The following is a 144179-nucleotide window of genomic DNA, read 5'->3' as shown; positions in this document are numbered from 1 at the left end:
GCAATTCCTATTTCTATATTGAAATTCAGCTTCATGGTTGTAAGATTCATTTTTTGATATTGAACCAAAATTTGAAATCTTGAATTGATGGAGGTTTTTTTTGCATTTTGTTACCAACTATTTTGTAATTTTTTGAGCTCCTATTTCATATTGTGATTGGTCTACCTAATTATTGCCCAGCAATTCCTATTTCTATATTGAAATTCAGCTTCATGGTTGTAAGATTCATTTTTTGATATTGAACCAAAATTTGAAATCTTGAATTGTGACTTCGTGTAATGGGAAAATCCTTGTGAGTTTCAATGCTTCTCCTTTTTTTCGAGTTTCTACAAGAAAATTATAGAAGTTGAGAATTTTTGTTCTAGAAAACTTGCTATGTTTTTTATTTTAAAATGAAATTTATTTTGAGAAGTAATTTAAATGCTTGGAGATATTTCGTACCAATGTTTATCTATCTTTCTACTTAGGATTCTAAATTATTTTAGAAAATTGCTTGTGGCTGAGTATTGAGTAAGTAGCACAGAAATTTAATGTTTATTTAATACCTTTTTTAGCTGAGATTTGAAATTGCTCTTGGTCGAGTATTGAGCAGGTAGCTGACCTTGTTCTTTTGCTTCCTGTTTATCTATCTTTCTACTTAGGATTCTAAATTATTTTAGAAAATTGCTTGTGGCTGAGTATTGAGTAAGTAGCACAGAAATTTAATGTTTATTTAATACCTTTTTTAGCTGAGATTTGAAATTGCTCTTGGTCGAGTATTGAGCAGGTAGCTGACCTTGTTCTTTTGCTTCCATGCATATAAAAAGCCATGTTTAAGTTAATAAACTTAGATCTACTTCTCGATTTGCACGTAAGATGTTGAGATGTTTGATGGAGGCTGATTGAGGGAGTCAAACAGCAGTAAACAATATTCTAAAAGTTTCACCAATCCTTGTGTTTGTGCTTAAAATGTTTAGATGTTTGATTAACAATAATCTAAAAGTTTCATTAATCCTTCTTTTCTCTACCTCTTTACTGCTCCCAGTATGTTTCTGTTGGAGTTTATATGATTGATTTTGCAATGTTCAACCCCTTACACTAGTTACAATTGTTCTATATTCTGATGCTAATAAATAGGATTCTAGGCTTACAGCTCAACAATTGGCGACCATAAACCTGATCGTCACCATTGCCAATGTGTATGGCATTGTCTTTAAATCATGTGGATGGGGCTTTATGCTGCAAAATGGTTTCATAATTCATCTATGGGGTTCCATTGTTTCATATTTAAGTTAATCTCTGTCCGATCAAGTCAATTGCTGCCGAGGACCCCAACATGAGTGTGCCTCAATTGTGTACCATAGTATGGGCTCCCTTCATTCATACATTAGTTTGCCTCAATCTCAACATTTTTAAGGTTGTGGTGATCCTAAGCGCTTCAATAGGTTCATGCCTCACGTCAATAAACAAACGTTCTTTAAGGCTCGTGGGAAGAGCTGAGGGGTTAAGAGCATTCACCTAGAATCCTTTTTGCATTTATGTTTTATTGCATCCTTGTTGACTACTTTTCCTGTTGTGAAATTCCACTTATGTATGTATGTCATCTGATTTACGTTTAAGATGTTGATTGGGTTATTTTCAGTTACATCTGATGAAGTTAGGTTTGATTTGTAGCTATAATTCTCAATCAAAACAATGAAAGATTCAAGAGCGAAGAAGAAAGCCAGAAATTAAGCTAACTTCACTTTTGCATCAACCAAGGCCCTCACACCTAGTATTTTGAAGCTTCACACCGCTAGGAATTTGCTGCCACTAGGTTTAAAAATATCATAAAAGTCAGAAATTAGGGTTTATATGATTCTCAACGTTTAAGATGTTGATTGGGTTATTTTCAGTTACATCTGAAGTTAGGTTTGATTTGTAGCTATAATTCTCAATCAAAACAATGAAAGATTCAAGAGCGAAGAAGAAAGCCAGAAATTAAGCTAACTTCACTTTTGCATCAACCAAGGCCCTCACACCTAGTATTTTGAAGCTTCACACCGCTAGGAATTTGCTGCCACTGCTGCCACTAGGTTTAAAAATATCATAAAAGTCAGAAATTAGGGTTTATATGATTCTCAACGTTTAAGATGTTGATTGGGTTATTTTCAGTTACATCTGAAGTTAGGTTTGATTTGTAGCTATGATTCTCAATCAAAACAATGAAAGATTCAAGAGCGAAGAAGAAAGCCAGAAATTAAGCTAACTTCACTTTTGCATCAACCAAGGCCCTCACACCTAGTATTTTGAAGCTTCACACCGCTAGGAATTTGCTGCCACTAGGTTTAAAAATATCATAAAAGTCAGAAATTAGGGTTTATATGATTCTCAAGATTGCCAACCCTAGAATAAAGAAAACTATGGCCCTATGTATGTTTTATTCTCTTTTAAATAAAACAGAAAACTATGATAAAACTGCCACTCCTAAATTAATAAAGAACACATAATTTTAGAAAGCCCCTAAAAACAATAAGTTTAATTAGAAAGGTCCCTGAAACAGAAAATTATCATGCTTCCTCCAATATTGTAGAGTTCAATCCCCATTTATCTTTCAGCTGGTTTTTACTTCTTACCAAAATTTATAAATTCTTCTAGGTTTAGTTTGTGGCTGTGTATCGAGCAAGTATCAAACCGTATTCTTAACCTCCTTGATTTGGTTATAATTTGTTACATATCTTGATGACCTGGTTTGTTTCTCTACCTCTTGACTGCTCCAAGTAAGTTTGTTTCAGTTGGAATCTATATGATTGCTTTTGTGCTACTCATTGTATCCCTTACAGTAATTGCAATTTGCAACTACTCTTTATTCTGAGCCTAGTGGATTGGGGATTCTTGCTCAACAATTGACACCCACAATTTGAAATCTTGTTCTATCATACCTTACAACAATATACATATTTTAAGTTTCCAACCTTCTCCTTTTTTCCCAGGCTCCCATGGGTAAGTTGTAGAAATGTATTAATTTTGTTTTATAAAACTCAAATTACTAGCAACCAAAATGCCACTGCTTTTTAAATGAGATTTTTGCATGAGAAATACTTTAAATGCCTCTAGACATCTCAAAGCATAGAAAACCTTTCTACTAAAAATTCCTTTTTTGACATTTCTTTTATTGCTTAGTATTGAGCACATAGCATATCTTGTTCTTTTGCTTCCTTGCATATCAAGAGCCATGTTTAGGTTATGTTATGTTTCATCTTGATGACATGTTGTAGGTACAAATTTAAATCTATTACTTGGTTTGTGCTTAAGACATTTAGATTATGAGATGGTTGATTCATTATTTTTTTTTCTTCTTCCTGTTTTAGTTTTATTTTGATGTGGATGGAGTTTGTTTTTCAATTTGCGATTCATTAAGTCCTGCAAGTTTGATCTAGTGGAATTTGTCCTATTTTCTTTCTTTGAAGGACCACGTAAGCTGCCTGTGATTGCTTAGCTCTGCTATGTTCCTTTGATGGTGTGGGGAAGGTGCAGGCTATAGGTATCTCATGTTTTTCTTCTTGCTTTATGACATGCTTGGGTATGTTGGATATAAGAAGGGTGGTTAAGGATCAAAGGCTAAAAAAAACATCATATTTGTTGATATCTTCTTTAAGGAACAAAGGCTGAAAAAAAAACATCATATTTGTTGATATCTTCTTTTTTTCTTCAAAATTTCTTTATTGTTGGTTTGCACTACTATCTAATAAGGCCAGCTCTATGTATTTATCTATTAGATGTTATCACTTGCGTTGGTTTCACAGAATGCAAATAAGTGTGCATGGGTGTTTAAATCTTTGTATTTTTTGTTTTTTGATTTGTATATGGGGTGTTTTCAATTTTGTAAGTTAATATTCTTATGATTGGTGTGGGCTAAGTGGAGGCTATATATATACCATCAGGAATTTATCTCTAATGCTCCTCCTATTTGTGATATGGCAATCGTTATCAAATGATTTGAACATCATATTTGTTAAGGAACAAAGGCTAAAAAAAAACATCATATTTGTTGATATCTTCTTTTTTTCTTCAAAATTTCTTTATTGTTGGTTTGCACTACTATCTAATAAGGCCAGCTCTATGTATTTATTTATTAGATGTTGTCACTTGCTTTGGTTTCACAGAATGCAAATAAGTGTGCGTGATTGTTTAATTCTTTGTTTTTTTTTTTTTTTGATTTGTATGTGGGGTGTTTTCAATTTTGTAAGTTAATATTCTTATGATTGGTGTGGGCAAAGTGGAGGCTATATATATACCATCAGGAATTTAGCTCTAATGTTCCTCCTATTTGTGATATGGCAGTCGTTATCAAATGATTTGAATACCGATTCGATTTGAATCCTATTCATTACGATACAGGGCCTCTTAGATCCAATTCAATTTTGATGGGACCGATCTAGGTGATTTACCACACATGGACAGGTCTTCAATTCCTATTTCATGGACTCATCTAGGTAGGTTATTTACCACATTGTTTAATGTAGTTTTTTCTGGTTTTAACAGGAAAATATCCTTCTGCAGGTGGTGGTGGTCTTTCTGCTAAAGGCTTAAGCGAGAAAAGAAAAAAAATGATAATCACACCAAAAGAATGGGTAGGTTGGTATGTGTTATTTGCCATATGATCTGTCAGTTGTTTTAGATGGAGTAGGCTCCACCAAGCATTCAAACTTGACATATTAGTATAGACTAGTAGTTTGATTTGCAGTTCAAGTTTCACCAATCCTTTGATTGCACCCAATAAGTTTGTTTCCATTGGAGTCTATGTTTAAATATTTTTATTTATTAATATTGGATTATAATCTATATGATTGGATTATAATCTATATAATCTTTTATGATGCTATTAGGTGGTATTCAAGCTTGAGCGACAACCATAATTTGTTAGATTTATCTATCTTTGTGTTCCTCATTTTCTAATATTGAATCATAATTTGGAATATTGTACATACAAGCTTTTTATCATGGAAAATCTTTGTGAGTTTTCCAAGTTTTTTTTTTTTCTGGATTTATGTGAAAATCACGTAAGTTATGAATTTTTGTTTTAAAAATGTAAAATTATTACGAACCAAAAATGCCACGATTTTTTATTGAATGAGACTTTGGTTTAAGAAATTATTCGAAGAGAAAATGACTGTAAGCCAATTTTTTCTTGGATGTTCTTGCTTTCTAATGATTAATGTAATTATTTTAAATCTAAATTATTCTTGGGAGACCCTAGCATCTCATAATGAAATCCTTTTGAAAATATTAACCAGGAACAATATGGACCTTTTAAAGGCCTTTATTTTAGAACATATCTTTACAAGGAACTTTTAGAGAATGATCATTAAATACGTAAATCATGTTTTGTAACATCATTAAAAGCTTTGAAAAAATGCTTTCTTTCTATCAAAGTATTTCAAGCTTTGATGACGATGTTGATCATCATTGTCTTCATAATCATCATCATCATCACTATCAACATCGTCACCATCATCATCATCATTGTCATTGTCATCATCATTGTCATCAAAGTGTTTGATGTGTGTGGTGGAAAGAAAACATTTTTTTAAGCTTTGTACGATTCTTTAAATGCTGTCTAAGCACTTAATGAAATAATGACCGATCTTTGTGGTCATCTTCCCCTAATTTAAATGCTACTAAGACAGTTTTGTAGCACAAAATTAATAGTTTCGCTATCTACTTGATGTTTAATGCTCAAAAAACTAATGTTTTTTTTTTTTTCCGTTTCTACTAGATCTTTTGTTGTTCAAAATAAAAAATATTTTGCATGCTTGTTTTACTGTATTCTTATTGATTGCATCTTGGTTGGTTAAGAGCATTCACCTTGATAGCTTGTAATTTGTTGCTGGCATTTATCGGGAATTTGTTTGAGTCTCTTTAAGCTTTGAATGCTGCAACGTACCTTTGTTTGTTTTTAATCCATTTTCGTTGTTGGGTTTCTTTTTGTTTCTTTCTTTTGCATACATATTTTACCGCATCCTCGCTGATTAACTCTTCTTACAAGAGTTCATGGAAAATTGAAATATGTATGTTTTGCAAATTATGAGGTCGGTAACACTTCCTTTTTACTCTCTTTCAGTAACACTCAATTTTTTTTTTCTCTTTCATGTTGGTGTATGTGTAGAAATCCAAATATATTATTTTCTTTAATGTGGTTTTAGCATGGAAAATTATAGGTGAACTTATAAAAATGTTCAGAACAGATATTGAAGTGAATAAATCACCTTTGCGGGATTCTAGGTGTTGAAATTCTTATCATCTGAGGAGTTTCCATATTTTTCTTGCAATGATCAAAGTCTAAATAGTATCGTTTTTTCAATAGTGAATTTATATATGCATCCGAATCCGAGGACCAAATGCTGAAACATAATGACTCCAATGTTGATGACCAATCAATGTAAAGGTATTATCATTACATTGATGGATATTACCTTTTATTTCTATTTTTCCAGAAAATGCTCTTGGATGTAAATGTCCTGCCTATTTGATGGATATCACCTTGGACACTGGTCGAGTATAAGTGTACTTTGTTGTATGCCACTCAAAATTCTTATTTTATGGACAAAACTCTGCTAGGTGATTTACCCAGAGGCAAATCAACCTCGTCAACTTGTTTAGAGTGTCCGGCTATAAATACAAATTATTCCAACTAGACCCTTGCTACATTCCTTTAAGTCCTATAAAGTTTCATCTTGTATAACCTGATCTATTTTCTTTACAAGCAAAGGGTTTAGGATTGTATGTGGGTCATAAACCTTTGAATAGTTTTCTTGGTTTCCTAATGCTTTCTTTTATCTAGTTCACTACCCAAAGAGGAGGCTGCTTGAGTTAATTAGATTATGTGTTCCAAAAAATTTTCGTGGCTTTTATCTTTGCTTTTGAATCCATAAACATAAGACATGCATGGAATTTTCCACATTCTCTTAGCATGGATGAAGTTCTACCTGATTTGGTTTGAATGAGATCTCCATATTTATTAAATGGTCAAATACAACCCTGTTTGGTTTATCATGATGATTACATCGATAGATCTTTTAATTCACATCTACTAAGTATTTGTCTTAATTCTCGATTTCATGAACAATGGAGGGTATGCATGCTGTGCAAATTATTATGCTGGTAACAATCCTATTTTCCACCTTTCCCATGTGGTTATGCCTAGAAATCCAAATTATAGATTATCCCAACTCTTATATTCTTTTTTAATGTGATTTTGTTTAGTTTTAATTGGAAAAATTGTGGTTGAAGTTGTAACTGTATAGAATAGTTATACAGTTTTAGTTAGGGATCATTTTTATTTTGTAACTAAGCATGGAAGTCTATAGAATAGTCCACATTGGGAAATTGCAAAAACTAGTGGAAGATAACTTATATAGGGAAAATCATTATTTTGTAACTGAATGTGGAGTTTATAAAGGTCCAATTGCAAAAATTGAACCAGATTTTGTAGTTTTATGAGGAATAATGCAATATTTGATGAAATATGATAAACATACTTATTAGGTAATGATTTTCTAACTCGAAAATTTTCTCCCGGTCTATACTCGGCTGACGTGGCATAGGCACAAAACGCTTGATCGTTTCCTTGTGTATCCTGAAAAAAAAAAAGATTTATGGTTCTGTGCCCTTGCCACATCAGCTGACTACAGATCGAGTGAAAATTTTCGAGTCAAAAAATCATACTCATAACTTATTTTCTTGGTTGGAAAATGTTATGTTTATTATTAACTCTATGTGTAACATGTTTTGTTTATTGTGGTCGCTTAATATGAAGCTTGTTGTATTAAAGGCGGTTATGTATTATTGGTACGAAGTTTGGGCAGATTGTTCCTGCTACCAAGAACTGCTCACGGAGGACATCTAGAATCTTAATAGCCAATGTGAGTATGCTTTTGTCCTTGAAATGGCCAAGGAAGGCTATTTGATTTTGGCATCCAATTCTATCCTTTATAAAGGAGATGAACTCTTGAAACTTTACCTGATTAGTGTTACAATTAAAAATATTGGTATTTTTTTTTATGATTCAGTGGAAATTGCGTAAAATATCAAGTTGTGTTTAGATTTTAGGAATTTCTCGAAACCAAGAAGAATCTTGAATTATCTTGGGAGTTCAAAACCTTCCATGGAGGTTTTTTACATTTTGTTAGCAACTGTTTTTTGATTTTTGAGCTCCTATTTCATGTTGTGATTGGCGTACCTAATTATTGCTCAGCAATTCCTATTTCTATATTGAAATTCACCTTCTTGGTTGTTAGATTCATTTTTTGATATTGAACCATAATTTGAAATCTTGAATTGTGACTTAGTGCAATGGAATTCCTTGCTAGTTTCTATGCTTCTCCCTTTTTTTGACTTTCTGCAAGAAAATTATAGAAATTGAGAATTTTTGTTCTAGAAAACTCAATATTAATCTTTCTACTTGGGATTCTAAATTATTTTAGAAAATTGCTTGTGACTGAGTATTGAGTAAGTAGAACTGAAATATAATGTTATTTTTTACATGAGATTTGAAATTGCTCGTGGCCAAGTATTAAGCAGGTAGCTGACCTTGTTCTTTTGCTTCCATGCATATAAAAAGCCATGTTTTTAATAAACTTAGATCTATTTCTCAGTTTGTGCGTAAGATGTTGAGATGTTTGATGTTGGCTGATTGAAGTATTCAAAACAGCAGTAAACGATATTCTAAAAGTTTCACCAATGCTTGTGTTTGCGCTTAAGATTTTGAGATGTTTGATTAACAATAATCTAAAAGTTTCATTAACCCTTCTTTTCTCTACCTCTGTGCTGCTCCTAATATGTTTCTGTAGGAGTCTATATGATTGGTTTTGCAATGTTCAACCCCTTACACTAGTTACAACTCAACAATTGACGACCATAAACCTGGTCATCACCATTTCCAATGTGCGTGGCATTGTCTTTAAATCATGTGAATGTGGCTTTATGCTGCAAAATGGTTTCATAATTCATCTATGGGGTTCCGTTGTTTCAAACTTCAGTTAATTCTGTCTGATCAAGTCATCTGCTGCCAGGGACCCAACATTGAGTGTTCCTTAATCACGTACCATAGTATGGGCTCCCTTTATTCATACATTAGTTTGCCTCAATCTCAACATTTAGAAGGCTGTGGTGATCCAAAGCGCTTTAGTAGGTTCAGGCCCTTTTGAGGGGTTCACCTTGAATTCTTTTTACATTTATGTTTTATTGCATCCTTGTTGACTACTTTTCCTATTGTGAAATTCCTCTTATGTATGTCAGCTGATTTGCATTTAAGATGTTGATTGGGTTATTTTCTGTTACATCTGAAGTTAGGTTTGATTATTGGCTCGAATTCTCAATCAAAACAATGAAAGATTCAAGAGAGAAGAAGAAAACCAGAAATTAATCTAACTTCACTTTAGCATCATCCAAGGCCCTCACACCTAGGATTTTGAAGCTTTCACACCTCCAGGAATTGCGGCAACCGCTGCCACAAGGTTTAAAAATATTGTACAAGTCAGAAATTAGGGTTTATATGATTCTCAAAACCACCAACCCTAGAATACAGAAAACTGTAACCCTATGTATTTTTTATTCTCTTTTAAATAAAACAGAAAACTATGATAAAACTGCCTCTCCTAAATAAATAAAGAATTCACAATTTTAGAAAGGCCCTAAAAATAAAAAGTTTAATTATAGTGGTCCCTAAAACAGAAAATTATCATGCTTCCTCCAATATTGTAGAGTTCAATCCCCATATATCATTCAACTGGTTCTTACTTCCTACCAAAGTTTCTTAATTATTCTAGATTTACTTTGTGGCTGTGTATTGAGCTAGTATCAAACCATGTTCTTTTTCTTCTATGCGGATTAAGAGCCTCCTTGATTTGGTTATAATTTGTTACATATCTTGATGACCTGTGGTAGCAATATATCACTTGGCTGGTTTGCGTTCTAGATGCTTGATGAAGGTTGATTGAAGGAGTCATACAGTCAATAATTGATCTTCTCAAAAAGTTTCACTAATCCTTTCTCTACCTCTTGACTACTGCAAGTAAGTTTGTTTTAGTTGGAATATATATGATTGTTTTTGTGCTACTCATTGTACCCCTTACATTAATTGCAACTGCTCTTTATTCTTATGCTAGTGGATGGGGTATTCTTGGTCAACAATTGAGACCTAGAACGCAAACTTACCCCTGGAAGCCTGGAAAAAAAGGAGAAGGTTGGAAACTAAAAAGAAAATATTGTTGTTGGTACAAACTTAAAACTATTACTTGGTTTGTGCTTAAGATATTTAGATTATGAATGGTTGATGTTGGTTGATTAAAGTAGTCTTATGTTTGAATAATCTTTTCTAGATGTTTCACTGATTCTCCCTTTTCCATCTCTCGACTATTGTTTTGGTTGGAGGCCACTTGATTGCGTTTGCACTACTCATTATATTCCGTAGTTGTAGCTGCTATCTTTTTTAACCTCTTTTTTTAATATTTGACCATAATTTTAATTACTAAATTATGAAACCTTGTAAGAGAAATCTTTGTGAATTTTCAAGCTTTTCCCTTTTTAGGGGATTTTATGGCAAAATAATGGAAGTTAAGAATTTTTTTCTAGAAAACTGGAATTATAAGCAAGAAAAAAGGTTAATTTTGTTTAGCATTTTTTCTTAATCAGATTGTGGCTTGAGACATAATTTAAAGGGAAAATGACCACACAGACTATATTTCAAAAAATATGGAGAAAAAGTTTTCTAATAAAAAAAAATGAACATTTTGTGGCCCACTTCTTTGAGTATCGTCTCTATAAGGACCTTTTGATGTATTACTTCATTAAATAATTAAAGTACCTGTAGAGCATCATTTAAGCTTTGAATGATTTTTTTCTTCCAATCAAAACGTCATTTAAAATTAGATGATGTTGATCATCGTCATCATCATCTTCATCATTGTCGTCTTTGTTGTCATTATCCTCAAAGAAGTCGGTCATATGTCATAGAAAGAAAACTTATTTTCAAAGCTTTGAATGAAGTTTTAAAAGTTATTTTAGGAATATAATGAAATAAAATTTTAAAAGTTCCTGGAAGGATAAGTGGACCTTAAAAGGCTTGTTTTAGAAGTGGATTTTAAAAGGCCTGATTTATGTATTTTCAAAAATACAATCTTTGTGGCCATTTTCCCTTAATTATTTTAAAATTCCGAGTCCTGGTAAGGTTGTTTTATGATACATTCTGATAATGTGTTGTAGTTTTAAACTTAGAACAGTAATCGATTTGTGATTAAATGTTTAGATATATGAAACAAGTTTATTAAATGAATCATATTTGTTTCATTTGGGGGGGAGTGGTGTCTATGTCATTGCATTTCCTATGTAGTGACGCTAATAGATGGGATTTTAGTTCAATACGGAACACTCACAATTTATTGGATGTAACATCATTTTTTTTTAAAGATTGGATCATAATTTGAAATCTTTTACATTGAAGACCTATGACAAGGGAAATCTTTGTTAGTTTCCAAGCTGTATTTTTTCCGAGCTTCTATAGGAATATCTCAAAAGTGAAGAAAAAAATGCCACATTTTTATAAATGAGATTTGGCCGTAATAAATAATTTAAAATTCTCTAGAGATTTTGTTGTATAGAAGATATCATTACCTATCTATGAAATTTTAAATTATTTTTAAAAATGTGCTTGTGGCTAACTATTTGTTCTTCTTCTTCCATGAGTATCAAGAGCCATGATTTTGTTACGTTCTATTACATTTTGAGGTGTCATAGCTACCAACCTAGATCCTTCAATCGGTTCGTACTTAATATGTTGAGAAGTTTAATGCAGATTGTTTAAAATAGTCATAGAATCAACAGATAATCTTCTCGAAATGTTTCACCAATCCTTCTGAGATCTCTTTCGCTCCCAGTAAGTTTGGTTTAGTTGATGTCTATGTGACTGTTTATGTGCTGCTCTTTGTACCCCTTCCAATAGTTGCAGTTGCTTTATGTTCTGATGCTAATATATGGGATTCTAGCTTAACAAGTGACAACTATTATTACTTAAAGAGTTTCCAATTTTATGTTGGACCTCAATTTGAATTCATGTACTATGAAGCTTTATAGCAAGGTAAATCTATTGGAGTTTCCATTTTTCTCCCTTTTTTATTGGTTTTTATGGGAAAGCCATAGAAATTAGGAATTTTTTTTCGGGAAAACCCATTATTTTCCAACAAAAATGCCACAATTTTTGTTTTTCAAATGAGATTTCATCTTAAGAAATAATTAAAATGCCACTAACCATTTTGTAGCACAGAAAATTAATGTGTTTTACTTTTCTACGAAATATTCTGAATCATATTAGACTGGCTTAGTGAACTAGTAGCATAGCCATGATTGGGTTAATATTGTTCATTTAATCAGATTGCCTCTATCAAGGAATGGTGTCCCAGGTTATAAAGTAGAAAACTGATCCAAATATGGGGTCATAATGGTGTTCATGGTGGATTATATCTTTTAAATCAGCCTATCACAGTCGATATAATCTAAATATTTAAACCCATATGAAAATATAACTGTATTATTGACGTGAAATGTTTGTATGTGTTCCCCAATGTGTGTTAATCCCAATCTTGTTTTATGGTGGAATGTAGCTTGACAAGAATCGTTTCAAAAGGTATTTTACGAAGTATCCTCATGGAAACCTGCCTACCATACTCATAATAGGTCAAAATCTAAGATTTATCCCAATATGCAAATATTATTACTTATTGTATGTCTATATGTGCTCCCCCAGTATGTGCTAATCCCAATATTTTTATCTTGGTGGAATGTAGTTTGGTTCTTTGTAGTACATGACGTGATGGAAATCCATTTAACGATTTTCCTATAGGTGATCCCTAGGCACTGTTTCTTACATCTTTTTTTTTTTTGTGAATTTTTTTTTTTTTGCTGGTGCTTCCCAAATCTCAAATAATTTACGTTATATAAAAACTTGAAGTAGTTTCATTATCCCTAAACTTATTTACTGTTTGATTCTAAAGGGATTTGATTATAAAAATATTAGGATCTATATTTTGGAAAACTTAAAGGGAATTGGAGTGATGGATTGTCAAAGTAGTTGGAAAGACAGTCCAAAAGTGTTTTCACGAGCACACACTTTCACATCATAAATTTATGAATAAATGATTTTTGAACGCCCCCCTCTGACACATGCCCCCTGATGTGGCATGTTTTAGAATCACATAATTTCCTCGGGATACACAATTACTCATATTTACTTCTTTTAGGAGGGAAAAATTATCTTTATATCTTAAGAAATATGATAAATAAACTTATTTGCTCATGTTGGCAAATGTTTTATTGCAAACTCTGTAATGTGAAGAAATTTGTTTATTGCTTATGTTTCATGCTTTCATTAGTAAAATAGTTGGTAGTTCAAGTTTCACCAATCCTTGTCTCTCCACCTTTGATCGCTCCCAATAAGTTTGTTTCCATTGGAGCCTATATTTAACTCTTATTTATTTTTTAATATTGGATTATAGTCTATATGATTGCGTTTGTGCTGTTAGTTGTACACCTTTTCTGATGCTATTAGGTGGAAGTCAAGCTCAAGCGACAACCTTAATTTGTTAGATTTATCTATCTTTATTTTCCTATTTTTTCAAATATTGGATCTGAATTTGGAATCTCTTACATACAGGCTTTATATCATGGAAAATCATTGTGAGTTTTCCAAGTAATTTTTTTTTCTGGTTTTATGTGAAATTCACATAAGTTATGAATCTTTGTTTTAGAAATGTGAAATTATTACTAACCAAAAATGTCAAAAAAATTTATTAAATGAGACTTTGTTGGTTTTAGAAATTTTTCGAAGGGAAAATGACTGTTAGCTTATTTTTTTCTCAGATGTTCTTGCTTTTTAATGATTAATGTAATTATTTTAGATAAACATTATTCTTGGGAAACACTAGCATCTCAACTGGACGTTTGATGCAGAAACCAATATGATTTCCTGTTAAATAAGTCTAGGGTTATTTTAGTCTTTTCCTTTTCTTTATTTCTCTTATGTAACTCTTATATAGCCTAATTAGGGCTAATTAATTAAATCTTAATCTTCTCTCTCTATTTCGAACTTGGTATCAGAGCTTGTTCTCTGAATCCATATCGAACTCCTCCCTCTTCATCTGTAACAGACCTTAATCGATTTCGTACACCCCCTACACCACTTGTCTTCAACTTATATCACCCCTACGGGGGTTCTCTGTTGCTGCAAACCCTAATCGCATCATGCGATAGGGAGTTAAACCATATTCGAAGCCTGCGATCAAGCTTTACGTACAGCAACGATGCTGTTTAGAGCCTGCGACTCCTAAGGCAGCTGTATTTCAGTCCGGCGACACCCAAGGTGGCTGTATTGAGGTCTGGCGACACCCAAGGTGACTGTATTGAGGTCCGGCGACACCCAAGGTAGAGTCTAGACGTCTGCGACACCCAAGGTGACTGTATTGAGGTCTTGCGACACCCAAGGTGACTGTATTGAGGTCCGGCGACACCCAAGGTAGAGTCTAGACGTCTGCGATCACAGCAGGTGCTTGTGTTTCAGTTTTTTCAACCTAGCAGTTGGCTGTTCTAGTTCGTGCGACACAATTGGTGCGTGTTTGGACCCTAAAACTACAACAGGTAATTGATTCTTGCACAGACGAACCCAATCAGTGGCTGTTCTAGTTCGTGCGACTCAGCTGGTGGCTGTGTTTTTAGTTTTCCGATCCCCGTAGTGGTTATATGAGGGTTCCGGCAGTGTTCTTAAACATCTATGAAGTTTTTTTCGATCACAACCGGGGGCTGTTTAGGGCTGTTTACACAACTTATGTTGGTTGCAAGGAGGATTACTTGCGGTAATGATTACTTGGGTCACCCATAACAGTGTTTAATCAACCGTTATAGCTCTTTCGATCTTGTATTGTAACCTTTAGGGTGTTGCGATCACTTTATTCTAAAGAGTCGTGCCCTCATCTTCGTGAACTCTCTTCAAACCAAAGTACTCGGTTTATTTGATGGCTTCTGAGTCATCCTCTTCCTCTATCACTGGTATTAGTAATGGATCGAGTGGTCTTCTTTCTCATTCAACTGACTTTCCAGGCATTCAAATTACTACTGTGAAATTAGATGGTCTTAATTATCTCCTTTGGGCACGATCGGTTGAAATGTTCATTGGTGGAAAAGGGAAGATTGGTTACCTCACAGGGGCGGACAAACAACTTGCACAGACCGACAGTTCTTACTCACAATGGTTTACTAATGATTCTATGGTCCGTTCTTGGCTGGTTACATCTATTCAATCACACATTCCAGCTGGTTTTATGTTCTCCTCAACGACCAAACAGATATGGGATTTCGCAAAGAGTATTTACTCGCAACGTCAAAACACTGTTCGCATTTTTAACCTAGAACGTGAGATTTCTCGACTCTCGCAGGGTGACTCTTCTGTTACTACCTATATATCACAACTACGTGCTCGGTGGGAAGAGTTGACATTTTATTCTTCGTACTACTCCTGGAAGGACCCTCTTGATGAGACATTGTATGCGTCAATTCTGGATAAGAAACGAGTTTTCCAGTTTTTGGCTGGTCTCCGGGATGAGTTTGAGTATGCGAGAGTTCATTTATTGGGAATGGATCATTTTCCTTCCCTACAGACTGCGTATTCCTATGTCTTGGCTGAAGAGAGTCGTCGCGCAGCTGTCATACCCCTTTCTTCGGGAGATCACTCCGCTATGCTTACTCGTCTACCTTCTTCACGGTCCCCCAATGGGTCTCTGCCTACCCGTCAGCGACATAAGTGTGATCATTGTGGAAAGTTAGCTCATGTGAAGGCTCGATGTTATGCACTTTATGGTCGTCCTAACCAGCATCGTCAACAGTCTCAACGGTCTTCGGTATCTCTATCCCAAGCCGAGCTTGACAAGTTCAGAAAATTCTTCAATCAGATAGAGACAAGTTCAAAAAATTCTTCAATCAGATAGAGACCTCATCTCAGCCAGTTTCTACCTTCGCTCACTCAGGTACCTTTGCATCTGCACACAGTGTTTCTACCACTTCCTCACCATGGATCATTGATTCTGGTGCCTCAGATAACATGACCGGTATGTCCTCCCTATTTAAAACCTATAGTGTTTGTTCTGGTCATCGCAAGTTCCGACTGGCTGATGGTTCTTTGTCTTCCATAACTGGTTAAGGTCATTTACCCGTTACATCTTCTTTATCCTTAACTAACACACTTCATGTTCCTCAACTTACTACTAACCTTGTATCTATTAGTAGTCTTACAAAAAATTTGAATTACACTGTAACCTTTTATCTCTCTCTTTGTGTCTTTCAGGATCTGGAGTCGAAGAGGACGATTGGCATTGGACATGAAGTAAATGGATTGTATCTCTTGGACGGACGTTCCCGGTTCCCCCTAGCATTCATTCTGCTCTTCAGCTTAGTAGTAGTCGTAGTCAGTCTAATAAGGCTCTTGTAATGCGTTGGCATTTACGTTTAGGCCATATTTCTTTTGGATATTTGAAACACATGTTCCCTACTTTATTTCATAATAACAATTTGTTTGATTTGTTTTGTGAAACTTGTCAATTAGCTAAACATGTGCGTTCTTCTTATCCTATTAGTATGAATACTACTACACCTGCTATGTTTTACTTAATTCATTCTGATGTGTGGGGTCCTTCCCCTGTCACATCCACTCTTGGTTTTCGCTATTTTGTTTTGTTTTGTTCATCGTACCACTTGGGTTTATCTTATGAAACACAAGAGTGAGGTTTATGGGATTTTCAAGCAATTTCTTACTATGATTCATACCCAATTTGGTTGTACCATCAAGACCCTCCGTTCTGATCATGGTACTGAGTACACCTATAGTGAGGTCTTGAAACTTTGTTTAGAATCTGGCATTGAGCATCAAATGTCCAATGTTAAGACCCCTCAGCAGAATGGTCGCTCAGAACGCAAAAATTGCCATATTCTAGAGTTAGCTCGTGCCATTTCTATCGGCCTGAATGTGCCTCAATCCTATTGGGCCGATGCAGTTCTTACTGCTGTTTACCTTATTAATCGGACTCCCTCTAGTGTTCTTCAGTTTGCCACACCTCTTTCTAAGCTCTCTCCAAATCGTCCTGTGTTTCCACTTCCTCCGCGCGTGTTTGGGTGTGTCTGCTTTGTTCAAATTCTTACCCAAACTCTTACTAAACTTGACCCTAAGGCCATCAAATGTATCTTTCTGGGTTATTCCTCTACCCAGAAAGGATACCGTTGTTACCATCCTCCTTCTCGACGGCGGTTCATTTCTCGAGATGTTTCTTTTTTTGAGCATACTCCTTACTATAGTAACGTATTCAATCTGAGTGATTTCCTCTAGATTCACCTTATGATTCTTTTCTTTCTTTATTTCCCCTTCCTATGCCTGTTCCTCCCTCCCCACCCCCCGTCAGTTCGTCCTTTCCTCCATTGCAGGTTTACTCTCGACGTCCTCGTGATACTACCATCATTTCTATGTCCGACCAGCTCGCCTCCTCGCCTCCAACTCCGCCTCCGTCTGTTCCCTATGATGATCGTCCTATTGCCACTCGTAAGGGTAAGCGCACTTGTACTTATCCCATTTCAAATTATATATCTGATTCTGCACTATCACCCTCCTCTCGTAGTTTTCTTGCTTCTGTTTCCGCTGTTTCTCTTCCTACTACTGTTGCAGATGCTATTGTTCATCCTGAGTGGCGTGCAACTATGATTGATGAGTTGACTGCTCTTGAAAAGACTCAAACTTGGGAAATTGTTCTTCTTCCGCTTGGACGTAAAGCTGTGGGTCGTCGTTGGGTCTTCACGCTTAAGCATAATCCGGACGGCTCCATTGCTCGTTATAAGGCCCGTCTAGTGGCCAAAGGTTATGTTCAAACTTATGGGAATGATTATCAGGAAACTTTTGCTCCGGTTGCCAAGATGACCACCATTCGTGTTCTCCTTTCTGTTGCTGCTATCCGTGGATGGCCTCTCTTTCAGTTAGATGTCAAGAATGTTTTTCTCAATGGTGATCTTCAGGAAGAAGTCTAAATGGTCCAACCTCCTGGGTTTCTTCCTTCTGCTTCTCCTGCACATGTTTGTCGTCTTCGCCGGTCCCTTTATGGTCTGAAGCAGTCTCCTCGTGCTTGGTCTGAGCGATTCACTAAGGCCATGCATCAGTTTGGTTTTCATCAGAGTTCTGCTGATCACACCTTGTTCTTGCTTCACTCTCAAGGCAAAACTGTTGCTCTGATTGTGTATGTGGATGATATTGTTCTTACTGGAGATGATACCGATGGCCTTACCGAGGTCAAAACTTACTTAGAACGTCAATTTGAGATTAAGGACCTTGGCCATCTTCGCTATTTTCTGGGTATTAAGTTTGCTCGGTCCCAGTCTGGTATATTTATTTCTCAGCGTAAGTATGTTCTTGATTTACTCAGTGCCTCTGGTCAGCTTGGATCTCGTCCAGCTGATACTCCTATTGAGCAAAATCACAGGTTGGCTGATTCTGAGGGGGAGTGTATCAGATATTGGCCAATATTAGCGTCTTGTGGGAAAGTTGATTTACTTGTCTATGACTCGCCCTGACATTACCTATGTTGTTAGTGTTGTAAGTCAGTTTGTGCACCCGCCTCGAACATCTCATCTTGCTGCTGTTTATCGTATTCTTAGATATCTTAGGGGATGTCCTGGTCGAGGCATTTTATTCAACAATCATGGTCATTGAGGCATGGACAGATGCAGATTATGTTGGTTCAGTGACTGATAGAAGGTCTACTTCTGGGTATTGTACTAAAGTTGGTGGTAACTTGGTAACTTGGCGTAGTAAGAAGCAGGATGTGGTTTCTCGGTCGAGTGCTGAATCAGAATACAGAGCTATGGCACTTAGAGTATGCGAGTTGTTGTGGCTCAAAATCTTACTAGCTGATTTATGCCTTCCTGTGCCGGTCCCCTTCTTACTATATTGCGATAATAAATCAGCTATTAACATAACTGCAAATCCGATTCAGCATGACAGAACAAAGCACATAGAAGTTGATCGTCATTTCATTAGAGAAAAGATAGTTTCTGGACAGATATGTACTCCCTTTGTTCTACCTCTCAACAACTTGCTAATGTTCTTACTAAAGGTGTTAGTAAAACTTCATTTGAAGATGTCTTGTCCAAGTTGGGCATTGTTGATATCCACGCACCAACTTGAGGGGGAGTGTTAAATAAGTTTGTAGGGTTATTTTAGTCTTTTCCCTTCTTTATTTCTCTGATGTAATTCTTATAGCCTAATTAGGGCTAATAATCAAATCAATCTCTCTCTCAATTTGAACTATGACCAATCAATGTAAAGGTATTACCATTCTACTTTTATGTTGTGGCATATGGGCCAATCCATTTATTTCTATTTTTCAAGAAAATGCTCTTGGAAGTAAATGTCCTGCCTATTTGATGGATCTCACCTTGGACACTGGTCGAGTATTAATGTGCTTTGTTGTATGCCACTCGAAATTCCTATTTTATGGACAAAACTCTGCTAGGTGATTTACTTGGAGGCGAATCAACCTCGTCAAATTGTTTAGAGTTGTCCGGCTATAAATACAAAATTATTCCAAAAAATGTCTTGATCACATTGTTTTGGTTAAGAGATACAGCTTTGTTCCCCGAAGGCATCTTTAAAACCAAACCCTTGCTACATTCCTTTAAGTCCTATAAAGTTTCATCTTGTATAACCTGACCTATTTTCTTGTCAAGCAAAGGGTTTAGGATTGTATGTGGGTCCTAAACCTTTGAATAGTTTTCTTGCTTTCCTTAATGCTTTCTTTTATCTTGTTTACTACCCAAAGAGGAGGTAGTTTGAGTTAATTACATTCTCTTAGCATGGATGGAGATTTCCATATTTATTAAATACCTGATTTTGTTTGAATGAGATTTCCATATTTATTAAATATAGGAACCTTGTTTGGTTTATCATGATGATTACATCAATATATTTTTTAATTCACGTCGACTAATTATTTGTCTTAATTCTAGATTTCATGAGCATGGAGGTATGCATGCTGTGCAAATTATTATGCTGGTAACACTCCCTTTTTCCACCCTTCCCATGTTGCTATGCCTAGAAATCCAAATTATGGATTGACCCAACTCTTATATTCTTTTTTAATGTGATTTTCTTCAGTTTTTGTAGAAAAAATTATGGTTGAAGTTGTAACTCTGTAGAACAAACTGGATTAATCACACCGAAAGATGGTGAGTGGTTATTTGCCTTGTGATCTGTTAGCTTTTTGAGATGCCTTACATGATTTGATGCCACACTAACTGCACCATCAATTCAAACTTGACATATTAATAATACAGACCGCCAAATCCAACAGTGGCGATGGAGTCGGTGTGAATTCTTTCAAAACTTGAGATGGTTTGGGAATGTTGAACAAAGGTTGATTGCAACCTCCTCGTTATAGGAAATATGCAAGTTGAAAGTTCTAAAACCCAAAAGAATGTCAACTGAGATAGTGAAAGTGCATAAAGACTCATTCTAAACAACAACAAACTTGGCTCTAAACATAATTGAATGGATGAACAAGATTCCTAAAGTGATCCCAAATCTTTGGGACAAGTCTTTCATGATCATATACCTAATCATTCATCATCCCAAAAGTTGGGATCAGCTGAATGAATCTTTCTCCTTCATTCGACTTTGTTTTAAGCCATGCCTGAAAGTTCTAGTGGAATTAAATGAAATGAATTAGAACTTAATGTCAAATGGTATCATTTTTGCACCAGTTGGCTATCTGCTGTCCCCATTTTATTTAGTTGGGATTGAGACTAGTAAATTGCTTTTGTCTCTCAGAAAACGATATACAAGCTGAGTTACTTATGATTCTCCAATCAACTCTAAAAAATTATAAACTACATATTCTTTAATCAAGTGAAATGACTTTCCTAACATAGTTACTTCTGAATGTGAATTTCCTAATCGAATGTTGATTGAGATAGTGAAAGTGTATGGAAACACATTTTAAATAATAAAATTGTGGCACTAAACATAATTGAATGGATGAACAAGATTCAATTAGTGAACTCAGATCATTTGGGATAAGTCTTTGATCATAATTATGAACCTCATAGCTCATCATTCATCATCATGACATCATTGTCATCATCCTCTTTGTCATAAAAACCTTGACCCAAATTTTTTTGTACCTACTGAATGAATCTTTTTACATTGGTTGTCAATCTGATATTAATATCTCATTTATTCGGGATTGGATTGGGTTGGGTTCAACTTTGTGTAGTGTAAAAACTATGGTGTTGTTTGGTTTGGTGGATATAACCGCTTCATGTTTTATGTGAACTCTCTTAAACAAAAGCTTATAGTTTGACAAAATAAATTACCTTGAGCAGCAATTTAGATTGAAACCTGGCATGCCACCAGTTTAAAATCTAATTGCTGATGTCAAATTAAAATTTAAAGTTACTTAAAAAAATGGTTCTTATGCATGTATTTGTGTGATTATCAAAAAAAGCATAGACTACTTGAACAAAAGCTTATAGTTGTAACAAAATAATAATCCTTTGAAGCAAATTAGAATGAGGACTAGTACATATCACCTACTTCAAAGCTTTATTGTTGATGTCAAATTTAAATTTAATCCTTACTTGTTTCTTTTTAGTATAGGCATTGTGTGAAGTCCCAACAATATTAAAATCACATGTACCCTAAATATCCATGGCAATGATTTACATTAATTTTGAAGTTTTTTATTTGTTAATGCCTAAGGATAGGATGGAGTCAGCATGCAAAAGGAAACACTCAGAACAGATTTTATGATCATTCAGATGGAATAAGGGGCTTAGGGATTTGAGAACTTTCTTGAAATTCATCTCTTTTGTGTATGAGTAGAAAAAGGGACTCGCTGTTCTTGATACATGCCTTCCATTTAAGCCATCAATGCTACTAGAGGCAATATGTTCGAAAAAACGTGACAAAAAAGCTAAATTTTCTAATCCTTTGATGTTCCTATCAATTTAGTTTTCATTCTCATTGTTAGTGGCAACCTACCAACCATTTCCATGTAGAAGAACAAACTCATCTGACTTCCATGTAGAAGAAAAGACCTATCCTAGTTGGGGTTGGGGAGGGGGGAAATTGCCTTTTTTTTTCCTTTTGAAGGGTAAGTGGGGGTAGGCAGACCCCCTGCCAGAAAAATGGCTACAAACTTTTCATAGGTAAGCCCAGAGTCATCCTTTTGTTCAAAAGGATGCCTCTGGGAGATTGCCTTTTTTCTTTTGAAGGGTAAGCGGGGGTAGGCAGACCCCCTGCCAGGAAAATGGCTACAAACTTTTCATAGGTATGCCCAGAGTCATCCTTTTGTTCAAAAGGATGCCTCTGGGAGATTGCCTTTTTTCTTTTGAAGGGTAAGCGGGGGTAGGCAGACCCCCTGCCAGGAAAATGGCTACAACCTTTCATAGGTATGCCTCTGGGAGATTGTCTTATTTTTTTTCTTTTAAAGGGTAAGCGGGGGTAGGCAGACCCCCTGTCAGGAAAATGGCTGCAACCTTTCATAGGTATGCCAAGAGGCATCCTTTTGTTCAAAAGGATGCCTCTGGGAGATTGTCTTTTTATTTTCTTTTGAAGGGGTGAGGGTAGGTAGACCCCTGCTAGGAAAATGGCTACAACCTTTCATAGGTATGCCCAGAGGCATTTTTTTGAACAATCTGGAAAATCTTCAAGATCATGTCTACTTCTCCCAATAGCAGGAACATAAGAAGCTAAAGAAATCTGCCACTTTTTGTTTGAGTCATTAACTTTCTATCTTATTACGTGATATATATATATATTTTTAAATGAGATCAAATACCAACCATTTGTATGTTTGATTGCATGGAAAGTCACTTTCCATGGAATTTTAAATCCATGGAAAATTAGTTGTGGAAAATAGGTAGAGTTGAAAAATCAAATTCCATTGTTTGATTTCACTTGGATAAAATCATGGAAAAAATATGAGAAAAAAGAAGAAGAGGAGAATGAGGAAGGAGATGAGAGGAGGGGGAGAGGAAGAAGAAGATGACGAGGAAGAGGGAGGGGGAAGGATGTGGCGACGGTGACGGTGGAGGCGGCGACGATGGAGGTAAGTGAGGAAGATGGGGGGAGAATGTGGTGGTGGTGGTGGTGGAGGAGGTGAGGGATGGAGAAGAAGAAAAAGAAGAAGAGAGAGAGGAGGTGGTTGGAGACGGAGCCGACGGGGACGGCGATGACGACGACTGCGAGGTTAGTGTAATGGTGGTGATGGTGGTGGTGGTGATAGGGAAGAATTGATGATGGAAAATATGGGTGGATTTCATTTTCCCACCTGTATGGGTGGGAAAGTGAAATCCATGATTTAGTGGACTTTTTGAATGGGGTGGAAAATGAATTTCCATTTCCATGTGCAATCAAACACTTGAAAAATGTCATTTTCCATGGAAATTGATTTTTCACCCTATTTTCCATGTGCAATCAAACATACCCTAGTAGAAAAAGACATCTGATTTTAGATATTGTTGCTATTGTTAGAATGGTCAACTTTCTATTTTTTTCGTGATGTTTTCTGTAAGAGTCGTGATTTTTCAACGCCCCCTGGCGTGGCATGAGCTAGAACTATAGATTTTTTCCCTCAAGATACATGACTGTACAACCCCATAAATATGTGCAGTTGTATATCCTGAGGAGAAGAATCTATGGCTCTAGCACATGCCACATCAAGTGGCGAAGGGACACTTGTTGCTAAGTAATTCTGTTGAAATGTATACACATATTTGTAGTTCACATATTGATCTTAATGTATTGTAAAACTCAAGAATTCTGTATCTATTCTTTGTTGGCATGCGTGGGAGGTCACCATAAATTCTGTCGTATCCATGTAAAGGCACTCCACATTATTGATCAGAATGTATTGTTTGAAATTCAAGAATTGTGTTTTATGCCTGCATGCATAGGAGGTCCACAAATAATAGTTGGAGCAAGTACTCAGGGCACCATGTTTTGTATGTGAACACCTTGTTTGATAATGGCAATGAAGAATAACTCAACTAACAGTAGTAAATGTAAAAAAGATATACAACCACACAAAGAAAGAGTAAGAACACAATACCCACAACATGAGATTTTATGTGGTTTATCCAAAGGTTACGTTCACGGATGTATGAGAGTTGAAGCTCGATTTCATTATGAAGAAAACAAGGCAAATCGATACAAGGAAACACCCCTATCACCTAACTTCACCTTCTTCTAGATTTTAATCTTCCAAAACCTCTCAACTTCTTCTCTCTTGAGTTCTCTCTTTCTCTACTCCCTTCTCTAGAAAAGATTTGGACTTCAAGTTAGACTTTCTAACAAAGAAAACAAGATTCCATCCTTTTAGATGAACCAAAAAGTGAGCCATGAACCTAAATTACAAGTCCAACCCAAAAACACACATGCTTGGATCGGGTCTAATTGATTTTGAGCCATGACTCCACACATCCTTCTTGATGCTTGTGTTTGGAATTGAAGGTTTTTATATTTGTTGTATAGGGAGGTTTATTTTGTTGTTTTGGTGGTTGTGTTGCTTTCTTTTGATCTTCAATTGGTTTGATGCTCTGCTACATAGGGCTATCAAGCTCTTATGTCTTTTATTCCAATAATTTTTTTATATCCAAAAAAAGATAATATATTTTTGTTTCATCTCCCTTTTAAAATATATTTTATATTTTATTTTGCTGTTTTGGTGGTTGTGTTGCTTTCTTTTGATCTTCAGTTGTTTTGATGCTATACTGCATAGGTCTATCAAGCTCTTATGTCTTTTATTCCAATAATTTTTTTTCTCCAAAAAACGATAATATACTTTTGTTTCCATCTACCTTTTAAAATATATGTGACATGTTCAATGTGCATGAAAATTTGATATTATTTCTTAGTTTTTGGTATAAACCGTTACTAAACCCACACAATTAATACAAGAACTGAAATTAAGAATGTCCCTTGGAAATTAGTTTCTGTTCTTAAAATTAAAAATATGTTTTTCATCGGATCGTGTTTTTGGATGCCACAATGTCGTACGAAGAAGCATTGTTCTTCTTCTTCCGGACCTGCCTTGCCACCATTAATGAACAAGACCAAGAACGAAAAGTCCTTGGGCTTACCTTTTGGTATCGAAAAATACAATGCTATGTTTCAGGGTTGTAGAGAACAAAATTTGATGAATTTCAAAATAAAAATTCAAAAAAGTAAATTTTCACTATTGAATTTTATTTTAAGTTTTGGGAGTTCACCAACCGTCCATTTTTAAAAGTTTGGATTAAGCTCAAAACAAATAGTTTTTGTAATCTGACTTTTTCGATGAAATTTGAAGGGTTGTGGGGTTGGATTATTGATGATGTAATCCATTTGACCAAAATGGCCCTTAGCAAGGCTTGAAATCTTACAAAGAAGAGAAATGGGTATGTGGGGGCATGAAAAAAAAACAAAACAAAACGCAGCCCACTTTAATTTTTATTGATTTTGTGAAAAACTTATTCCCAAAAATGGTAATTTATCTTTTTAGGATTTAATCTCAATAGTGTACTACTGTTTTGAGTATTCTCTCTAGTATTTTAGTTAAATAATATATGTATCAAATCTAATTGTTATCAGATTAGATTTGGATCTTAATATTGAGATCCAAATAAAAGTAAATCTGAAAAAGATCCATTGATAACCTAAGGTGGTGCACCCCCGGTGAAATTAACTTTCATTTAAAAGCAAGTTCTGAGTTTTGACTCCTCATCAGGGGTGGCAATGGAGTGCAACAGTGACCAAGTATGACCTCCCAATCCTATTGGAGGATTTTGTGCGATTTTTTTAAACACATCTTTTTCTATCTTTCACTAAAAGCCCCTAGTTATTAACTAATTATAAAGACCTCAATTAGAACCCACTATCGGGTGATTTTGAATTTAAATATGAAATGGGAAATACTTCCCTTACTAACATAATAAGCTTTAATACTTACTAAGGGTTGTTTGGCTAAAGTAATGTACCACATCAGCAGTCGAGCACCACTTGTTTTTTTAGACACATCTTTTTCTATTTTTCATTGTAAGCTTCTAATTATTAACTAATTACAAAGACCTCTAACAGAACCCACTACATGGTAATTTTGAATTTAAAATATCAATTCAATATGAAATGGGAAATACTTCTCTTACAAACATAGTAAGCTTTAATACTCATTAAGGGTCATTTGCCTAAAATATATTACCACGTCAACAGTCCAACACCACAACCCTCTAAACTTCATCCAAAAATTCATAATAATAATAATAATAATAAATTATTTTAAATTGTTTTGAACTTGGTCTAAGATTTTGAAAATCATCGTGTGTATCAAAATTCCTCATAACTCCCAAACTTAAAATTGAAATTCAAAGGTGAAAAATGATTTTTTTTTTTTTTTTTTTTTTTTTTTTTTTTTAAATTCATTGAAAATTTAAAAAAAAAAAAAATTCATTGAATTTTTTTCAATTTAAAATAATTTATTATTATTATTATGAATTTATTATTATCTTTTCCCATTTCATATTGAATTGATATTTTAGATTCAAAATTACCATGTAGTGGGTTCTGTTAGAGGTCTTTGTAATTAGTTAATAATTAGAAGCCTACAATGAAAAATAGAAAAAGATGTGTTTAAAAAAACAAGTGGTGTTCGACTGCTGATGTGGTACATTACTTTGGCCAAACAACCCTTAGTAAGTATTAAAGCTTATTATGTTTGTAAGGGAAGTATTTCCCATTTTATATTAAATTGATATTTTAAATTCAAAATCACCGGAGTAGTGGGTTCTATTGGAGGTTTTTGTAATTAGTTAATAAGTAAGGGCTTTAGTGAAAGATAAAAAAAGATGTGTTTAAAAAAACATCGCACAAAATTCTCCAATAGGATTGCGACGTCATACTTTGGTCACTGAATGGTGCGTTAACAAAATCGCACTCGGTGGCGATGGGTAGGTTGTGTTGTGTCGTGTCGAGGTAAGTGTATTAAAAAAATTTACCAAATTCAAACCCAACCCATTTAGTATTTAGTAAATCATGTTAAAAACTTAAATCCATACCCCACACATTTATTAAATCTTTACTCGACCCAAGCATATTGTTCATGCTTATTTCCATCACCAAAAATAAAATACCATTATTAAAAAGTTATACAAAATTCTAAATTTTAATTAAAAAATAGATAATTTAAAAAGAAAAAAGTCCTCAAATAAGTATTTGATATTTGAGATATCTCGCATGTTTCATAAGTTAAAGAACAATAATTTAAAATGGGTTAAGTGATTGACATCCTTAACTTAGACATGACCTATTTAATAATTGAGTTAATGAATTAATATATTTGGTCCAAATGCGATTAGATTTTACTTAAATTCACTAAATTTGTGTCATTTTCGAGTTATATTCCCGTGTCGTGTTAATATTGTCACCCTTACTCGTGACCATAAAATTGGTAAAGTAGAGGTTGGTTTACATCTTTGAATCATGTTTAATCACAATCAACACACGTCTGTGGGATTGAGACGGTCCAATCCATGAAACAGTTATCCAAACTCTCATCAGGTTAATGGACCTAAGGACTTTATAGAGTGCCACGTGGCATAGTCAAACAAATAAACGGCTGATTATTCAAATTGAGTAGGTAAACCTGAAACCTGTGACATCTCCAACAAGTCAGCTTACCTTTTCTTTCGTTTCACACTAAACGACTTGTATTTAATGTCAAGGTTAGAGGAGAGACTTTAATTTGAGTTTAACCCACTTCAAAAGCAACTAAACTTTTTGGGTATTTCAAAAACACCCCTATGTTAAATTAGTGATATTAGATTTACCCCATTTCAAAATGCAAGATTAGGTTTAGCCCCCTTGCCGTTCAACATTATTTTTTTTGGATGATTTAATATTAAAATTTTGATTTTGTAATTTAAGTATTTGAAGAGCATTTTGAAAAAAACAAAGTTTTGCCATTAAATCATTGAGAAAACACAAACTTGACTTATGGTCAAGGGTCAAGGGTGTAAACTTAATCTGGAATTTTGCAAGGAGGTATTTCTAAAATACCAATTTTTTCTCAAATATGTGGGAAAGATGGTTTTTGAAGCATACCCATGACCCATCTCGTTAACTTAAGTAAATTGGATTTCTTCTCAAAGCAAGAAAAATGTTGTCTTTTTAGCTTGTTTGCCTTAAAAAAAAATGAGCTAGCTTTGATCTCAAATCAAGAGAGAGAAATGTTTTTCTTAGCCTACCCATGAATGGGTTTGTGTTTGATTTCAGAAATTGATGTTCTTTATAGCATACCCATCTCCCAAAATGTCTTGGATTCAATCTCAAATCCATAAAAAAGATGGTCTTTCGGCTCTCTCTCCACTTTATTCTTCATCTCCTTCATCATCTGGAACTAGAATTAGCCCAGCTGTTATTGTCATAATAGCTATCGTAGCTTTGATTTTCTTCATCTCTTCTCTTCTCAACCTACTTGTAAGATATCTCATGAAGCAACAATCTTCTTCATCACCATCTCAATCTAATAGACCCCAAGAAATGTCTGACTCTGATACTTTCCATGGACAGCTCCAACAACTCTTCCATCTCCATGCCTCAGGTCTAGATCAAGCTTTCATTGATGCTCTCCCAATATTTCTCTACAAACAAATAATGGGTTTGAAAAATCATTTTGATTGTGCTATTTGTCTCTCTGAATTCTCACAAGAGGACAAACTTAGATTGCTTCCCATATGTAGTCATGCCTTCCATATATCTTGTATAGACACATGGCTCCTCTCAAGCTCCTCTTGTCCCATTTGTAGAGGTTCCCTTTTTACCCCTGGCCTTCCCTTAAAAACCCCAATTTTAAATTTTGATGATTTAAGGCAAGAAGATGGGTTACAAGGTGATGGAGAAAATGGGTTTCTTTCAGATCCAAAACCATTAGAAATTGAGGTGGTTTTAGGTGAAAAAAGGGTTTTTTCTGTGAGACTTGGTAAGTTCAAAAGTGTTACTGATGGAGAAGGAGAAGGACAAGCAGAGGGCAGTAGTAGTAATTTGGATGCAAGAAGGTGTTATTCAATGGGTTCATTGCAATATGTGGTTAGTGAGTCAAACCTTCAAGTAACCTTATGCAGCGATAGAGATGTTAATGTGAAAGGGAGTGGAGGACAGAATGGGAATTCTTTAGTTCATGGGGATATGGAAGGGAAGAAGCTTAGTAGGAATAAAGGTGAGAGCTTCTCTGTTTCCAAGATTTGGCTTTGGTCCAAGAAAGAAAAGTTACCAAGTTCTCATAATGTGGAGTTGCCATGGATGAATATATGAAGGTATTTTGTTCTGGTATTTTCTTGATTATTCACTCAATCCATTAATAAAAGCTGACTGAGGTTACTGTTTTTCACTTCTTTTTTATCTTTGATTCTGCAAATTGTCTTTGTTTTGATTCTCATTCATGATTCTTTTAGAGTTGTTTTCAGTTCCCTCTTTCATAAAGTTAGCATATTAGAATTGCCTCCGAAAATTTAAAAAACATCACAGATACCTACTTTGACTGTCATGATCAAGTTGATTATAATAATAATAGAAGAGGCCCAACTTCTTTGTTTGGGAGGAAGCTATGGAAACTTTTTATTGCGACTCGGTATTGAATCTATTTCAAAGGACTGTAAGAATCTGTCAAATTTGTAATAATAGAAACTTACTTAATTCTTTTAGATAGATTTAATAGAATCTTACAATTAGATATTTCGATATTAATCTACCAAATGGAATTTCACTTTATATATATATATATATATTGTTAAGATTTCCTAACCACATGTAAACAAGGAATTGAGGATTCCTCGTAATTTATGACTTTGTAAGTTCTAAGGCTATTGCTTCTTATATTAAGAAATCCTCGTTGAAACTGTCATAAATGGTGCATTAATTGTGTGTCACTGGCATTTGTCGTGTGACCCTTACCCTTTTTTTTTCCAGTTATATTAGTGATTTACATGAATGTAAGTAAAAAAATTGATTTCAGATTTTATTTTATTTGTTTTGTTTTGCTTTACCAGCATAGATAATTTGCTAGGGTGTGTCTTGGACAATTTTGTCATTTCAATAGCTGAACCTTGGATAAATGGGGAACGCTAGTCAAATGAAAGTTGGATTGCTCTATTTGCACTTACCATTTGTCGTAAGTGCATCACCTTCAATGAATTAATAAATTAATGAACAAAAGACAAGAAAATCACGTAATGAAGATAGAATTTTTGTCAACACGAAAATGGCCATGTCGCCATACGCCTATCGACAAAAAATAAAAAATCAAAATTTTTTTTTTGTGTTGATAGAATGATGTAAGCATGGATATAACTATGTTAATAGCCTTATGTCCACGTCGCTCAATCCATGTCGGCACTAAACTAAGGGTGTACATTCGGGTACCCATAAGTGAACTTGACTCAATTCTTTGGGTAGGGGTTGTACACGAAACCAAAACCGATCCATTAATATTCGGGTACAGGTAAAGATCAAAAAGATATACCCATACCCTATACAAACCTGATTTTTGTGTATTTTAGGGTTACAAGTTTGGGTCGAGTAGGGGTCAGGTCATATATTGAAATTTAAAATATTTAATTTAAAATTTGATTTATTCATATAGGTTAGTTTAACCTTAAACTTAAAATCTAAACTACTGTTCAAATTTAAAAATATATAAATCTCACATCAGAAGAAGAAAAAAAAGGGAGAGAATATGTACATAATATAAGACATTTCTAAATATTTTTAACCTAAAAATCTAAAGGCCCGGGTTCAGGTTTGGATTGGTTCTAGGTACTCAAAAACTGTACTTGAACCAAATCGAGTACAACACGATTCAATTTCAGACACTCATTGGGGTTTCAGTTTTGGGCGGGTATTTTGGGCAACCCTACACTGGACTATTGACATGGAAAATTCGGATTTTTTTTTTATCACTAGATGGTTTGAATTTTCGGGAATACTTCACTTGTAACAAATCTCATATCTCGAGATCTTGTTTTAGGCATTTATTTTTTATTTTTTTAATGTTGGATGCTTAGTAAGGCTAGTTGGAACATTGTGAACGTAAAGGAAAGTGTACAAGACAAGGGTAATTCGGTCATTTTATGTTCTATCATAATAGACTATGATTAAAGGAATGTACATCATGCATCCCAAATATGCACAAAAACCTTGGGGGGGTATGTCTAAATTACCCTTTGAGCCCAGCCAAATGTCTGCATCAAATAAATTGCAAAAGATCATCCATGTTCATTCAAGAAACTTCGACTTTCTAAAAATCAAAAGTCCTGGAAATAAGTTTTCAAATTCCTATCTCGTGTTTTGGTCCCAAACAGCCTTGAAATTTAAAACAAAGAAACCAAAATATTGAAAAACTAGAGAAGATATTACCATCTAAAATGAAACTGAAGCCTCCGCTACAATATCAAGTATGTCAGCAGATGATACGATGCCTTAACAAGCCATCTCCACAGCCGATATGACATCATATCCCATCACTGGCTTCTGCTGTTCTACCAAATGGGCCTCACCAAATATCATCGTTAACTCATCGAATTGTAGTTACAGCTTCATCATTTTCTCGATCCTTTTTTTTTTTTTTTCTTGGAGCTACAAGAATCAGACCTTACGTGCCCATCTTCCAATATAACATGAAGTTCAAATTTCAAACTAAACACGCTCACTCTCTCTCCTCTCTCTCTCTTTCTACAACTCTTCTATGAGAACAGTATGTTTACAATATACATAAATCACAAATAACAAAACACCCAAAACGCAATTGGATGGATCGACAAAATCAACCAACCCTGCAAGTTGGTGCCAATTGCAACTGATTATACTTCTCCTGATATGACTAGAAAAGGAATCGAGATTTCCCCGAGGTTCCAAACGACGAGACCTCTCCAGTGGCCACGTAAAAATTTTATGATCACCATGTTTATATTCCTTTGAAGATACGAACAAATCTCAAACTTATAAACCAGGAGGGAAATTGGTGATTTGTCCTTGTTCCAGAACATCTTTATTGTTCACTTTGTATGCTATCCGTATGCGCATAGCAAGTTGTTTCTGTAAACAACGAGATTTAAAAACAAGTCAATCCTAGAACTTAAAGCTCGTATTAAATGCATAAAAATGTGGTTCAACCACATATACTCATAATTAGGATGCGTAATTATTAGCTAATTCCAACAACTCATGCCACATACACCATGATAATTATAGAATGGGAACTTCATATCATCTAAATTCAAGTTGAAGATCCTAAAAGAGCGAGAGGAAGACATAAAAGAAAGTGGATGAAGAGAAAGATGGTGGTTATGAAATCACTTGAAAAAACTTTGGACAGTGGAATAGCGAAACATGATTCATTTAGCCGACCCAAATCTTTGGAATAAGGCTTTCTTTTTTTCCTTTTTTTTGATCGGTAAGCTTGTTTTTAGTGAGTTTAATAACTCTGTGCTGGTGGGATTTGAATCCAGGTCTCTGGTATCATCACCCAAAGAATTTACCAACTAAGCTAGCTGGAACCTGCAAGGCTTTGTTGTTTTGTTACGTCATATCAGGACACAAGGGTGTCAAGCACAAAAAAATAAGTAAATTTGTTTGCAATTCCAGTTATGTTCACCCAAGAAAAATTATGCTGTCAAACTTCCCTATTCGGCTCCTTAAAATGGTCCAAATAGCCATTTTGATCAATATACATCAGCTTTCTTTGATTTTTAGATATTATTTTGGTTCATTTTTTTCTATTAAATAACTAATTCACAGATGTTTATTTAATATATATTTTTCAAAATATAGATGACTAAATTCATTCAATTTATCACCCAAGATCCTTGTTTTGGAGTTGACTTCATCCAGTTCCCTCTTAAACTCTACGGTACACTGTATAAGAAGTTTGCAGAAAGGAACCACCTTCTAAGTTCTTAGGTAAGACTTGAAATCTCCATCTTTTGGCAAACAACTTCAGAACATTAAATTCTGCATATAAATCCTCAAAGCAAAAACAAAATTCAATAGATCTACCTAAATCTATTGAAATATTTTACGAAACCCAACCCCCAAACTATATAAATCTAGCTCAAAAGAAAAGAAAAAACAAAAGAGTAAGAAAACAAAGGCATGGGACACCTAACACCTAGTTTTTTTTTTTTCTTTTAAGCTATGAAACATTTAAAGCGAAATTAGTACAAGTCAGAAGGAACATATTAAAACATAGATATAAAATATTGAAGGTCACTTATTTCATGAAAGTTCAGGTCCCAAACTATTTAAAGAAAACTGGGGGAAAAAAAGCACATATGTTCAAGAAAGTGGAATGTTCTTACCTGCCCATGTTGGCTGTTGGTAACACGCAAACATTGTTCAATTGACCCATTACCACTTGTAGGTAGAGTATTCCTGGTAGCTGGTTCTAAATATAATTGGAGAAACTGTGGATTAAGAAGAGGACCAAAAGTGTCATAATGTATGTTACATGGAATGAATAGTAAACTAGTACATAATGTATTCAACATGCCCAAATGATGAATGGTACTGAATAGAATTGAAACTTTCACCTAATACAGTATTGCATCAATTATAAGGAATGTTACTAAAACATATAACTGCTCAAGCATCCACTTCAGTAAGTGCCAATTCCATTGGAAACATGCACATTCTTAAATCAACACATAGCACAAACAAAACAAAGGGGTGATGAATGGCAAGTACAACAAACTAGAATAGAAACTGTTGTTTCTTCACAGAGCATTTGTATTGGGCATATGGCACAATACACTTCCAAATTTCAATAGTAAAAAAACTGAAAGAAACATGATATTTTAACAATTCCACATAAAGGATGGATGGTTTAGTATTGAAATGGATGGATTATAGACCAGTGGTGGTGGTGGAATCAGAATCCTCAGCTACTATAAGGGGAAATGGACTGACTCTTCAACATATCATGGCTTCAACCATGAAATCCCCCCTCGAGATGATCAAAAAGCAGGAAAGAGAAAGGATGAGTCATGAGACAAGCTTCACTCAATCAACTCAATAACTTCAATGGAGGAGAAAAACCTCAACTCTCAAAGAGGGTTTCTTCTCCAAAATAGAAATATATATAAATAAAAATTAAAAAAATACAAGATCCCTTCACATTCTTTATAAGGTTTTTTATACAAAACCCTCAACATTAAAATTAATTCTAACCATTGGATTGCTCATAATTGATCCCAACCATCCAACTTCGCAGAATTACAACATAACCCATCTAGATAAAAAAAAAATGTTCTAATTCTTTCCTAATGTCCCACGTTCTCTTTTTGGACTGACGTTTGGTTGCAAAGATGAAGGAATCCCAGGTCAGCAAGACATGACAAACGAATGTCACAAGACAGAATCAACAAGGAAAAGTATACTCGTCCAACAGGTTTTTGTTGAAATGCCTCACAAAAAGATTGAGCATAGCTTAGCCAAAAAAAATAGAAGAAAGAAAGATCGACTGTAGCTAACAATCAAAAGATCAAAGCAAAGGTGAAAATGGGGCCAAGAGAAATTAGGACTTGCAATACATGGTAAAATAGTTCCATTGAGCTAACAATGAATAAATTGTAAATGTTCAGCAGAATAAACCCACCAAGGATCAAATAACCCAACAGACATGGTCCTATGGATGAGTGCATACAGTACAATAGTTGGAATGTCCCACGTTCATGCGATGCACAGGGTTCAACAAGCACACATTATTTCATGATCCAAGTTGTAGTACTACTTATGGTTTAAATACTCAGTTGAGAGACGTCTTGATCAGTTATAAAATCAAGAAATCTCAATCTGGATAATACAGGTCAAACTCTCATATAGTGTTCCAGTCATATCCATGACCAATATGTACTGCAAGACTCTGTGACAGAACAAAACTTTGAACCATGGTACAACTTCTAGTAGTAGCCCTGAATCCCTATGGTTTTGGCATGAAATAAGGTACTCAAATCATCAAAATTTTGATAGAGGCATTGAGTCACATTAAAAAGAAAAGGAAAAATTTGTCTACAATTATACAAGGACTCCTATGTCAACAACATGCCCGACATTGGCACCATGACAGGAATACCAACAGATCCTCCATTATCAAGTTTGAGTTTAAAGAGAAACAATAGTTATAGTTTAATTTTAGAGGCCCACTCATTATTGAAGGTGAATCACCAAATGCAGAATTGTAGGCTTCAAGTGTTGCCAGCCCTTGGAATCTTCCTAATAATGTAAGATACAGAATTTGCTGATATTTTAAACATTTCACACTTAAGAGTGCCAATAATTTTGTGAATCTTTTATCAATGGATGGTGCTCATGTATATTTCGTGTACGTTGAAAAATAATCATCCCTAATTCTCTCTTAAGTTTTTCTCTAATGAAATGTATTATTGATCAAACAAAAAAACAAATTCTCTTCAAATAAAATATCTTAATTTGAACAAAACCAGGGATTGATACAAGAGAAAGTTCTTCGAAAAGAAAATCTATGTAAAGAATGTATTGAAAGAATTGAAAGTTCTTCAAAAAGGAAAACAATATAAACATTGCCAGATAAGAAATTAAGTTGTAAATAATGGGAAGTCCTGACTGATGAGCTCTTTTTTATGTTACCTTGGGGACTGCTGCCTGGAAAATAAAATCTGTGTAAATATTAGATGTCATATTAGTAAAACTGGCATTGATTAATGTTGTCTGTGGGTTTCCAGGCTGCTTTGAGAAGCTGAACTCTATCTTCAAGGAGCTGCTCTGGAATGCAACTATAGATGGATAAGCAGGACCATTGTTTGTTCCTGGGTAAACAAAAAAAAAAGTATAATTATTTTTATTACAAACCTTAAGAGTCAAAAACTGATCAATTATCAACATATAAGCTACCAACCAATGAAATCTTGGTCTGTGAGACCTCCTTTATCAGACACATGGGGGGATAAGCCGTCCAATAAGTCCATCACTGGAGCAGCTCCAGCAGTGGAAGAGACTTGTGTGGAAAGTGGAGAAGAAAGCAACGAGAAGTTATCCAATGAAGCAGCTGACTGTGTGTTGTTTTGTCTGGTGGATAATATGTCAGATGTCGGTAAGCCATTCGGTGTGGGAGAAGGTGTTCCAATTGACAAGAGATCCAGTAGAACATCCGTTCCACTTGTTGGAGCCTGGCTTGTACCTTCACAAAAAGATGAGATAGAACACCTTCATCAATATACATGGCCTAGTATCAAAAGAACATGTAATGTTGAATAAGAAAAATTCAAAGAAGAAATAAAGTTGATTGATGACACTAAAGAGGGAGTAAATGCAAAATTACATTAGTAAAGAGAACTTTGAAACCATATTAATGCGAGACATAAATCAAGTCAATGGTCAAGGGTTCCAAAAAAAATTTGTAATTATTTAGGTTTTCACTTAATTGGTATAGATTTATTGTTTTATCGTTACTATTTTAGATTAATTATTTTTTTAGTTTTAAGTTAATTTTTTTTGTTATTTAGGAGTTTAATTCGAGTTTAGATACCATTCACGTCATTTGTATTTAGGTCATATTTTGAGGAGTCAAAACTTCTTGTATTGAATCGATTTTTGTGTCATTTGATAAGTTATTCAATTACCTGTCCAACGAGTCCAAGATTTCACAATTCCGATAAGTCTTAAGAAAGTTTTGGCCAAAATGCCGGTGTGGTATCAGTTCTACACAGGATTGGCTTATCAAGGTCAAAAGCGTTAATTTTATGTAATTTTAGAATTAAGGTTTTGAATCTAACCTATAGATATGACTATTGTAATTGCATTTAGAAAGTTATGAAATAAAAAGAAATTTTGCAGCTTTTTAGTAATTGGAGGTCATCCATCTTGATGTCATTCCAAGGTTTTATCTTTCTATCCCTTCTCTTTTTCTTTTAACCTTACATCTATTTTCTTGTTTTCTTTTAATCCTCGTTGTTCTTGATTTTCTTGATTCTTAAATTATTAAAGTTTTGAATCTTGAATTCTTGAAACCCATTTTATTCTACCCCTTAATCCTTTCTTATTTTCTTTAACCCTTATTACATTAATCTCTTCTTCAAATCTATCCTATACTATATCACTTAACCTCAGCCAAATACCTTAAACCTTCCCCTGTTGTAACTGGAAAACTTTGTGTTTTACATTTCAACATATAACCCATTGGGATTCTATATATATTTTCATCACCACCTATTTAGCTCTTTCCACCACCCTTCACAAAGGAGAACAACCTTAGACTTGAACAGATCTAGGTTTTCCTGCATCACATATCTTTCAAAATAAGTAAAACCTAGATAGGGTTCATGAAATGCAACTTTAGTCAAGTAACATAAAGGAGCAAGACGTTAGTGTTGATAGATGGGGGAAAAAATGTTCCAAGCAATCTGTTCCTTCCGCTACCTAGGTCTGCTTATTCAAGGGGAAAAAAATAGAAGAAAAAAAAACGGAAAATTGAAGAGGATGGTTTCTATAGAATTAGAGAATGTGACATGCAACTTAAGTAGTACAAATGGATGGGGCATTAACTACATGATTGAATGGTAGGAAATACCTCAAAGAGACCAGTTCCACTATCTAGGCTCAGTTATATATAAGAAGGAAAATATTGAAGAGGATGTTGCTCATAAAATTAGAACCGGCCAATATAATGATGCATTTTCAAAGCGTTACATGACTACCACACACCAATCAAAAGGAGAAGTTCGGCAAGACAGCAATAAGACCAAATTTGCATCATATTCCAAATGTTATGCAGTCAAGAAAAATTATGTTCATAGGATACGTATAGCAGTGATGTGGATATCAAGATGGGTGGGTGTTAAACTAAGATGCAAAGATACAGACACCAAGCTTTATGCTTTATGTTTAATATTTTTGTAAGATTAGTAGTTACAAAATGACAAACATAATGAAGCTTATAATATTGTGTAGTTTACTACAGTGACACTTATTACAATGTCCTATTTACTCATTTTTGTTCACAAGACAAACAAGAAAAAAATAGGAGTTAAGAAAACTACTTATACAATAAGAATCAGGAAACTCAAATATAGGAGTATCCATGCGGTATTTTGTATCAGGTACGTGTTAATAAGAGTGTAGGCATATTGAAGTATCACCGTATTATAGCTGGGAAGGCGTAAGTACAAAATCATAGACGATATTAAAGATAATCTAGGAGTATCTCCAATTGAGATGGTTTGGGTATGTACAATGGATGCCAACAATGGCATCATTAAGAATTACCACCTTGGTAGACCAAAAACGGTGTGGATTGAGTTAGTAAGAAAAGATTTGAAGACACTTTGAAAGAGGTAGCTCTACGTATAATTGAATGGAATAAATGATTGATATTGCAAACCAGAAATAGGAGGGATAACACACAGTAAATGATGATGGAATGTGAAAGAGAGGCAAAATAGTTCAAAGAAAATGTTTTCACTGAAGCTAATCAACAATTCACGAAAGACTTGAGATCCAAAATTTCAAAATGTGGGAAGCAAACTAGGATTCACAAAATTGATATCTAAGCATTGTTTTTTTTTCCTTGTTTTCTTTTTAAAAAAAAAATCTCTAACAAGATGAATGAGATAATCTTGGTGTTACCTTATAATACAATACGTCCCTACTATTCAAGCCATCCAAAACTCTTTAATCAATAAGCCCGATGTAAGAGATCTCATAACACAACAAATCAACCCAATAAATTGATGATAGTCCTCCAATAAGCAGTTTTGTTCTGGGTGACCAAGTAATAAGGGGAACAATCGGGAGATACACCAACCATTTGAGACATTCCAATGTCATAAATCACATTACAGAGTTGGGTCAAGGGTGAGAAACTATTTTTTAGGACTGAAAATGATACGATGAATTCCAACGCTAAAAACTGGAAAATAGGTATATTTTGGAAACACTCTTACAATGGTTTTTGTAATTAGACTTTTTAATATAGCACATTTTATAGGTATTCATCAAAAATAAAAGTACCAAAAAGAATTCCAGTTATTGAATAATCAAGATCATTGAATGATGCTCCTTATCTTAGGTAAGCAAGAGAAACTGGGGGTTTTGTCGTTTTGAGCCAATAAAGCTACTTTTGGTACAAGGTAATTGATTAGATGGGGCACATTGGTTTGAAGTCCAGTTTAATAAGAATAAGCAGCACTGTAGCACAATTTGAAAGTCGAAAAAAAAAATCATGTATGGCAAAGAAAATAATGTCAAACATATTACAGCAAATGCATTATATATATGCAAAACAAGGGCCAAGTAACTGGGAAAGAAAATGCTTAACAAGTGGAACACAGTATCCCAAGTCTTCCTGAGAAGAAAGGGCAAAGTCATGCAGAGAAAAACCTGATAGTGATGGAATTGGGGTCAAATCTACACCAAGAAGATCCTGAAGAAAATCACCGCCAGAAGAGCTAGGAACAGGAGCATCATCAGAACTAAAATCAAGTAAATCTACAAGGGGAGTAGCAGGGGGCTTTGCAACTCCATTTGGAAGATTAAGTGAAGCTCCAGTCGGGGTCGAAACGGTTGTCGGCAAAGAACCAGTTTTCCTTCCACTATAAGTTGTTTCATCCAGAACTGGCATCCGTTCAACCAAGGCGGACCTTCATACACTCATCAAGCAGCTTTGTAAGTAAAAATAAATCCACTACAGTTGTTCTGGAACTTATCCATAATTCTAATGGAAAAAAAATCATCAAAGGCCAAGAACTCACCTGATGTTCTGATGTTTCTTAACTATAGAGTTGAATTCAATGGATCTTTGTTGCAATTCTAGCACAAAGCTACCTTTATGCAAAACGATTATATCACTTACCCTCCTACAAATATAATTACAAGTGTCATCAAATTCTGTAAAATAAAGGTGAAAAAATATGCAATAGAGAGGATTTTTTTACATCTGTCAACCAAAAAAATTGAGAAACAATACTTCAAGAGATGATTTGAGAAAACAATCAGACTCAAATACAATACTGATAGGAGAAAAAAACTAAGTAATCAAATGCTAAAAGATCTTTTGAATATGTATAATTTTAAAAGTTGTGTCAAGTGAAAAACTAACAAATTAGATAGATTCCAAAAGATGTGAAGTGAAATCCAGGTAAAAGAGAAGTTTTGATCACTTGGAAGTTGGAAAGTGATGGATTACTTTTGTTTACTATGAGGTATTGTGTGTATTGTGCGTTAACCATGAGGTATTGTATTAAATGAAAAGTATAAAAGCCTGGACAAGTTTAGAAAGAACATTCGAGAAGGGAATGCAGAATGCCGATCACATTCCTTATATGGGAAAGAATTATAGTCCAAGACCGAGCTAGCTTTCTTCGATAGTTGATAGCAATTGCAAGTCCAAAGACTGATTATTTATTTCAGCCTACCAAATAAAACCTAAAATATTGTCCTCATAGAGCCTCTAGTCCCGGGATGAGAACTTTAATCACTGCATCACAAGACTCCATTACATTTATTGCACCGAAGTAAGAACTCTAGAAGTTTGTCCTCAATTATTTCTACGGACAACCTCAATTCTGACCCCCAACCTACATGACGACTACGTACTCACACACAATCATTTCCCTCAACAACCATGAAATACCAAGCTTATCACAAAAGCCCCATACATTGGCAACTACCAGATCAGAAACAAACCTTCTAACCTCTAATAAAAAATTTCTTCTTTAGATTCATTTATTTTGATCCTTCAACACTCCAATCCATGAACACGTCAACCATTTCCTTTTGGTACACCAACTTTATTTTGAAGAAATTTCACATATCTGCCACCTTGAGATGAATAAATAAATTATTGATATAACTCCAAATAAACCAAACATTTACTTTGCATGAAATGCTATATATGAATAGTTCATCAATGGCCAAAATTTTGTCTAATGCCACACTCCATACACTTCAACCCGGCGATAGAACAGTTCTCCCAAATATTCTCAACCCAGAGAGTGCACTCTATCGAAAGTAAAATTAGAATATTGTATAAAGACAAGATGGAGAATTCATTTTTTTAATCCTCCTTTCAATTCTCACTTGCAAAAAAAACTTACTAAAGAGAGATGGGGAAAAAAAACACTTGCAAATGCAACAATCCTCTCCCCGGGAAAAAGAAAGCACATCATACAAGACGAATAAGCTTGGGAATATTTCAAAAAAATCTTCTTGAAATCTCTATTGTATTCTTTTCCCACATTAATGAATTTATACTTATCAAAAAAATTATTTCAAAAAATCTTTTGAAATTAATTTAATCACCACATCCAACTTTAAATCTTATGCCCTTGTTGAAGTCTACAAGACCAATGTAACACGAAACGTGTGTCAGGGTCCCCTGCATGGGATATATGGAATCTGACAAGGCTTCTTTGAGAAGGCCGAAACACTGACACATCTGTATACACAAATTATCATACACATTAGCTATTATTAACCTAGAAGTTTTAAAAAATAATAATAATAAATATATAGAAAACAAAAGAAGAGATTCATGTACACTGTTACTTAAAAAGAAGCACTTACAATATCAAACCACGACTGAGCTTAACAACTTAAAAAATAGCTTTGGAGATTTTTTTATTTTTTTATTTTTTATTTTTTATTTTTTATTGATAGGCAAACAGAATTTATTAAAGAAAAAAATTGCAAGAAAAGGGGAGGATGAGGAGTAAAACCCAACGAAATAGGTTTGGAGAACTGATTACGTCAACCCTCTTTTGCCCCATCAAAATAAAGGGTGACACCACCTTATACGTTAGGACGTGTGTTAGGATTTGTTGGGGTGTGTCCACATGTCTATACATGTCCAACATGGGAAAAAAAACCGAATAGCTGTGTCTTTGTTACATAGTTCAAAACTATACATAATAACACTCCAAGCCCGTACTCCATAAGATAATTGACCTTATCTATAGTACTAGCCATGGTTTCCTACACCAAAGTTTACAGGAAATGAGAAAAACTATAGCATAAGTAGATTAAAAATTCGTTAAGGAAGAAGAAGATCATGCTTTCTTTACAGAACCAGGATGAAGCCCGACAGGAGTGTGGATCTGAGACATGACCCCATTGGAAGTAGGATAGAAAAGAGCCCCTTGTTAATGGATTGTGGCTATGGCAAAAAGGCCAATCCAATTTAAATGAACAGTAGATTTTGTAGATCCCAGTGCTATGGGAATAAAGATGAAACCTGAAGCCAAGGCCAACATTTTTAGAAATTTCGAGAAAGAAGTAGAACAGATGTCTCAAGTCAAACTAACCCTAAAAAGTTAGGGAATAGGACATGTTCCCCCTTCATCTATATTGAGATCTACTTTCCTAAAATATACAGAGAAGTTCAGGTCTGCACATGAGATATATGTGCTTAAACAAGTTAAAAATATTTTTTTAAGGTACTTATCAAAAAAAATTTAAGGGCGCTAAAGAAAGAACCAGATTATGTTTATTTTGATAAAACATTGTGAAGCTAAGCTTCAAATGTTTCATGAATGGATCCTTTCAGGTCTGAACATGAGATATATGTGCTCAAACAAGTTAAAAATATTTTTAAGGTACTTATCAAAATGAGAAAAAAAATAAGGGTGCTAAAGAAAGAACCAGATTATGTTTATTTTGATAAAACATAGAGAAGCTGAGCTTCAAATGTTTCATAAATGGATCCTTTTGGCCCTTATATGTATCAACTACCAAAAAATTGTAGTCAGTACAAACAATTACACATAAATTATATATATATATATATAGGGAGCGGTTCGGCAGCCAAACATTTTTTGTAAATCACTTTTGATGGGGTTAGAAGTTTTGGAATTGGCTGATTTTTTGTGAGGATGATCTCTACGGTGAAGAGATCATCCTCACCAAAAATCAGCTCATTTTGAAACTTCTAACCCTAGTTTACAAATTGAAGAATCGTGGACCGTCCAATTTTTGTAAATCACTTTTGATGGGGTTAGAAGTTTTCAAATAGGCTGATTTTTGGTGAGGGTGATCTCCTCATCATAGAGATCATCCTCACAAAAAATCAGCTCATTCCAAAGCTTCTAACCCATGTTTTGAAAAATGTTTGGCACAATGTTTGGCAAACTTTAGGGCTGCCGAACTGCCCCCATATATATATATATATGGGAGAGGTTCAGCAGCCCCATTATGGTGCCCCACATGGTGCCACACATTTTTCAAAACATGGGTTACAAGCTTTGGAATGAGCTGATTTTTTGTGAGGATGATCTCTATGATGAGGAGATCATCCTCACCAAAAATCAGCCTATTCCAAAACTTCTAACCCCATCAAAAGTGATTTACAAAAATTGGACGGTCCACGATTCTTCAACTTGTAAACTTGGGTTAGAAGTTTCAAAATGAGCTGATTTTTGGTGAGGATGATCTCTTCACCGTAGAGATCATCCTCACAAAAAATCAGCCTATTCCAAAACTTGTAACCCCATCAAACGTAATTTACAAAAAATGTGTGGCACCATGTGGGGCACCATAAGGGGCTGCTGAACCGCGCCCTATATATATATATATAGGGTCCCGTTCAGCACCAAACATTTTGGCCAACATTTTAGCCAACCATTTTTGTCCTACATGGGTTAGAAGTTTTGGAATGGGCTGATTTTTGGTGAGGATGATCTCTACGGTGAGGAGATCATCCTCACCAAAAATCAGCCCATTCCAAAACTTCTAGCTCCATGTTTACAAGTTGAAAAATCATGGACCGTCCATTTTTTGTAAACCATTTTTGATGGGGTTAGAAGTTTTGGAATGGGCTGATTTTTGGTGATGATGATCTCCTCACCGTAGAGATCATCCTCACCAAAAATCAGCCAATTCCAAAACTTCTAACCCATTTGAAAAATGTTTTGCCAAACTGTTTGGTGCCGAACATTTCCCATATATATATATATATATATATATATATATATATATAGAGAGAGAGAGAGAGAGAGAGAGAGTATGAAAGAAAACAAATATGAGCTTACTGTGAACAAGAAGGAAAACGGGAAGAGAGCTTCAACAGAGCAATCAAGGACATTGCCCGTGTGGTAATATCTGATGTATGGCGTTTCATGGCAATCTCTAGGACATCCACAGCATCAGATTCTGTTACCTGCTTTGGAAAAGATGAGTCCATATCTCTTCAGAGAAAGGAATAAAGAAATGCACAAGAAAGCAGCAAAAGTAATGCAAGAAAATACTATGCCCGCAACTGAAAACCTTATGTCCTGGCAACAATTACATTCTCATGCTGCAGATAATTGGTTCATCAATACATCACTTGACGGCAAATAAAATACAGTCAACCTAAACCACAATAGCTCAGTACACAATTAAAGAAAATAAAACAAACATTCCTTGAGAAACCACCCTTGCATTGGTATTTTATTTTGAAGGAACATGTGACTTCTCAACCTCACAATTCATAGTATTTCTGTCCAACTTTAATGAATATATGAATAATAATGACGACATACCCTTTATGTAGTCCAAACACTTTGTTCATTGTATATTATTGTTAGTTCGTTCAATCAAGAAAGTGCTCGTATCTCACTTTCTACATTTCAAGCCTAAATAATTGCATCAAGAAAAATAATGTAAAAGTTAGTGTATAGATGTGATCCACTTAGCAAGATAGGCCGGTCTAAGAACAACATCGCATTTTGTTGTAGATAAAAGTAACTACACATTCTTCAGAAAGAAAGAGGGGCGGGGGGGAGGGGGGTGGTCAAAAACTCCAAGATTAAAATCAACCAGCGCTGAGATTACAAACAAACAGAATATGAAGAAGGATATACTCACAGTTATTGGTTCCTCTTTATCAAGCATCCCAATGTTATTAACCAACATTTCACCATATTCACCAATACACCAAACTGCCACTCGAACAAGACTTTCCTGGGTATATTATTGATTCAGATCAGAATGAGCAGTGTAACTGAAAAGCACTTTCAAAGACTGAAATGGTAGAATCTTATTGTTAAGTACCTGTTCGGCCGATATTTGGAATGCTCTGTAAAGGGACCTTACAGTATACCCATGGAGATCAGAGGCATTGCTTATCACAACAATAAGAGCATGCCATACTTCATCCTTCACAAAATTTCCAGCCTAAAATATATCGTAAAAAATGAGTATTGTTGACGACCTAATATATCATTCATCCAATTAATAAAGCTTTAAATCCAAAACTTGGAGATTTCACAAGTATTAGTCTTCAGATAAAAAAATAAAAAAATTAACCACTTAATTATAGTGGTTGGTTTCTCTGACAAGAAGTAAAACATACAAGCCACAGTCACAGTAACCATATAATTATGCAAACATCATCCAGCTAGGAGTCTAAAGAAGCAACGACTAATCTTAATGTCTAATGAATAATTGATACTATACAGAATTAAAATTTTCTCACTTCCCACTATCCTTCTAGTGTTATCTGTCTAGTCAACTAAGCTTGTAAATAGTGTGTTGTAACAAGTTTTACCAAAAAAACATTGCAAATTCAGAAGGTTCATTACATTTGTCATGAGGTGAACATGAAGTGCTAAACAAACAAACAAAAATACTTGGCTTAAAAGAAAGCTGAAAGATGTAGAACGGCATCAAGGTATTGGAGGGATACTCTTTTATGTTTCCATGTTCTCATTTCTGGAAATGAGGATTTGTATCAATGTTTATCAGCATTGGGTCATTAGCACATGATAGATAGCCAGGATTACCAACACTAGCAAATCCTCTCATGAAATGGCGCCTCCAATGAATTCAATGCCATTCTTAATACACATTTTATACCTTTAACGATTAAAATGATAAAAAAAAATAAAACAAAAAAAGTTTGAAACACATTTTATGTTTAAAACACTTTTTTTCTACAAAAAAAAAAAAAAAAAAAAAGTAACACATTTTTTAGTAAGCCTATGGTTAAATTTTTGTGGCTTTATAGTTGTTTGGGATTTGGTTCATAAATGTTGTTTAATGAGGGATTGACGACAATACTTTGTTGTTATGGTTTTTAATTTTTTTTTTCATAATGTGTTATCTTGCTCAAAAGAAATATTGATGGTTAGATTTTTTTTAACATGACAAAATGTATAATTATGTGTGAAACATGTCATCGTGCATAATATTCAATAGTGTATTTATTTTTATTTTTATTTTTGCACAATAATATATTGATAACACAGAATAAATATCCTATGAGTTAGCAGTACCTCTCGTGCAAGATTCTTGGAAATTTTGGGTCTATTATACATTTGGTCAAAGTAGAATATAGAGTTCGCGGGGACTACCTTCAACGATTTTGTTTTTAGATGGGACTCTTTATGCAATCAGTGATGTTGTTTTTTGTTTTTTGTTTTTTTTTTTTTCTTTAATTTGCTGCTTTTTGTTTGTTGTTTGTTCTTGAGGCTCTCTCGGCCTCTCTCTTTGTTGTTCTCCTTCTTTTGCTCAATACATTATACTTTTCAAAAAAAAAAATATCCTATGAATTTTTATATAATAAATTTGTTCATAATTTTTAATTTTTGTATGTTATCATTTTCCCTTTTTTCTAAAGTTCTTCCCTTGCTATTTTAAACCCATATTCCAACTTGGTGACTATCATTGCAGATAAGTAGAATCATTTCATGATAAATAAGTGTGTTTTGCTTCACAACATAAAGGGTAGTAAATGTTAAGTGTTGTGTTATCCGCCTCCACCCCCGGGTGTCACGAGCTCACGTATCGTGCCCCAGTTCGACCCGTGACCCTCTGTATCTACATAGTTGTGCCTTCTCTTAACACTAATTGGTTTTAAGTAGAGTGGTTTGCAACATGGTATCAGAGAAGCACGGTCTGTATAGGTCACAGGTTTGAGTCTCCTCGAAGGAATTTTCCACCATTATGGGTGTGGGGTGGGAAGGGTGTTGTGTTATCTACCTCTGCTCCCGGGTGTCATGTGCTCACGTATCGTGCCCCAGTTCAACCCATGACCCTCTTATATTCATAGTTGTGCCTTCTCTTAACATCAATTGGTTTTACGTAGAGTGGTTTGCAACAGTAAATAGCATCATTTAACCTGTGTATTCCTAACATAAACTATAACAAAATGAAGGGTAAAGCAAGAAAAAAAAATCTAAACAATCTATTAGTCATAACACACAAAGTGCAACCTAAAATTATTGAATAGGACCTATATCCCATGGCTCACCACATACCTCAGACAGAACCTTGAGAATCTGATCAATATACCATATTTTCTCTGAGGAAAACCTGTGGAAAGTAAAGAACGGCTAAAATGAGATAACCACTCATAAAAATAGTATGAACATGCAAAAAAAAGGAAGAAACTATACAACTACCCCAATGTATTATTAGCTTACTGGGATGCTGGGTACAAACAAATATCTAGAAGTCTATTCATCACAAAACAAACTAAGTATAACATGCTTCAGTAGAAGAAAAAAAGTTGGTGCATAAAATCTCATTAAAAGGGGGTCAACGAAACCAGCCAAAAATGCACAATCCATGGAGACACAACACCCCCACATACTCCAACCACTAGCCCACAGAGAGAGTACAAACCCAATCCATCTTCCAAGAAAACACCTCTAATTGATATGACGTGTTAGACACTAGCCCCCACAAACCTAATACGACGACATGATGATACAGCTTTTCCATATGTTGCAATAGTTTTTAAACCACTAGAGTTCATGATACATATACAATGGAGTTGGAATGAATTTAAAAAAGATGATAAACAAACCAAAAAAATCATATGAACAGCACATGATAATAGATGAAAATAGATTAGGAGTGACTCGAAAGTGGGTTGGCATGAATCCAAACATTGGTACAATAAGGTGTCTTGACATGGAAAATTCTCTAAAAAAATGAAGCATTGTTATTACATACAATTTCACATATGATTTCAATACTTAGTATATATGGACTCCAATTAGGTATGATCTACTTAATAAACTAAAAATTACAAATTATGGGTCATAGATCCATACGGTAATGTCCTCGGGTTTACCTATCATTTATTGGTAGAAAAAGTTATGTATCAAATGGAGTAAGGTTACAAAAGATATGTACAAGCATTATGGCTGAGATTGGCTATGATATAAAACAAAAGATCCCTCACAATTGAGAGTGAAATTATCTAGCATAACATTGCTAAAATCTTCAAAAATCAATGATCAATCTACAAACTTCAGCCTAGTGTAATAAGAAACCTCTGACAAAAAGATCGTAACATTGCTAAAATCTTTCAAAATCAATGATCAATCTACAAATTTCAGCCTAGTGTACTAAGAAACATTGGACAAAAAGATCGTACAATCCTCAAAAAGCAGATTTATTGTGGTCTTTCCAAATCCCCTTACATACTATGGTCTTTCCAAAAAGAAATCTTCCAAAGAATTTCTCGAGTTCCAAATGACTTGCTTAACCAAGGCAGGAAAGAAAAGGCATGCACCGTGTCTTTTGGAATATCCATATAATCAAAGACAAATAAGAAACCCTAGAATTTGGAACAAATGAGACTCCTTGTTGGACTTTATGTATTATGCATTGACCTGGAATCATCATAATATTACAAACATTCAAATGTGTAAGTATGGCTCTCAAAAAATTTGAGAATTCGAGTCTCAAATATCTCTATGGAATGCTATTGATCTTGGTTTTCTTACTCCCAGTAGTTCCTTATTATAAAATGGTAAATAATGAGTGTACTTCATACTTATTTTATGGTTTCTTAGAAATTCAAATGCATATTCTCAAGTCTCTTTTACTAGGAGTGAGAAGACTATCTCGAAACCTTACTTTTTCAACTTTGCCTTGGTGGGGCTCCACAATACCATTTATTTTTTTATGACAAAAACAAGTCTCATTTGTTGCAGATAAACAAAAAATAATTATAGCGTTGTGTCAAACACAAGAATGTCTCAACATCATTAAGATTGGACACAAATGTTATTTTTCTTAGAAAATAGAAATACCATTAATTGATAAAATACAAGTTTTTGAAAAATGCTCACCACGTAAGAATCCTTCTAACATTTTCATTTGCCCAAAAACACCACTGTTATAGGTAGTGGTAGCCTTTCCGTAAATAATTTGGAGCCTGACTCGACACATTTATGGCCCACTGATTTCTTGAAAAAAAAAAAAATTGTTCGCTCTATAATGCAGAACCACACAAAATAAACCAGTATGATTGATGAACTATAGTCATTTGATCTGAGCATTTCTCATAACAGATTTGACTGATAAAAATTCGACTGATAAACCCCAAAATACTAATTATGATCTCTTACATCGAGTGGGCCTTCCCCTCAAACGCTCTCAAATTGCTTTCCTTCCCAACACCCCAACAAACCGCAAAAGGGCTAATAGACCATAGCATAATCTCCGTGTCATGACAATTTGATTTTTCCAACAATGGAAATATGGAATAGAGATAGGTTAATTAAGGATGGGCCCATCTAAGGTTGAAGTACCAGTTGTCATTCCATGAAGTGTAACAAGAAAAAATGACCATTCGATAATTGCAATTAAATGGCAATTGAATGACCTTTGATTCAATTGTTTTTCCATGCATTAGAGTGAGTATTTTTGCCAAAAATTGTGTTTTGGTCAATTAGGGCATTTTTATCTTTAAAAATAAAATGATATTGTGCACTATTCTCAGGGTACTCGCCACTATAATTATCCTGTTGTATTTTCTATACCCCATGTGAGGAATATTTCTATCATTTAAAAATAATGGTATTGTGGGGCCATACCAATGGAGAATCCATAAAGAAATTGAGAATGGTTTTGAGACAGTTTAATCAACTTTAGGGGAGAATATGTAAACAATAACTGGGTATGGCGTCTGCCCAGAAAAAGACTCTATTCTTATGTTTTTATTAAATATTTCAATAATTTTCAAATTTTCACAGTATTAGCACACTATTCAAATTCATTTCAAAGCTAACCAAAATCAAAATTAAAATCTTCATACCAATGAGACCCTATTCAGTCAAAGCTAGCATAACTCATAGATACTACACAAATATATACTTCAAAGCTAGCAAATTTTAAAGATAAGGGAAAAAAGTGCAAGTGTAAATCATATAACCCATGTGCTTACTTTTCAACAATGGAGCAAATTTTGTCCGTAAGATCTCCTTTGAATTCCTGATCACTTACTTCCAGATAATCAATAAGCTCTTTTGTCAAAGGCTTCACATTGCTGTCATTCACTAGAAGAAAAATGAGTTCAAGGGCCCTCTTCCTAATTGAAGCATCTGAATCCTGTAAAATGAATAAGCAAGGTCATCCCTAGTGCAGCAGATATAAGCAAGCAATGCATCATTGCTTATTCCCCATAAATAAAAATGCATGTTGACACATATCAGATACCCAGGAATTTACAATTCGTAGCACTGATAAGTGCAGCCAACTACCTTAATCATGGAATCAGTAAGACAAGAAATATGAGAAAGTAAAAATAAAGAAGTTAGAAAGAGATGCTCTTTCAGGAGGGGAAAAAACAACTGATGAAGACAGCACTAACAGTGCCTTATACCAACTATTTGAAGGTTGGCAATGCCAACGTGAAAACTATCATGCCATTCTAATCAATGGATGCATGGGATAGTAAACATGAGGACAGAAACATGAGATGGTAAAAAATAAAGAAATTAGAAGGAGATGGTCTTTCAAAAGAAAAGGAAAAAAAACAACTGATGAAAACATCACTAGTCATTGCCGTATACCAACTATTTGAAGATTGGCAATGCCAACACAAAAACTATCATGCAATTCTAAATCAATGGATGCATGGGCAAACAATATCATCATCAAAGATTCATCCCAAAAATTTCTAGCCCATTTACAAACAATATCATTTTCTATCATAGTGTGCTAATGTAATCCTACTAGACTTTGCCCATGCCGTGCCTATGGCACGACGGGCATCCTCTTTGGGGATTAGGGGGTAAAAGAGGAAAGACAATAAATTTAGAGTGGTATTATTGGAAAAGGGGAAAAGAAAGAAGGTAATATATAAAGTTGTAGGGGAGTTTTCAAAAAGGGTAGAAGAGAAAAGACAATAAAATTGGGGGTATTCTAAAAAGAGGAAGAAGAGAGAAGACAAAGGAGGGACAATTGTTCTCGAGATATGTTGTTTATGGGGTATAAAGATTGAAACAAAGGAGTGGGGTCCACCATTGTGTTTTATTATATGGAATAGATGGTACGTGAATAACTGTATAGAAGGAACTTCTATCTAAAATTCCTGGTAGCACCATGATTTATATCAGATGGTTCTAGATTTTCAAACTGAGATCTAGAAATCTTTATTACTTTTTTTTTTTTTTTTTGTTGGTGGGGGGGTAAGTAAGAATTTACTCGAGAAAGAGCAAAAGCATAAAGCATAAAAAGTACATTGTGAATAGCATATGATGCTGCATTGTTGAGTGATTATGTGGAGCGAAACAAAATCTGCACATAGAATACCTTTACACACTCCAAAATCGTTGCTCGGTGCCTCTGCACTGCTTGTGCATCTACTGAAATAGCCTTCATCAGCATGTTCAATGCAACATATCTAACAAAAGACATGAGGTAAAATATATCAATTTCTATGATAGAAGAGCAACCACTTAAAATTAGAAGAAAATAAAAATAATAGAGTATGTGGGATATATCCACAACTGACAATTTGGCTTGATATTTTTATTTATGGAAGCAATTTATGAACCATGAAACAACTACAATGACCAAAACACAAACAGAAAGAAGTCAAATATTTATGTTTGCCAAACAACTTAAAAAAACATAGTGAGTTTCACAAAAAGCAACTGGCTCATCATTATCAAAGCCTTATCACAAGGATTTGGGAAAATCAAAGAATTATGGATTTGGCTCATCATCATGATGCATCAAAATGTGACGCAACTGGCAACCTTCACAAACGTTGGTGAAAGTTATTTTTCGAAATAAAACAAATAACTAAAACATTATAGCAAAAAATTGCCATGTCAATCTACAGGAAACTATCAAAAGAAACACAAACTGGAGCTCATCAGTTCTATAGAGAATCTCAATTCCTATGAACACATATACAAGAATCCCAGACTAAGTGGTAATAATTTCAAGCTAGAATCAATGTCATCTGAAAATAATAACCAAAGAAAAGTTCCAGTTAAGTATTGTAAGTTTTCACATATGTCCTACAATGGATTTCAATTCATAACATCTCAAATCCACAAGAAAAGATATATACTACTAAGACAGTATGTTTTCAGTTCATAAGTGCCCACAGTGAAGTACAGTAAGTTTTCACAAATGTCCTGCAATGGATTTCAATTCATAACATCTCAAACCCACAAGAAAAAATATATACTATTAAGACGTCCACGAGATGAAATCATTTGGGAAAAGAAAAATCTGGTAAACTATGACCAAAAACTGCAGTAAAATGGAAACTATAACACAGAAAAACATGTGAAAGAAAGCAGACAAATCAACCCAATGGTATGAATGCCCTGACTTCTAAATAGAACATCTGAAATAAACATCTATAGCCCAGACAGCCAAAAGAAACCCAGATCACATAACTACTATGTTCTTTTTCTTTTTTTAAAGTTAGGCTTTAAATCTAAGAAAGAGACTATGACTTCAACCCAAAAGAATTTGAAAAAAAAATATGTTTTTTTATAGGGCTGAAAAATAATGAACAGGTAAAAGAAAGAGGGTTTTGTAGACTAACAAAGAAAAGGAGACAGAGAGAGAGAGTCATGGACAGGAGGGGCTAAAAGGCAATATTGTGAAGTATATTGCATGGTTAGATGAAACAAATCATGTATTTTTTTTTTTTTTTTCCTTTTTTTGAATTATAGAATGATGAGAGAGTTTAATGACAGGATCTATGAAAATCATTTTTTAAGTCCATAAAATTCACAGACATGCAAGGTTGTTAACAAGGTTTCAGATATGTATGTATGTATATGGTGAATCCATAAAATTCACGTATTCTACCCAAGGCATTGTTGCAGATATGGTTTCTTGGCTACAGAGGGTAATGAATCACAATTGCACAATCATGCCAGGATAAAATGCACCAAAGAAAAGGTGACCTGATATTGTTGTCACGGTTTGACAAGAATCTTCCCAAAATATTAATGGCAAGTACACGTAATCCACTACTATCTTCAATGCTCATGATAGTTTCAACACATTCATAGAGAATGGCATTCCCTGCATTTTTATTTGTCTCGGTTTTTGTTGCAACCTGAAAAAAAATACCCAGTAGGTCAAAGAAAACTGGAAAATGAGTATCTGTCGTACGAATGGTTGAGATTTCCTTAAAAGTATTGAATTTTGAAACCAAGTTAACACTTTCCATCTAGAAATTGTGTGCATCATAATTCAATATGAACAGAAGATGAATAATAAACAGCACAATGCCACTGCTTTTGATAAAGGATAATGAGAAAATATTTAAAAACTACTAATACCAACAGGGATATGGTATGAACTATGAAGAATAAATAAAGGCAGACAAATCCATGTTAGCAATTCTCATTTGTATAATAGTGCACAGAAAAAGTCCAAGTAATTGGCATTTGGAAATAATAATTTTTGCCTTGCATGGAGACTGCAAAAGCCACGATGACAACACAAAAAAAAAAATACTTGTTTACTATAGAATGTACAAAAATTTGGGATTGAAAATTTTGGCTATTCATACATAAGATGATATGAATCATAACATGATTGCATACTTTCAAGAAGTGGTCATAGAAAACCACCTTTTCTATAAGTTCAGAGTACTTTTTTGGATTCTACACTTTTATGGCCCATAGTTTCACGTATAATCACACACACAAAAAAAAGGCAGCCTGTTTTGTAACTCTGGTGATTAGAGCGGTAAAAAAAAAAACCTTTTTAAAAAATCACGTTTTTTTTTTTTAAGTTTAAAATGTGTGTTTATATGTTTTAAAGACTCTTTTCATTTTTTTCAAAAAATAAAAACACTTTTTTGTGGTCTTGTGGTTGGTTGTGATTTGGTTCATGGTTGTTGTTTAATGTGGGATTTGATACATAACATAAGATTTTTTTTATTCATAAATATAGAAATATGGGATTTGATGATAATACCTTGATGTTATGATTTTTAATTTTTTTAAATACTGTATCATTATGAACAAAACATATATTGATGATTAAACCTTTTTCCTAGCACCATAACATGTATAATTATGTGTGAAAACATGTTATCATGCATTAACTATGTGTCTTGCCCAAAAATATATTAAAGACTTAAGATAAATGTTTAATGTATTATATACACACTAGAATTTGCCCGTGCTTGGGGTTAAGGAGGTAGAAGGGGAAAGACAATAAAGTTGGAAAGGCATACTTGTAAAAGAGGAAAAGAAGAAAGATAATAAAGTTAAAATTTATCCTCGGGATTCCTAGCAAGATCAATTCACAACCCTCTTTATGTGGAAGGCTAAAGGGAGTGGAGTCCACCGTTGTATTTTATTATATAGAATTTTTTATAATTTTTAAAATATTTTGTATTTTTTATGTTTTACCATTTTTTCCAGTTTCTCATTTTTTCCCAAGTTTACCCTTGCCATTTAAACCCGTACTTTCGTGACTATGGGTTCACATCTTTCAAATTTTAAAATTCAGCCATCACATCTCCTACTCACTCTCTATATTGTCTCCACACTCCATAACAAAGAGTGTGGCTCCTAAACCCTTTTTTTTATTTAAGCTAAGATGATATCATACAAAACAAAAGGCGGAGGTTGAGGAGACCAACCGAGAAAACAGAACAAACAAGCAAGGCCGAAAAACAGCCAAGAAAAAACAGGATTATCCCATACTTAAATTGCATACCCTCTCCCACCTAACAAGAAAATCTTCGAAAAAAATACCCTTAAAAACCTTTACCTTTTACATCAAAAGAATAACAAAGTTAACACCTCCAACACGAGCTCCTCCTCTTTCCTAGCTTTGTTTCAAACACTCCATTGATCCTTTCCGTCCAAATCAGCCAGCACATAGCAAATGAACAAAATCCCATAACAACCGTTTTGCCATGGTAAAATATTTGCCCCATTCAATCCAACTTTCCATCAACACTTTCACAGAGATAGGCAAACAGCCCACCGCCCCAAACAAGTTGAGATAATGTCTACAAATTTTATAGGCATAACGGCAATGCAAAAAAAAGTGGTTTGTTGATTCCCCGTCTACTTGAAAAAGGCTACAAAAGCTTGTTAAGTAGAAACCTCTATTTCTCAAAAAATCTATGGTCGGCAATCTTCAAAGCGTCGCGAGCCACATAAACACCAAAACCTTAGAAGGGATATTTGTTCTCCAAACCATAAGGGGAAGGAAAAAACGAAAATCTCTCCTTTTCCACGTGGAACACTTTCTTGGTTCCACTGATGGATGGATATTTAGCTTCCTTCTGATGGACCTATACACCAAAAGTTAAGCATTATTCGTGATTTGTATCCATTTGATTAAAGCACTTTTCCATTATGGGCTTAGAGCTAACCCCACTGGCCTGTTTTCGAAGCCCATAATAAATATAATCTCTAATTGAACAGCAAAAAATACCAGCCAAGCTGCTTTTTGGTGTTGGTGTCTAGATTCTCTGCAACCTTAAATAGCAAATAATTTAACAATGATTGCATGGATTATATGCAGCTCAGTATTCCATTTTAACATGCTTTCAACATGGAGAAATTTATTCAAAAACACTCCACTATAAAGGAGGAGAAAAATACAAGAAAATGACATTATTTCAACAGCATGGTGCTAATTGATTGGTCAAGTAAATAAATTTCGAAGCACAAATAGCCAATACTTCCAGTATAATTTCTTAAAGTATTAGTCACCATGACCAATCAATAAAACAAAGTGTAGTGGAGGAGACAATAAACAAGACATGGCAACCGACCTGGGCAAGAATATCATTCATAGAGTCACTAGCGTCAGCATCTCCTTGGCCCAACATGCGCAAGAGCCTTAGCAATCGGATATGGAGGAAAGGGTCTGTAATCCCAGCAATGTCATACTCAGGTGCGTATGGACTATTCACAACATCCTTTAGAACTTTAACCAAACCATCCGTGCATTTCTGGGATCATGATGAAAATAACTTGTCAAGCAATAAGATGTGAATGCATAATAAAAGTTAGGATCATTTTTTTTTCCAATAAGTACATTATGTCAAGTGATTCAAATATTTAAGAATTAGCACAAATAGAACTTGTTTTTCTCTGATTCGTCTAGAAATTGGTTAATCGGTAAAGATATATGAACTTGGTACCCTGCCCAAGAAAGAGATCCAAGTCCTAGTAACCCTGCTAAGTAGTGATTCAACATGGATTCTACATCTTGGAACCACGCCAATCTTGGAGCAGCTTTGTGATAATGGAACCAACTGGCAAAAAGCATTAACACTGCAAAGACCAATGCACCAATTGTGGTAACTGGATATTTTTACATGTACAAGCTGCTCTATAACAAATACAAATCTAGCACCCCTGCACAAAAATAAGCCCTATGTCGAAAGACCTGGAGGAAGTGGATAATCAAAAGGAGGGTTTCTCAACTACCACACTGCCCAATTTTTCCATAGAATAGCTACTAGTTGTTGGGGGCGGGGGGGAGGTTTAAAATCTCCTTTCAAGATAATGTTTCAGTGTATAACAAACCAAAACCTTAGGGATTGAAACATTCAGAAACACCCCAAAACATTCTGAAAAATCAAGTGTTTTGAAATCATTGTTTCATTTGGGATTTGACTGATACAAAAATGTGTCGTGGATGTAGCACCATTATCCTGGTAAAGTCCATGTACATGAATTATTTTAGATGATCGATTTCGTGGAATAGTCACAAAACAAGCATATACATCTCACAAAGTTTTTGATCAGTATACATCTCACAAATAAATTAAAAATTAAAAAAAATGGAAAGGAGATAAAATTGTTTCTCCTAAACATGTTTTTGTCAAGTCATAGATGACTACTGGATCGGAATTACAGAAAGATGATGAAATAGCCTATGCAAGATCAGCTGGCAGGCTTCAGCCGCCCAACCTACTTCAAACTAAATATTTTTTATGGAGATATCAAAGATCATGGACGTATCATATTTGGGCCACAGTTTTGTTTTATTTTATGAACCTATGTTGTGTTTTTTGAGACCTATTTGTTTTAGAAGATTAACATTAAGTATTTTAAATTAGTAGGAGAGTTTATTTCGATTTAGAAATTTTTCTATTTTTGAAAATTTTCTATTTCAGGATTCAAGAAAGTTTCTATTTCGGAAATATACTATTTTGGGAAAGTTAACCTAGCATACAAGGTAAGGCAAATTAAGGTGGGTCACCTCGACCTCCTTTTTTGAATAAAATTTATAATCAGCAAAAACAAATTAGAAGTCCTTTAGGCTTTAGCAAACAGTCTTTTCTACTTAAACAATGTCACAGATTGTTTTAGAGTAAATGAATTTTACAGAATAAAGAATTAGTTTCTTTAAATGAGTTTTCTATGTAAATACTCTACAACGGAGGTTCTTGGTTTGAGTTCTCCGTCATTCTTGGTGTGATTCCAAGTTCTATCATTTTATCCCTTCTCTTTCTTTTTTATTATTCTTCTTCTCTTTGTATTCTGTTTTGATACATAGTGCAATAACGTATCAAAAAAAATATACATAGTGCAATCCAAATATCCTGGAAGAAAATCAGTATTGCTGCTCAAAAATTCTACAGCCATCATCATCACCATTGCCTTACTATTAAGAGCCAGCTACAAGAATAATATTCCATTACTTTAACTTTATATAAAGCCAGTATGCATTTCTGTATTGTTCCAACTAAGAATCGAAGATGAGGACCAACAAGTCCAATGTAAAATAGCTAAGGGAAAAAAGAAATCCGTGATATGAAGCATCTCACTCATGAGCAGTGAGAACTTCAAGGCACATCTTTTTCCCACCATAACTGCAGAAAGTTGCACATAATTCAATATGCTCCACAAGATAGTTGCTGCATTGCCATGATACCATAGTCACAAACAATTGAAGTCATGGTAAGCAAGTTACCTTTCTTAAATACTCAACAGCCTCTGCACTGACTTTGCATAGATCTGTACAAAGCTGAACTCCAGCTATTAAGGCCCCATGATGCTTTTCTTTTAGTAAGGCAGCAGCAGGACTAATAAAATTTTCTGCCAGGTCTGGCACTTTCCTTATGATCCTTATGGAGCATAATGCTGCCTATAAATACACAAAGAAAGTTTTATGGAGCACAATGAAAGGAAATGGGGAAAAAAAGGAGAAACACCAACATTCTTTTTATTTGAAAATCTATGATGCATATAAGTCCATTCATGATCTAACAACTCCAAACATAACAGTTACTTAATATTAAAATTAACGAACCACACAAAAATAACATAGCCCCAAAAATAGTCGCAAGAGATGCAACTTATAATATCACTTATAGTCATAGGAAGAACCTCAAAATTTTCGAAATGCCATCCTAGTAAGGCCTCTTAAGAGGAAAACCACCGAAGAATCTGTACAAAAGCACTTCGGAACCAGAAACATATGCCACAGAACCAAATGCATAATATGCTATAACATTCACATCGCCAAATATGATACAGATTTGCCATTACGTCCTATTGCAGTACTAACTATTTCAGGATGGTTTTGTGTTCTAAATAAGGGGATGCTGATGTCATAGCCTCAGGGCATGTACTTACCAGTATACCACATGAAAACTGGGATTAAAGCCATTTAACCACTTGATCATGACATCACAACTTTGATGTCCCCAAGCCAATAGCTCAGACTCCTGCCTATGCACTTCTAGGTAAGGCTTAAAATGGGTCGGATTTTATCCGAAATCCGATTGATCCGAATCCGATTTTTAGCAGATTTGGTTTCTTAAAGCATATCCGAATTAAAATATGGGTCGGATATGTGTTGATGTCCCTTGACCTAAGTCGGTTACGGGTTGGATATGGACCCATCTCTATATCTGAATGATATATCATTTTGTATGTTGTATGTTATATTTTTATATTTTTTAGTCTATCATTCAATATACAAATGATTATTAGGTGTAGTGGTCAAAGCTTCTTTTTAAAAGGGGAGAGGTCTTGAGTTCAAATCACATTTAAGCCACATTTTTAATAAATTATTTTTTAATTTTTTAATAAATTAATTCAATCGGATCGGATTCTGATATGGGTTTAATGAAAGTAAAAAAAAAAAAATCAGATATGGTTTAAGCTAGAAGGATCTGAGTCGGATCCGGATCCAGATTTGAACCCGAATTAAAAATCCGGATATGGATATGAGTAGACACATATCCAGCCCACGACCCATTTTAAGCCCTACTTCTAGGGCTGGGCTTATGGATTCATTGACAGTAAAGGAGAAAACTACTACACAATGAAATACCTTTTTATGGGCTTAGACCCCAAAGCTTAGTTGGTTTGACACATTGCAAAGTAACTAAGGTCACAGGTTCAAGTCCTGCTTATCCCCCAAAAAAACAAGTTACCTTTTTTCGAATGTTTGGGTCTCGACTTTGAAACAATCTTTCCACTTCGGGTGCAAGATCACGAGCCATTTCTGCCGAACAAATATTCCCCAGAGCACAAAGAGCAAGCCCCACAATATACTGGTTTGAATGATTGAGATCTCTGCACATATGTCAAGGGATACGAACTGTAATGCGCAAATTCTTTTTTTTCTTTTTAGCTAAAAATATAAATTCTTCTTTCAATTTTTTCATAAAGCTGTTTAATCCAAAGTATAGATAATGTCCTCAACCAAGTAAATCAATTGAGCATATCAAAGAATTCTGCATAAATATTGGATACTGTTTCACAGAGTTTGTAACCAGCATAAGAACTTCTTGTCTTTCATCTAGAAGCAACATGAGTCCAAGATATCCTATCCTCTTCTCAGGAAATCCAGCAGAAGCTATTGACTTCAGGCACTCCATTTGACCAAAATGTGTGGGATAGCCAAGCATGTGAATGAACATGAGCTTTGCCAAGTTTCGATGCCGATAATCTTGATCATTGTCACTGATTGCAGCACGAATAGCAGCACACTCTTTTCTCACAACACCACGTTCCTCCGCTGCAGTTTTGCAAGCACGTATAGCCCGAATCATATCTCTGCAATGAAACAGTAAGTGTAATCACATTAATTATATAAAATTGTCCAAAAATAGTTTATGATCTATTTTTGGATTTATAGCAATCAATTGTTTCATTTCTTAACATTTATGCCCACAAATCAAATAGAAAAGGGAACCTTCCAAAAAAGAATCTCGCAACTTATTTTTTATAAGTACAAGTTCATTGAGAAAAGATGGCAATATACAAAAATAAAAGGACTCATCTAAACAGGGGCAGAGCCAGGATTTTGCCCATGTGGGGGCAACTAAGAGTAGAAATATTTTTGTGGGGACAACTAAGAGTGAAAAAAATAGTTGTGGGGGCAACTAAGAGTGGAAAAAAAAAATTGTGGGGGCAATAGCGGCAGATTTTTTTATCCGCCACTAAAATCTGTCGCAATAGCTCACTAATCCATAGGCTTTGAAAATTCTTGTGGGGACAAGTGTCCCCACAGCCCCAAGTGTAAATCCAGCCCTGCATCTAAAGACAAAATCGTCCAAAACTAATAACGATGATAATGAGTCACCTCTTCACCTTCAAATATTCTTCTTTATATAAGTCGCATAAAATAATCCCGTATTTCTTTCCTTCCAAAAACCCAAATGATAGCAAAGGGAAGGAAACCCCCCGAAAGAAAAGGCAGAAGTATGACAAATACAAAAAAGTATAAGAATTGATCAAGGTAACATCTAGCAAATCTCAAATTGATGAAAGAAGTGCGCCCAAACTGCTATAGGAAGATCAAAATGAGAAGCAAATGACTACATGTTTCTCCATTGTTTTTGCACAGAGAACGGAAGTCCATGATAATTTTCTTACAATTAATCAAATGGTCAATAGCCAAATTTCATCTCAAGAGACCGTCCAAGCAAAACAAAAAAAACCACTTTGGGCTATGGTCGATAACCATAACCACATTGCGACTCTCAGGAAGAAGTAGGGTGACCATTGATACAATTTAATAATTTAGCAACACAGAGGACTTCCCACTCATTCATTTTCCTTTTAAAATAAAGAACCCAAGGAATGACTTCACCTTTTGGAACAATAAAATCCATCACCAATTGATTTTTTTTCCCTGAAAGGGAGAAGAGTACAGGGAAAACATCTTTCAGGGACAAAAGTCGCATCACCAGTCAAGCGATTCTTATCCAAGCTACAAGGGGTTTTGGGATCACTCACAGTCTTCCACTCCACCACATGGCACTTGGTTGTCCACAAATTACATACATAAAAAATCCTAATTAAACTTTCTTAATCCTTCAAATGTGCATTGGGATAAAAAAAAAAAAAATAAAAAAATAAAAAATAAAGCATAGGAATGCTGCTGGACAGAGTTCTTTTGATTAGAATTAATTTCCACCCTTTGAAAAGATATTGAGATTTCTATGAGGCCGGCCTTCTGCCAAATCTTTTATAAGCGGGTACCACAAAGCTTTAGATCAATAACTTGGACCTAATAGAAAGCCCAAGTGGAAGGAAACAAACCAAATCCTCGAAAAACTCTCTACATCAACCACATCTCCTGCCACATAGACCTGGGTTTTTTGCTAAGTGAATTGTCAACCCAACACAACCTCGAAACAGCATAAAAAACCCTCTCAAAAATCTCAGTTCATGCCACAATGCCCCCGTGAACCAGGTTATCATTGACATGTAAATGCCAAATTCTTATTCCTATTTCAAAACCTATTTTCACAGAAGGGTACTGGAACGATCTCTATAGTTTATAAATTTATTGGCAATGAGAAGGTCATCCAAAATTTAACTGCCTTTAACAAAAACCCCTTGCGCCAATGAGAAGATGGAGGGAAGAACTGAACTAGTTCTAGAGGCTAAGTCTTAGAGAGAATCTTATAAATGGCTCCCAACCAAAAGATTTTTTGAGTCGAACCCCGAAACAAAGATCTAACCAAAAAAGAAAAAAAAAATTGAAAGGTAAAAATATAAAAAATTCTACCAATACAAACTAAATGTCACTAATTTAATAAAATCTCCAAGCTTGTTTGTTAAATCAACAATGACCCTTATTTATAGGGCTTAGACCCATTACTCAGCTGGTTGACATATTGTAATATAACTTTGTGTCGTGGATTCAATTCTAGCTTAGCTAACAAGAAAAACAAAAAAATTGCCCTTATTTATTGAGAATTTTTGCTCTAAAAATTTCTAACAACCAACCTTTGATTTCAAACAGAGGATATCAAAATAGGAATTAAATTTCTACTATTGTCAAATTGCTTCTTCTTTCAATTACTATGCCTTCTTCCTTGGTGTGGTTCAGTAATTTCAGTTGAAACTCCACTAGAGATATTTAACAGATCTCTATGTCTTTCTGTGTAAATTCTATTTATATTCAAGCTTTGCAGTTACAAATTAAGAGAAAAAACAGCAATTTTACATTGTTGCACTAATTCTTTCAGACAGAAATGCATCTATTTTGAAAATTCAATCCTTCTCTACTTAGACGAATCAAAATCATCACTATAACTACAAATCCCCCTAACCTCCGTAACTCTAGATTAAAGAAAAATTACATAAACAGAAGCATAAACAACGTAATTTCAGGCATTTGATCTACCATATGACCTGATCAAGATTGTCTCTTACCTTAATCGCGTTCCAGAAGAGAAAGGATTCATGATTGTATCCATCGCGAAGCTCTTGGCGAGCTCGATCTGATCCGAGAGAGAACGGAGACAAAGAACGATCGATCACAGTTGGAATCGAAGATCAATAGATGAGGAGAGAGAGAGAGAGAGAGAGAACTAGAGATCGATTATGGAGATGCAAAGAGGGGAAATTGAGGGATCTAAGGAAAGAGAGAAGAGAGAGAGCGAGAAATGTAAGAGAGATTTGGATCTAGAGAGAGAGAGAAACAGCGTAGCATTCGTCAGACTTAAAATACATCAATTAATTAACTCGTTCGAGATCCGATATGACTCGTTTGATGTTTCGAAAATACTCATCACTCGTCCGAGCCAACCGGGTTTTATGTTTGCTGATACGTGAATTAATTTATCATTTAATACTTTAAACGTTTGTCGCAAAATAAAGATTTGTACATAATGTATCTGATAATTAATATATTAATACATTATAAGCGCCTAAAAATAATAGATAATATATAGTTTTAAACCAATTAAAATGATTTAATTCATTTGAAATGGTGTGAATCGTACGAGTTAACTCTACATAAATCGGATGGGAGTTAAACTATGCGATATTTAACTAATGAAGTAGTGTTTCCTGAGTCATCAATGGGGCCCACTTTTCAATGTTGATTGGTGATTATATTCAATTCGATGGGGAGTTGACATGGGCAAGTTAGTCGGACTCAGTGCTATCAGGTAAGATAGTGTAGATTGTCCATCACAATGAATCGTCCAAGATCCTAGACGACTCGCTTGATATTTTAAAATGTACAAAATAATTAAATTTTTAGTAATTTGAAATATATATATATATATATATATTATCTATATTATAAAATAATTATAATTGTTTATAAATATAAATATATGTCAATAAATAATTTGATCTATTGAGGCTAGATGATCGATATGAGATTATGGGGGTGAGTCATTGTGATCTCTGATGCTTCTGAGAGCGATATATGTCTGAGTCAACTCATCAATATTTTGAAAATCTTGACCAACTTTTAAAATTTATTATTACTAAAAAAAAATCATTTTTATTAGGAATTTTTAAAGAAAGGGAGTAGAAAACCTTTGTAGATTTGAAGAAAAAGGATTATGGATTATTTAGTTGTAAATGGGTCAACCCAGCCAAACAGGCTCAAGTCCTGGTCTACTTTGAGCCAGCTATGTTTTTTGGGTCTATCGTATATGGTCTAGGTTTTTGTAAGCCCAAAATAGAACAGGCCTTTCATGGAGTTTAATAGGAGTTTAGGCCTAAGCCCACAAAACTGAAACAAACGAAATTCCGAAACTGAAACAACAAATCTTGCTTACGGTGGTTTTCATTCCAAGTAAAAAAGAAATGTTCCCTGAGAAAAAGATATTTTTATTCTATAAAAGTCTCGAATTCGAGATCAATATTGTTGTGTGCTTTGAGAAATTCAACATAAATATCTATACAAATCAATTGTGCCTTAAGATCAGTGAGAATACCAGTAATGAGCATTGGCAAGGTTTCCAATACCATCTACTCGGATCACGCTTCTTACTTACACCCAAAAGAATACCACGGACCACAACACCTTGCAACTATAAAGAACTCATTTCCGCTTTTAGTTTCAAAGGAGAATTGAATATGGGAACCACGTTCGGGCTCCAGAAATCGATGCAGCAGAAAGGGCTTTAAGCAATTCCACAACATTGTTCGTCTCATCTAAATAGTACTTGGCCTTGCTTGGCTTTTTCCCGACAGTACACGCAAATATCTCCGGAGTTATAGGGAATAGTGTAGGATTAGAGATTAAACTCGATATCCTCTCAAACATATCCTCATCAGATCGATCATCGCCAATACACATCACGAAATCCGGTCGTTTCCCATTAGCGACCATTGTCGATAGAACTTTCTCAACAACCAACCCTTTACTTATTCCCTGCAATGATCCGATTTTTCACATGAGGACCTTAATATAACTAAATATGAATCAGAGATGAAAATTATTTATACCTGAGGTTTAACTTCGACAATGTACTCCCCTCTCTTAACAACTACTGGTTCATTAGCGAGTAATTTCTCGAGATGACCCAATAGCTCCATGGCCTGACAAGATCTGAAACCAGGGTCTGCGTCTTGATAGTGCCAAACCAATGCGGTCTCCTTGGTTTCAATGTAGGATCCATCGGTTGCCTCTGTATACAATCTCATCACGGGTTCTGCAGTTCTTTTCCAATCAAAGTTGGTAAGTAATGGACATGATTCCCAATCAGAAGTCTTTCTCCATCTGCACAAAAAAAAAACATTTAATACATAAAGTGTGAAACAACGAAGCACTAAAGAGAACAAAAAACAGAAATTGCACACAAAAAACAAGGATTTAAGTGATCCACGGATCAGAACAAGAACAATCATTATGTTCTGGTTTTACAGCCCTAGAGAGCTGTATTTATAAAAATCAACTCTCTCCCCAAAATAGAAAAAAATCCAAAAGAAAATATTGCACAATTTCCTTTTCGTAACCCTAAAAAAGGAAATGGACAATTGCACATCAGAAAGTGTATGAAATCAGCAAGAAATAAAAAAATTCAATATAGGTGCATGATGTACCTTGTGAAGTATCCGTGTTCAGCTGCTATTCCTAGCATCTCAAATGGAGAAAGCCAATCACCCAGATAACTTCTACTTCTGCCACTAACAATAAACACAGTGTTCTTTGGGTCACTACAAAGGTTAGTCAAAACTGAGGTAACCTCGGGATCGGGAGCTTTACCAATCGATGTTTGGGACACAATAGTTCCATCGTAATCCAGAAATACTTGCCCTTTATTGTGGTCAATGGACTTTTAACGATAAGTTGGGACAATGTAATGGTCATGGACAACAATGAGGATAAAGCCTAAACCACGTGAGATTCGAAAGAGGGTAACAACTCTGAAATTCTGTTTAGACCAAGATACGATGATCCACATTAGTTTCTTTCCTTTCTTTTGTTTACTCTCTTTATTGTTTACTTTCTTTTTTTTATTACTAGTTATAGGAAACTAGAGTATGAGACAGTGATGTTTCCTAGTTTGTTTTTGCTTATATATAGTAGTAGGATATATGATAAAAGGCCCAAAACAGAGTAGGGAGAAGCAGTTTTTTTGGAGTAGTTCTTTTGGGAATAAAGACATTGCAGTCTCTGTAACGTGGATTGCTTGTGTTGGATTGCCTTGTGTTCCTCTTCTCTCACTCTATTTACTTTTCAATTACTAGTTCCTATTGGAACTGTATTAGACAACATCCTAAACTCTGGTGAAAGAGAAACAACTCTGAAATTCAGACCAAAACCGATGCCCCGACACTGTTTGTTGTCATAATCTTTGCATGCTCGTTCCAAGTCCCACACAAAGCTATGGGTCCAGTAAACCACATCATGAGACCTAACATACCTATAGTGTTTATCATGTCGCAATTGCTTCTCAGTAATGGAAAGTTTAATGGCCTCAATTAAGGCATTAGCTACGCCATCAATGTCCCAAGGGTTTACCATGATTGCCCCACTTAGAGATGGAGAGCAACCCATGAATTCTGAGACAACAAGCATGCTTGTTCGATTGGACCCGACTATATATGGAGTTCCTTGCCTGCAGACAACGTACTCATATGGGACTAAGTTCATTCCATCTCTCAGAGCATTTACTATGCAACATTCCGCCACGGCATAATACGCAATCTTCTCATAAAGAGGAATAGGACGGTCGATCAGGATCACGGGTTCATAGTCGGTAGAACCATAAGTGCGATTGATCCATTCGGCCATCCTAGTAGTCTTCCTTTTTGCTTTCAAAACATCCCTCCCCGAGGTCCTTTCGGGATTCAAGATTTGAACCAACACAAGTTTGCCCCGCCACTCAGAATTCTGCTTCAAAAGCTGCTCCGCTGCTTGAAGCTTCAAACTGGTGCCTTTGAACACGTCCACGTCATCAACACCCAGAATCAATATTTTATCCTTAAACCGTTCTTGTATGTCTTTGGCTTTGCTTATTGTAGAGTGTTCATTTAATAAAAATTTGAGTCGGCCCACATGAACACCGACAGGTAGAATTTTAATGTATATTGTGCGACCATGGTAATCAAGTGTGATGTACCCCTGCTTACATTGATGGCTAAGGCCCAGTATCCGACTACAAGAAGAAAGGAAGTGTCGACCATAATTATAGGTGTGAAAACCAATTAGATCAGAATTCAGAAGTCCCCTTAGAATCTCTTCTCTGACTCGTAGAGTCCGATAAAAATCTGATGAGGGGAATGGGCTGTGAAGGAAGAACCCTACCTTGACGTGGTTGAATTTCTTCCTTAACAACGTGGGGAGAACCATAAGGTGATAATCATGAATCCAGACATAATCTTTATAGGGATTGATCACTTCTATGATCTTCTTTGCAAATATTTCATTTGCAGCAACATAGGCCAGCCAACGTGACCAATCAATGAGATCACCATTACATTGGGAAAGCGGCGTCATGTAATGGAAAAAAGGCCACAATTGTTCCTTGCAGAATCCATCGTAAAACTTTCTCTGAAGTTCAGGATCTAGAAATGTAGGCACACAATTGAAATCCTCCAGCAATATGTGTGCAATTTTTTCTTGCTCACTAGCATCTATATCAACCTTAAGAGATCCTACATAAATAACCTCTGTTTCTGATGATATCCCATCCTTCATTTGTGACAAAAGTGAATCCTCATCTAAACTGAAGCACCATACACCAGTTTTAATCTCTCTTTGAGCGTGTAGTGGGAGAAAATTTGCAACTATGATTTTCCGCTCATGGTTCACAGGTGAAGGAGTGATAGATTCCTCATTATTACTGCAATCACCATCTAAATCAGATATAGTTCCAGGAATGGTCGTTACCCATGGAAGATTTGTATGAAGTGGAGGGAAATCCATTAGGCCTCCAGACACCAAGCCTAAAAAGCTTGAGCACAATCTTGGCACAATGATTGCCACCAAAAGTCCAATCGTCTCGATAATTATCAAAATTCTGCGAAGAAAAAAGGCCCATGACAAAAATGTCCAGATACAACCCAACCTTGAATTTTGACCCAAGATTTTGTTGCTACAATATTCCATTTTACATGCATCAAAGGTGTTTTTTTTAAGTATTGTAGTTCTATTTGCATGAAGCTATATTAACTGCATGCAATAGAATCATAGTGTTTTAACACATCTCTGTTGTTGAATCTTCTCTTTTTGGGTGCCATTACCAAGAAATTTAATGATTCTTGGACATAATATGGCTTATTTTCTACTCTTTTTTTTTTTTGCCACTTCCACAGCACCATCGATAACTAAGGTCTAGACATGACACGTATTACATATGGTTTGGCTCAAATTATAATCTCAACATTACAAAACATTATTGTAGACACGTGATTTCGTCATTACGACGGCCACATCTACGATGGTTTGGAGTCGCCACCATTCATGTTGTAAGTGGGTGTGAATGGTCACCCGATGTACATTATGAAAATTTACCATTTTGGGCTCGTGGTGACTCACGATGGATAAAGATAAATCAACCCTTGAGATTCGGGTAAGCGGCTCGGTTGGAGAAAAGGGAAGGTGTTATGCACCATTTTCTCCCCACTAAATAGTGGTAACCTCAACTCAACTCGGTCATTTTAATTTAAAAAATACGAAAAATAAAGTGCCACGTGTTGTGCATTTGTACCCTAAATAGGGATTCATTTTTGGCTTGATTATAGGATCATCCCATTAAAGGGGATGATCCTTATAAACCTTTGCCTTGAGAAGAGAGGAGGGGATAATAGAAGAGGGAGGAGGAGAGGGTAGAGAGAGAGAGAGAGAGGGGGGGGATTGCCTTGAACCCACCTTGAAGCTTCAAAGTTTTCTTTCCTTCCTTCTCATTTCTTGAGTCTTCTTGAGTCCTTAGTAGAATATGAGAGTATGAGAATGGGAAGAGGTAATTAGAAAGAGTAGGGATTTTCTTTTTTTTTTTTTTTTTAGTGAGACTTGTGGAGGCTTAGTGTGAGAGAATTGGTAGACTTGATGAGAATTGGTGATGGTTGTTAGTAGTGAGAGTTGGGGGGAGAATTTTTGTAGTGAAAGTTGAGGCTTTTTTAGGAAGAGGATGAGGGTATTTATAGATGTTGAGGAATTTTTTTAGGGGTAAAGTTGGGTGAAATGAAGAAAAATGATAGAATGGTTATAAGTTTGAGAAAGAAATGGGTGTAATTTAGAGGAGATTGGAGGGTATTTAGGGAATGGGGGTTAAATGGATAAGTTTTGACCCAAATGGTTTGGATCCTACCCAACCCATTTGGGTGGAGTGTTTGGTGAGGTGAATTTAAGATGGTGGTTGTGATTAAATGGTATTTGGTTTAAGAGAATGGAGGATTTAAAGAGGTGGTTGATGATATTTTGGGAGGGTGAGGGAGATGATGCCATGTGTCAAAGTGAGTGGAAATGAAGGGTTGAGATAGGTTGATGGGAAAGGTTGAGTGTTTGACTTGAGAGGAGGGTGTAGGTTTAGGTTGTAGATGTGGGTTTTGTAGGGAATGATGAGGGTAGATTAGGGGAGGTATAGGTTAGGGGTGTGGGTAGATGTGTTTGATTTGAGAAAAAAGGTGATGGGTTGATGTGTGAGTAGATGAGGTTTAAATAAAATTAATGGGGTAGGTAGTTGGGTGAGGGAGGTGAGATGGGGTGATGACATGTGTCATCTTTTGATAATAAAAGAGTGATAGGTTGATGTGGGTTGTGGTTTATGGGTTAGAGTTGTGGGTTGGATAATGAATTGGATATGGTTAATGATTTGTGGGCTTTGTAGTGTTGGGCTTGGGTTTTAGAAATGGTTTTGGGTTTTAGAGATTGGTTGAGGGTTATTTTGGAATGGATTTTGAGGGTATAGGTTGGTTTTAGATTTTAGGTGATGTGGGATTGATTTTAGGTTAGGGGTAAGGTGAGAAATTGATTTAGGAAAGTGTTGAGGGCTTGTGGGCTTTAGGTGGGCCTATGGTTTTTGCGGATTCGGAGACAGAACGGTGGTAGTAGAGAAGGGGTAGGCATCCCAAGTCTCACATTTTTTTAATTTATTAATTTTTTTGAGATTTTTGAATTTATTGAATTAATCAAAATGCCACGTGTTGGCAAATCGGGCTTTTTAGGCCTGTTGGTGAACTTTATCGAAAATTTGACGTTTTTGGTTTTGGAAGCGAAGCGGTGAATATTGGGAAAGCGTAAGGTAGGCCGAATCCTTTTAGTGGGCCTCCTAAACCATTGAGAGGTCCTAGGGGCCTTGGTTTGGTCAAAATGTCACTTTTCAATTACTTGGGCTTTTAAGACCCGTTGGCCCATTTATTTGGAAAATCGATATTTTTGGGCCCTTTCGAGTAGTGGCCCGTTCAAATTGAGGTGTCTACAATTATAACTCGTTCAAACAATTTTAGTAGTTGTTTACAATTATGTATAGGCTTATATAAAATCCTAAACCAAAAATAAAAAATAAAAAACCAAGACCAAGTGAGCTTCTATTGGCACCCCAGCTTTTACGTATTCCCAACCATTCACTTGTTTTTCTTTATTTTTATTGGGGTGTAATAATTAAATGTTGGGATGCCACTAGAAGCTCTCTTATTTAATCCAAGGGCTTACACCATTTCCAGGAAAAGAAAGAAGATAAAAGAAAAGTATCTCATACTGGTATTCAAATATATCAATTGGGTTTGTCTGTCTCATATAAATCTGACCCAACACTTTTTTTTTATTTACTTGGCTTTGTTTGTTTCTCATAAATGTGACTGGTAATCATATATACCAATTGGGTTTGTCTGTCTCAGATGAATTTGACCCAACAATTCTTTTGATATTTTTTTTTTACTTGGCTTTGTTTGTTTCTTATAAATGTGACTGATATTCATATATACCTATTGGGTTTGTCTGTCTCGTATGAATTTGACCCAACAATTCTTTTGAAATTTTTTACTTGGCTTTCTTTGTTTCTTATAAATGTGACATGTATTCAAATCTTAGCTCTCATCCAAAACAGATAAAATCCCAGAAAAATCTCAAAAATTCCCGCTCATTTTGGTTCAATTTATTTTAAATAAATAAAAGCGTTAAAATCTCAACACATCTCTTGTTTTTTTCCTCAATTAGTGGAAAATTTTGTAGAATCTTAATAAAATAACAAAATTTTCACAAGATCATATCTTGAAATCGTAATTTTTTTTAATCTTTCATTTTCTTTGGTTTGTTCTTCCAAATTCCAGAAAATGTCTTGTTTTCCCTAACATTATTTCTTTTAAATTTTAGGCAAATTTACCAAAACATTGACCGACAATCTTAATTCCGAAAACAGTAAATTGCCATTTTCGGAAATATTTTTATTTTACCAAAAGGGTAAAAATAGTAAATTCATTATTTCGCTAACATTATTTCGTTATTTTCAGTATTAAAAAAATGGATATTTTTGGTATTGAAAATAAAGAATTTACTGTTCCCCTTTTTTACCATTTTGGTAAAATAAAATATTTCCAGAAACGAAAATGAGATGGATAGTTCTTCGATTTGGTAAATATCTCCATTATCTCGAACGAGTTCTAGCTAACAAGATCTTAAAATCTAAAATAATGCGAACAGAGAGAGAGAGAGAGAAAATAATCGAAATATGAAGATCTCACCTGAAAAGAAATCGAAAAGATTTCCTACCACAATTCTTCTACCAAACTACGCCCACTCCGATAGATTTCCTGTAAAACTCGACGAAATCCAACGTTCTTGGACGGGATTTAGGACGGAATCAGGCGAGAATGTGAGGGTTTCGAGAGTTCGAAATGGTCGGAAAAGGTGACAAAACAGAGGTTCTGTGTTTTTTTATCGTTAAGAAGAGAAACGAAGTTATTAAGTTTGGTCTGGAGTGGACAACGTTTCTGTCATTTTCTTTTATATTATATTAGCTCTCCTTGATTACTTGCCCCTTGAATGCGAATATATTACATAAAATACCCTTCCTTCTTCTTTGTTTGGGGAATAATGATAATGTACGCGGTTGGATACGCGGATGACGTGTCAAGGCCATAGAACTGCTCATCTTTTCTTGTGTGTCCCGATGAAAACAATCTTGCCACGTCATTCAGTATCCAACCGCGTACGAAGACCGCGTGCAGTCATCATTATTCTTGTTTTTTTTTTATATTTTTATTATTTTACTAATGTGTTTTTTTTCCTTACATGGTTTGTGATTTTATTGTGGGACTGTCATTGTCACCACGGATCATAAAATGCCACGTGGCATTTCTAGTTACAGATTTCATGGATTTAAAACTTTGAATCACCCATCAGCAGGACTTTCGATGCGTGGATCGAAATGACAAGAATTGTGATAATCCGATCCATTCCTTTCTAATAAGAATTGTGATAATCTAATTATTCCACGTGGCAAACTCAATCCACTATCTTGACATGACAAGTTCGCAAAGTATAGATCTACATTTCTCGAGATACATAATTGCACTTCCCTGTAAAATAGTGTATCTCAGGGGAATCATGTATCTTGAGAAGCGCAAATCTACAATTCTCAAACTTGTCCCGTCAAATAATCGATTGAGTATACCACGTGGGGTAGTCAAATTATCATGACTCTTCTAATAACTTTGGGTATGAATTGAGAATTGAGATTTCGATTAAGACTTTATAAGATATTTTATTGGATTGGTTATGGATCAATCATGTCTCATCTTGAGACAAACCCAATAAGATAAAATGTGAGAAAGTATATAAAACATATTAATATTTTATCGAAATATATGAAGTTTATTTAATTTAGATTTTGTATATCAAAATGGGCTTAATCTGAACTAGACCTAATCCGATCATTATTGGATTGGGTGTAGATCCTGGTATTGAAATCTAATAAAAATATGGTCTAATAAGAATTCGATTTGGTGCTTATCTCATCAGTTAGGGATCTGAACAGCACAAAGGTAGTTGACTTCTTTGTATTCAGTATTGTTTTTAGAAGAGAGAGAGAGAAATTAGAACTTGAAGGTTTAATGGCATGTTGTATCTCTATTTCTTCCTTTTGTAATCGAAAAATTACATTATTTGAATTTAAAATATATTTATCAAATTTGTTTAAATCATTTTAGAACGGTTTCTCGGAAGGTATTGAAATAAGATTGGAAATTGAGTTTGAAAACCATGTTAACTTGAACATGTAAATTTATTTTTGCTTAGAATCTTACAAAATTAAGAGATGACATGATAACAAGGTCAGTTGCAAAAAGAGTATGCAAAGGTTAATTAGGTGATGTGACTCTGAACAAAATTAAATAGAATAAAAAACATTAAGTGGACAGCAAATCTTTGGATTAAGGATTCCCTTACAATCAAAACCTTTTAAGAAGAATAATGCTAAAGTGACCTTAAAATTGTACCTCATATTGCACGTCTTAGCATGAAAGTGTGTAGGAATCATGGATGCTTTTCATCGAGATATGACTCAAAGCGTCTATGATTCCTACACACTTTCACATCAAGATGTGCAATATGAAGTATATATTGAAGTCACTCCAGCACGATTCTATCATGAAAGTGTTGGATTCTAACAATAAGAAATGAATGGTAAGAGTTGGGTGCGATTGAGATTTTCATGGAATTAGTTAACTATGGAGAACTACCACGTGACAATTTTTGGTGTCGGATAATGAAAAAATATTTTCTATAGAGTCGTGTTGGAGTGACCTCAGCGAAGGAAATCTTGATGTGGTGCTGCGCGTATGTCCGTAAATGCATTTTATTCGTATCTCGAAAAAACTGTATCTACGAGCATACCTGTGCCACCACATCAAGATGTCCCTCGTGTGTCTCCTTCTAAAGTACCTCCAACAATAATTTTTTTTAAAAAGAGTTTATGGATAATTTGGTTGACCACTTCACCTAATACTTAATTGTTTAGGTAAAAAACAAAATCTCATTAATTAGGAGAGGAGCCAAAATTATTATATCTTCGTGAGGGCAACTAAGATTTAAAAAAAAATTGCGAGGGCAGTAGTGGTGGATTTGTTTTTTCACCGTTGTTATATGTAGTAATAATTCATTAATCCTTAGTAGACTTTAAAAATTCTTGTGGGGACCCCCATTGCCCCTGCTTTAAAACCCCGTTGTCATTAACCCTTTAAACAAATAATCATCAATGACATTTTTTTTGGGTTTCCTTTTGTTTAAAATGCCACTGCTAGTTCGATCCATTTATTACGACATTGAATTAGACCAAATTAAATATTCTAATCCAATTCAAGTATTTTACTATAAAAAAGTTAAAGTGACTTCTTACAACATTGTGTTCGACATTGAGCTGATGTGGAGGTACATACAAAACCATAGATGCTTTCCTCGAGATACAAGAGAAAAACATCTATGGAGGAGTGCACATCTTCATGTAAGCTCAGTGTCGAATGTAGGAAGTCACTCCAACTATTCATTTGAGGCAAAAAAATCAAATGTATGAGGGGGATGGGAGGAAAAACACGAATATGTCCTAACGATCAATAGTGTTAAATCAATCACTTTTAAATTGAATAACAACAGGATCATCTAGTTTTTTTTTAAACCATAAATCTGATTTAAAAATGAAAAATTCACAAAAAAATAATTTTTAAAAATCACAATCAATGATATTGAAAATGAACAGTGTGGGACATGGAAATGCGATTATGAGAAAGTTCACCCCTGCCTCTTTCGCAGGAGAACAATTCTTCAATTACGTACGCGATTTCTTGTTCTCATTTGAACTCATTGAACTCTTAAATTAAAAGAATTTAAATTTAGTGTTTTGTTGATGTGACGAAATCTCAATCGCTCAAATTCACTGCAAGGAATTGTAGGAAAACACTATTACAAAGGATCCGTTCCCTTGAATTTATTATACCCATACTTAGGAGGTTAATTATTTAATCTAAAATTTTAGAAACAAATATGCCCATTTAAACTTGGGAGATTATTTCACTTTATATAAATTAAAATTTGGAAAAAATAAAATAGAGATGATATTTTTAATGTAATTATGGTTAAAGTGAGGTGGGTTTTTAGGGCATGAGATACGATATTGTTGGCATAGTTGGGATCGACTGTTTGTTCATAAATGACAGTTGGGGTAGATTCATAAATTAAAAGCTAAAAGAAAGGGATTTTACTTTAGTTGCATTCTTCGATGAGAATAAAAATATATGGGATAAAAAATCCCTTCTAAAAAATTATGGACTCTTTAGTACCCAATTTATCAAATATTAGTCTTAAAAAAAAATTGAAGTGAAAATATCATAATTATTCTTTCAATGATTTTTGAAATTTAAAGAAACATATTTATTTGAGAATATTTGAGTTACTCCTATATTTTATAATGGCATACCCCTTAACTATGGTCATCTCTCATAGATCAATTAAAAAAAAAAAAACTTGTTTATCTTAGCAAAACAAGTAATCTTTAAATCACACAGATGTGATGATTACACCAATGATGATCGTCATCAAATTGGTTGATCTATGTATATTAGATTTATTAAAATATACAAAAAAAAAATTAATTAATTAAAATATAATTTTAAAATTTGACTTGAATATTCATCGAATTCATTCAATTCAAAAATTACCATGTCGATACTAATGAGTCAAATAAAATTATATTGAATTTAATTTTTAATAAATAAAATATTTATTTTTTATAAAAATAATAATTAATAATTAAATTAATCGGTCCAAGTTTTTTACTTGACTCTTTATATTTTTTACACGAGCCAATGCTTTAGAGTTGTAGAGAACAAAATTCTATAAATTTTGAAATAAAAATAAAAAATGTTAATTTTTCACGTTAAATTTTAATTTTAAATTTTGGAGTTTTGGATTTGAGTTTTTCGATGAAATCTAGAGGGCATCTTTTTTGTGTGGTGTTAGATTGCGAATGTAATAATACATTTTAGCAAAACAATCCTTATTAAGACTTAAACATGTTCTAAGTAAGGAAATTATTTCTCCTAATTCTTTAATGATTTACATATGAATTAGGGTGACATTAGCAAAAGTTGGTGTGGTAATAAAACCTATCATAATGAGAGAATGCCGGATAGAAGTGATTCCACACCAAAATTTGGATGGTCATAAATGCCCCTATGTTTGCAATTTTGTTTTCTTTCTACAAAGGACATCGATAGTCTACTTTAAAACTTCTTTTTTTTGACACTAAGGTATCTCGCCTCTTAGAGCACCCCACAAATCCTCGGACGGTGCAGTCACCTCCCCCCACGTGAACCATGTAATTTTTGGGATAAATCCCTAAGGCTTGTCCATAAGATGTGATTTGAACTCAATACTTCTGTTTCCAGAGACTGGTCTTTACAAAAAATTGAGGGAAATTTTTCCGACATTCTTAAAGTAAACTGACCTCATAAATATTTGGTGCAAGGATCCACACGAGAGCAATTTTGGAGAATGAATCTCAATCAAAATAGTTAATCTCGAGATGAATCACAAAAAACACCTCTACGATACCCATCATATATAATATTCTCCAACAACATTGCTACCAACTATACAAGATAGAAGCAAACCTTCAAAACCACTAAAATTTTATCATACAACATGAATGCTTTAAAAGAACATTAGAGCAGGCTTTGTAATGGGTGTTTGCAATCTATAATGGTATTACTTAATTAGACACTAAAAGTTAAATTTTAATTTTCATAAGAGAACTGCTATTGCCGCACCAACTTTTACTCATGCCACACCAATTTATATGTAAATCACCAAAGAATTGCACAGAGTGTGGCATTAGCAAAAGTTGATGTGGCAATAGTTACTCTTTTTTCATAATTATGAACAATAACTTATGGCCAAATGCATACAATCCCTAACTTATACATGTGAAATGATCCCCACCCCATATTATGGGATTAAACTCACATCCTGAGAAGTGGTGCTCTTCGACAAACAATATGAAAGTGAAACCTTGAACGATAAAATATCACATTAAATACCCATACGGCTAAATCGACTAAACCTCAAAGCATGACCTACAAATGTGACAAGAAAGTGTCGAGTTGAGTCATGTATCATGAGGTAGAAAATCGATTTTCGGCCACAAATATTATATGAAGGATATAATCTATGATATACAATAACACTTGTTGCATACAACATCATACTATAATAACAGAAATTAAATATGGTAGATCATCCCCACCTCTAGGGTTGAGGCATGAGGAATACCAAGTGCATAGGTAGGACCTCTACAATTTCTCCTCAAGAAATCATACCCAACATCAATTACTAGCTTCTTCAAAAGGCTTGATCCTCGCTTTGCTCTCATGTACGAGTGCCCGAGTATGAATGCCATCCCCGCCTCCCTCGCTTCCATCAGCTCGTGCAGCTCCACGCGTGCACCATTCCCAATATGCGGGGTCTCGGGTAGCACGAACCTCACTCTTTTCCTTGGGCCCGTAGGAGAATGAATCTCTCTCAACTTCACCTCGGATGGACCCCGAACAATTTCGTCAGGATCCTCATCATCCTCACACATTTGGATCCCTTCGGTATTTGTTGAAGACGTCCCAAAAACCGTCATTTTCTCGTTGTCGTCGTCCTCCAAGTCTTTTCCTCTTCCATTTGGTTCTGGCCTTTCTGAACGGATAAATTCCGCTATACTACAAACAAGATCCTTTTCAAACTCCAAGTCATCCTTGTGAACGTCACGGTACCCATATCGTGCAATGCACCTATAAAGCCGGTACTCTTTTGGACCAATACGACCAACCAAGAACCGTTCTTCGGGTTGAACATATGGCACAGGGACGGATTTAATGCAGAGGAAGACTAAGACTTGGTGGAAGGCGGGGAGGTTGGTGACAAAGTGGGAAAAAATTGCGGGGATCCCGGAAACAAGTTCAGTGTGTATGAGACCAATCCCATTCACACGAACTATGCCTAGGCTGGGACCGAGGCTGAGGAGCCAATTTATGGAAACCTTGTTTTGGATATCGAACTCGTATTTCTTGAGAGTTCCGTAATGCCATACGTACATGACAACCATGAATATGAAGGCAAGGACAATTGGGACCCATGCACCTTCAAGAAACTTGATGAGGGAGGCCGAGAAGTAGAGTGCCTCGATCGAGCCGAATAAGAGTATGAAACAAAGAGCTAAGAAGATGCTTTGGTGCCAACAGAGGACTATAACAAGAGGCATCAGGCAGGTTGTGACCAGCATGACAGTTATAACTGCCAACCCTGTTAAAAGAGAAAGTAACTGAAAATCATAAGTTGGTCTTTAAATCATTAATACTAGGGGTATGCAACTTAGTTCGGTTTGGGGGAAAATCAGAACCGAACTGACATAGGTCTATTCAACTAAATAAGAACCAGAACCAAACTGAATTTCCCATAGAGCCGAAATCGGTTCGGTTCTATGGGTTGCTAATATCCTATAGATCTACTTGGAAGCAACATATTTTTAATGAAAAAAAACAAAAAACAAATAAATAATGAACATGAAATTTCTTATAAAATAAGTCATTAATCTTTTTTTTACTTCTTATCGTGGGTATCCCAACCCTTTGGGTGAGACTAATCCCACGGTCACACGCACTGCCCCCTCTGAAAGTCCTATGTGTGACTGGTTGAGTCAACGGTCAACCGGAGGAGGGTGGCTCCAAGTATTCATTACTTTGTGGGGTTTCAAACACTTGACCTTCCCTTAACCTACTCATAAAAAATTAAAAAAATTCATTAATCTATCATTTACAAAAAGTTCATTAATCTATGTCCTAACTCCTAAAAATAGTAAGTCACTAAGGGTTTGGTTCTTGATTTGGTTTGGTTCTATACAAGCCTGGAACTGAGGATTGAACCGATTGATGGATTCTCCATTTTCTTAGCCTAGAACCGAACCGTAACTTGTTCCAAACCAAACCAGTCCAAAGCTATCGGTTTGGTTCGGTTCTCGATTTGAACCGGACCAAGTTATACCCCCAATTAATAACCCATATTTGGTTTGGTTCTATACAAGCCTGGAACTGAGGATTGAACCGATTGATGGATTCTCCATTTTCTTAGCCTAGAACCGAACCGTAACTTGTTCCAAACCAAACCAGTCCAAAGCTATCGGTTTGGTTCGGTTCTCGATTTGAACCGGACCAAGTTATACCCCCAATTAATAACCCATTTTCATATTTTATTTTTGTTTCATATAAATGGGTTGCAGTTTCGACGAAGATGCCAAAAGTCTATAGTTAATCATTATGAGAAATAATTGGAGAATGTGTTCCAATAAAAATAAAAATAAAAAAATCCCCCAACCAACTGTTTTGTAGATTATCAGCCTATAGACACGTCGAAAGTAGTAAGATTGAAATAAAAGACAATTTGAGCAAAGAAGAATGATACCTGATGCATTACCCATGCGTTTTGTGTCTCTAAAACCAATAGTAACAGCCAAGCATAACAGCATTAAAATCCAATTTATCTCAGGGATGTATATCTGACCGTGTATCTTAGACGATGTGTGAACTATTTTAACTCTTGGAAAGCAGCCTAAAGCGGAGCACTGTTTGATGATCGAAAAAGTTCCCGTAATGATGGCTTGGCTTCCCACAACTGCTGCAAGTATAGCAATTGCTAGAACTGGCCATCTTATCCGCTCTGACATGTTAAAATAAGTTAGTCTTGAATTAGTAAAACCCAGTTGATCGCAGCTTAAATCATGAGATTATATTGACACACCAACTTTTGCTAACGCCACCCCAATTCATATGTAAATCACCAAAAATTAGCACACATCTTGCAATGGCGTTAGCAAAAGTTGGTGTGGCAATAGAAGTTCTCTAAATCATTTGTGCTAAAAAAAATGGTAAACCACCTGGTACAGATCCGTAGAAACCAATTCGGTAGTCGCTTTCAATAATGTGATGCTTCGATAGATATGCAGCTTGTCCCATATATGCAAGAATCAAGGATGGATAAACCACAAAGGTGAAAGCTATCTGCATAAAGGTAATATAATAGCCTATTAGAGAGTTTCAATTCCCTTATTTGTTCCAACATGACATAGATGGGTTTGTGTGGACACTTTTGCCATGTCAGAAAATTAAAACTTAATCTGAAGTTTACATGGTGAGTCCTTTGTTTTTAACTCCTGATAACTTAGTCTTACCATGATAATAGATGCAAAAGATGATGATGAACATATATCCATCTTACTTGAGTGTTATATAATGGAATAATAATTGTTTGTCTCCTAAATTTAAAGAGAATTTAGACCTTTAAGGTGCTCATTATCCTTTAAAAAAAAAAAAAAACCTTGGCAAATTGAAGATCCTTTGTAACCTATATTGGTTTTATGCTAAATTTTGTATCTTTATATACTAGTAAATGAAAAAGTGACTAATATTTTATAGAATCTGAGACAATTATGATAGAAGAAACAACTAATGAAGGGTATTTACAAAAGATCTATAAAATGAAGGGAACTATTGCAGTTATGTTCTTAGTTGAATTTGTGTCCTGAAAGAGCATGAATAAAACTGAAAAGAACGAGGATGGAGATAGTGAAAGTAGATATGAACTCCATTGGGATATGTCTTCTATTCTTGTATATGAAGAGTTGTCGTGTATACAAACTAGATCTTTTGATGATCTGCTAACAACCCGTATGATATGTTTAATTGGTAATGTGTGGGGTTTCCCCACCATTACTTGGGGTCTGGAGGCAAAGCCCCCGGCCAAAACATTGGACCCAGTTGGTTTGGACATGGATCCGACCCGTTTACTCTCTTTGTAATCCTAAGTATATAAAGGGTAAGAGATGAAACCCTAAAAAGGTTAGATTGAGATATACGAGAAGCAGAGATATTATAATCTTGTTCTTCTTTGGTTATCATAGTGAAATTGCCGTTTTCGCCTGTGGACGTAGGTCGATGCTTTGACCAAACCACGTATACCTTGTGCCTTGTGTGAGATTATTTGTTTTCTTGTTGATTTATACTTCGGATCTGAGGGTTCATTCTAACAAACTCACTTTCAATAACAAAAGAAGTGACTCTTGACATAATGGAATGGAAGAACAAGATTCGTTTAGTGACCCCAAATCTTTGGGAAACGGCTTTGTTATTGATGAGGATGTTGTTGTCGATGTAATGCTTAAGTTGTATTTTGGCAACATTAGCCTGGGCATTTCATATTTGATCAAGGTTCACTTATAGTCATACCAAACTATGAAAGGAGAATATTGTGAAGAACTCCCGAGTTTCGAATGGTGGTTCGTTCACAAGTCAAGTCAACCTGCAATGGTTATATGTCGGGTATTCTACTTGCTTTATGTATATTGTGCAGTCTTTATGTCTTCAATCTGCTAAAAATAGCAAGTGGAACCATATAAGAAAGAATTCAAGCATATAATGTGGACAATGATATAACAAGCAGAGCCATACATATCGACTTGTAAGAGAAGACAGTTTTACATTCCTCTGAAGCATCAACTCTCCAAAACTAAGCTTGTTTATTCTAGAAAGTTTGAAGGGTATATAATTGGTTGGTCATAGATCAATCGACATTAGTTGTATCTTCTCGATGAATACAATTTTTTCTCTCATCCTTGGAAAATACAGAACAACATTTAGGCTTGTAGCCTTTCTAGGCTATAAAGATTTAAAAAGTTGTTGGTAGCAAAAATTGAAGAACAACCCAAATGGCAACCTATGAGACTACCCATCTATGTATGTCACGTAAAGAGTCTTCCATACCTTGATTGATAACTGTGAGAAGTGTCCAAGATCAGCAAACATAGCTTCTGAACCTACAAGAGTAGAAGAAAGACTCTTATAAAAGATGTACATATGGGGTAAATGGCAAGTAAACCTCTCTTCATTTAACAAAACTACTACATACCTGTTATACACAGAAGTATTCCACCTAATGACATCCAACCTCCCCTTTGAGTCTTCTTTAAAAATTTGTACATGTAATAGGGAGATAATGCTTGATACACTTGGGGATTCCAATAGAAAATATTATACACACCGATTGCACTTATGCATAGAAGCCACGTTATGACGACTGGTGCAAACAGGAATCCTACTCGGTGGGTACCATAATGTTGGAGAGAAAACAAACATACCAGTATGATACAAGCAACAGGAACCTCTACATCTGCAAAAATGCGGAGTTTCAAGGAGCCAAATAATTAAACTATTGTACAACATACCGAGTACTTGAATGGCAAAATTATAATGCAAATGCATCTATAAATGATCAAATATTTACACATGAAGCATTTAAAAAGGGTATTTGCTCAAAATAGGATCCCATAGTTTAAAAAAAAGCACCTAATAGAATCCTAGGATCTCAATTTTTGGGCAAGGTTAGTAATCTCTGCGCTCTACAAACCCATCCTAGTGTTGGACCAGCCCTAATCATCTGATCGAAAAGCCTTCATAGAACACCACATATGGGAAACGGTCCCAACATCCTAAAAATTCAATCTGACTTTCAAATCTCTGACTGATATAAATTAAGAATTGGTTTGTTTAACAACGTAAATAAATAATTAGGAAACATCAAAAGTTTAGGAAGGTTTTACTGATTCTGAACACTACTCAACTACTGGACTACTGCATCAACAATTTCATATTTGGGCACTAAATTTATGGTGCTAATGCTAAGATAGAACAATTTGGTAAACCAACTCAACAATCAGTTTAGATTAGATGAAATAAAAGTTCTAGACACTAATATCAGCAACCACTAAAACTGATAGAGTGTGTGCAAGTCATGTGTTTCTATCTCCCCTGTCTACTTCATTGTCTTTTGAAAGGAAACTTATTTCAATGACCAATGTGTCATTCACGAATAGCTGATTTGTAAATAACATAATAATCGTCACCAAAGCCTTGTCTCAGAAACTTAGCATTGGCTCATAAATAACAAAATGTCTAAATCCGTACTTCATAAGCAACATTTGGTTCTCAAACCCAGTGTTATGGCCCACAGAGAGATCATGTTGAAGAATCAAATCATAAATTGACTTGTCCTAGCCATGATGATCATCCTAACCAAAACTAGTCCATTCCTATAATACAGACCATTGAAACAGTTAACATAAACTAATGATTTAAGAATACTGGTTTTCTGATGCCCCCCTCTGGCACACACCCCCTGATGTGGCATGTGCTAGAACCAGGGGCAGAGCTAGTAAGGAGCTGGTGGGGGCAATTGCCCCCACAGAACTTTGAGACACCCCTGTACTTTCAATTAATTACATGCCCCATTGGTCCCCACTTCCTCACTTCTCTCTCCATTTGCACACCCCCCCCCCCCCTCCTTTCAATTTTTTGTTGATGACATTGCCTCTTGACCGGGCCTTCTCATATACTAATTGAAAATGACCTAAATATCCTTTTCTTCAACTTCTAACCAAAAACTTCTGAATTTCTTCCTAAAACCATTCATCTTAAAGTTCTTCAACTATACAACTAACCATAGTTTGCCCCCAGTACAAGAAAACCCTGGCTCTACCCCTAACCAGAACCATAGATTCTTTTCCTCGGGATACACAACTGCACAAATTTATGGGGGATGTACAGTTTGTATCCCGAGGAAAAAAGTATGGTTCTAGCCCATGCCACATCAGGGGGCGTCAGAAAATCACTGACTCATGATTTAACTTGTTGGCCCAAACTTTTCAAATTCAAGTCAATTTTTCATGAGGTTAGGAATTCCAATTTAGATAGATTTTTTGTGAGGATTGTCTCCATGGTAAGGTAAAATTCACAGTGCAATTAGATTGTCCAACATAATCTCAATGTGATCACACCCCTGGGTACAAGCATTTGGTTATCATAACTTTCTTCATATATAAACAACTACACCTAATAATCTAATAAGAAAAACTTGAAATTGACATATTATGATTCTTTGAAAAATATTAAGCATTCTAATACTCCTGACATATTATACCCCAAAAGAAGGTATTTTCAACCACAAAAATTAGATTTTTTATGACAGTTGATTAACAAAAACAGATAATTACAGTAAATAAGCAACGATAAGGATCTAACATTTGTGATGCTCTTTAGCCATCGAAAGCTCAAGCCCCGACACTGCGGAAAAAACTGCACAAATAACCACAACCCATTAAAATCCAATAAGCAAAACTAAAGAACCAATTCTAAACTTAGATGAATACCAACAATAACAAAGAACCCAAAGTACCCGAAATCGCAGGTGTAAGAACTCCATCACCAATGACCATGCAAGCTCCAATTAAAGCTAGAACAAGCAACATCTTCTGCAATAACCTATGCTTCTCTATAGTCGATTTTAACCAAAACCCAATTCTAGTATTGGGTGTGCCAATGTTATCTGTCTTGTAGGCCGATATTGCCTCATCCGCTAGTTGACAATTGGGTAAGAAACTCACCCTGGCGTGCCGGCACAGCAACGAATACAGTGCGAATGTCCCTCCTTCGCCATTATCATCCGCTTTAAGTACAATAAATACATATTTGAGTAGTGGAACTAAAGTGAGAGTCCAAAACACAAAGGATATCTACTCCAAAAAATCTCCGTCATTTGGCGTTGAGTGTTGGATATCTTCAGCAAATGCACTCTTGTAAACATATAGAGGTGAAGTACTTAAATCCCCATATTTGAGTAGTGGAACTAAAGTGAGAGTCCAAAACACAAAGGATAATACTCCAAAAATCTCCTCATTTGTCTCTGAGTGTTGGATATCTTCAGCAAATGCACTCTTGTAAACATATAGAGGTGAAGTACTTAAATCCCCATAAACAACACCCAAGCTTTGGTAAGCTAAAGTCAAGACAGTTCTCCATGACTCCCTCTGTAACCCAAAACATTTTTTTAAAAAAAAGAGCAAACAAACAAACAATAACCCTTATTAGAAACAATTTAGATCATTCAAACAAGAAAAAAACAAACAATAAGAAATAGAAGATGATCAACACCCAATAGAGAGGGAGGGGGGGAATAACAAAAACAGCAGCCCTTATAAGAAACAGAGATGGAGAAAGGGAAAGAACTCGTATTAGAGAAAACCCATCTTACCTTGACAGGATTTCCATAAGCTAAACCTTCCAAATCCATATTAAGATGACTCAAAGTCTCCAAAAACCCATTTTTACAACAAATCCAATAGATCAGAACACAACCCAGACTCCAGATAAAGAAACAAATGACCTCCCAAGTTAGAATTTCTCATAAAAAAAAAAAATTATGAGCAAAACCAACAATGGAGACAACAATTGAAGCACAAACAAGAAACACCATAAACCATTGTGGAAAGAAAGAGAGCTTTTAAAGCTGAAGATTTAGTTGGATTTAGCTCAGAATATTCTCCTAGAGAGAGAGTGTGTGTGTGTGTTTTTTGTGTTTTGTGTGTGCGTTGGCTTAGCTATTTACTTACACTTGTTCTGTGTTCTGTTTCGCCTCCACTTGGCTTTCTCCAAGAAAAAGGAGAAGTGGGCGACATGTTTGAAAACGACAAGACAAGACTGAAAATTAGGTAACAACAGAGCTGATGTCACTTGTACGGTAATTTAAAAATAATTCAAAGATTCATTCAGTGAGTAGACTCGGTATGCAACGAGTTCGGGAGTAAAATTTTAGGTAGCGTTTGGAGATACATTTGAGCCCCTATCCTCAAAAAGGATTTTAAATTTGGATTTTATAATTAAGTTAGGTTTCTACCATAACCAAAAGCCTAAGTTGAAAAGGGGATCAAGGTCGTTTTAGATTTTTTTTAATCAAAATAAGAGCCCGTACTCCATTTTAGTTGAAAAAATAATAGAGACGAGGGTAAATTTATTATTTTATAAGATCATTCATCTAACCACATATATAATATACAAATATAATCTAACATTGGGTTCTGTTGACTCAAGAAATAATAAAAGATCTTGATCATAGAAACACAAAATCTAACGGTTAAGATTTTATACGTATCTCAATAATATATATTTCGATGATACTTATATAAAAGACACGATCAAGATCAAGATCGTATGTCATTTCTTGAGTCAGTAGAACGCAACCCTATAATCTATTATGTATTTATAGTATGGTAGAGGGTCAGGTTGGGCATTATCAGGTGTTATCCTAGTCTCGATTTAATGGGTTTAAATTTTTTTTAGCCTAGCCCTACTTTTCGGGTTCAATATCAAATTTGTATCTTGTTTTTTGGCTAAGCCAAACAGTTATGATTTGTATTTACACAGTAATTCAATGATTAAAATATTCAATATAATTATCAAAATATCTCAAAAAACAATTCCTAAATATTGTTGCCAAATAATTAATTAGGGAACCACGATTTCATAAAAATATATACCATGCAAAGCACTTCCATAAGATGCACATCATTCCCAAACAAGACCTAAGAAATTACAATCGATGAGTGTTAGGGGCACACCATAATGTGCACACCTTCCTTCTTTATTTTGATTTGAGATGGACAATATTTATAGAAGTGGAGTTTGAACAAAGTTAATTAAATAATACTTAATAAATAAATAATAAGAAATTTGGTTTTTTTAAATATAAACTTTGGGTTCATGTTGTTTAAGTTAATAAGAGCACCATATATTTATTTTTGTATTTAATAATGGGTAATTTTGAAGTTACCCCTCTTGGTTTTGCTGCATATTAGAGATCCCATATCCTAAGTTTTCAAATTGATTAACACCCCTTGACTTCAGTCTTTCATGAGATACTATAGACATTTTCTTCAAAACTCCACGAATTCAACCTCCATGATAAATTTTTTTACCACCATCTTCAACCTTAAGATTCATTTTCCTTTAGTTCTCAACAATGAGTTGAAGATGCACTGGATCAGCTTCATTTTTTTATTTTATGTTTTATTTTTTTTATTTTTCTTATAATAACAATTAGATTTTGGAGAAAAATAAAGGATTTAGCCAGATATTGGAGATTAGGGTATATATGTCATTTTATATTATTCTCTCATGGAAGACCATGATTAAGTAGTTGTATATGATTAATTTAATAATGGGCTTGTTAAGTTGTACCATTATGTTAAAGTTCAATAAATATACTTGAGAAATTATTTTACACCAAAAATACCCTTGAAATCTTTTTATTTTACCAAAACACCTACGAATCAATGCAGGGCGTACTGGAAATCTAACCAAATCTTTTCGAAACAAAAAAACAAAAAATATAGTTGGACCCATCAGAATCAAATCAAAGGTTAGCATATTTGGGGTTTGTATGATTTTGAATGAAAAAAACAAAACAATACTATGGGACCCACCACTAGGATCAAATGCTAAGCTGACTTACATTGATACTATACTTAACACTATCTTGATGTGGATCTCGATGATCGAGTTGAGTTGGTCTTGGATGAGTCCACTCGTTTTATAGAGGAGTCTTTTTCTATGATATCCATATCTTACTTTATTGGATATAATGGAGAATGGAATCGAACAAAGGAGAATCTTCCCGAAAGTGGTAAAAAAAAGTTGCTGACTTGTATTTTATTTGAAAATAAATTATTATTGTAAAATAAATTTTTCGTATATCCCGAGGAGAGAGATGTATGATTCTATGTCTATGCCACGTCAGCCGAGTATTAACCGAGTGAATGCTTAGTTTCGTTATCTCTCTTTCCTGCCATCGGTTAATCAAATCGTACTCGTCCATTATGCTTAAGTGGATTAGCTATTGCCAGATCAATTTTTACTAACGCCACATCAAGTGCGTGCAATTCTTTTATGATTTATGTAAGAATTGGTGTGGCATTAGTAAAAGTTGATACGGCAATATTATCTCTCTTTTTAAAAGCCAAGACCAATATAATGGAGAGTGAATCACATAGGAGTGGACCAATAATACGCCTCCACGTGACCACTAAGGCAAGGCAAGGTTGAGTTGGAATAGACATGTCTTATCCTTGAAGTAAGTGGGATAGTTCGATGGGAGGGTGTCTCAGTCGAGACATTCATTCCTCCCCAAAACTGCACTTGATTTAATATGACGGAGAACTTAATTCATTAAGGAAGAATACAAAATTAGTAAAGAATGAAAACGGGCCTTAAACGAGTTTTCTAGGACCTACAAAATCCTAATTAGAATGGGATTGTGTAGATTAATTTAGAAGGAGATAAATACACGAAAAAATTATGATTCATCATGAAATCATCAAGATAACGAAGGAAAAATCCTGATCCAAGGAGGATTGTGGAAAGCGTGCAATATTTTTCAAATAATGAAGTTTTCAATGTAAGAAGAACTCTAGGAATTTGTAAATACAAGTATCATCACACAGGTAAAAAACTTTTGCTCTCGTGATTTAATTCAGTCTTTCTTGTTTTTTTTTTTGTTAACTTGATCGTTCGAGGGTCTTAATCTGAGAAATCCTCCCATATTTGAGATTTTTTGTAGAAACCTATAGAGATATCATCATTGAAATATGGGTTTTGGTGTGAGGTAAATTCTTTTACCTACAATTATCAACCCTTGTTGGATCTCAACCAACATTCTTTTTGTTTATCTTCCATTGGAACTACTCCAACAAATATAAAAATCTATTGTATATGACTTTTAGTCATTCATGCCCAATATGGTAGACATAACGTATTTTTTATCAGATGACTTTCTTTTTTTGCTTCAATACCCCCTTGTTGGCCACCCAAATGATTTATCACCTACTTACCTGGTATGTGTGGTTTGCGGGGTATTGAATATACCCGAGAGATTTGGACAAGATATGGTGCTCTAAGAGGTCAGTTACCTTATCCTTGTTAGTTGGGCCCACGGATCTAGAACCCCCGTCATAATAAAAAAAAAACTTTACACCTTTTCTTATTATCATTGAAAGCGAAAGGAGGTGTTACGAGATACAAAGAGAAGATGGGAATGGATGAGATTGGAAACCCAAATTGCGTGATTACCAAATAATTGAATTACAGTTGAAAGCATTGCTTCCTCAACGAGGACCTTACCAAGTATAAATCACCAAGCAAATCATCGACTTCTCCACCCCACATGCCCTCCAAAAAGTTAAAAAAAAAAAAAAAAACATATTTAGTGGGAAAAGTAGATGTGGAGCTAGATATCAACATTCAACTAGGGAAGTAGATATAAAAAATAGTTAAAATGCTACAAGACAAATGACTTTTCTTATTGATTTCCAGTCTCATCCACGACCATTCACCTCATCGTACCTCGAATTATCTCCTTTCGCTTTCAATGACACTAAGGAAGAACATTTTTTATTTATTTTTTGTTTGGTGGGGTTAGTGGGTAGGAGTTTAGCATTTTAGTATAAAAAGGGATTTGAACTTAAGACCTTGGGAACAATCTCCACAAGTCTAAATCTAAACAGTTGAGATGAATATTCTTTTTGTTCATTGTTTAAAAATTTGTTGAGATTGAAAATCGGGCAAGTCATTTGGGTCTTAAAGGCTACCTGACGAGAGCCAACATGAATATATCATCTATCACATTGACTCATCCGAGATCCAAAATGATTCATCCAATATTTTGAAAACGTAGTCAAAAACTTGGTCAAGTCAACTAGGTTTGTATTTTTTGACATAAAATAATCACTTCTTAATAATATAAATATTTATTATCTACATTAAAAAAAAAAAAAAAAAACAAGGTTTTGCAATTGAACCACCTATTGTCCCATCTAATAATAAATTTATATTAGTAAATCATGCTGAGTTGATTTACATGATATGATTCAAGGCAAGGCCACTTGATTTACATTATTAAATGGCATCATGCCACCATATGGAGATGTACTAATAGAAACAAAATCAGACTAATTATATAAAAATCCTATATTTTCTCGAGTTTGAAGTAGGTAGAATCTTCAAGTTGAAGATGATTGATTTTGAAGATGAAAGATCAAAGGTAAAAATGACTGATTTCGAGAATTGAAAATAAGGGCATTCAGATCATTTTTATATATTCTATAATAGAAGATTGAATTTAAACAAGGCATCTCAACCGTTTGAAAGCATAGGAGTGTATTTCTAATATTCTTCACAATGATGAGGGGTACCTCTAAAATTATAGAAGGTAATCACAAGAATCCTGCACTATAGGATCTCCTAGATGTTGCTGCCATTTGAGAGCCCTCTTTGATATCTCTGTGTTAGGAATGTTTATCTAGAAATCTATGTAATAAAGAAACTTTCTCTCTTTGACATTATGTTTATAGAAAGTATAAACTGTGTAAATCTCCCATAAGAAGAATGTATCTTTTATAAATAAAACTCTCTTTTCTTCAATGATGGTAAGAGAAGAAGACATTACAGGAAATTCATTGTATTCACTTGGTATCAGAGCAGTCGATCAATCTTTCTTCACCACCTATGGCTGCCAATTCTTCCAACTCAAACAAAGTGGTTGAGAGTTCTCCCACACAGACATCCTGTTCCACCCCCATCCTTCAAACACCATCTCCTAATGGTTATCCTATTTCTTGGGTATAGTCCTTCTCATAAAGGTTATCGATGCCTTCACTTACCCACAAATCGTTTGTACATTTCCCGTCACATTGTATTTGATGAAGAGACCTTCCCATTTGTGGCTTTGAAGAATAGCTCTTCGCCTATTTTACGTCATGCTCCTTTTCCCATATCTGCACCACCCCCACAACCCTTGAACACCACTATGCCACATGACTTCCCTCTACAATCGCCTATTTTGCCACCCATTTCCTCGCCACCTATTTCCCCTATATTACCCTCATCATCTCGTGTCTCTCGACCACTCACATCTTCACCTTCTGACCGGTCACATTCCCCTCCAACCAACCAACCTCCCCTAAATTACCAACATGATCCAATCGAGTCGTCATTACCATCATCTCCTGTTCCCCCTATGGTGCAAAATGACCATGTTATGATTACAAGAGGAAAAATGGGTGTCTTTAAGCCCAAAGCTTTCACTGCCACCAAACACCCTCTCCCTAATGACGTTCTTAATGAGCCCACATGTTTTTCTCAAGCCAATGGTGATCCCAATTGGCGGTTTGCCATGGTTACAGAGATTAATGCACTCATACGTACTGGTACTTGGAGCTTGGTTCCCTCTACTCCAAAGTTGAATATTGTGGGCAGTAAATGGGTCTTCAAATAAAAAAGGAAACCTGATGGGTCCATTGAGCGTTACAAAGCCCGTCTTGTTGCTAAGGACTTTAATCAACAAGAAAGCATTGACTATGGTGAAACATTCAGTCCGGTTGTTAAACCATGCACTATTTGCACTGTTCTAAGTATTGCCTTGTCTAAAGGATGGCCGCTGCATCAGTTGGACGTTCAAAATGCCTTTCTTCATGGCGTCCTTGATGAAGAGGTGTATATGAAACAACCTCCTGGGTTCACTGATCCTCGCTTCCCTAATCACATGTGTCGATTACATAATTCTCTTTATGGTCTTAAACAGGCACCGAGAGCATGGTATCATCGGCTCAGTTCTTTTCTTCAGAACATTGGCTTTCTTGATTCCAAAGCAGATAGCTCCTTATTTATCAAATCCACGCCTCAGTTTATGATTTATATGCTTGTCTATGTTGATGACATCATTATCACTGGGTCTAACATGGATTGCATTCAGGATCTTATTTCACAGCTCCAATCGACTTTTGCCATCAAAGATCTTGGCTCTTTGAGTTACTTTTTGGGTATTGAGGCACATCGTAGTGCCACCAGCTTATTCCTCTCTCAACGGAAGTACACAGTTGATCTACTACGAAAAACTACAATGGATGGAGCAAAACCAGTCAATATTCCTATGTGTAGCCATTCGAAACTCTCCAAGCACTCTGGCTCTACACTATCTGATCCAACCCAATATCGGAGTGTTGTTGGTGCTTTACAATATCTCACTCTTACTAGACCAGACATTGCATTCTCTGTCAGTAAGGTGTGTCAATTCATGCAGAATCCCTCTGAAGAGCATTGGAATGCTGTTAAACGTATTTTGCGTTATCTCAAGAATACAACTCATTATGGTCTTCACTTACGACCATCCAAATCATTTTTGCCTTGAGTGCTTTCTCTGATGCTGATTGGGCTGGTTGTCCAGATGATCGTCGTTCTACTAGTGGATATTGCATTTTTCTAGGTTCGAACCTTATATCTCGGAGTGCCCGCAAACAAAAGACCGTCTCTAGGTCCAGTACTGAATCCGAATATAGAGGAGTGGCTATTGCTACAGCTGAGTTGACATGGATTCAATCTCTTCTACGTGAACTTGGTATTTCTAGTGTCTCTCCCCTTATACTTTGGTGTGATAACATTGGTGCTACTTATCTTACCGCGAATCCGATTTTTCATGCCCACACTAAACATATTGAGATTGATTATCACTTTGTGCGCGAAAAAGTTGCTAGTCGAGCTCTTGATGTTCGGTTTATATCCTCTAAAGATCAAATTGCCGATATATTTACCAAGGGCCTCACTTATCCGCAATTTTCTACTCTTCGATCCAAGTTAACCGTTCAAGAAAGCCCGCCTAACTTGAGGGGGCGTATAGAAGGTAATCACAAGAATCCTGCACTATAGGATCTCCTAGATGTTGCTGCCATTTGAGAGCCCTCTTTGATATCTCTGTGTTAGGAATGTTTATCTAGAAATCTATGTAATAAGGAAACTTTCTCTCTTTGACATTATGTTTATAGAAAGTATACACTGTGTAAATCTCCCACAAGAGGAATGTATCTTCTATAAATAAAACTCTCTTCTCTTCAATGATGGTAAGAGAAGAAGACATTACAGGAAATTCATTGTATTCACTAAAATACCTTTCTAAAAGGTCTTGACTTGATCCAATTAAATATATTTCTTTTCTTATATGTCTAATTCATCTTAATAAATTAAATATTTGTGATCCATAAAAAATAATATTTCATGATAAAAAATTTATTTATTTATTAAAGGGGTATCTCGGCCAGTTTGCCCGCACCAATACCATCCTCCCCAAATAAGACTTGTGAAACATGATTTTAATTCTACGGTTCGTGGCCACTGATATTAGTAGCTGGTGGAAATCGAACTTGAGACCACAGGGGGAGCACACCCCTTAATCCCAAAGTGCTACCACTCGGCCACCCATGTGATGGTTATGATAAAAAAAATTATTTATAAGAGCATTTATGTCATTTAATTAGTTTATTAGAGAATACTTGAGTTTTAGGGGTATATATCATCAGTTTGAAAATACAAGGGGAAATCTTTAAAATTGATCAAAATGCAAGGACCCCGGCTCCAAATCATTCAAACAAATATTATTATTTAAATTAAATTTGTCTGGAACATGGGTCTAAATCTCGTCTGAGACCAATACGACTCATCCGATTCGTCTCGATTTTGTTCATCAGAGATGGGTTGACAAGTCATTTAAAACGAGATGTGTTTTCCAAACATGGTTTTAAATCTAGCCTGAGATCGAGACGACTCGTCTGAATCATCTCACTATCGTCCATATACGAGTTGGGTTGACAAGTCATTTCAAACTTGATGTGTTTCTCAAAAGAGGCGGAGGGCGTTCATTGTTTAACGAGCTGATTCGAATGAATCAGACAACTTGGTCTTGCTCCTGAACGAGATGAGACGTCAAAACGAGTTTTAAAAACATGTTTTCAAATAAGGTGGGGCTACGTTCATTATTGAACGAGACGATTCCAATAAATCGGACGACTCGGCCTCGTTTATGGACGAGACGAGACGACAAAGCGAGTTTTAAAACCATGCTGGAACGTTCGACTCGTCCGACACGAGACACAATATTGCCCTTCCGTTAGGGTTTTAGAGTTCTGCGAGGTTTTCTGTGGGGCAAAGCTCATATTCTCTCAGTTTCAATTTGATCGTTGGGGTTCCTCTAAACCCTAGATATTCTCTTCAAGGTAAACTCATATCTATTGTTTCACTTCATCCCATTTTAATCCTCTCGAGAAAACCTAGTTTCTCTTGTTTGTGGAAAGATTTGCGTTCAATTTTGCGTAAAATTGATGATAATTCTTTTAAATAGGTTGAAATCGCAGATCAATAATGTCTCGAATTTATGTTGGGAACTTGGATCCACGTGTTAGTGACAGAGAACTCGAAGATGAATTTCGAGTGTACGGTGTGCTTCGGAGGTATAATTTCCTATTTTATAGATTTAGGTTGTTTTTATGATCTTTTTTTATATATGATTTTATGTTCGTTTAAGCTTCGCCTTTAGATTTTCGATGTTCCAAATGTTTCAATCCATTTGGTTGTTTATGAAAAAATTGGATACCCTTTTGGCCACTTAGATGGAGTCAGTTAAAATTGATTTGAATCTGAACAAAATTGGGTAATTTCTGGTCACCTATAGAAGCCAGATCAATTACCCATGTGAGGGAATCTTTGATATGTGTTTTTATTGATAAATCTTCGATAGTTTTTCGAGGGATTTCTTTACTTATCTTCTTGAATTTATTGCACCCAATTCTTATCCGGTATTGATGTTGGTTATGGGTATAATTATGAATCTAGGTTTAAAGATGCTCGACCTAAGATTCACACCATAGAATCTCAAAGAGTATTTAATTCCTATATTGATAAGCCCATTTCTTATTCTTTAATATGACTACTAGACTGCTTTACATAATTGCTGATAAATTTTTTTGATAGATAAAGCAATTTATATTAATGAAAAAGAAAAGATAACAAAAGGAAGACGATAATCTGACCCATCCAAAATAAATAAATGAATCTGTACATATATATATATATATATGTCTTTATATATATATTTCATTGGTTTTGATAAATGATGCAATCATCATTTGTTGTTGATATCTTACATATTTAGTGATTTAAATGCAGTGTCTGGGTTGCTCGAAAGCCACCAGGTTATGCATTTGTTGAGTTTGATGATCGTAGAGACGCGCTAGATGCAATTCGTGCTTTGGATGGTAAGTAGGAAAAACATATTTTACATCTATAGGTTGCCAGGCAAGTTGATAAAAAAAGTGGTGCTAAGCACCAATAAAAAATGGCAGGTAAGTTAATATGTTGCTTCCTATTTAAGAGATTACTTCATTTCCGTTAGTTTTTGTTAAGGTGCAAGTATTCCCCACACATCATACCCTTTCAACTAATTCTGATAAATATTTGTTCTTATGGCTTTAGCATAATTCCATCCTTTTTTTTTCTGTAAATATATGTGTGTGTGTGTGTGCCCATGCATGACGAAAAGTTAATCCAAAAAAGGTCTGAAGATGCACTTTTTTTTTATCTATTTTTTCTTCTTCTTCCCTTGCTTTTTTTTTTTTTTTTTACTGTTGTTGCTTGTTGAAAAGAAAGCTATTTAATTTAATCAGCAGTTTGGTTTCTTTTTTCTTGCGATTTTTTCTTCATTTTGTTAAAAGGTGTATATAGTGGTGCATAGTGTATAATATAGTCTGGAAGAACACATAAATATAAAATATGATTCTATATGATGAACTATGAAAGATTCTTGGTACATTTACAGTTTTTTTTTGTGGATAGTTTCATTTTTTTCTCTACCCAGTTTGTAAGGAAATCATTTTTGAATCCTATGATTTGATTCAAATTTCCCTCCTTGTAATCATTCATCATCCTCATTACTTGTCGTTGAGTAGTTTTTAAAATTTTTGTGCATTAAAATTTTCAAGTTGATTTCTGGGCTCCTACTGGATGGCATGCCTTTCTTTCGAAAGATAATTTTGAAGATAAAGCTATTTCTATGTCAGGTATTACCTATATCTCAGACACTTCTATCAATTGGTGATTTGGTTTCACAGGGAAGAATGGTTGGCGTGTAGAGCTTTCTCATAATTCTAAGGGTGGGGGTGGAGGTCGTGGTGGTGGTGGTGGTGGACGTGGTCGTGGTGGGGGCGATGACTTGAAATGTTATGAGTGCGGTGAACCTGGTCATTTTGCTCGGGAATGTCGCTTACGTGTTGGCTCACGTGGCATGGGAAGCGGAAGACGTCGAAGCCCCAGTCCTCGACGTCGTAGTCCCAGTCCTCGACGTCGTAGCCCCAGTCCTCGACGTCGTAGGAGCCCCAGCTATGGGCGCAGGTGTGTTTTTTTCTCCATGACATGGTTGTTGTGTTTAACACTTTTGTTCACACTTCTTTCAATTGTTGGATTCATAAGAGGAGCTTTCTTAGCATGTAAGATGCAGTGATTTGAAATGCTCATTTAGCATTAATCTTTTTTATATCACTTTGATTGTCTTAGTTAATAGTAGCACAACATATTTGATAATTTTTCCATTATGATTGGAAGATAAGAAGATATTGACTTCCTTTCGTTTGCTATACAATTTTTTTTTGTTTTTTTTTGTTGCTTATGTTCAACAGGAAGGCTGTGACTAATGTGGCGACATTCAATGGGCCAACAAGGAGACCTGTTAGGCCCAAAATTGATCGAATATATGATTGTAGTTATCTAGTGTAGATATTTATCTGGGTTCACACGTATTTTTTCATTGAATGTGATTGATTGGGTGGTTAAGATCATCTGGACAGGTTAAGTTTTTGCATATGACCTCAGAGGTGGATCCTGCATGTGTGCACATTTATGCCATATGCAGGATGGCTTCTTTTCTTTTCTTTTTTTCTTGTTTCCGATTATTTTTTAGTTATTTTTGTCACAATTAGAATTAAATTGTGATTCCCTACTAATTAGAATTTATCCTTGGTGAGCATTTTCTGTTAATTGTGTATGTTTCACATGTGATGCTTAGTTTATTAGTTGTGTATCCTCACAAAGCATACATCTTGTGGGCAGGAGTTACAGCCCCCATGGGACAAAGTCTCCACGACGCCGCAGCATAACTCCTCGCCCTGGTCGTAGCTATAGCATGTCGCCACCACATCGCCGTGCTCATAATGGTTCACCTTATACAAATGTGTATGTTTATTGTTCTTTTCAATTGCAGTTGTTCCACGTCAACAAATCTTTTCTGATATTGTTATTGCTATTTGTTTGCCTCATTGACAAGCCCCCATGAGACTATTATACTATTTAGTGAATGTATAGCCTTCAAATACAAATGCCATCAATCCAGACTTGCTAACACGATGGCCCACCTTTAAGATGGACAGTAAGCCAATAAAGACATGTACATTATTAGGAATCGAAAAACATTTTCCTTACTAACATAATAAGATTTTAAGCCTTACTAAGTTTTGTTTTGCCCAAATGGATTACCACATTAGCAATCCGACACCACAGCCCTCTACATTTCATCGAAAAACTCAGATCCTTTTTTTTAGAAACAATTTCTTTTGGGCTTGATCCAAGATTTTGAAAATGGATGGCTCCCAAACTTCCAAATTTAAAATCAAAATTCAATGGTGAAAAATAACTTTTTTAGATTTAAAAAAAAAAGTTCATTGAACTTTGTCCTCTACAACCCTGAAGCATCAGATCATGATTTTGGATGCCTCAAGGTGAGCCCATGTACTCTTAGTAAGGCCAGTCGGACTAACTTAGTAAGGGTAGTCGGACTCTTAGAGATCATAAGATCTGTGTACCGCAGGGGTCAAATCCAACAAGACCATTTGTTGGATAGTCAATGATTGTTGGGACTACACATTGGATGACTTATGATGGAAGAAGACTATGCCATGCACCAAACTCTTCAAAACTTTTACATAATTCTGCTTTACTTAAACATATGTACATGCTGAGTGTAGTTTCTGTTGCCAGAGATCAACACCGGAGCAGGAGCTGAAGCAGACTCTCTCCACACAACTGATGAGATCTCCGGATATAGTACTTGTAGTACTGGTTCGACAGACAGATATGTTATTGTTCTCATCGCTGCATGAATATTGGGTTTGTTAGACCATTGAAATTGACTACGGATCAGTAACTGGCTTCTACAAAGTGTTTTAGCTGCCAAAAGAGTTGATTTGCACTCTTCACTTTTGCACGAAACTATTTTCTGCTATCTGGAAATTGGAGAGGTCATTTTTCTACTTTATTGCTATTTATAAATATAAATACTTCTTAACGATGAGTGGTTTGGGTGGAGGTTTCTGAAAAAATCTTACATAGACAGGTACCCTTTTGTTTGTTTTGAGGTGCGATACTGCTAAAATGGCACCATTGGGAACTCTTAATCCTCCTTACAGCAGACGGGGTTTCTCTGCACTTCTGCTTCACCCCATCACGTGTAATTCTTCTTGTTATTTCCAAGCTAGAATCACATGTCGAAACTCCATTGCGGTTTTTATGCTTCACACCATCAATCTGTCACTTATTGTGATTTCTCAGCTTGAGTCGCTTGTCAAAACCTCATAAAGCTCAGCACATTGGTTGTGTGTGGTGTGAGATTTGCACCCTTTGGCAACATAACCCATTGGTTTTATGTCAGCTGGTTGAACAAGAAAAAAACTGTTTTGAGACTCCTCAGTTACTTTTCGTTTGTGGGTTATGAAGAGTGCGTTGTGCATTTTGCCAACTTCAACTGCTATCCTTTGCAAAAAAATTCAGGAGAGACAAATGAAACTGATGGGTATTTTTCGCAACTTGATTCCTGTTTCTTTGCTTCCATTTACTTATGATTTCAAGGGTTGGTTGTTAATTATCTGTGTCTTTGAAATATTAGTAATTAGTGCCATCTCACTCAACAACACAAGTAGCCATGTTTAGTTTATGATTTGATGATTGTCAAGGTGATGTGGCTGTCAAATTTCCTCATGGTCTTTCAGTTGCGTCATTTGTACAATGGAAATGATATGCCGATCTTTTGTTGGCACAATTGCCAACCTCCGTATCACATTGTGCCTCTTATCGCCTACTCAGAGAACTTAATTTCAAGACAAAAGAAAGAATTTAATTTACTTCCCATTTGCTATGTTCATTGGTTTGGCATTTTCTTCCTTGCACATGATAAGACCTCCCTTTTTTTTTTTCTCCAGTTTTGCCAGTTATGGTTATAAGTTAGAACTGTAGAACACATCACGCTTGTATAACCAGCATGTTATCTTACTTTTCTTCTTCTAGAGTTTTGGATTTTCTGTTCTAGCAAAATTTATCTTCTTTCTTGAATTTCATTATTCGGTCCTAATTCCCATTTTTCTCTTAAATAGATTCTTTTGAATCTACCAAATATCACATAAGTTTGATGTGCATGTCATGACCCTTCCACAAACCTTACCGTTTTAAGGAATTAGGGGAAACGTTTAATAGATTACAAGTTGTCTTGAATCCATATGGCCTACAATTATTGGAGGATCGGCTCCCCGGCTGGCTGTCTTCCTATAACAAGTTATAAAGATTTGTGCTCTTAGTGGTGAAGTAAGTGAGGGGTTTCATTGTAGCCTTGTTGAAATAGTTCGAGTTGTGCAATATGGAACAGTTTTTGGGCACACAAGTCGATTTGAACCTTTTTCGATCATTCTGTAGTTTGACAAAGGGAGTATTTTTTTCCTGGTATTTGTTCTCTCTATTGTTGGATTGTAAGGCTATCGGGATCAAGATTTAAAGTTTAATATTATTTTAGAATATTTTGGCTGAGAGATTCTGATTTCTATTGGGACTCGAATGAAATGTTAATGAGATTCTGAAATTTTTTTCTTTAACTCTAAGGAATTTTTTAATATTATACTTTTTCTTGTAATTTGCGTGCTTGGATTTTGAATATGGAAAATCTAATTGAACCAATGAAGCAAAAATCAATCAAGAAATGATTTCTTAGAAATATCTTGAAGGATATTTCAGTTAATGAATAAAAACCATCGGCATTATTGTTTGAAATATCATTAACTTTAAGTTCTATCAATATATATATATTTTAATTATCAGTTTTTCACATTATTTTAAAGGTCATCCAAGACTAAGAAGACTTGTCAATGCTGTCGAGAAAGATCGGTATAGATTATCTGCTATCTTGGCCCATCCGTGGTCTGATTTGACTTATCCAATATTTTTAAAATATAAGAATTTTCATAAATTTGGCCAAGTCAATTGTATTTTATTTTTTTTTAAACTTTATATTTGATATAAAATAATTAATTTTTTACTGTTTTAAAATATTTAAGTATGTTGAGTGAGAATTTACTAATTCATCTTATGAAGAGAAGAACCATAGTTATTTGAACAGAGCTGCTTTTGGCACCCCAACTTTTGCTAATGCCACATTAATTCATATGTAAATCACCAAAGAGTTAGCACACATCGTGGGGTGGCGTTAGTAACAGCTCTCTCTCTCTCTCTCCCTCCCTTGCTTGGTTAGATTTCTATTTTGTGGGTTTAAGATTTTATAAGAGACTAATCAACTATTGAAATTATTTGAATGAGTGTTATAATGATGAAATTATAATTTGAGCCAAACCCTTATAATGTTTGAAGAGTGTGTTTTAAGGGCAAATTATATTTTGTGTGCTGAATATGACGAAATCCTTAGTCCGATAAATTGTTCATTTTAATTCTCAAAACATGTTTTTGAGTGAATTCATTGGTGTAGGTATTCTAATTTAAGGTGACAAACTCATTGATAAATTTCTTGTGAAGTTGCCTTTTAAAAAAATAAGGATATTTTTATCTTTAAATTTACATGCAAGATTGTCATGTTTTTATCCATAAGTTTGTCACCTTAAAATCAAAGATATTTGTCTTTAGATTTATTAGTGAATTCATCACTTTAAATTAAGATACCTAATTGGAAAATATGTTTTGGGAATTAAACTGAACAGTATAGGAGAATCAGAATTTTTGCAAAAGTTGAACATGTTTTGAGAATTATTTAATTAATTAATTAATTAATTTATTTTGGGTTGGGTGGGGGGGGGGGGATATATAATTTAACAAATTAGAATTTAATAAGTAAGAGTTGGAGTGTCAATAAGAGCTCTCTAATATAAAATATTAATAATTAGGAAAAATTACTTATAGGACCTTAAGGGGATTTTTTTCTAGATAGTTCACAAATTTTGAATGTTCTCTTAATAGTCCATTTAGTAAATTTTTCTTTTCTTAAGAGTTCCTAGATCTCATCTCATTTGCATAAGGTCATCTCGGAATACTCAAACTCTCTCTTTTTTTTTATTATTATCTTGTTCATATAATTTGGTTTTTCGATGATGTTTGATCATGAATGACGAAGCGAGAATGATATTTCTTAATTTTGAATATTTAGATGTATTTTTATTTATTTTGATGATTTATAATAATAAAAAATTGAAGAATGAAATTGAAATTCAATTTTTTATTTATTTTTGATGATTATATTATAATTTTTTATTTGTAATCATGATTTACGCATTTTGGGCATTTTGAGGAGATTTATCACGTATCGAAATTGAAAAAATAGGAAAAAAATAAAAATAAAATGTCTGATTCATATTAAACTGTGAAGTTCACCATTTTTTATTTAATTATTGTCAAGTTTGACGATTTTTTTACAAAAATGTAATATGGACTAGATTTTTTTTGGTTTTTCAACTTCCATACTTAATTTCCTCGAAATTCCCAAAATTCAATTTCCATACTTATGGTGTGGTAATTTATTTCTGTCTACTCAATTTCCATCCTTGTACACTTGCTCTTTGAAAAAAAATAAATCTATAAGGCAGTGTTTGATTTGGTATGGGAACACGGACTCTTGGGATCTGGGATTTAGGAGGAATTTCAACGATTGAGAATTGACGGAAGTTACATCTCTTCTAGATCTCCTGAATTCGATCCAATTTAGAGAAAATGAGTAGGACAGAAGGGAGTGGGTCAAGGCTAAGGATAAGAAGTTCTCTGTTAAGTCTTTCTATTATTGTTTGTTGCCATCGGGTGAAGTCTCATCCTTACCATCTGTCGTTTGGTCCGTTCATGTTCCCTCTAAGGTATCGTTCTTTATGTGGCTTGCCTTGTTGGGTAGAATCCTTACTTTGGATAATTTGATAAATCGATGGTGGATTACTCCAAACTTTTGTTTTCTTTGTTCTAGGGATGGAGAGTCTGTTAATCATATTCTTAGTCATTGTCCTTTTTCTCGAGTTATTTGGATGTTTTTTTTAGCTCGCTTCCATGTGGATTAGGTTTGTCCCTTATTTTTTTCTGAATTTTTGGAGGGGTAGAGTTTCAATATCTTTTATTTTAGAAAGAGGCTTCTCTGGGCTATCCTGCCTTTTGCCATTGCTTGGGGTCTTTGGAGAGAGCGCAACAACAGGATCTTCCATTGCAAAGAAAGCTCGTCAAAGCTCGTCTCATTCAGTGATCTTAGAGATTTTGGGACTTCTATTCATGTGGTCTAAGATGAGCAAAGACTTTGAGGGAGTGCGTTTCCAAGATTTTGTTTTTAACTGGGATATCTTTGGTGTTAGTTAGCTCCCCGCAGGGCATGTATTTTTGATTTCTTTCTGCTTTTCCCCTGTTGCTTATCTAATTTTGTTGTTTAGGGGCTACCTCAGCCTCCTTCTCTTTTTATTTATATAATTTATATTTATCAAAAAATTCCCAAAATGCATAAATCGTTAACAATCACAAGTGCTGTTTGGAAATCTACCGTGTGAAAAGGGTAGGGAGTTTTTAAGAAAAGAAAAATTTACTAAATGGACTGACCGCGTAAAACTTAGGAACTAATTAGAAAAAGTCCCTTCTCCAGGGTCTTTTAAATAATTTTCCCTAATAATTATTGTACAGTCAACATTTCACCTCCTACAATGAAGGATGCGTACTACGCATCAATCCAAGCCGTGCGCGCCTCCTTAATTGCAATCGTGTGTGTTGGGGGTGCGCAGTACGCACACCAATGCCAGGCCCCGGCCCTCACACCATGTACGCCTTGGGATCTGGTGTGGGTCTGATGAGTCTCTCTCATGGAAAGTTTAGCCCACATCACTGCTTCGTCTACGCAGCCAACGCTTTCTTGGGTCCGGATCTCGGCTCCTTCTCTGAGTGGCTCACTTCCACTCTCGGCTTAGCCCAGAGCTTCGGCTCTCTACTCATGGAAGCCGTACACCACCCTTTCTATTACATCTTGATTCTAGGGTTTCCCTTGTCTCTGTTCTACAGTTGGGTCTCTAGGGTTTCTCTCAAAAGGGGAATTCTTGATTCCATTTCTGGGGTAAGGAAGTTTGATCTTTTTTTTTTTAGAAGAATTTAATTAAGTTTGAATTCTGAACTCTAAAACCCCAACTCAAATCTCAAATTTCTAGTCTTTCTGCTTAGTTATTTGAGATAAAAATTAAGAATTTATAATAATTTTTATCGAATGTGTACCTGACTTGGTTTATAATTATTTATTAATATATATATTTATAATCAAATAATTACATTTCTGTTATAAAATAAGAGGGCTGCTATTGGCACCCCGATTTTTACTTATTACAACCCAAATAAAAATAAAGTGAACGATTAAGAATAATTAAAAGTTGGGGAGGGGGTCTAATAAGTAAAAGTTGGGGTGCCAATAGCAGCTCTCCAATAAGGTGGATTAGAAGATGCTTAGTCAAATGATCACATTTCTATTTTAATTATTAACAAATTAATATAGATTTTTATTATCAAAAATACAAAAACCCATTTGACTCAGCTGAGTTTTATTGACTCGATCGAGTCTATGTGAAGGACGACTCACAATGAAAATCGGCCAAGGCATCTCAGTTACCACGTCTTCTATTATTGAAATTGTATTCATATCCGCTCTCACTATCACAATCCACAATCATATAGATCTTTGTTAGTTCGTTTCATTGTTTTAGAACTTTAAAATCATATATTCCTTCTAATTGAGGCTGTATTCGGTTCGTTGAATATTTCCCAAACCATTGCAATTGACTTTCGCTTAGTTTATAGCCTATGGAGCTATTCTTACTACATTTTTTTTTTTTTTGTAATGTGTTTGTTTCTAATTTAATCTTTCCTAGTGTTTCCACTCATCTATCTAAACATCCTCATCTCTACTACTATAAATCTATTGGCAGCATTTGGTTTTGCAATCTTCTTGAATTATGTCACTTTATGGATATTTAAGTTTGCATGATTGACGTGAGTTTCAGATTTGTCCCACCCCATTTGACACATGTGTTGGCCATTTTGTAATGGGTCGGGATTCTCATTTTCATTTTAGGGTTACTAGCTTTATAAGATTTGTTCCATGGGTTTCATTACTTCTAAAATCCAACTTGTGTTGTCTTTTGGGTTCTGTGGTGCAGGTCCCTCTTAATAGAATGCAATGTTTACTACTGGTCTCTGCTGGTTCTTTATCACACTTTTTCTTAGATCACTTGTTTGAGGTGAGCATTTCTTGATATCAGACTGAGTATGATATGCTTTGTTAGTATAAAAGTTTTTTTTTTTTTTGCTGATAATAGTTATGCTCATATATTATCGTGTAATTTAAAGTCATATAACTTATGGGTTGGGATCCATAGACTCATGAAAGTGAACTCATAAGTCATTTTTTATTCCAACCGTTGGAGTCCACATATAAATGATTGGGATTATGTGTGAGCACTACCGAGCCCGACCCATAATTTCTTGTGAGGGGTTTTATTTACAGATGGGGGAACGTGTGTAAACAACCAATAATGAGCTTATATATATTACAAGGAAAAACCCTTTATGCTTTTTAAAGGGAACTTGTGTCGCTTCTCGTAACCCTTTTTGAATATCCAAGTTTTAACCCAAGACGGGCACAAAAATTCTCCTGTCAGTCTGTTTTGGGCTATTTAGCACTCAACCATGAGATTGTCCAGGTAAATGGTAGTCTTTAAGACTTATAAATATATATATCATAGATATTTTAATTGCTCAAATTCCTTAGTTCAGTCTACATTGAACTTCTGCGGTTTTTGTGCACGCGAGCTTTGTTTCTTCTTTTGTGTTTTTGTTCTTTCCCCAATAACACCAGCATAGACTTTGCCCATTTGAATTGCCTTCATAGTTTAAACTGGCTGACCATGTATCACCATTTAAATGGACAGGAAAATGGCCATTCGTCAATGTATTCCTGGATATTGAGCACTGGTTGGTGGAAAAGCCGAGCTCCTGTCAACCCTGACGCCGTTGTTGTGGTTGGATTATTGTGCATTTGCTTAATAGGGGGCTTCATTTTCATCAACAGGTGCTACTTTCAGATTTCATATAAATTCCATATATATTTCTGTTTTTCTTTCTTTTTTTCCTTTTTTTCGGTTTGCTTTTATGATCCTACATGTTATCATAGTTATGACTGCAACTTAAGCGGTTGGCCCAAGAACAACCTGGGCTCAACCTGGTTGATGGGTGAGCCTAGGCCGAGTTATGTAGAACATGAGTTGAGCTTGGGTTAGAATAACTCAACCCGATCTTAATTTAAGTTGAGGGCTCGGGCAACCCAGCTCAACCCAAACCCGAGTCTAGATAATAAAATATAAATATTATTATATCAATTGTATATCTTTTATTAGTTTTAAAGCGAATTTTAATTATTTCTTGTTTAGGATATAAATTTTATTTATATTAATTGTATTTCTTGCTTAAGATATAAAATTTCTTTGCTAATCAAAACAAAATTCGGTTTGTTCAACCTGTCCAAAACTATTTTAACTCGGGGTAAACCCAGTTTAGAAGCTCAAGCTCGGGTTAATAAGCTCAGGCTCAATGCTCTGGTTGAGGGCTCTGTCACATGAGTTTAGCCTGGGTTTACCTTGCATCCCTAATTGTAGAGTGCTTGGGAAAAAAAAAATACTGAGAATCACTGTTTGAATTTATGATGGTGATGAGCATGCTAGAGATATTTGTAAAATCCCCATAACTCTAGAAGCTAACACACATTCTCTGTTCTGCAGAGTGAAGCCAACCAAGTCCATTAGAACACAATCGATTCAATCTATGAAGCTTATTCTTATCATTGCAAGTCTATACAGTCTCTGGTGCGCTAGTCAGATATATTGGAGAAATCCTCCTCAGCCCCCAGTCGGTGAAGAGGCAGATCTTGGAGTTATAGTTTTCCTTGCTATTTATTTCTTTCTCCCCCACGGATTGTGTATCATGTCCATCAACTCCAAAGACTTCTTCACTGACACTGCAGAGCAGCTCCCACGTTAAGTCTTACAAGCTATGCTTACATGGTGGGTGGCTTTAATGTAATTATGATCTCGTCAAAGTTTGTTTTTGTTTTTTTTTTATCGAACAATTTTAATGTCAGAAAATAAAAATGAACAAATTTTACTTCATTTTCTGTTGATTGGATTGCCATGGCCATTAATTGCAAATTTTTTTTTTTGAATAAACGGGCTTATTTCTTATTCAAATATTTTCTTCAAATGTTCCAAAGTTGGTTGATCCGAGAAAGAAATGTTCCAAAGTTACTCAGATTTAATTTCATCCATCTAAAGCCATTTCTAACGCTAATAATGTAAAGAATTATACCAATTATAACAGCAAAATGGGCTTTCCTGACAATTTTGAAGATCTAGAAGATAAAATAACCATTTTTGGAATAATCTATTTATTTTGGATTTACTGAATCAGCAGTAGAAAAAAAACAATCTCTAAATTCCTCAATGACTGGAATACAGTTCTCTCTCAGTTTAACATAAATACCAGGTCAGATGCCACATTGCCCGTTTCGCTAAATATGATTGCTAAGTAAATAACGACTAAACCACGCGCCTCATCATTCTCGGCACTCTTTTCACTTGGCTTTTGAATCAATCACCTTCTTTGCAAAAGATGGCAAACAGAATGCAGCCGAATGGATCTGGAAAAAAAAATAATCTCAAGTAAGAAACAAACAACTTAGATACAAGTAGGGCTGTCAGTGGATCGTATCAGACCAGAAATTCGATCTGGCTCCAATCGGATAACTTTGGGTCTGGAGCGATCTTTTGGATTCCGATAAGGTTTCAATTTGATAGCTTATTGGATTGGATATGGATCAATCACGTCCCGATCAGACAATATGTTATAAAGTATATAAATTATATTATATATTTGTTGAGATATATAAAGTTTATTTAGATTTTATACATAAAATCGTGTTTGGCACAATTTGGTTGTTAATGGATTGGATCTGCATCTTAATATTGATATCCTATAAGGGTCTGATCCAATACTTACTGGATCGGTACTAAATCGACCCCAATCCATTGACAACCCTAGATATGAGTGCATGTATATAGAAACTTTAGACAGGGAAAGAAATAGAGTATCACCTCTGAGTTGTAAAACTTTAAGGGGCCTTTTACATTGGTATGACTTTCTTTCTCATCGATGGGATTCACCGGATGCTTGAAATCGACTGATGGTCCCTCGGTAGAGCAAAGCATGAAACCAATCACCCCACTATGACAAAATTAACCAATAAATTAACAAACATAAACATCCATTCTCTTATTAGTGAAGAAAAATGCTGTATAAGTAGAAAACATTGAAGATAAAGAATCTAGGTTGTCCCGAGCATAGTGAACCTTGGATATGTAGGAACTGTTGTCCATGCATAGTTGACAGAGCCTTTGAAGATCTGACGGCAGTTTGTGACAATATCTTCGATGATGTGCATATGAAGCCAGATGCTTTCTGCTTGAGTACACACAACTCCTCCAGGGCGGAGAGCCTTCGCCACTGACTTAAAGAAGGGTTTCTCAAAAAGCTCTTGTGCGGGTCCTGGTTGAAGTAACACAGAATCACGAATCAAAATGCAGATTCTCATGGAATTTGAAATTATGTGGTTTGAGAGAGACACAGAGAGAGAGAGAGAGTATTACCAATCGGGTCGGAGGAATCCACTATGACGGCATCATAAGTACCTTCGGGAACAGCCTTTAAAAATGCAACTCCTGCGGAATTTGTAGAAAATAAACTGAGTAAATGAAATCCAACCCAAAAAAAAAGAAATAAAATTAAGGAGAGTAACTATACCATCACCAATGTGGAGAGTTACACGAGGATCCTCGTACCCAACTGCTAGGTCTGGGAAGAATTGTTTAGAAACCTGAATGAGAATAAAAGAAATCAGGAATTGTACTAGACTTATCCCAATTATTGCTAGGTTATGAATATCATTGTATGTCCGAAGGTCACATGTATATTGGCAAGTGTTATTAGAGGTACAAAAAGAACTAGTCTGGCACTAAAAGGCAATGGAAAAGGTGAGAAAAAAATGATGGCAAAGACACAACTAAAGGACACCTCGACCTCCTTGTAGAAAATGATAGGAGATATCCTATTAAGGGTATCATGATCATTTATCTTCTTCTAAGGTTAGATACATAAAGCCTTAAAACCAAAAACAAACATTTCAAGATTTTCACATTTTCAGTATTTACTATTTAATCCTCTGAATTGAAGTACCAATTTTTTTCTAAAAGACTAGAACCCGTTCAATAGAAAAATTCACAGTTATAAAAGTATGCCAAAATGTTTTTTTTAAATAATATTATATAAAACAAAAATAAAAAATATAAAGGTATCAGGTATGTACATTTTGAGGAGGAGGAGGAGGGGAGGGGAGGGGGGGTGGGGGAGAAGAAGCCTAGCCAGACCAAAATACAAGCCCCAAGGCAAGGCCACCCCCCAATTGCCTAGGCGTGGTGTGGGTCGCGTAACACTTTTGATAACCTTGGTGTTAGGAAGTCAAATTTAGTTGGTACATAAGAAAAGCAAAGAAAGAAAGAGAAAAAAATAATTTATAGGTGACTAAAGTTTAATGGGATCCAATGTGAATGAGCTCAGCATGCACTCATTATCCGTAAAGCCAAAGAGATCCGAGGAAAAAGGAACCACAAAAAGGTTATTAGTTACTCACATCAACAACCATTCCATCAATTTCGCAAATATCTATCTGTTCAACAGAAGAATGGCGAGACACTTCCCGAAGAACACCACCATCTCCTCCTCCAATAACCAATACCTGAAGAAAAATGCCTCACTCATTGAACAAGTATAAAAAATAGAATAATAGGTGTAGAACCTTCATGCAAAAGGATGATGTACATCCATTGTTTGCATTCATCTTAAGCAAACAATAACAAAAAAATTGTAGCAAAACTTCAATCACAGCCATCATGTGAATTGGAAACATAGTGAAAACTACATGCTAGATATCACATGGTGTTCAAACAGAACAATAGGGAGATGTCCATAGAAGTCATATCTACTCCAATTAAAACTAGAGAACAGAATCTAGAACAATAGAACTTGGGGATTATATGGACTTAGACATGCATGGCAAATCTTTCCAATAAATTAAGGCTTTTTATTTTATTTTATAAATTAAGTGTGTCGGCATGTTGGTACCAACATGATGCCTGCATGGAGAATTCTTCGAGAATGGAGTATCCTTGTTATATGGTCTTGGACTATTTTCTGCATGCATGCATGTGTTTATATGGAAAAGTAGGAAAGAGTAGATGGCATGAAAACAGATACCATCTATGCATCTGATGGGCCTCATAGATAGTTTTGGAAAAGCTACATGTAGTGTATAGCTCCTACATAACAATATATGGGATTCTTTTTCTTTTCCGACAAGTAAAATAAGAGATAAGAAATTCTTGTAAGCAAGACTGTTAAAAATACAAATAAATCATCCCCGTCATCATTGAAGGGTTATCCCAAACAAACAAATAATAATAATACATACAGAAAGTGTTCATTATTTCTCATATGATGAAAATACCTTCTTAGGGTTTGGTATGGAGCAAAGTGGAAGGTGAGTGATCATTTCTTGGTATGCACATTCGTCCCTCTCTGTGACCTGAATCACCCCATCCAAGACAAGAACCTTTCCATATGTTGCCGACTATAATAAGAAACAACACCACAGTACATCGCAATTAGTATTAATCTATGTATAATCCTTGAGAAATCTTTGATCAGACAGAAAAAAAAAAAAAAAAGAGCTTTGGTATGTTATTGAGAGAATCAAATACCTGAAATACCAATATTTTTTGGTATTTGGATTTTCCTTGAAATAAGATCTTTTCTACCTTTAAGGAATGTGCCTCTCCTGTAAAGAATTAGACAAAGCATTGTCATTTGTGTGTGTCACTTTCACTTCTTTCATTGTTCATCAAAGGTGAAACAGAAAAAAAGAAAAAGAAACACTAGTAAACATGAACAAGGAAAAATCGAAAATTCTAAGAACTAATTTATGAAAGGAAAAAAGAAAGAAAGAAACAGAATTACAACAATAGATAATATAGCTATGAATATAATACACATTTATAAAAGTTTCCAACTTTAAAATTCTACATACGAATGTCCCACCAATACCCAGAAAAAAGTTATAAGCATGCATTTAAACAGGAGAAGACAGGAACTCAACAAATTAAACATAATTTAGGTTTGTAAATATAAAGATAAAGATTTAACCAGTCAGAAAGATTACAGATCATTTTGCTGAAACGAATAGCACAAGTATAACATGATGAACAACTTAGGCCCCACCATTATGCGCGTTGATAATAACAAAAGAAATCACAGAGTTACTAAACACAGAACCTCTTTTGTGCATGAATCTAGCCAGCTATCTGATATGTGGTAAAAACATTTGTTATCCAGAGAACAAGAATCTAAAATTACCTATAGGCTTTTATTCCTCTGTAACAAAAACAAAAAAGAACCTTAAACCAAACACAACGAACAAAAAATTTCGGATTCTAAATTGCAAAAGAAAAAAAAAACTAAAGTTTTTGGAAGATGATGACAGGCCTTTGATAGCTTAGGTCCAGCTTCTGTGCCCTTTTTTCCAACCTTCTCTAGCCTTTGTTGGTCTTTGCAAGACTTCATTAACCTTCCTCAAATGCCCTTCATAGGGAAATAAATCATCACATAACTCAGTAAGAATTAAAGTAAACTGTCCACATTAGTTATTTCAAACCAAATTGGTTCGAGAGACAGACTCCGGGATAGATGCCCATCCAAGCTGAGCTCCATGAAGAATTCCCCAAACTTAAAATTAAAATTCAACGGTGAAAAATAACTTTTTCGGATTTTTTTTCTTCAAAGTTCATAGAGTTTTATCCTCTACAACCCTGAAGCATCGGATCATGTAATAACCTCCCTCTCTTTTCTGAGATTGTTACCCACGGATCCAAGCACTACTCGAGCCCCTAATCCCAATTTTAGCTATTCATCCAAACTCTAGCATTCTAATTCCTCAATAATCCGATGTCGAGTAATCTAAGGCTTCTATCTAAGAATCAATTCTTGGCCAACCCATCCAAAAACTATCTGTTGAATAGATATTATCCCAAACTCATCCACGCCTAGTTACTGTCGTTTAATTCATCTAACATGAATGTGAACTAACAGCAGAAAACCAACAATAACAAAAGCTGATGATTTCAACAAGAACAAATGAAAACCAACAAAATCAAGCAACCTGGGAATTCTAAGAGAAACCCACATAATCAAACCCCACAATAAATAGAACCTAGTGATCATAATTGCAAAAAAAACATGGTCTAGAGTCACAATGGGCTAACTTCAGAAAACCAGACAACAGTATCAAAACTCATGATTTCAACTTGAAAATAATAATAATAAATCAACAACAACAACAACAAATATTCTAAAGATTCTAAGATAAAGCCATATCTTAAACACACATAAAAAAAACACAACCCAGCAATAAAAAACAAACATGTATCAACAAAACACAAGATTTCTTCTTGAACCCAAAAAAATAAAGAAGAAGAACAAAGAAACTGCAGTTTCTCTTAGAAACCCATATCTTAAACCCCCACAAAAAACATAATCCAGTAATAAAAAACAAACAAATATAAACAAAACCCAAGATTTCAACTTGAACCCAACAAAATAAAGAAATTCTAAGAGAAACCCATATCTTAAACCCCCCACAACAAACACAACCCAGTAATAAAAAACAAACACACATCAACAAAACACGAGATTTCAACTTGAACCCAAAAAAATAAAGAAGAAGAACAAAGATTCTGCCGATTCTAAGAGAAACCCATATCTTAAACCCCCATCAAAAAAAAAAAAAAAAAATACCACCCAGTAATAAAAAATGAACATATATCAATAAAACCCAAGATTTCAACTGGAACCCCAAAAAATAAAGAAGAAGAACAAAGATTCTGCAGATTTTAAGAGAAACCCATATCTTCAACCCCACACCAAAAAAAAAAAAAAAAAGAACACAACCCAGTAATAAAAAACAAGCAACAATCAACAAAACCCAAGATTTCGACTTGAACCCAAAAAAATAAAATGAAGAAGGACAAAGATTCTGCAGATTCTAAGAGAAACCCATATTTTAATCTCCACCAAACAAAATAAAAGAAAAAACCCATTAGTGTTAAAAACAAAAATATATATACAAAAACACCAAAAATCAAGCAAGCAACAATAAAAAGCTTAAGAAACAAAATAATAAGAGAAACGCACCCGGCCACATTGGGCTCATCTCAGAAAACCACCCAGGAATTACAGATGAGATACAATCAGGTTCTTTACTGTGCTCCATCTCAACAGAAACCGAGACACCATTCTCACTCAAGGATTCATCATCTCTCAGCCTCTTAACAGGCAGATCAGAACCCAATGCAGCAGAAGCAACAACACCACTGTTTTCTGCCATGGAACTAATACTCAAGCAAGTTTTTTTTTTTTATTTAAAAAGCTTTTGTGAAAGAAAGCACAACAATCTCAATCTACTTCTATTAGTATATAAAGATGGAGAATCGAAAAAAAAAAATCTGCTTAGGAGAGACGCCAACCCTCTCTCTCTCTCTTTCTCTTTCTCTTTCTCTCTCTCTCTCTCTCTTATGGAGAATCACAGAAAAAGAAAAAAAAAGGGAAAAATTAGGAATTAAAAGTACAGATGGAATGATAGAACTCTCAATTAGGGTTGGATATGGCTTCTCGTCATCAAAAATATGCCACGAGAAGGGTTTCTTAATGGAAAAAATAAACCCTGTGTTTTAGATTATTTTACGTAATTGCCATTACTTCTTTGAGGCTATAATGGTAAATTTACTCACTCTTTTATTTATTTTTGAATTTTATCTAAAAAAAGACAAATTCTATTAACAAGACACCAATGTTTTTTAAATTTGTTTGCTTATAGATCAGTGTGTTATAAGTAAAAGTTGGTGTGCTAACATAAACTCACATGTAGGAACCAATTTTTTTTTTTTCCATAACGCGTGAATATCCCTACCTTAGGTGAGACTAGTTTACTTGGGGTCTCACACACCATCCCACCTTGTCACGTGTTATATCAAATAAGTAGTTACTTTACATGAAAAGGCATATAGAGAGTTGAAGTCACAACCTGAATAGCAAACCTAGTTGTGTCTTACCATCTCAACTAACCCCTAGCGGGTAATATGGTAACATAGCTTCATACTTTACCAATATAACTTCATACTTTATCATAATTTGAGAAAAATTAATAATATTTTTATTAATTTTTAAAAAGATAAAAAATATTCTTAATAAACAAATTGTTTTTCTTTTCTAATAGTATTTTCTCTTCCATACCATTTCTACTCTTTCTATTGCGTAGTCTCCTTTCTAGCTCTCCAACAATTGTTGGATTAAAGTGTCGACAAATCTAAAAATAAAACTTATATCTTGTTTCAAGTTTTATATTGGAAGAGTCATGATTAGGGGTGTCAATAGGTACTCATTTAACAGAATTGGAATCGGAATTGGAACCTGAACTAAAAACCCTAGTTTCGATTCTCTTTTTATTGGAATCGATTAGAATCGAGTCTAAAATGGAACTGAACCGAACCGATAGGAATCAAAACCATTAAGTTCTATCTAATGGGTACCCATGGGTACTTAGAACCGATTTATGTTGTCATTTTTATTATTATTAATATTATAGATGATTTAATGTCTTATTTTATATCAAAATTAATGCATACTCTGTAGAGTTCTTCAATTTTTCATAAATAATATGGATTAGAGCCTAAAATGAGCCATCTCTTCTAAAATTGATCAACTTTAAATAAGATAAATTTTTATTTTTGAAAAAAAAAGCCATTAACTCATATATTTAGTATAACAAATTATAACTAAGTTAAATATTTTTGTGGATAATATACTTATTTTTTTTATAATGATTTGACATACTTTTTGTCTCATTCGATTTATGAGAATTGAAATCGATGGGTACCTGTATTTCTTGGTGGTTCCGAATTTGGTTACATTGATTTTGGAATTGGACTCAGAACTAGAACTGATATAAATATAATGGTTGTGGTTCTAAGTTCCTTAGGAATCGAATCGAAACCGACTCATTAACACCCCAAGTCATGATAAATTGACTAAAAAAAAACATATATTCAAATGATGTGGCATGTGCATAGATCTATAGATTTTTGTTCTCAAGATATACATGAAAAAACGACATGCTTTGCGTGCTCCCTCCCCATATTCATCAGTGCTCATGACCAGAGCGAAAAGAAGACAAAAAACGTTGTTGAAGCAATATGAGTAGACTTCTATTGCTACGCAACGATAGAGTTGCATAATATTTTGTTGTATACCCCCTCCATCCTCTGGAGGTGGAAGAAAGGGTACTCTATATATAGATTATATTATGGGCTCCAAAATACTAAAAAGGTGAGGGACCAAGAGTATTTTATAAACATTCTACAACAGTTGAATATATTTGATTATCTTTTTTTAGTCAATTTATTATTATTTATATTGCAAACAAGACACCTTTTCTTCTTGATTTCTTTTTGTGTATGAATGACTCAAGCTCTAGTCTATGGTTCCATACCATTTTATAAAGAGTTGAACTGAAGTGACCTTAGCAGGGGACACTTTGACATGGTGACGCGCGTATATCCATAGATGCATTTTACTCGTATCTCGGAGAAATGTATCTATAGGAGTGTGTGTGTCACCATGTCAAGATGTCCTCCGTGTGTCCTCCACCGAGATCATTACATCATTAATCTTTTATAAAAGGATATATCTGTCATTTGAAAAGAAAAAATTACTAATAGGAAAAGAGAACTTATTAATGTAATTAAAATAGACCAAATAAACATTAGAAACATCAATATAGAATTTCTAAATAAATGATTTTTTTTTTTTTTTATCAATTGAGACAGCTCCCATGAAACCTATATCGTCCATAATTGATTCTTTATTATTGGTCAGTCCAGAAGCCAGTCACTTTTACAGTTGGCAGGATTTTGTTGGATAAATTATTCTTTGACCCCCTCTAGTTTGGTATAATTTCATTTTGACCTTTAACATTTTGATAATTATACTTACCTCTCTTATAACTATCTAAAGAGTCCACTTACCCCTCTTTTGTCAAATTGCTGTCCACTTAATAATTTTTATAAAGTCCATTTTACCCTTTTTAAAATATTATTCTTTTTTATATACAAAAATATGCCTGTCCAAAAATGAGTTCAAGGAATGCCTAGGCGGGGCTAATTTAATTATTGTTGTAAAATTAATTTTTTTAAATAAAAAATAATATAAAAAAGGGTAAAATAGTCAAATAACATTTAAATTTTAAACCCTTCAATGAAAAGAGAGATAAGTGCAATTATCAAAATGTTAGGGGATCAAAATGTAATTTACCTAATTTTACTTTTCACGTGAGAAACGTACTCTTCCCGTCTGTCTCTTTTAAGAGTTTGGCATAATTTTGTTCTTTCACGTGACAAACGTTTTGGTGAATATTTGAGCTACGCTTGTGTCATCAAACTGTCCTTCACATTGACCTCGGTCCTCTATGAGAGACTAACATAAAATGATCGAAATACCTTATCTTCAACCTCTTGCCAAAAAAAAAAAAAAAAAAAAATCCTATCTTATTCAACCGTGGGTTTGGTGATAAGATTGCCAATTGTTTTCATATTTTGATTAGCCACTTAATTTTCTCAAATTCTCTACTAAATAATTAGAAAAAATAAATAAAAAATTATCCCAAACGACTTTACCAGATAAATTATGAGTTGAAGACGATGGATTTTGGAGAAAATATAAATCAAGAATCACGAAATAATTCAAAATTTTCATTTAAAGATTGCAAAGATTGAGAATATTGAGTGTCAGAGGGGAAAAAAAATCAAAGTTTTTATCCCTACAGTGATATCCCCATTGGCAGAAGGTCCGGGCGTCGTATCTGATCTTACATCCAGTCCATAGGCCCATGGATCATGTTCGCCAGCGCTAAATCCACTGGGTAGATGTAGTCGACCCACTAACCCACTCACCTTTTTAAATTTTTTATCTTAAAGGTTGTAAGGATTGAAAACGATGTATTTTTTAAGGAAAAAATCAAGGATTTTCGATAAGAATTTTAATTTTTTTTTGTTAATCTCTCTTAGAGGACCAAGTTAGTCAGGGGGAGACTACGTCATCACTCATTAATTATAAAACACAAGAAGTATCTTAAGTATTTACCAAAATCCATAGCAACTATTAAACATGATAGTTAGACTATAAATACAGGGAAGGGTGAGTATTGTTGGTGTAAACTCACATTATTTAACTTTTTAAGGTATAAAAAATATCATTAATTATATTATATTAAACGATGAAACACATTATATACCTCGAATATCAATTCTAATTTCTTGAAATAATCTCTTGTAACTGGTATAAGGTCACATCCAATCTTATATAAATATTAATTTTTGTGACTCATGTTAACGTTACTATTCATATAATTATGAGTCACGCTAAACTGACTCAAGAAAAAAAAAGATACTCCAATACAATCAACTGACATGGAATGTGCAAAGAGCCATATTTTTTTCCCTCTAGATACACAAGGATACAAATCTATGGTTCTGTGTCGCATTCCACGCCAGTTGAATCTATTTGAGTGTCATTATTTTGGTTTTATTTTTAAAGTTAGTTTAATATTATTCTATAATTAATTTAATATTTGATAAGTCCAAGGGATTGGCTTAGTGGCAAGTTGAGCCTTGATAAGCTCCTTAGAAATAGTAGATCAAGTGTTTAAAACCTCACAAAGCAATGAATTCCTTGGCACCAGTCTTTAGGTTCGATTGACCCTTGGCTCAACCAGTTGCACACATGACTTTTCGAAAGGACGGTGCCTAGGGTTGTCAACGGATGAATCCAAAAATTTTATCTGATATTTGAATTATCCTATCAGATATCGGATAATATCCAATTAGAATTCGAATAATTTGTATATTAAAAAAAATACAATTTTTCTTATCCAATTGATTTTTCATTATTAAAAAAAACCTATTATATACTATACTATGTATATAATAAATAAATCAAATAAAATAATATAAATTATATTATTTATATAAAAAATAAATAAAATAAAATAAAATAAAATAATATATATTAAATATTATTTTGAATCGGATATTATTGGATATCAGATAATATTCAATTAGAATTCCAATAATTTGTATATTAAAGGAAATACAATTTTTCCTTATCCAATTGATTTTTCATTATTAAAAAAAACCTATTATATATTATATTATGTATATAATAAATAAATCAAATAAAATAATATAAATTATATTATTTAAATAAAAATAAATAAAATAATATATATTATATATTATTTTGAATCAGATATTATCGGATAATATTCAATTAGAATTCGAATAATTTGTATATTAAAAAAAATACAATTTTTCCTTATCCAATTGATTTTTCATTATTAAAAAAAACCTATTATATATTATACTATGTATATAATAAATAAATCAAATAAAATAATATAAATTATATTATTTATATAAAAAAATAAATAAAATAATATATTATATATTATTTTGAATCGGATATTATCGAATTCGAAATGTTAATATCAAAATCTGTATCTGATAAGGATTCGAATATATAAAACTATCCGAATTCGAATCCAATATCCGATTTTTCGAATTTGAATTTTTGACTTTCCATCGACACCCCTAAGTCACCATGAGATTACAATCAATTTAAAAAAAAAAAAAATTATTTGGTGTATTATAATAAAATGGGTGTGGCAATATAAATACTTCAAAGTCGTTGTCTTACAAATAAATTATAAACCCATGATAGGTTGGAATCTTCTTTAGTGTGAAAAGGAGGGCTAATTGGTAGGCTAGCATGCACGAAAAGTTGCATTGGATGCTACCTTTTAAAAAAATATATTTATATATATAAAAGAATTCATGCGAACTACTTTCATGCTAATGGTTACATGATCATCAAATCATGATGATGTTGGGAGACACGTGTTTTATGTTAAGGGCATTATGTACCAAACGTGGCTGCGTCAAAGTCATGATAACACTAAGATAGAGATGGGAGTCTTTTTTTTTTTTTTTTTTTTTGCTTTATTAGTTGGGATTGTTGACTGTGTGCATGATAATGATGTTTGTGTTTGTAGACAACAATCATGAGAGGGTTTACTTGGGCTTTCTTCCTCATCATTTCATGTTACAATAATTTATTAAAAAAGTAACAAAAATAAAGAAATAAAAAAATAAAAAAATAAAAAAAATCCTCTTATTCTCTAATAAAATTAGTAGCTTGAAACTTGGGTGGTGAATGGCTGTCAATGGGCTGGGTCGTAAATGGGTTGGTCCTATAAATTGGGCCAAAAATTCATAGTCGAAGCCTTGATCCGTTTAATGGTCGGATCGAGCCAAAAAAATGCATCAACGATCATGAGAGGGTTTACTTTGGTTTTTTTTCTCACCATTTCATGTTACAATAATTTATTTAAAAAAAGAGTCTGATAATTTGACGCCCCCCTTGACATACTTATCCCGAGGTAAATAATCTACGGTTCTGTGATGAAGGCATAGGGTTTGTCAGAAAATCATTATTGTTATCTTAAATAAAAATGGGAAATCCTTTGGTCTCTAATATATAAAGTGGTGGGACTTGGGTGGTGAGTAGGACTGTCAATGGACCGGGTCGGTCCTATAAGTTGGGCCTCAAATTCATAGTCCAAGCATTGATCCATCTAATGGTCGGGTTGGGCTAAATAGAAATACACTTATGTCCAAGAATGTCCCACAAGTATTCGATTCTATTTACGAATGAGGTGGCGAGTAAATTTTAATATAAATATTTACAATACTGGTATAGTATATTATAATATGAATTATTGGGTCTGGTCACCCTAATGGCCTAACTCCTTAACATGAACGGGCCTATACCAGTCAAAAAACTTAATGGGCCCAAGAACACTACACATACCTAGTCTATGGCGGACCGGACTGGATCAAAACCCAACCCATTGACAACCATAACTGTGCGAACGGAGAGGAGCCCATCAAAGGCATGGTTTTAAGATCTTGATTTGGGGATGGGATTGGAAACCATTAGTCCAATTTGACCTGGGCGAACCGATCCAAATCGGTTCAAAACCAATTTGACTGACTCGTTCGATTTTTAAAAATCTTTGTTAAAGGTTGTAAGGAGCTATTATGCAAAAATCCTTATTGTAACAAGGCTCTAGTCATGGACAATTAAATTAGTCAATCCATCTTGCATATTTGATGGACTATTGATCCTATAAATTTAATAGATAGTGCTTTTGTCCATAGCCCTACTATACAATACATTGGTAAGATAATGCTGCATGGATTGTCAACTATGGTCTAGTCTTAAGGGATTTAGGCTATGTTTGGATTGAGACAAGTGGAGAGAAGAGAACAGAAACTCAATTTCTCTCTACCATGTTTGGATTGACAGCAGAGAATTGGGGATAATTTTGAAATTTTAAAATATCTTAAAAGAGATCTAGGGTAGAGTTGAAATTATAAAATATTTTAAAGGATTTTCTCTCCTTTTCTTTCCACTTTTGCATAGAAAGAAAACTCACCTGTTTTTCTTTCTTCTTCCCTCCAATTCTTTTCTCTTCTTTCCCCACTTAACAATCCAAACAAGAGAAATTGAGAGAAACTCATGTATTTTCTCTTCTCTTCTCTCTATTTCTCTCAATCCAAACATAGCGTTAGAGTTTGATTTCACATATACAAGAACCGAAACATAAATAAAACATTGATTCTATTTCAATCTATTCATGGGTACGATAAATATTTGATACCCATTGATGGGTACCTAATATGTATATATGTTTTAATTGATTTTGTTTATTTATTGTGAGGAACATTCAAAGTCACATGTGCCACACCGGAATTAGTTGTGTGAGAAATTTGATAGTTCTCCAAAATATTGCTAGCAAGACATAAACCTCGAGGGATTGACTTAATGGTAATTTTGAATCAAATAAGTAGAGAGAGTTTGTATGCTGTAAATTCGATACCTAGTATTGAGCAACGACTCCTGAAGGCCACCCGCAAGGGTGTACCCTCACTTAGTGCGTGTGATGTGCAGGAGTTGTGCATGATCGGGGAAGGGACCCATATGCCTTATAGGTCACGAGTTAATACTTAATAGGGAAATAGGTATCAACTGTGGACTATGGTCGAGTCATGTCAACTAAGGATAAATTGGATCAAACATATCAACTTTATGGTTGTGTCATGTCAACGTCAACTGAGAATAAATATTTGACACCATTAGTTAGTGGGGGCACAAAGTTGTAATACCCTAATACGTGTGAAGAAGTTGGATCACGATCATGTATGTAAGCTTTCCATTATTGAAGAGTGTTTAGAAACATATTTGTATTTAACTTCCTTAGAGTGGTTATGGACATGATCATGAATATACATAAAGTCGTGAATTACCCCGTGTCTCTGGCATCTCCGTGCATGGTTTTAAAACTTGTTTTGACATCTCATCTAATCCTTAAATGAGACCAAGTTGTCTTGAATGAGTTTTTCAATATGTTTGAGTTGTCTCGTTTAACAATGAGAAAAATGAACCATGATTTTAAATCACGTCAGATACATTTGACTTGTCTATCCATCTCATTCGTGGACGACATCGAGATGTATCGAATGATTTGTCTCGATCTCGGATGAGATTTGAAACCATGTGTCCATGTTAATAACTAAAGTGGGTCTCACTATTTTGCGTACACTTTTAAAAATCATTCTAGACCAAGATGACTTGCTAGATGAGTCATTTTGGTATTGTTCGTGAAGGAGATGATAAGCTTTTTGAGGATGGAGTCTGATTATTGTTTAATGTGCCCTACGACCCATGTAGGGGTTTGAAGGCAACGTTCGAGGCGATTATTCATAAAGTATTTCTATGCATTTTTCTACTTAGATTTTTGTTGTGGAATTAAAACAAGATCTCTGTAGAGAAATTGCTCATCGTTTGTGGATCCATGGACGTACCTCACAGGGCCGGTTCAACCATAAGTCTGTTTAGGTAATCCCCTAAGCGCCCCCCCCCCCCCCCCCCAAAAAAAAAAAAAAAAAAAAAAAAAAAAAGCTTTAGATTTTCACAATGCAATCCAACATATAAATTTTTTTTTTTTTTAATTTTATTTATATAAAAACTCTCCCCCTAATTAAGAGAAGGCCCCAAAAAAATTCTTTTTAAAGTTCTTATAGTGGAAATTCCACTCCTCCCCCAAATGTTTTAATAGACCATTTCCTTAAATTTGGAGAAGGCCCCTCAACAAAATTTCCCCCACCCCGACCACCTTGAAACTTTAAGGTTTGAAAAAAAAAAAAATTTCTTGAATTGCCCCTTCCCCTTATCATAGTAACAAAATTTGGATTAACCTATTATTTAGTTCAGATAAATTAGAAAAAAAATTCAGAGACTATAAAAATGATGTATAGGTGTATGTTTCATATATAACACAAATTAAATCTAGATTAAAAAATATATTACATCCATAAAAAATAATATTTTTTTCATCGATAAATTGTAAGGTATAGATTGTAAGACTCAAAAGTTTAAATATGACAATCTGAACTGTTCATCCCACTGATTTAAATCCTATAACTCGAAGATTTGGGTTGGCACATTTCATGGGGTAAGGGGAATTAACAAAACAATATGTGATAGGGAGCATTACAAATTTATTTATTTATTTATTTATTTTTTTATAGTAATCGTGTAGTCTGGGTTGTTAAGATATTGCCCCTAATAATGCATTTAGAAATAAGTCCCAAGCGTCGGGTCTATAAGGTAATTTTTTCATCCCTTTTTATACTGGCAGATGCATACATCTTAGGAGAATTCAAATTAATCAATATTTTTATATTATTCAAAAAATGAATGATTTAATGGCGTGAACCCCCAAATCTGCAAATTTATCTGAAAATTCGATGAATTTTGTTACTATGTACCTTATACATTCAAACTTCCCAGAAAAAAAAAAAAAAATAACTCTTAAGAAATCTCACTTCCACCGACGTTAGAGATCTAAAATTAATATTAAAAAACTCTTTCATATTTACTTAATTTCTTCTCTCTCAAATTTTCAACTCACTTTTCTCAGTCTTTAAATCTAAGAGACAAACCTCCATTTTCTCTCTCAAATCTATCTATCTCTCATACACACTCTTATTTTCTTTTATAAACAACTTAAAAAGGTAGCAAGAGATTCGACTTGGTTTGGAGCATCAAAACGCAAAAAATGACGATCTTATAAAAATAAATTAAATGTTTGAATTAGTTAAAAATATTTTCTTTCTTCATCATTATTTTTTAATCTATTTATCGTCATTTAAACCTCACATACTCAATTTATTTATTTTTATTATTTATTTTATTGATAACTATTTTTTTTAATTGATAAAAGAATTTTTGTAAATCTTATTTTAGATTTAGTTTGATTTTTAGATAGTGTTTTAATTTGATTAGTCATATTATCTATTGAAAATGATATATTAGCAAAATTTGAATACCAAAACTTAATTAGTAATTTTGCATCTCAAGAAAAGAGAAAATAAATTTCTATTATATAAATAAATAAATAATATTATTTATATTAATATATTAAATACTAAAAAGGCCTTATTTAGAATTTTCGCCTTAAGTCTCATCTTGTATCGAGCAGGCCCCTCTCCAATCTCATTGTAATCCGCTTGAAGTGATTGTTTATATATTTTATTTTTTTGTGTATCCATGAAATCCATTTCATTGAGTTTATAAAGCTCTTACACTTGAAAAGTATTTGTGGAATTGGACACTTCAAGATATTAAAAAGTAGGGGAAATTATAAAAAAAAATACAAAAAAAAAACTATTTACCAAAACAAATCCAATTTTTCAAATTTTTGAAAAAAGATACAAAACCGGTCTTTAAAAGACCGGTTTTTTCTCTCTCCTCAATTTTTTCTCAACACTTTCTCTTTCCTCTAATATTTAAAAAAAATGAAATTTTTTTAAAAACCGGTCTTTGAAAGACCGATTTTTCTCTCTCTCTCCTCATTTTTTCTCAACACTTTCTCTCTCCTCTAATATTAAAAAAAAAATGATTTTTTTTAAAAACCGGTCTTTGAAAGACCGATTTTTCTCTCTCCTCAATTTTTCTCACCCCTTTCTCTCTCCTTTATTATTAAAAAAAAAACCGAATTTTTTTTAAATACTATCTCTTAAATTTTTTTAAATTTCACGGACACGTCTCTTAAAAATCTAGAAATTAACAACTCTATTTTTTATTTCGCGAACATGTCTCTTAAAAAACTAAAAATTAACAAATCTCTTTTTTATTTAGCGGATATGTCTCTTAAAAATCTTGAAATCGATTTTTATCAAATATATATATATATATATATATATATATATATATATTTGATAATAAAAATTCTAGAAATTAATTCTTATCAAATATATATATAGAAATATAAATATACTAAAAATTAAAACTCTAAAAATCAAATAAATCTTTAAAAAATTTAGAAATTAAAATTTTTTTTTGTATTGATTTTTTCTATTTTAAAATAAATTAATTTTCAAGTAAATATTTAAAAACTAAAAACGTCATTACTTAACTACCGGTTTTAATAAATAAATTCTATTAAAAATTAATAATTAAAATATCCAACGAGAATCTATATAGAAATATACTAAAATTAAAACTCTAGATATCGAATAAATCTTTAAAAAATCTAGAAATTAATTTTTTAATATTTGTATTGATTTTTTCTATTTTAAAATAAATTAATTTTCAAATAAATATTTAAATATTTAAATATTTAAAAACTAAAAGCGCCATTATTTCTATTTTAAAATAAATTAATTTTCAAATAAATATTTAAATATTTAAAAACTAAAAGCGGTATTTAAAAAAATTCATTTTTTTTTAATAATAAAGGAGAGAGAAAGGGGTGAGAAAAATTGAGGAGAGAGAAAAATCGGTCTTTCAAAGATCGATTTTTAAAAAAAATTCATTTTTTTTTTAAATATTAGAGGAGAGAGAAAGTGTTGAGAAAAATTGAGGAGAGAGAAAAATCGATTTTTAAAAAAATTTCATATTTTTTAAAAAAATATTAGAGGAGAGAGAAAGTGTTGAGAAAAAATTGAGGAGAGAGAAAAACCAGTATTTCAAAGACCGGTTTTTTGTATCTTTTTTCAAAAATTTGAAAAATTGGATTTGTTTTGGTAAATAATTGTTTTTTGGTATTTTTTTTGATAATTTCCCCTAAAAAGCATGACAGGAACATTAATTTTTTACAAAATAGTAAGAATATTATGGTCAAACAAAAAAGAAGAAGCAAATTCACTATATAATGATGACGACTGACTTGTAAAATATCCCCTAAAGATTCTTTATGAAAATTGATACCTAATAAATGACTACAAAGACATGTATCTCTATAAATTTAGGTAGTTCGATAGATGCCCGTGTGTCCAACATTGAAGGACATAAGAAAAGTTGAGTTCAGAGAGAATACATTACTTACTTTAGAATTCAAATAAGGAAATAAAATGAATGGTTAGGATGCTTCAAAGTTGCAAACCCTAGATTAGTTTGAATGGTGGGATGAGTCTCTTTTTGTTTAGTTAAAGACAAGAGATTACGAATTGGAGAAAGCAATTATGTTTGGTTGAGGGTATTGGAAAGGGGGAGATAGCTTTGGGGAGTTTTAGGAATGGATGGGTCAGAAAGGTCCCTATTTGAAATTGAAATTGCCTTTTTGATCCTATTCATTGCTAGGATTTCCATCGATTCCTCCTTTTCCTTTATATTCACATGTTTTATAAAATCAAGGGAGTTAGGGTTATGAGGAAGTTATGACGATGAGAATAGGAAAGGGGGTTGAATTTTTAGGAATTTTGGGTCTGAGTATACGAGAAAAATGACGAGTCTTTCTCATAATTCATTTTCCGTAAATCACCCATGCTAAAGGTTTTCAATCGTTCCCTCTTTTTTTTGAATCATCAAATAAAGGCTTTTATCCAAGCTTATACAAGTCAGATCATTGATTTATTTTTTCTTTGATCAACCCTTCTCAGCTTGATGATTGGATTGCCATCTTGTCGTTCTTTTTTGATATGTTATCAGTTTTTATTTAAAACTAATGAAAATATATAAAGTCAAGGAAAAAATGAAAAATTTAGGATTTTTTCTATTGCTATATATATAAAAGGAATCGCCATTAAATATCTGTTATTATTTCTTCCCTTAAAGTTTACTCGAAACTCCATCTTTAAGTCTCAAATGTAAACCTTCATCTTCTCTCTTAAATTTATTTCTCTTTTTCATACACACTCCATCTTTCTTTATAAATAACTTAAAAATCTATAAAGAGATTCGACTTAATTTGGAACATTGAGACGCAAATAGGACAATCTTATAAAGATGAATTAAATGTTTGAATTAATTAAAAATAATTTCAATTAGTCTTTTTATTTTAATTAATATTTTTTAATCTATTTATCCTCAGTTAAATCTCACATAATCAATTTATTTATTTATTGGTAATTTTTTTAATGGATAAAAGAAATTTTTTAATCCTATTTTGGATTTAGTTTGATTTTTTGTTTGTGTTTTAATTTAATTAGTCATATCATCTATTGAAAATGATATGTTAACAAAACTTCAAGATATTAAAAAGTATGACGGGAACATTAATTGTTTACAAAATAGTAAGGATATTATGGTCAAACAAAAAAGAAGAAGCAAATTCACTATATAATGATGACGACTGAGTTGTAAAATATCCCCTAAAGATTTTTTATGAAAATTGATACCTAATAAATGACTACAAAGACATGTATCTCTATAAATTTAGGTAGTTCGATAGATGCCCGTGTGTCCAACATTGAAGGACGTAAGAAAAGTTGAGTTCAGAGAGAATACATTACTTACTTTAGAATTCAAATAAGGAAATAAAATGAATGGTTAGGATGCTTCAAAGTTGCAAACCCTAGATTAGTTTGAATGGTGGGATGAGCCTCTTTTTGTTTAGTTAAAGACAAGAGATTACGAATTGGAGAAAGCAATTATGTTTGGTTGAGGGTATTGGAAAGGGGGGAATAGCTTTGGGGAGTTTTAGGAATGAATGAATCAGAAAGGTCCCTATTTGAAATTGAAATTGCCGTTTTGATCCCATTCATTGCTAGGATTTCCATTGATTCCTCCTTTTCCTTTATATTCACATGTTTTATAAAATCAAGGGAGTTAGGGTTATGAGGAAATGATGATGATGAGAGTAGGAAAGGGGGTTGAATTTTTAGGAATTTTGGGTCTGAGTATACGAGAAAATGACGAGTCTTTCTCATAATTCATTTTCCTTAAATCACCCATGCTAAAGGTTTTCAATCGTTCCCTCTTTTTTTTGAATCATCAAATAAAGGCTTTTATCCAAGCTTATACGAGTCAGATCATTGATTTATTTTTTCTTTGATCAACCCTTCTTAGCTTGATGATTGGATTGCCATCTTGTCGTTCTTTTTTGATATGTTATCAGTTTTTATTTAAAACTAATGAAAATATATAAAGTCAAGGAAAAAATGAAAAATTTAGGATTTTTTCTATTGCTATATATATAAAAGGAATCACCATTAAATATCTGTTATTATTTCTTCCCTTAAAGTTTACTCGAAACTCCATCTTTAAGTCTCAAATGTAAACCTTCATCTTCTCTCTTTCATACACACTCGATCTTTCTTTATAAATAACTTAAAAATCTATAAAGAGATTCGACTTAATTTGGAACATTGAGACGCAAATAGGACAATCTTATAAAGGTGAATTAAATGTTTGAATTAATTAAAAATAATTTCAATTAGTTTTTTTATTTTAATTAATATTTTTTAATCTATTTATCCTCAATTAAATCTCACATAATTAATTAATTTATTTATTGGTAATTTTTTAATGGATAAAAGAAATTTTTTAATCCTATTTTGGATTTAGTTTGATTTTTTGTTTGTGTTTTAATTTAATTAGTCATATCATCTATTGAAAATGATATGTTAACAAAACTTCAAGATATTAAAAAGTATGACGGAACATTAATTTTTTACAAAATAGTAAGGATATTATGGTCAAACAAAAAAGAAGAAGCAAATTCACTATATAATGATGACGACTGAGTTGTAAAATATCCCCTAAAGATTCTTTATGAAAATTGATACCTAATAAATGACTATAAAGACATGTATCTCTATAAATTTAGGTAGTTTGATAGATGCCCGTGTGTCTAACATTGAAGGACATAAGAAAAGTTGAGTTCAGAGAGGATACATTACTTACTTTAGAATTCAAATAAGGAAATAAAATGAATGGTTAGGATGCTTCAAAGTTGCAAACCCTAGATTAGTTTGAATGGTGGGATGAGTCTCTTTTTGTTTAGTTAAAGACAAGAGATTACGCATTGGAGAAAGCAATTATGTTTGGTTGAGGGTATTGGAAAGGGGGGGATAGCTTTGGGGAGTTTTAGGAATGAATGGGTCAGAAAGGTCCCTATTTGAAATTGAAATTGCCTTTTTGATCCTATTCATTGCTAGGATTTCCATCGACTCCTCCTTTTCCTTTATATTCACATGTTTTATAAAATCAAGGGAGTTAGAGTTATGAGGAAATGATGACGATGAGAGTAGGAAAGGGGGTTGAATTTTTAGGAATTTTGGGTTTGAGTATACGAGAAAATGACGAGTCTTTCTCATAATTCATTTTCCTTAAATCACCCATGCTAAAGGTTTTCAATTGTTCCCTCTTTTTTTTGAATCATCAAATAAAGGCTTTTATCCAAGCTTATACGAGTTAGATCATTGATTTATTTTTTCTTTGATCAACCCTTCTCAGGTTGATGATTGGATTGCCATCTTGTCGTTCTTTTTTGATATATTATTAGTTTTTATTCAAAACTAATGAAAATATATAAAGTCAAGGAAAAAATGAAAAATTTAGGATTTTTTCTATTGCTATATATATAAAAGGAATCACCATTAAATATATGTTATTATTTCTTCCCTTAAAGTTTACTTGAAACTCCATCTTTAAGTCTCAAATGTAAACCTTCATCTTCTCTCTCAAATTTATTTCTCTTTCATACACACTCCATCTTTCTTTATAAATAACTTAAAAACCTATAAAGAGATTCGACTTAATTTGGAACATTGAGACGCAAATAGGACAATCTTATAAAGATGAATTAAATGTTTGAATTAATTAAAAATAATTTCAATTAGTCTTTTTATTTTAATTAATATTTTTTAATCTATTTATCCTCAGTTAAATCTCACATAATCAATTTATTTATTTATTGGTAATTTTTTTAATGGATAAAAGAAATTTTTTAAACCTATTTTGGATTTAGTTTGATTTTTTTGTTTGTGTTTTAATTTAATTAGTCATATCGTCTATTGAAAATGATATGTTAACAAAATTTGAGCACCAAAAGTTAATTAGTAATTTTTCATCTCAAGAAACTAGAAAATAAAATTTTAATTAATTTTTCTAATATTAATATTTAGAATTTTCTCCATAGGCCTCAACTTGTATCAAGCTGGTCCTGCCACCTCAATCTTGACAAGGGAATCACGTAAATCGTCGTGATTGCATCTTATTTTAAGATTCTCCATTTCTTCGATTTTTTTTCTCAACAATGCCATGGCCAAGATTCATCATTTTTTTCTTCTAGTTTCCAGATTTGAAAAAAAAAACCTTTGTTTCGTCTAACTCGTCCAAGTCATCTTTGTATAGAGCGTGAATGTGATATGAAAAAAATCGGAGGTGTGAAAAAAGGAAAAAAGAAACAAAGTAGTAAAGATAACAAAAATCACATACAACACAAGAATTTACGTGATTCAACAGTGTGCATATGTCCATGGATCAGATCAAGAATGATCACTAGTTTCTTTCCTTCGTTTTACATCCCTAGAGATATTTATTTATGAAATTGGGAGTTGCTAAGCACATCTATCTCAATAAATAAATAAATAAATAAATAAATAAATAAATAAAATAAAAATAAAAAACCCCCAAAAATAGAAAAAATCCTAAAGAAAAATATAACATAATTTTTTTTTAGTAACCCTAAAATAATTGGTCCGAAGGCTCCACGCCTTTCACCCCACTCTTTGACTGGACAACGGGACCCCAGTGGCCCGTGCACCCTCGCAACTCAACGTAGTGCCAACAGAATACAAGACATTTACACAACATAGGGCACCCATGCTAGCAACCAGTGGAAGCTGTCAAGTTAGGTCAGCCATGGTGCCATCCCACCAAGTTTGGTCTAACTTGAATCACTCCATTCTCTGCTCATATTCAATTTGAACTGGTTTTTGGCCGAGTCAAATGAATGTGTGATATATACAAGAAAATAAAGAGCAAAATTCAAACACTTAATTTCTTAATGCACTTTTCCTGCAATTTTCTCTTTACTTTACCAATCTCAATTTTTTCAGGACAACTTCATGCCATTGGTTCATCAGCTTAGCGCCGATTTTCCATTTCAAATTAGACTTACACAACGTGAAAAAATCCCAAATTCGATTTTTAATTATCGTGGGCCTTGGCCCACCAAATTTTCTTGTAAAATTTTTCAATTTTTTCACGTAGTATTAGCAGATTAATTTTTATTTTCTTTTGCTAAATTTTGTACTGTAGTCCTCTTAGACAAGTAGTATTGTATGTATTTCCCAACAAATTAAAAACGAAAATTGAAGTAATATCACGGCCATGTCCTTTCTCCAGTTTAAAACTTTTCAGTGGTCCTAGAGAAGGATCAAGGGTGGTCAAAGCTTTGTTTAGGCATTATGCTTTGCCTAGTTGCGATTCTTGGAGCCTAAAACGAGTCCTTGGTTAACATTGGTACAAATGATCGCATAGGTGTTTGAATTTGAACGGTTCGCCTAGGCTAGACATATATGATCAATATTTCATGCGCTTCACGCATCATGAAACCAGAAAAAATACTTACAAACCTTATTTCTTCTTCTTATCAATCAGGTTGTCTAACACTTCGTATCAAAGTTGGACATAGGCATGGTGTCAGACACTGAGACATGTATCTTGTTACATAGTGCAAGATTATGAATTGTGCTGGAGTGACCTCAAGATTGGATCTCATATCGCACATCTTGACGTGAAAGTGGATAAAAACCATAGATGTTTTTTCATTTCGTATCTTGAGGAAAAGCATATATGATTCTCATACACTTTCACGTCAGGGTGTGCGATGAGAGGTCCAACCTTGACGTCACTTCAGCATTATTCCAACATTATTGAGCTCTGTCATGCATATATGATTTAGAGTCGTGCTAAAGTGACCTCAAGATTGGGCCTTATATCGCACATCTAGACGTGAAAAGCTCGAGGAAAAGCATCTATGGTTCCCATACATTTTCATGTCAAGGTGTGCCATGTGAGGTCCAATCTTGAACTCACTTCAGCATTATTCTAAGATTTATTATTGAAAAAAGAACTACTTTGTATAGAACAAAAGAGAAGAATAAAAGAAAACACACCAGACTCAAAATAAGACTCCCCAGATTCCATTGATACACTCCCAAATTGCCTCGAAAAATACACATTTTAAATTATCAAATTGTTTGCGTCAAAAATAAATATAAAACCTAGATCATGTTGACGACATCGTAATATTCATGCTTATTTCCTTTCATAAAATGTGTTGGTCATTTTGATTCTTCCCACAAATCTCAACAAATAGTAAAAGAACCCACCAATAGTTTTCTAGTAGAAAAAGTCGCGTATTGGCAACTTTGGAATAAAGATTGAACAGATCTTAAGGAATACCCATTGAATGCTAAAAAGAAAAGTGTAAGTATGAATTAAAAGATTGTCAACAGATTATCCACTAAATTTACAAATAAGAGGAACCAATCAAGATTTTAATGAAGAGAACTTATATTGCCACACCAACTTTTTGCTAACACCACCCCAAGATGTGTGCTAATTTTTTTTTGGTGATTTACTATAAATTAGGTTGGCATTACCAAAAGTTGGTGTGGCAATAGAATCTCTCTTAATGAAATGCTCCATAGACAAAACTTGTCACGTATCTATCTAGAGTTGTGTTGGAGTTGGAGTGACCTCAAGATTGTACCTCACATCGTACATCCTGATGTGAAAGTGCATAGGAACCATAGATGCTTTTTCAACCCGTGTATTGATGAAAAACATTTATGGTTCACGTCAAGATGTGTGATGTGAGGTACAATCTTGAGGTCACTTCAGCATTATTCATCTATTTATTCGCATTGATGAAAAATATTTATGGATCCTATACACTTTCACGTCAAGATGTGTGATGTGAGGTACAATCTTGAGGTCACTTCAGCATTATTCATCTATCTATTTGCACGGATAGAGGATATGAAAATGGATAGCTATCTATTCGCACGGATGGATAGTTATGCATGTTGAACATGATCATAGCTAGTATTTGGTCCCATTTGTAAAAGAAAGAAGGAAATAAAGCAACACTACCTTACTCTGTTCCACTTTATCATCACTATCAACATCACCATCCCCATTCATATATATCTCAAAAGCATAGATCCGCACGTTGATACTCTTTATAGATTTCATTTATATCCCCCACCCCAACAGCCTCCCCACCCACTTTTCTCCTCTCCACATTCCCTACCTTTTTCTAGACTTCAAAAGATTTTTTTTTTTCTTTTTCTTTTTTATTCCAATCCCATTACTTGTCAAAAGATACCAACATAATTGAAGTCCCTCGCCTTATTACTGGTGAAGAAAAAAAAACCTCTCTAAGAAAGGTTCCACCACATCTTTTTTCCTTTATTTCATTCTTTATATACATTAATTTAACTTGGATACTGATTTATGGTAATAAAGATCATATTCTTAGTTACCAAATAGGGGTAAAAGGGCATCGGATCGTTGTGCTCCAACGTCGCTAGAGTGAATAAGGAATTGTGTCCATGATTGAATTCAATATTTCAAATGATATAAAGTGTTAGATAGCGCATGGGCATATGTTGATAATAGAGGAAATAACGTTATTAGTTATTACACGTATAAATTTTAATAACAATGAAGTCTTAATTATCACAAAGATTATCCTAAAGTCAACTCTTATGTTATTAAGTGTAAATTCATATCTACTTTCATTGTCTCTATTTGTGACTTTTTGAGTCTTCTACTCGTTTTCAGGATCTTCAACTTGAATATTTATTTTTCTAATTAGGGTTGTAATCGACCTTTGTTAAACATGTGCAAACCATCTAAATCAAATAGAAATGGAGAGAAAAGAAAAGTTCATGGATGATATAACATTTAAAATTACAATTCTACCCTTTTTTCTCTCTGAACTTATATTTGTGTACTATTAAACCAAACAAGCTTTATTTTCTCTTATTTTTTTTAATAAATTTATTTTTCTCCTCATTTCTCTCAATCCAAACACACCGTTAGTTCTGTAAAGTATAATTAGTCTTACTAATGTCTTATAAATTTTCATTTTACTTTGATTGGTATGCATCCACATGATACTAAAGAAGTGTACCTCCACTTTAATCATCCACTTTTGATTCCATGAGTAATATCTTTTTCAATCACTCCATCCTTGTATATAATACACCTGAGATATATAAGTTCTACATAATGTAATAAAATATTTAAAAATTATTTTACAGGTTTTAAAATGTTGAAAAGGATGAAGTTAATAATTTTGGACCAAGAATTCAAAAGATATAGTGGTTGTTTTCTTGATTCCATTAATTAAGTGGGAAATAATAAAAAATTTCTTCATAAAATGAAAAAAAAGATAAAATAAAAAATAATACTGATTTCTATTGATCTTACCTTAAAAAGATTCTTAGAGTTATTTGTTGTTGGACCACATTTCCTTTTCAAGAGAGGAACTCTATTTTAATCATGGATATTCTATCATCTAAAAACATTGGTCCACAACTGCACAACACATGGAAATAAAAGGGTATACTCCTATATATATATATATATGATAATTAAGACCATCCGATCGGTGTAGATTTTATGATAATTCTCTAAGTTAATTGGTGATCTGGGTCGACCAGGTAGTTAGCCAATTTGACAACAAGCCATGATTTTAAATGTCGTTCGAGATCGAGATGACTCATCCCATAAGTCTTGGTATTATCGTCTATCAACGAGATGGATAGGCAAGTTAAACGTATCGGACGAGATTTACAACTTCATTTTTTTCATTGTTGAACTATAGGACTCAAACGTATCGGAAAACTCATTTGCGACGACTTGATCTTGTTTATGGATGAAATGAGAAGGCAAAACGAGTTTTAAAACCTTGATATACAAATATATTCTTTGTATCATCGTAGTTGTAGATCAGTTCATGCTGGCTTTATTAAAGACATCAGTTATCTGTCTCACATTTGGTAACCAAGTTGTAGTTGAATTTTTTTATTTTTTATTTTTCTAAAGATGAAGGTTGGAGCCTTTTTCTATATACCTATCAATTCTACAAATATAAACGTAGGGTAGGGCTGTCAATGGATTGGCTCTAACCCGAAATTTGATCCGTTTCGATTTGATAACTTTAGAGCTAGATGGAGGATTTGGTTTCGTTAAAGATCCAATTTGGTAACCTATCGAATTGATTCTGGGTCAACCATGTCCTGATCCGATAATGTATGAGAAAGTACGAAAATTATATTATATATTTTATTTAAATATAAGGGGTTTACTTTTATTTTATATATCTAGTCGGATTTGATCCAATCCGAATTCGATTCAATGTTATTGGATCCGGTTAAGATTCTAATATTGAGATCCACTAAAACCTATTCTAAGAAGGTTTCCAATCCGTTTCTTATCGGATTGGTTCTAGGTCCAATCCGATCCAAGCCCTATCAAAGTAGGAGTCCAAAGTCCAACTAGTGCCACCCCAACCAGAAACCAACGGGTTCAACCCACATCAGGTCGGGCTTACGTTTAGATATTTGAATCTGACAAAATTTGGGTTTGGGCTTGGGCTATGCATTTCCTTTTACAAATAATATTTTGTTTTTTTTTTTCCATAAATTTTCATTAGTCTCTCGGAGAAGACTGAGGTCAAGCAATGTGTTGTTAGTTTGAAAACAAGGGGGTAACTCAAATATTCACCAAATCAACAGATTATTAATTAAAAAAGAGAGGAATGATAGCATACTACCTTCGTTGTATTTTTATACTTGATGACATGTCACCCTCATCAGTCTCATTGTCACCATCTCCATCCCCATATCCATCGTCATCATTACCATCACTAGCACCATCATCTCAGCATCGTCTTCATATTCAAAAAATTAAAGATGACTAATTTTGAGAAGAAAAATCAAAGTTTTTTAGGTCATTTTTCATTAGTAGATAGAGAAGATCGAGTTTAAGGGGCATATCACCCAATTTAAAAACATAAGGGGGGTATCTCAAATAATAATCAAAATGAGCAGCGAGTCACATACATGGGAGAGTTCTTTCAAAACTTGTGAGTGGACTCGTCTCTTCAAAGTTCTTCCCTATTCCCATTGTATAAAAATTTACATTATCGAAAATTTGTTTTCTTCAAGATAATTGAAAATTTAATTGGAGGGATTTTTCCGATTTATAATTTAGGGTGATTTAGATATGTCTCTATGTTTTTGTCAATATTAGAAATACCCCTTATTTTCAAACTAATGATACACCTTTTGACCTAGGTCTTCTATGAGAGAGTAATATATAAACATGGGTAGCGTTCAATGGCTAACTTTATGACGAAACATTTTTCAAAATAATGAGTTAGAAGTTTTGGAATGGGCTGATTTTTGGTGAGGATGATCTCTACGGTGAGGAGATCATCCTCACCAAAAATCAGCCCATTCCAAAACTTCTAACCCATGTTTACAAGTTGAAAAATCATGAACCGTCCATTTTTTGTAAATTATTTTTGATGGGATTAGAAGTTTTGGAATGGGCTGATTTTTGGTGATGATGATCTCCTCACCGTAGAGATCATCCTCACCAAAAATCAGCCCATTCCAAAACTTCTAACCCATATTTTGCAAAATGTTTTGCCAAAATGTTTGGTGCTGAACATTTCCTATATATATATATATTAGTTATCGTGAGTATTCTCACCCTTTTGGTGAAACTAATACCATGGTCACACGCACCGCCCCTTTGAAAAGTCCTATGGGTAACTGGTTGAGTTGAGGATCAATCGAACCTTGGAGGAATTCATCGCTTCATGGGGTTTCAAACACTTGAGATACCCTTCCCGAGGATCTTATTAAGGCTTGGCTTGGCACTAGGCCAACCCCTTGGGTTTGAAATTTTTAAATGAGTAATATGAAAGACGTAACTACCCTCATCTTCATCGTTTAATGGAAACAACTTTATTTCCTTCCAAAATAAAATGATCTTCAACCTTTAGGTAGAATATTTTACCGTCTTCTTGATTTTCAAAAATCAAGTACAAGTTAAGAATTTTAGAGAAGTACAAGGGTGGGTAAAATCTTTTATGCTCATCTTCAACATCAAGATTCTACCTACTTCAACTTGCAATTTACAAACCTCAAGAACAGTAATGGATCTTAGAAGTAGAAGATGATGAGATTTTGGATATAGAAAATTAAGGATTTTAACAAGAGACGCAAGACTAAAAATAATGGATTGAAATTGAGGATGAATGGATTAACATAATTTTCTCATTGAAATTGAAGAGCTTGAATCATGATTTCAAATTTCGTCTAAAACTAAAGACTTGCTCAAGTCATCTCAGTATTGTCCATGACCGAGATGGATAGACATGATGTCTAAACTATACATAATCTTGTGAGATAGACGAGATGACTTGGATGAGAGTTTGAAAATATAGTCTAATTAATAAACTCAGCTAAGTCAACCGGGATTATATTAATTAAAATAAATAATTTTTTTAAAAATTTAAATATATATTGTAGACACCCCAATTTGCACAGGTCGCATTAAAAAAAGTCCACAAAAAGTGTCTTTTAAGTTAAAATACCAACAAAAGGCACAAAAACCTAAATATTCAAAGATCCACCTTTTTAGCTCTAATAAAAGCCCAAAGACCTTTAAGAACCCATTTCCACAACAAACGTGAAACCATGATCTCAACCAAGACAAGTTGACTCGTCCATGAATGAGATGAGACATTACTCAAATCGATATTTGCAATCAGAGCTTTAATCGACATCATTTAAGTCATTTTAGATTTGTTTCACAACCATGATTTTTAAACTAATCCGAGATCGAGATGTATTGTCCGAGTTAACTCGGTATCAAAGTTGAACGAGACCAACTCACAAAGTCATTTTTTGATCGAGTTTTATGTCTCTCGTTCAATTTTTTGAGTTATCTCATGAGACGTCTCAAACATATCGGAAAACTCATCTGAGACAACTTGGTATTGGAGCTGAACGAGACGAGAAGCGATACCGAATTTAAAAACCATGTTCGCAACAAAATCTAGGTCAAAGCTCATATGTCATTAGTTTAAAAACACAGGGGTGTCCCCAATATTAACCAAAATATGGAGGGGTATGTCTAAATCACCCCCATTATAAAAGTTATAAACTATATAAAATGATCCCCTCTACTTCTATTTAACTTCAGCTTCAGAATTTTCTGAAGAGTCGACGATCTGACACACTGACCGGAAAATCCCACCGGAGTTTAGAAAAATTGTTTCCGTGATGGGATTTTGTCTCTGTCCGTTGGAGTGTCCGACAAGATTGCTGTGGAGTACCAGTTTTTTCCGTCACAAGCTCACAATCTTCTGAGAAACTAAGAAACAAATCAAAGAGAGAATTAGTGGGTTTTGGGGTTTTCTTTTAGCCGGAATATATAGCCGGAAATCTGACACACATATTACACTTCCGTACTGTTTTATATGGATTCTAACCGTCTCTACTTCGATGCCATCTGTCATGGAAACATGTTTCTTTCAGGGATCGGAGATCCTGTTCTACGAGGTATTTTGTTTTTTTAAACTTTTTTTCCAATATTACCCTTGTTAGTTTCTCTTTTTTACATGATTGTGTCCTCCCATCAGTTCTTTTCTTTCCCAAAATTAAAGATTTGGGTTATTTGGATTTTAAAAAAAAATTAATTCTTAGATTATATTTTTCCACCCACATTTGTTATTTGTTTTGTTTTCATATCAAAATTTTAATTTTAATTTTTTTAAAACCAAAATTAGAGATTTGGGGGTTGTTTGGATTAGAAGCAATTAATTCTCACAATCTTTTTTCCACCAAGTTTCTTGTTTGTTTTCAATTATTCTTCTATCAAAATTAAAAATTGAATTTTCTGTAAATCCATCTCATAGAAAAGCTTTTTGTTTATAAATACAAACACCCATTTTTCAAATTTTTGCTAACTTTTGAAATTTTTATTCTTGATTGAAAAATATTGATCTTTTTTATAGGGTCAAGATCAATGCTGAACATGGAGGAAATCTCGAAGAGAAGACCCTTTTTCAGCTCATCGGATGAACTAATCGATGAAGAATTTTACAACGAACAATTGCAAGAAAAGAAGCGTCGTCTCACTCCGGACCAGGTTAGTGATCCACTTACTTGACCACTTACTCGATGATCCGATCCGTATCGAACACATTGTGATTTTTTAAGATATGTCCTACTTAAAGAATTTCTTTTATCTTGATCATATTCACATCTGTTCTATTTATTTATTTATTTATTTTTTTTGGAGGGGGAGTGATTTAGACATATACCATTATGTCTTTGGTGAATATTTGAGATTCCCTATGTTTTCAAATTTAATGACATGTTCACTTAACATTAGAATTCTCTAAATAGACTAATGGAAAATGATCTCAATGCTCTCGTCTTCAAGCGCTTCAATGTCTATGGTACATTATTTTTAATCTATTATTAAACCTCATCTTCAATATGTCATTTTCAATGAGTCGTGATCAAGAGTAGTGTCCCTTTCCTATAATAGCATACAATGTCTGCGTGGCACATTTTGGTTGGAGATTAAACACATTGGGTTGAGTACAATGGGAGCGGATCCTCTGTGGTGCATCTTCCTTGTATAGTACCCTGTAGTTCCTTTTAATTAGTAGAGATTGAAATTTTGAAAATAAAATCAAAGAACTCAGCCTTGTATGAATCATGGTGTATGTTACAGTTGGAATTTTCTTTTGAAAAAAAAAAGAATTTTTTGAGTCTGATGAAGGTTTTGAAGATGGACGGTCCATGATCTCCAATTTTTTAACGAAACAGATTTTGTGGCTATGCGACGTGGTTGTCCTTCAACCATTTAATATCACTATAGAGAATCCGCTCTCGAGTACAACGTAGAAAATGGCTTCGTTAGGAGCTCTCTGTATTTTAAATTCCTAATATACATGCCACATAGATACCATTCCTATTCTATAAGAACGGTACACCTTACTTGATCTTGATTCTTTCAATATAACCTCACTTAAACCCTTGTAGAAAACCCTTGATTTTTCTATCCAAATTTCTATTGTCTTCTACTTCGCCAAAATTTTTATCTTATCCTTGAGGTCTCATGGTTAAATATAAAAGTTATAGATTTTACCTAAAAGTAAAATGTCTGGTTTTAAGAAGAAAAATCAAGGGTTTTAGGTTATAGGTGAAGATGAGGGCATTTAAGTCATTTTTCATTAATTTATTTGCGTAGAATGATGTATAGTGGATATGTCATCAGTTTGAAAATATGGATATTTCTAAGACACCTAAACATGGAGGGTTGTTTAATTAAATCAAACCCTCCCCAACCCCCTCCCCCCTCAAAAAAAAAGAAAAAAAAAAAAAAAAAAAATTTCCATCTTTTGTGGAAATTCCCACTTGATCCCCAACATTTCTCCTTTTAATGGATTTATAGTTATTTTTCTTGATTATCCATATAATGAACATTCAAGTTGAAGATTCTAAATATATATGGTTAAAGCATAAATGAAGATAATTTCTTGGCTCTAGTCAAATTGAATGGAGGAATAGAATTTGTTTGCCAGCTCCAAATATTTAGGATAAGAGGTTTCGATGATGATATTATTGATGGGTAAATATTTTTTCATTTAAGGTTCAATTCTTGGAAAAGAGCTTTGAAGTGGAGAATAAGTTGGAGCCCGAGCGTAAGACCCAGCTTGCCAAGAAGCTTGGATTGCAGTCGAGACAAGTTGCAGTCTGGTTTCAAAATCGACGAGCTCGTTGGAAGACTAAACAACTTGAGAGAGATTACGATCTCCTTAAGGCTTCTTATGATGACCTCCTCTCTAATTATAACACCATTCTCAAAGAGCACGAGAAACTCAAATCCGAGGTAGGCCTTTTAAGAGATGATTTATCGGAATTTGCTTAATTTTTTTTCCTAATAAACAATATCAATGAGTTAAAGGCATAATAAATATATTTATTATGTAAAAGACTAACATATCTTTATCTTTTTTACTAAAAAACAATATAGGGAGGAGTAATATTGGAAAATAATTTGTTGAAAAATGCTAACGTCCCCATAAAACTGGACACCTGGATCACGACTCTTTACATGATTTGTTTTCCCCTTATTTATTATTATTGAAAGACTAAATAATAAATACTTTTCAAAGATATCTTAGAAAAATCCAAGATTATGAACTTTTGTAATGTCTCATGAAGCCTTGGATATAAGCATTACTCTTTTTGGTGTATTTATATATTTGTGTAGTGTGTCATATAAAATTTCAGCTTGTTATAGAAAATGTTGGTGTGGCAATATAAACTCTAAAAATATGTCGGTGACGTCCCATCTCAAAATTGTAGATCATTTGCCTTGGGATACACAAGAAAAAGATTTATGATTTTGCGTTTCCTGAGACAAATGATCTATGGTTTTGTGATGGTGGAGGGGCGTCAGAAAAACATTACTCTTTTTTTTCCCACTTTGTGACAATAATGTTTCAGAAGGATAAAAAGACGAATATAACCCTTTTCTTTTGATGAAAAAAGGAAAGTATTTTTCAATTACAGGGTTATTATGGTAATTGTACTTCTACGTGATCCTGTTGCATGCCTATGCTTGATGGGGGTGGGAATGCAGGTAGTCTCCCTTACTGAGAAGCTGCAGGCCAAAGAAGTGATCGGTCAGAAATCCGGTCAACTGAATCTGACCCACGATGCCGACGACGTAGTAGATGTCCATCTTAGTCTGAAGGTTGAGGACCATTTAAGCTCTGGAAGTGGTGGGAGTGCAGTGCTGGACGAAGACGGTCCACAGCTTGTGGACAGTGGTGATTCTTACTTCCCTGCCGATGATTATCATGACTACGTGGGCCATGTTGATGGTCTCCAATCAGAGGAAGATGAAGGAAGTGTAGATGGTCGGAGCTACTTTATTAACGTGCTTACGGCTGCAGAAAATCAACAGCATAATGAGGGAACTGAGCCCTTGGGTTGGTGGGTCTGGTCTTAAAGTTTCTATAAAACTTTATGTTATTATGCGTGGACTCATATTTCCTATAAATTACTCAAATGAAAATGTTTTCTCCATGTAATGATATATACATAGGAGAAGTAAGAAAAGGACCATTGTACCCTTTATGAGGTGATTTGAGAATCTTTTTGGCTTTTGGGGTTGATTCCAATTTGGTCAATGTTCAATCATTGATGAGACATGTTGGTAAATTATGATAAATAGTTTGGGGGCAATAATGTCTTTTGATTTTATTGGCCATGTGTTTTAAGATTTTATGAGCTTTTGTAAGGTTTGCTAATGTTATTTATGAGGATAAACCACTCACTTTAAAAATAAAGAGAGTTTATATTGTCACACCAACTTTTTATTTATTTATAACAGATCGAAAAATGAAATTGGATAGTTATCAATATGGAATTTCGGGTGTGGATAATTATTTCTATTTGTTAACAGTTGTACCCTTTTCCAATTATTTTTTTTCTTTTGAAAAGTCATTCGATTTCGCTTTCTACCTCGTCCCCCACTCAAAAAATAAAAAGAATAATAGAACTATTCATATGAGTGATTGAGGATTCGAAGGTGTGAGATGGATTATTGTTGGACTTGTTCCCTCTTCCCTTCTTGGTTTTCTCTCCTGTTTTTTTTTTTTTTTTTTTCTTAGGGAGTGGTTCCTTTGTAGCTCATTTTCTACAACCTACAAAAACATCAATTTGAAAAGAAAAAAAAAAAAAAAAAAAAAACAATCTTTTTGTACTAGTGAGTTTGATGAGATTTGAAAAAAAATATATATAAAAAAAAGCATATTTTTCTTGTTCAGATTTGATGGTTGAAAGTGGACGGTCACTAAATTTAAACAGTCAGACGTAACGTTCCTAATGAAGTGGCACACCCTTAACCGTTGTTTTTAGTTACAAAGAACTACAGAAGAAATGGGCTACAGAGGATCTTCTCATTTTTACGTAACTTTCATCCCCCCACCCCCACCCCCACCCCTTGTCAGATCAGTGGTGGGGGTGTGGTGGGGCCCTCGTTCAGATAAGGTACTTGAAAGGGGACGATCACTAAACTTTGAAATTTGAACGGTCGGATGTAACCTTCTTAATGATGTGGCACACCCTTAACCGTTGTTTGATTATTATAAAAAAACATATAATTGGTGTGGCAATATAATTTGTTTAAATAAAAAAAGATTGTGATTTGAGAGACAATGCCCTTAACCCATGGGACTGGAAGGGATGTGTGGGACCAGATGAGGATTTACTTTATTCTTTATTAGGGTGTGGGGACATCACCCATACCCACCAAGCTAGCCTCCCTGCCCATCCCATCCCATCCCATCCCATCCCCTCCCCATCTCTCTTTAGGAATTATTTGGATTATGTGGGGAAGAGCTTTTTAAATTGTACATGACTTGGACTTTGTGTTGGATCTTCTCTTTTAAAACTCATCTTTTTAGAGTTGTTATTACCACACCAGTCTTTGCTAATGTCACTCCAAGATGTGTGAATTCTTTGATGATTACATATGAATTAGGGTGACACTAAAAGAAAGTTGGTGTGACAATAGAAGTTCTCCTTTTTCTTTTTTTAAACTTGGTACTTTCAAAAAAACTTGGGCGAGTTTATGAAATTACAGCTGAACCAATCTAGTATGAAATAATTAAAAAAAAATATTTTTATCTATATAAAATATGATTTTGTAATTGAGCATCTATTAATCCACTTTATAAAAGAAAAGAAAAATTAAACATATTAAAAATTACTTAAAAGATCATGGCAGATGGATTATTTCTAAATAGTCCCTAACTTTTGCACGGTTGTTTGATAGGACAGTTAGTAAACTTTTTATCTCTTAATGGTCCCTCATTATTGAGGAGCTCACTATTTTTTTATTTACTGTCGAGTTCATTTTTTATTTATTGTTGAACTCGATGCTTTTTTATTTACTGTTGAGTTCAACATTTTTATTGTCGAGTTCACCAATTTTTATTTACTGTATAGTTCACCATTTTAAAAGTAAAAAGTGGTGAACTCAAATTGGTAAAACCCAGCCATTTTCAATTTTTGAGTTTTTTCAACTAAAATACATGGAAAGATCGATTAAAAACTTGAGATAATGACTTTATTTGATGATTTCAACTCAAAAGAATCATTCTCGATCGATTTTCATCCAAAAACTAAGAAAAAAGTGAAAAAATCCTAGTCTTTTGCATACATTTTTAAAATATTTGAAAAAATCCTTGAAAATGATTTCTTCTTCATTCTTAAATACTTTTCAATGAAATGGAGTCTCTAAAACTTGATTGAGATGCAAAAAATCCAATAAAAATTTGGATGAAAATGATGAATTTGAATAGTTGAAGCATTCAATCGTGAGAAATATGGGAGATGAGGTCCAGGGGCTATTAAGAAAAGAAAAATTTATTAAATGAATTATTAAAAGACCGCCCAAAATTTAGGAACTATTTAGAAAAAGGTCTTTCCACCAGGGTCCTTTAAATAATTTTTCCTAAAAATTATAAACTGATTTCAATTGGTCTAAATAAGTCTTGATGGGGATACTTGGTTTTAAAACCATGCAACATATATAAGTGAAGATGTATCGCCTTCGGCGCGGGGGGAGGGGCTTTTCCTTGCATGTTGCATTATAAATTTTTTTTTCTACTTTATCTTAAACTAAAATTAATCTCATTATCAAATAAGGTCTTGTTTGGCATGTGTTATACTATTTTGTGCAAATTGAACATGGACAATCAATTTTCATGAAATATTTTCTTGACAACCATACAAACAGTATGATGGTTATAGTTTTTATTAATTAAAATAGAAATGAACATGCAATCATGGTTTTAAAACTTGTTTTGACATCTCGTCTCGTCTATGAACAAGATCGAATCGTCTCAGACGAGATTTAAAAAAATACCTTAAAATTAGAACAAACCATGTCTTTGAGATGACTTGTCAACTCGTCTCGTTGGTGGACGATATAAAGACAACTTGGACGAGTCGTGGTCCAATCCTAAACATGAATTAAGTCTAACCAGGCCCAGCATTATAACTAAATGGACTAATAATACTATCTGAACTCAATCGATGATGGGACATACAGACCAATTTGAAGGCATGTTATAGCAAATGGTCTCTCATTGATACATACAAAAAAACTTAATAAATTAATTTAAAAAAATTAATATTTCACTATTTTTATTTAATTTTTTAAATACAAAGAAGCCAAATTGTCTTACTTGTTTAGAATAATTAAAAAAAAAAAAAAAATTGGCTGGAAGCCATGAACATGACTCCAATGGGGACAATACTTATAAAACTTCTTGAGTCGACTTGAAACTAGAAGCCAACTTGACTTGATTGGATTTTGTGGTGATTCGTTCCCGGCAATTTTGAGTTACTTATCAACTCAAGTCAACTCAAAAATACATTGAGGTGGAGAATAAATATTATTTA

General features: G+C 34.1%; 7 protein-coding genes and 1 pseudogene across 8 annotated transcripts; 4 read left to right on the top strand and 4 right to left on the bottom strand.

The window, feature by feature from the left end:
* Positions 1 to 28367: 28367 nt before the first annotated feature.
* Positions 28368 to 29456, top strand: LOC147405631 (RING-H2 finger protein ATL46 pseudogene; annotated as a pseudogene).
* Positions 29457 to 31338: 1882 nt separating this feature from the next.
* LOC147405630 (AP-1 complex subunit gamma-2-like) lies at positions 31339 to 63213 on the bottom strand. The gene is made up of 18 exons (XM_086433426.1): positions 62950 to 63213; positions 60034 to 60336; positions 59712 to 59853; positions 58241 to 58414; positions 56088 to 56267; positions 53242 to 53396; positions 51620 to 51710; positions 50250 to 50413; positions 47326 to 47380; positions 45119 to 45241; positions 44933 to 45028; positions 44116 to 44243; positions 39844 to 39948; positions 39473 to 39732; positions 35994 to 36275; positions 35726 to 35904; positions 33421 to 33525; positions 31339 to 32158 (listed from the first exon to the last, which is right to left on the bottom strand). The coding sequence occupies exons 1-18, from the start codon at positions 62991 to 62993 to the stop codon at positions 32063 to 32065; spliced, it is 2682 nt and encodes an 893-aa protein (XP_086289552.1). The 5' UTR covers positions 62994 to 63213; the 3' UTR covers positions 31339 to 32062.
* Positions 63214 to 64349: 1136 nt separating this feature from the next.
* On the bottom strand, positions 64350 to 71624 carry LOC147405629 (putative alpha,alpha-trehalose-phosphate synthase [UDP-forming] 8). Its single transcript, XM_086434190.1, is given in 6 exon segments — positions 64350 to 64636; positions 64638 to 64912; positions 64987 to 65260; positions 65584 to 65816; positions 65859 to 65872; positions 66229 to 71624. Coding segments are annotated over 6 exon segments (2775 nt in total). The 5' UTR covers positions 68096 to 71624; the 3' UTR covers positions 64350 to 64524.
* Positions 71625 to 76975: 5351 nt separating this feature from the next.
* Positions 76976 to 85369, bottom strand: LOC147405628 (potassium transporter 8-like). Its single transcript, XM_086433425.1, has 9 exons — positions 85097 to 85369; positions 84722 to 84872; positions 84242 to 84577; positions 84088 to 84141; positions 81920 to 82180; positions 81775 to 81827; positions 79893 to 80016; positions 79421 to 79675; positions 76976 to 78265 (listed from the first exon to the last, which is right to left on the bottom strand). Exons 1-9 carry the CDS (start codon positions 85133 to 85135, stop codon positions 77199 to 77201), a joined length of 2340 nt encoding a protein of 779 aa, XP_086289551.1. The 5' UTR covers positions 85136 to 85369; the 3' UTR covers positions 76976 to 77198.
* Positions 85370 to 93779: 8410 nt separating this feature from the next.
* LOC147405627 (serine/arginine-rich splicing factor RSZ21-like) lies at positions 93780 to 98095 on the top strand. The gene is made up of 6 exons (XM_086433424.1): positions 93780 to 93935; positions 94061 to 94169; positions 94885 to 94973; positions 95826 to 96105; positions 96820 to 96942; positions 97744 to 98095. The coding sequence occupies exons 2-6, from the start codon at positions 94081 to 94083 to the stop codon at positions 97766 to 97768; spliced, it is 606 nt and encodes a 201-aa protein (XP_086289550.1). The 5' UTR covers positions 93780 to 93935; positions 94061 to 94080; the 3' UTR covers positions 97769 to 98095.
* A 4582-nt stretch (positions 98096 to 102677) lies between these two features.
* On the top strand, positions 102678 to 106193 carry LOC147405626 (uncharacterized). The gene is made up of 4 exons (XM_086433422.1): positions 102678 to 103099; positions 104190 to 104270; positions 104961 to 105100; positions 105807 to 106193. Exons 1-4 carry the CDS (start codon positions 102785 to 102787, stop codon positions 106063 to 106065), a joined length of 795 nt encoding a protein of 264 aa, XP_086289548.1. The 5' UTR covers positions 102678 to 102784; the 3' UTR covers positions 106066 to 106193.
* Positions 106194 to 106440: 247 nt separating this feature from the next.
* LOC147405625 (spermidine synthase 1) lies at positions 106441 to 112801 on the bottom strand. Its single transcript, XM_086433421.1, has 9 exons — positions 112378 to 112801; positions 109893 to 109969; positions 109640 to 109762; positions 108767 to 108871; positions 107881 to 107953; positions 107727 to 107798; positions 107430 to 107625; positions 107175 to 107304; positions 106441 to 106720 (listed from the first exon to the last, which is right to left on the bottom strand). The coding sequence occupies exons 1-9, from the start codon at positions 112568 to 112570 to the stop codon at positions 106655 to 106657; spliced, it is 1035 nt and encodes a 344-aa protein (XP_086289547.1). The 5' UTR covers positions 112571 to 112801; the 3' UTR covers positions 106441 to 106654.
* A 24060-nt stretch (positions 112802 to 136861) lies between these two features.
* On the top strand, positions 136862 to 140996 carry LOC147405624 (homeobox-leucine zipper protein HAT5-like). Of its 2 annotated transcripts, none has more exons than XM_086433420.1 (4): positions 136862 to 137243; positions 137699 to 137832; positions 139366 to 139587; positions 140344 to 140996. In XM_086433420.1, the coding sequence occupies exons 1-4, from the start codon at positions 137162 to 137164 to the stop codon at positions 140713 to 140715; spliced, it is 810 nt and encodes a 269-aa protein (XP_086289546.1). In that variant the 5' UTR covers positions 136862 to 137161; the 3' UTR covers positions 140716 to 140996. The 2 variants fall into 2 exon arrangements, with proteins under 2 accessions (XP_086289546.1, XP_086289545.1); XM_086433419.1 differs by having other exon boundaries at positions 136863 to 137243; positions 139348 to 139587.
* The last annotated feature ends 3183 nt before the right edge of the window (positions 140997 to 144179 follow it).

This window comes from Akebia trifoliata, chromosome 3 (genome assembly GCF_017979445.1).
Source record: "Akebia trifoliata isolate Shusen 1 chromosome 3, ASM1797944v1, whole genome shotgun sequence".
Classification (NCBI taxonomy): Eukaryota; Viridiplantae; Streptophyta; class Magnoliopsida; order Ranunculales; family Lardizabalaceae; genus Akebia; species Akebia trifoliata.
This window is presented reverse-complemented; position numbering and strand designations above follow the sequence as displayed.

Excerpts from the sequence above, each read along its gene's own strand:
- LOC147405628 (XM_086433425.1), bottom strand. The coding sequence starts at position 85,135 with ATGGATTTGGAAGGTTTAGCTTATGGAAATCCTGTCAAG. Across the intron at positions 84,142-84,241 it reads TCTTACACCTGCGATTTCGG|TTTTTTCCGCAGTGTCGGGG; the intron begins GTACTTTGGGTT and ends TTATTTGTGCAG. Across the intron at positions 79,676-79,892 it reads TTTCTACGGATCTGTACCAG|AGCGGATAAGATGGCCAGTT; the intron begins GTGGTTTACCAT and ends TTAACATGTCAG.
- LOC147405627 (XM_086433424.1), top strand. The coding sequence starts at position 94,081 with ATGTCTCGAATTTATGTTGGGAACTTGGATCCACGTGTTAGTGACAGA. Across the intron at positions 94,170-94,884 it reads GTGTACGGTGTGCTTCGGAG|TGTCTGGGTTGCTCGAAAGC; the intron begins GTATAATTTCCT and ends ATTTAAATGCAG. Across the intron at positions 96,943-97,743 it reads GGTTCACCTTATACAAATGT|AGATCAACACCGGAGCAGGA; the intron begins GTATGTTTATTG and ends TTCTGTTGCCAG.
- LOC147405626 (XM_086433422.1), top strand. The coding sequence starts at position 102,785 with ATGCCAGGCCCCGGCCCTCACACCATGTACGCCTTGGGATCTGGTGTG. Across the intron at positions 103,100-104,189 it reads TTCTTGATTCCATTTCTGGG|GTCCCTCTTAATAGAATGCA; the intron begins GTAAGGAAGTTT and ends TCTGTGGTGCAG. Across the intron at positions 105,101-105,806 it reads GGCTTCATTTTCATCAACAG|AGTGAAGCCAACCAAGTCCA; the intron begins GTGCTACTTTCA and ends TCTGTTCTGCAG.
- LOC147405624 (XM_086433419.1), top strand. The coding sequence starts at position 137,162 with ATGGATTCTAACCGTCTCTACTTCGATGCCATCTGTCATGGAAACATG. Across the intron at positions 137,244-137,698 it reads CGGAGATCCTGTTCTACGAG|GGTCAAGATCAATGCTGAAC; the intron begins GTATTTTGTTTT and ends TCTTTTTTATAG. Across the intron at positions 137,833-139,347 it reads GTCGTCTCACTCCGGACCAG|GTTCAATTCTTGGAAAAGAG; the intron begins GTTAGTGATCCA and ends TTTTCATTTAAG.
- LOC147405630 (XM_086433426.1), bottom strand. The coding sequence starts at position 62,993 with ATGGATACAATCATGAATCCTTTCTCTTCTGGAACGCGATTAAG. Across the intron at positions 59,854-60,033 it reads GTTACAAACTCTGTGAAACA|AGATCTCAATCATTCAAACC; the intron begins GTATCCAATATT and ends ACATATGTGCAG. Across the intron at positions 33,526-35,725 it reads TCCAGGCAGCAGTCCCCAAG|TTTCTCCAATTATATTTAGA; the intron begins GTAACATAAAAA and ends CTTAATCCACAG.
- LOC147405625 (XM_086433421.1), bottom strand. The coding sequence starts at position 112,570 with ATGGCAGAAAACAGTGGTGTTGTTGCTTCTGCTGCATTGGGTTCTGAT. Across the intron at positions 109,970-112,377 it reads GATGAGCCCAATGTGGCCGG|GAGAGGCACATTCCTTAAAG; the intron begins GTGCGTTTCTCT and ends AATTCTTTACAG. Across the intron at positions 107,626-107,726 it reads GGATTCCTCCGACCCGATTG|GACCCGCACAAGAGCTTTTT; the intron begins GTAATACTCTCT and ends TACTTCAACCAG.